Consider the following 108,511-nt stretch of genomic DNA (forward strand, 5'->3'; position numbering starts at 1 on the left):
TTAACTGAACTGCAAAACCCATCAAATTACTGCTCACTTTACTACACCATGCACCAGAGAGAAGCACAGGGGAAAACACTCATCCTGGTCTTGAGGGTCTCTTGCACGAGGGCTTTATGAATAACCCAGATCTTGATGACTTGCTTGATGTCACACTCCAGCCAGGTGCTGCATGGTGTCTCAGGAATAATTTAGTGCAACTGCAGTTCTCAGAGATAAAATGCTGAAAGGAATGAAAGAAAACCTGGAAAAAAAAGACAAAGATTGTGGTGCTCTTGGGATATTAATTTCTAGCAAAAATTAATGACTCAATAAAAAGTGCAGATATTGGTGAGATGTTTTAATGGATCACCATAATATATAATCCTGCATTATGCTGGATTTAATGTATACATGATGTACTTATATAAACTATCAGGGACAATTACTGTTTTAATGACACTGATGTGGTGAATCCAAGGAGAAGACATTATCCTATATTGATTTCCTCTTTAATAGCCTATCCTCACCAGTCTTCTGAGAAAGTTGGAGAATTTAAAGGAACAGTGAGTAATTTAGGGAGGATTTAGGGAGATTTAGTGGCATCTAGCATTGTGGACAGCAGATTGCAATCAGCTGAAACTTCTCTTGATTAGAATTCCCTCAGTGTTCATTTTTCAGAAGCTTTTTACCCGAAGCCGAATTATCCACAGAGGACTCTTCCTCTCCAAAACAAACAGACCATGTGATTAAACTGGTAGAAACACTGAATGAAGCAGTTTAGCTTTACAAATCAATGTTTCTGCAATGCTGTTTGGCATGTTGCATATGGTCTGCTTGCCCAGCGCTTTCTGTTTGCTTACTTTTTTCTTCTGATAACTTAAGATCCAGATGTTTATGAGATTTTTACTGTGGGCGGTGTTTTCCAAAGTGGTCCTGTACTCTCCAAAACACAAATGACCTAGTACCAGAAAAAAAATGCTGAATGGAGCAGTTTCGCATCACAAATTATTGTTTGTTCTATGCTGTTTGGACCATTGTAGATGGGCCGCTTGCCCAGTGCCTGCTATGTGTGCTCACCTTTTTTCTCTGATAACTTAAGATCAGACATTCAGGAGGTTTTTTCCAGGAGCCAAATTATCCGCAGAGGTCACCTCAGCTTCAAATTGAACAGACCTGTCAATTTACATCAGTAAAAACACTGAATTGAGCAGTTTCACATTAAAAATCAGTGTTTTTTTTCTGCTGCTGCTCATTGCGGACAGGCATTTAGTCAGGTGGCTGGTGCAAAAACGTGAAAGGCCCGAGCCAGTATTTGGTTTTTCCACTCATGACTATTGCAAAAAGACATGGCGGTTCTAAATGGCGATCTATGCAGACAAGGACCTGCTCCCTGTATATATTAACAGCTCATTCTAAGTTAACAAAAACACAATGCTTGTTATTTTCATGTGATTTTGGACTTATTAAACAACATACTTATTATATTATATTTCATTTTACTATTATATCCCCCTAAATCCAACACAATAGACGTTTAAAACATTGAAGACCAATGAGATGCTTAAATGGGCTGCAACCCCATGTGGATTGAATGTGATGCATTCAGTGTTACCTAGATTTTTTTCCCATGCTTTTATTTATAGAATTTCTTCATTAACTGCATGCAAAAAGCAAGCAAAAACGCTATCCTCAGATACAAAACTGAATGGCATGTGGATGTGAATGTTGCAGTTTTAGCACCAGGGACAGCACCAGATACAGATTAGGGACAGAGCATCTTCTCCTCTCAGTGTTGTGCAGTTTATTGTAGAGAACACTGAAAATGTGCACAGTGTTTCCCATGTGACCGTGAAGGGTCAGCACCCACCCACACACCCACCACCCACACCCCCCCTACGCACACCCCTAACTACCACCACCACGGCCACTTTTTCTTTCTTCTCCCTGTTGAACGGGAGTAACGTTACAGGGAGCGGGAGCGAGTGAGGTACGGACGGCCCTTCGGATGCTCGGCCGCGGGGGGAAGAAGCTGCTGCGGATATCCGTCTCATACCTGCCTCGAAACGGGCTCTTCACGTCGCCTATCCCCCCCCTTTTCCCCCGCTGACCGTTTTGTGTGAAAGCGAGATAAAACAGCCTGGTTTGGTTTCGTAACGCGCTGCACCGGTAGCAGCGCGGAGGAAAAGAGCTTTTTCGAGGATGCGGATTTAACGGAAAGACGTTATCTGCGTTACCTGGGATTTTTAACCGTTAAAATTTGAATTAGCTTAGTCGCACGCGACGGTAGCGAAGGAAGATATTTTTCATGTCTGGTGAAATATTGCTTATAGTGACGCGGTAGTAATCATATCGACAGCCTCTGTTACAGAAGACAAAATAAGGGGTAAGCGTGATTTTTTTGGTCTTTTTGTTCACTACCACCAGTAGGCTACCCACTAATAACAAAGCTAATGAGGGAGTCTGATATTCAGGTGACTGCTGTTAGCTTACCACTGCTACTAGCTCCCCAAGCAAACAGATAACGTTATTGTATCGCAGCTAATTCCATTTTAGAAACTCTGAAAGAGATGCTGGTTGAAATAAACTCATTTATAATTCTGGTGTGTTAGCTGCCTGGTTGAGGAGTGTGTCTGTCTGCAAGGTCTAGCGTTAGTTATTGAGAACCATCCCTCTGTATGTCTGTCTCTTCTTGCCTTTGTTTGAACCGATGTCAAACGCAGCCACATTTTATCTGCGTGTTCGCTCACCACCAGCCTGTGGATCTTTGATTCTGCTATTATTAAACCAACCAAGTGTTGTTGCCTGCCCGCTAGCCAGGTTATCATAAGCGTCTCACCAAAATGTGGTATAGTGCTGACATCTTGAAAAGCTGCATATTCTTTTTTTTTATTTTATTCTGTCGACATTGTGGGCTGTTGTGGTTATGTTATGATAGGACTGAGATTTATACTGCGTGCTTGGCCTAGACTGTGAGTCATAGCAGGGATGCATCAGGTAAAAGTATGTTTAAAGGTAGGCTTACAAGCAAAATATAATTGAAAGCAAATGCTATTGAAGTTGTTTTGAACAGTCTAAGTTTACTACATGCTTATCAGGCATTTTAAGACGATATCACCTCATTTAGCAGATACTGAGAGCTGACATTTGCCGGCTACCACGTGTGAAACCATGTTTCATGGCTCAGAGACATCAGCCCATTGAAAAAATGTTAATGTGACAGAAAAGGGAAACGCATGGGTGTGCATAGTAATGATATTAAATTGTTGACATCACCCTTGGTGAGCTGTTTGAAATTTTAGGTTTTTATATAGCTACAATAAATGGCGGTATTACCCATAACTGAGAACGCGTATTGTGATGGAGGGTTATATTGTTTTGATTTTTAAAAAAAAAAATAGTTTTCTGAAATCTAAAGGAGAAAGCAGAAACGGAAAGCTGAAATATTGTAGGACAAAATGTGCAGTAGTTCAGGAGTAGAGGGATAACTGTCTATTGCTTAGTGGGAAGGTACTCTTACATGAAAAGGTTTAGTGAGTTCTATCAGTGAAAAACATCTATTGATGGCATCTGACTGCCATTTTTGGCTAGAACACCTAATAGTGGGTCAGTTAATGGTTAGATGTTTTTCAAGGACACTTTGATAAGAGCTTTGGCTGTTTTGTGAAACCAAACCTGGGGCCTCTCCATAACAGGATAGCTATACCATCATTTGTCTGCGATTCTCAATACATCACACATCTGGTTTTTAGCCCACTCTATATTCAGTGAGTGATTTACACATTGATTGCAAGCTGAATGCAATAAATTGCAGTCATCTAGAGGGTGTGATAGAAAGCCAGGGGTTCATTCTGGTACATTTAAAATGCCTCCTCCTCCTCCCCCTGAATCCTCCTCTCCTTTGTAGCCAGGGAGCTGGTTTATATGGAAGGCTAGATCTGGCAAAATTATATCAGTTAAGTTGATGTTTAAATAGAGATGCATGCCAAAATTAAGTAGACAACAATATTAGTAATTAAAATACATCATTTAAGCAATTAGGTTCGAACTATTTAATGTTTACTCATGTTTGTCATTTTCCTATTCATTTCTATACATTTTTAATTACTCATTTCCAACAATTTCCTGTTTGGATCTTTTTTATTTCCTACCTAGGGTTTGCCCGAGGCTCTTTTTCCTTTTTTTCATTGTTATTTAGCAGGGAGATATATGAATACCATTTGCGAACTGTGTTAAGACATACATATAACTTGGGTATGTAGCTATGTTGTCATATTTGTTAGCTCATATGTTTTCTTTTTCTGATTTTAGGGCTATTTTAAAGCTAAAATGTAATGCAATTTCCAAAGACCTCTAATATTACTTATATAATTTGCAGTTCTTTGTTAAAGAGGCTATGCCACTTACATGTAGTTTAGGCTAATTTTTCTAGAAAAATCACCAATAGCCATACCTAAAATATTGTTACAGGATTAATATGGAGGTACTAAGTCAAAAGTGTTATAAAAAATGGTGTTTGAGATTTTCAGTATCATGGGCTCATTCTGCCTGTCACTTTATTGTGAAGTAGATGCCAATTTGTATTGGAGAGATTTTGTTTTTTAAAATAATTTCACAGATCAGCCATTTTAATTATGTATAAAACATAAGAATGGAAACTTTAACGTTAAGTAGAATGAAAGAATGCAAAGTTATCTATCTGGCAGTGGCAACCAATAAAGGATTTGTTTATTTGTTAAATTAACACAAAATTCTCCATAGAGGAGTCAGACCTTGTGTCAGTAAGCTTGGTACCACCAGAGGGCGACATGATGACTTTCCCCTTCCAGTTCACCTTGTTGAAGTGATGCTCATGGAGCATTGTCTGCAGGCAGCGTTGGGTGTACCGTTGAAGCAGGCCCCATACAGTATGTTTAATAATTAACAACATCCCTTTGGGGCTGGGGATGAAATCTAGCCACAGAGGCCTGCTGTGATATGACTAAACACCAAATGGGGAGATTGCGAGGAAAATAACACTGTGTAATTGTGCATCAAAACACACCATGTTCTTGGAATAATTGATCAGCCATTGTGCAGTTCTTGTGTTTCTTTGCCTTTTTAATGGCGTTCAGGCTTCCTCTGCAAACGGCCATTAGGACTTTATCTCACACACAAATTAATCTGAATCTGCCCGTGAGGAGTAATACAAATGTATTTAATTGTATTTGATTAACTTGCAGATAATATCTGCAGTTTTATCAAATATATTCATATTAGCAGATCATTGCACCATCCATGGAACTGGGTCTTGTTTTTTTTCTTGTTAATTACATGTTGACCAATTAGAATACCAATATTACTTGAAAGTTTTTACTTGAAAGTTTAAAGGTATTTTTTAAGATATTGATTAATACATTGCAGCTTTAGGAAATAAGAACTTATGTGCAGGATGGGCATTGTGTGTTGTGATTAAAATTGTCTTTCAGTTATTGTTAAACTAGAAATTGCTTATTGATTCAGTTTTGCAATGCATAGTGCTCCCAAGAAGAACATACCATAACAAATGAGATAAATGCACAAACATCCTTGTATAAGACTGTATATAGTGTGTTTGTTGCTTCAGAAAAATCCCAGTCAGATCATACCTTGTTATTGTGTTCATGGCCACAGGTTGAAATAACTCAGCGGCTTTTGATGGCGAGACAGATGGTTGTGATGATAGATGGATGAGATATGGCTGTTAGCTGGCTGGCTAGATGAACAGCATTCAACAATAGAATAGGGCTGTGAATGTGGGCCCCCCATAGTGCTGATTCTCAAAATCCCTCTCGGACAAGCTTTTTTCAGTTCCTGCCATTCACACTTTCATTGTGCTGCAGTGAACCATATCACTAACCAGCATATGCCTTGTGTTACTTTAGTGCTGCTCTCTGATGTGCAAATTCTTTATTTGACATTTTGTTTTTAGGTCTGTGGAGTACAGTGGAAAGTTAGCTATTGGTAGAAATATTTTCCAAATTTATTTATCCAGTCTTTCACATGCGGTTATGTCAAAAGCAAGCCCCCTGAGAGCAAAACTTTTGGCATGTGTGCCCTGTGTTGTGAGGCCAGAGAGTGACACTGATGATGACTTGAGGTTGAAATGTTTGTTTTTTAATCCGTTGCCATTAAATAAACAATTGAAGAGGCACTTGGCACTCCGTCTTTAACAGTGTGTAAGAGCTTTAACTGTCGAGAAGAAAAGATACAAAGCTTTGGAAAAATAAAATGCATATAGCAAAAGAAAAAGTCCAGTCTTGATTATGAGGTTTAAATATTCTGTAAAAAAAAAAAGCTCTTTAAGAGGACTAGAAAATAAAAGAGTTAAAGAATAATCTTATTAAAAGCATTCACCCTGTGAGATTATGCAATATTTTTGATAAGTTGGATCAATCCAGATTGTCAAGATAAGACTAATGCTGTGCTTTGTTCCTGAAAAGTTGACATTCTGGAGATATAGTTGAGATTTTCACTCAAGAGACTGTACCAGTTTATTTTCAGAATTTTAAAAAGTAGGTCATCAGCATGAACATTACATCATCTTTTAAACAAAGCAAGGCAGTATAGATTATCAAAAGTATCTCCATCTAAAAACTGACTTATTTTGTAAAGCATAAGATTAATTTGATCTTAAAACCAATTTAAGCCATATAAAGAACTATCCCGAACAACTGGGTCATCAGCATAAAATATGCATTTGTTTTTTTTAGGATAGCTGAGTCATTAATATAAATGGCAAATTATCTTGCATTTATAATTAAACAGAAGGCAATGAGTAAAGTAGATCAGAACTTATTTTAGTCCTGTAATAGCATTTGCATTCCATAAAATCATAGTTGGCATGCACTTTTCTGTCCGTACCAAAGGCTTTACATCACTTATGTCCAGCTTTCCATGACAATTATTAGAACTACCGTGCATAGTGTAATACGCAAAGTTAGAATCTCAAACACAGCTTAATGCTCAAAAGTTCAGGGAGAGGGCAGTTCACACATCTCCTCTATTTTTCATAATGTCAGAACTGGAGAGGCAGAAAGAATAAGGGGAATACAGAGCCACGCAGGACAGCAGCCAGGAACTGGACATAGGTACGCACACAGCCATCAGGAAATCTGGAAAGCATGCACAGTTTTTTACATTTTATGTTTTTATGGTATGGCATCTCATACATTACTAAAGCTTTTTACAGTATGCCCCTGATAAATAAATCCACCTTTTCTAAATAATAGGTCATTGGAAGGACTGTGTTTTATGCTCAGTGCCTCTTGTGTGGGCAGACTTTTCATGCAGAGGCAGAATTTCTGAACAGTTGTTGCACCTTTGCTTCACAGGGCCGCAAAGTGTTGCACACCCCCTCAGGAATCTGAAAGTGGAATATATCACTGCCGATTAAATGTAGAGCTATCCCAAGCAATTCTAACATTTGTGATTTTAACCTGTAGCAGTATTTGATGATTTGGATACCCGCAAGAAACACAATGAATACCATTCATGTTTAGTTTGTCAATCCAAGTCCTTTGGGACAGACTATTGTTAAATTGTTGTTTTTTTAAATTGTTGAAGTAGTCATTGTGTGGTATTGACAATCTCCAATAGAAAGGCAGACAGGCACTACGAAGCAAGAGGAAACTAAAACTCTTGCATGTTGCACCTTTTTGAAGGTCTAGAAAAAGAAAAGGAAAGTGGAACCAAAAATATAAAGCACCCCTAATACAAAACACCTCCCACATATGCACATAGAGTTAGGATTTGTGGGGACCAACAGATGGTTCAAGCAGGCCTTCGATCAACCATGCATCAGCATCACCACACACACACACACACACACACACACACACACACACACACACACTCTAGCAGACCTGTAGGCTTGCTGACGGTGCTTACGCTTCCACTTGGTCTTGTGTGTTTTAAAATGGCAAGAATCAATCCTCGGTGGATTAGCCTGATCTGCATGAATATTTCATTCACTGATGTTTTTAATTTGGATTTCTGGCAGCCCCTGAGATTGATGCTGCCACTGTGACTCCCAGCCAAATGTACTTCAAAGCACAAACAGAGCTCAGGACTCATTCAGCAATACGAGCAGGACAGAAGCAGAAACCACTGTAATTTTTGTCCTGCTTTGTCCACGCTGTGGCACTTCTGAATTTTGGTGTGATAAAAGTGTTTCTGTTATAAATGGGCTAATGGTTTGGATGGGCCAGAATGTCAGGTGAAGGCTATCTCAACTTCCCTGTACAGCAAGGTGATAGCTCTTTGAATTTTGGAGATGCATTTTGTTTGTATCAGTGAGATTATTGAAGTTACAGATTATTCTTCTGTGTTACTCGTACTGATTGCTTACTCATGCTTAAAGCTATATTTTGCAATGTGGATAGTATGTGTGGTAATATGTGAGGAACTGTGGTAAACCTTCTTCCATCTAATCAGTGCCGAAATATCCCTCCTTTCCCCTAGGTGAATGTCCTCCAAATGATGTCATTTACGTTATTTAGCAGTGTTTTGCTGGCTCTTGGGGCTGCTGCCTGAACTACAGGCTGTACTTCTGCATTTTCGTGTTGCCCACCAGCTGCCGCCTCCATGTACTCAGTGTACAGCTGATCAAAAAACGCACCTGCCCCCCTCTCTGTCTGTCAAACTCTGACCAAAATCCGATTTAAATGTAAAAATAGGCAGTGCTGATTAAAAATAAACCAAGATTTTGTTAATGTGCTGCCCTTTTCTCACCTAAAATGTATTTTAACGTAATATAACATATTCCACACTGCTTTCTGCACAGTGAAAACAGAAGCTGAAAAAAGATAAATGGTAAAACTAAGGAGCACTGATCAAATGTAAACCAAGAGTTTGTGACTGAGTTGCATATTTCTCGCCTTAACTGTTTTCAGAAACATGTTTTTGCTCACCGTTTAACTGTAATACGAGATCCGGCCACGCCACATTACGTCTAGCATTACAACTAGCATTTTTGTAGTTGTAGGTTGTCTACCTCTGAAGCAAAAGCACCCTTTTTCTCTGTTTTCTCTGGTCATGTAGCACCTATTTTAAAAGTATTTGTATCTTTTTTACTAAATGAATGGCCTAGTTTTATGTGGGGCCTTCTTTATATTGGTGAAATACTTCTTTAAAGCTTTGAATGCAAGTGCAGCTTGGAAAAGAGGTGTAGGATGGACATTGTTTACAAATCAGATGCTCCTTTGTTGTCCATGGGATAGCTTAAGGATATAGCAGTACCTCATTGTGATGTTGTAAAAATCCTGCTTTTTTTATTCCTTGACTAATGAGAAAGTTTTCTATTTTAGCACATTTTGATGAAATTGTCAAGTTATAAGGATATGTATAAATTATTGAGGTGAAAGTTATTGCCTTTGTGACCAAAGGGCAAATTTGCTGTATACAGAGCTGGTGACAGACACCAAAGTAACATGTCTATTTCCATGTGTTGAGGGCACGCTGGCCGCCTGAGTGTTTGATGAATGTGATGCTACAGGTCAACAAAGGACCGCTGCGGTCCTATTCAGCAGGGCATTCAGGCCAGGATCAGCAGCCTGTGGAGGGGCCTCTGATGCATATGCGCCTCTGGCTGCCTCATCTCTGCAAACAGGAAAGGCTCGAACGGCTGGCCTCAACTCTCTGCTGACTCCTCCATTGTATGGGGCCAGTTTGGCGGAGCAGGCTTTGTGCAATGCATTTTGGGATCTGCCTCCCCACTCGCCAGGCTCGTTGGGATATCACAGGCAGGCAGCACAGAGGTGCCACCTCAGCTTGAACTCAGTAAAATGTGTTTATCTGAAGCTTTTGGCTGTTTTACAGCCATAATGATGTGTTTGTTAGTAAAGAATTAAAAGTTTATTAATTTTGTTTTTTCTGTATTATCATGTGGCTTTTACTAAGAATTGTATGGCGAGGCGGATAGCTCCTTTGTTTGACATGACAGGGTGTGGTTGTGTGTGTTTGTGTGTCTATCCTGTCCCCTGGTGCATGGTGGCAGTGTGGCTGGCTAATAGGCACAGGCCTAATTCCCTGCGGGCGACTGATTGTGGGCTCTATTTCTCTTTTCCTCTCTCCCTGATTAACGGGTGCAGTGACAAACAGACCAGCTGGTCGAAGGGAAGCAGCTCTAGGAAGGGAGGAGGGATGGCGGAGAGCGAGACAGAAAGAGGTGGTGGCACAGCCTATCACACTGCTGGTTCTGCCCTGCTTTCTTCGCCGGTGTCACTCTGCAATGAGCGATAGTCTGATGTGTGTCTGCCCAGTCAGAAACTAGGGTTTCGCCTTGAGGCATTCCTCAGTGCCCCACTTTAGCTCTTCCCTTTCACTCATCCCTTTTTCAGAATCACTATTCTTCCAAACAGTCACACTAACGGTACATGTCCCGCTTTCCTATTTTGAGTTTAGAGAAAGCATAATGCTGTCATGTTTGAAAAGGCTCAACTCCATGTAGGCCATGCCTTGTTACCATGCTTGGGGATATTTCATAACAATATTAAAGACATCCTTTTATTGAATTTGTGCCAACTACACTTAAGTTTTCATTGCGTTCATACAGCCCTGCAGTGTTATTGCAGTTTTTGCAATAACAAGTAACAACAACACTTTCTTTTGTTTACTTGTTATTTCACCAGTATTCAGAGTAATTAAAAAAAGGCACATCAACATCTAAAGGATATGTGACAGATTCTAAATCTTTCATTACATTAATGTGTGTCTTTTGTCATGTATTTGTGGATTAGGCCTTGAGGGGATTTTCTTTCATAGAACCTCTATTATGCCCCCCTTTTTGTGCCACATCTGTCTGCCTGCCTGTCTGTCTCTTTTTTTTCCCTGATATGAGGAGTATTGTTGGACGTTGCATAGCTGTAGCTTTGGGGCATCTGATGTGTCTAGAAGGTTTGGACATGAAAGAACTTTGACTCAAAAGTCTCCTTTATGCCTTTTTAACATTGCAGAGCAAGGTTATAGTTTTGGGGTTCTTCTCTGTCTGATTTTGGTTTCTCTCTCTGGGAGGCAATTGTACGTCACTCTGGCTTGCATGATTGTAGGTGTTGAACCGACCCATTTTGTGTGCGGAATACTGATGCACACATGCTGAGTGGGTGGATTTATATGTGTGGCTTTTAGAGGCACTGCGTGTGTGTGAGGTTTGCTGGTTGGTGGGGGTGGTGGGGGGGTAATAGGTTAGCTCAGCTTGCATGTGTGGTTTCATGTCTGTTGTGTGTGGGCGGATGAGTACAGTAGGTTGTATCATAGTAGGTCAGGGGATTGTTTGTCTGATCCATTGAGGGGCGATTAGTGCAGACACTGAGCCGAGTCTCTTCCTACTGACAATAAGGGGAGGATTGCCCTCGATTTGCCACTGCTACATAGACTCTTGTGACTTCACAGGTCCCGCCCCCATCCAGCCCCCACTGTGGTCCACTCCCACCACAGACAGATTGTCATGGGCTTCATAGCTGTCAGGTCTTTGTGGCTCTTGCTTCCTTGCTGTGACGTTTTGGTTATTTAAGCTGCCAGGAAGTCTTGCCACTTAGCTCTTTGTCACCACATCACAATCAGTCGCATGATGTGACTTGCCTGTGTTTTTTTAAAATTTTGTATTATTTCTTCTAAGCAGTTTTTGGACTGACTGTGATTATTGCATTTTAGAGAATAGTTTATCCAACATACCCATATAAAAACAACTCATTTTGCAACTGATACCGATATTGATATATCCACTTTTATTCGGACCTAATTTTAGCAATCATCAGTCTCTTTTTTAGTGAAATGAACATCAAATTATGGCTGCCTGCTCTTATCATGATCCCATTAGATGGAAACATGAAATACTTTTAAAATACTTTTCAGTGTATGCAACATTCATTCACTGTGCAAAGTAAGAAAAATATCTTAACTTAAGATTGATTTTTTGTACCTGTTCACTTTGTCAATAAAAGGAAAAAAAATCGGTTTGTGATATCAACAGAAATCAGCATTTTGGCCAATTAAAATATTTTATTTTACAGCTATTATCTGCTGATGACATGCTGATATTATCATAAATCTCTATTAACAGTCCTCATGGACAGGCGGAAGTTATTGGTCACAATGCAATCATGGAATACATTAGCTATCGTTGGATGAGGATTTAGCTTCACAATAGCTTTTATTTATCTGCATTCATATGCAGATATTTGTTTACAGAGATTAGCTGAAATGAACGAGGCACAGAAGAAGAAGTTTCGGCTCTGATATCCGCTTGCTACACTGGATCTCCCCAAATATTGGCCCCCTGATGCTTATTGTCGTCAGACCAATAACCGATGGGTTTTAAGATTGGAAAATGTCCAACCTATAAATGAGGGACACAAGAATAAACATACTGACTACTTAAACACACACACTCAGGGGGGGTCAAGGCATTAGCCAAGTCCTGGGGTGCCAGTGAGTGGGGAGGTAAGAGGTCGGGGGGCAGTATGGAGGCGTTGCTTTGCCTTCTTCTCTAATCCCTGCATTTAGTTTCTATTCCCAGCCACTTCTTAATCTGCCACTAATAGGATTTACCAAGCTTTTGTTTTATTTTTTTATAGCTAGAATGTGTGTGACTTGTTTGACTTGTGTTAACAATACAAAGGTGTACTTAAGGATTGGGATGATGGACAGTGCCATAGTTTAATTAATAACTGAATCCATGAGTGGTGATTTTCTATATGAAGGATTTTTAATGACTATTTTACTTAGCATATTAATGTTAAAGTGGCTGTTGTATTGTGTAGCAGAATGAAAATAGCCTCTCTGGATAATAAAATCATATTTAAAAAAAGCCCAATGTGTACTCCTGGTGGCATAATGGTTCTAAATTGCTTACCACTTAATTGCAACGTCCATGCTTTGACTGTGGCTATGCACCTTTGTTGCATCTCACCCCCCTCTTTCTCCCATGTTACTTGTCTGCGTCTATCTTGAACTATCCAACAAATGCAAAATTGCCCAAAATTAATTATTAAAAAACAATGCAACAAAGCCAAATGTTGTGTTTCAGTCACACATTGAATTTCCCCTATGCAATAGGTGCAGATAATTACTATTATCTCTCTTTCTTTACTAAACTCTCTTTCTGACAGCATTACTAACACAATGCTGCAAATGGATCTAGGCTTTTAAAATCTGCACCTCCACATTCCCTGTCACTATGCTTTTCAATGCTATTGTGTGTCTATTATGTGCTTTTTCCACATAATGATGCTGGGAATATATATGGGCCCTACCTAGCTGTACCCTGGCAGTGTACAGTATTGACAGGTATCGGTTCTGGCAGCTGTCTGTTATCGATCACTGTGTTTGATTTAGAGGATGCATTTACTTTCATGGCATGGCAAGTCCAAAAATGGTCCTAGCAGACACATTATTGACAGCTTTACATTCAGCCAGATAAATCTCTGTCATCAGCTCTCATCGTGCTTTTCAATCACACCTCTAGGAAAAGAACAGAGAATGATTACATAGCCTCATTAATGTGCGATGTGTTGCGTAGCTGGCCTACTTAATCTCCTCTTGAGCACCACCTCATTTGTTGCCAAGAATCCTTCTAGCCTTGTCCTCGCTGTAGCACAACATAATTAAATCTAAACTAAACTCATCATGACAGACATGATGGAGAGAGCGCGCACACTATATGATCAAAATGTGAGGATGATTTTGTCCATGCTTTAAAAAAATGAATTCAGCCTTGAACCAGTGGACAAGGTTGGCAGTTCTCAGTCATGCTTAGCTTATAAATAACACTTCACAAAACCCCAGCATATCTCTACCACCATCCTCTCTCCCATACATCATCTCCATTCAAGTCAGCCACAGCTACCAGACACAACAAAAGATAAACTAACAGGAATTAGCAAGCTGACGACTCAACCTTGTCTATTAATCTGTTCAATGCTCTTAAACAAATGGCCCCAGTTAGTTAATGGATCTATCTGGTGGGGGTGGTGGGGTAATCTTAATGTACATCCCCCACTGGGTGTCCATGCATAAAGGACAGAATCTGTCTGGTCATATGTTGTAGTACTATTTTTTTTTAATCATTAAGGAAATAAAAAATGATTACTTGTAGAGAAATTTTGAGGTGTAAAGCATATGAAATGTGTGAAATTTGCATATTTTTAGCTGAATATCATGTCAAAAAATATTTGATTTACCTATCTGCTGCTGTCTGCTGAGCGATTGGGTTAACAGCCATTTATCTGTGTGAAGTTGAAGATTGATCTGTATTACTGAGCAGTTAATGCTTTCCTTGAAGGCAAGAATATAATTTAATGAGAATATGATGTTTTAGATAGGCTAAATTTGTATGTAGTAGTGGTCTGTACCTATCTGTAAAAGCCACTTTAGGCATGTACACACATATTAACACAAGTGTACAGCATTTGTTATCTCACACACATGATTCAAACAAATACGACAAGATGCATTTACTCATGACTCAAGTTAAATCTGTCTGCAGAATACAAAGAATCAGCCAGTTGGTGTAAGGGGGTGGAATTGACCTTGTTTATGGAATATTGATTGTTGCCATTTGAGGGTACCGTTGTTATTATAAGTGGATGCTGAGCTTGTACAAACAGCAGCATAGGAGGAATGTTGCATGGCTGGCAGAGAGTGCAAGGACAGGGACTGGTATAAAGTGTTTTATTTTGCAGGTTTTTGGCTACTAGTGGGACTGGCAATGTTTTCATGAGCAGGTCTCATGGTATACATACACAAACACACATATATACATATATATATCATATATTTTGTCTCTTATATTGTAAAGTTTGGTATTGTGAAGCACTTTGGTTTAGAAAAGCGCTATGGAAATAACATTTGTTATTATATTATCAGTACGGGCCCAATGATGCACAAGCATGCCACTGGCATCTCATGTTTTGAGGACAGAAGGAAAGTAGAATCTTTGTCATCACGGTGTCATTTTTATCGCTACAATATGAGGACCAAAGTACCCTGGATGATGCACTGAAATAATATTTCTGTCTTTATGAGCTAGATACTGTCTGGGGATTTTGGTTTGGTAACATTTTACCAAACCACTCCCTGGAGTCACTTCAGTGACTCACTACCAGTTAATTGACAAGCGTTTTCCAGCTTACTGTCACAAGCTTAATGTCACCTCCTGCTAAGTTATCGTCCACATTACTAATGATTTCTGCTGCAAATTTTGTTGTGTGGAAATATCTTCTGAAAGCATCAGCAGGGGTCCTTAAATATAGCTGCATTCACATCAATATTCAAGCACAATTATCCCACAGGTCTAATGCAGTATGCAGGTGTGTACGTGCGTGCTTGTCTTTGCACTGTTGTACATGTGCAGTGATAGTTTTGCTTGCTAGGTTTCTCATATTGTCATTCTCGTGTGTGTGTGGGGGGGTGTATAGCTTTATAGCTTTTGCACTTGTGCAAGTCAAGAACTAATCAGTTTAGACTGAAGTTGTGTCTGCCATTGACACTCAGGCTAAAATGAGATTACTGGAGCTGCCCCGGCCTACAGGAGCACTAATATTAAATTATAGGTTGGCCAGCTGAACAACTTCATGACAGTTGCTGAACTTATCTGAAACTTTTTTTATCTCTTTACACACCATGGCAGTTGTACTGTCTGAGCTGCTATTTGCATTTGACTGTCGTTTGAGCACATAAAGCTAGAGTGCAGCTGTGAGGCTGTGAGGAGAGTGTGGGTGATGTTTGAAACAGTGCATCATCTGGCCTTGCATAAAATAGAAATAGATTCTCAGTTCCCAGACGTAAGCTCCCTGACATTAGCTCGCAAACATTTCAAGGGTCAGTCTTGTGCAGCTTCTGATATCATGCAGTGTCCTCTCCCTTCTCTGTACACAGTGACACTAATACTTCTGTGTCTGTGTTTCTCAATTTTAGGTTGAATGTGTTTTCCTCCAGTCTGGACACCATGAGCACCATCTCGCCGACAGACTTTGACAGCTTGGAGATCCAGCAGCAGTACAATGACATCAACAATCGCTGGGACCTGGCAGCAGAGACTGACTGGGATAACGAGAACAGCTCAGCACGCCTGTTCGAACGCTCACGCATCAAGGCTCTCGCAGGTATGTTACACTTCAGACCCCACCAATGTAGATGTTTGCATCGTGTCAACATGCACCTGTGTGTACTGTAGGTGTGTGATGCTGATTGACAAACATTTGGTTCTATTTGAAGAATTATTCTTTTGTCACCATTTGAAACCCTGAGAAGGTGGCTTACACTTCCATTTATGATTTACCCTAAAACTGAACTTTATAAATGGCTTATATGTAAGACTTAAACATAACTTGAACAACAACATTTTTGATGGATTGATTTTCTTTATTTTCGTGTCATGCGTACACAAAGTACCCAACCATCATGGGTTTACGAGACACCAAAAGTACAGTTTCAGTGAGATATTTGACTTACCGGTATATTAGGTACACCTGTACAATCTACTACAATAGTCAAAAAACTACCCTTGTGAATATTGTAATGTTTAGATTTTTCATGACACTGTATTCAAGAGATGTTGATTCAACTCGATTGTAATTTTTGAGGCTTGTTATTTTTGATCAAATTATCTTAAAGGTGTTTCTAATATTGCAACTTTTCAGAGCTCAATCATTTGTTGGGTACACCACTGATGAAGATTGTAAGCACACAGGGAATTTTATTAGCTGTGAATCCATCAAGTGGTGGCAGGCTGTTCTGCAAATCTTACTAAAATTTTTTGAATATTGAGGTTTTCGTAATAAAGTTAATAGTATGTGTAGAAGTCGCCACCAGAAAGTAAGCTGCAAAATGAAAGGATCAAGGGGTGCCCAGTGACTCAGTTGATAGAACGGGTGTCCCATGTACAGAGGCTACCCCCTCGCCACAGTGGCTGTGGGTTCGATTCCAGCCTCGGCCCTTTGCTGCATGTCTTTCCCTCTCTCTCCCCCTTTCATCCTTAAGCTGTCTTACTATAACCCTACATCAAATCAAGGCAAAAAGCCCCAAAAATAATCTTTAAAAAAACAAAGGAGCAAAAGAAAGTTATCATCAAACCATTAGCTATAACTGATGAAAAAATTGCACGGTGAGCTCCATTAAATCCTGCTGAGCTGAACTGTGTGATGTTACAACATTTCAACTAATACAATCAAAAGTATTAAAACTCACACTATCACATGCAATCCAAAGAAACATTCAGCAAAATCCAATAATTACTTTGGATTCAATTAAGCAAATTAATATCACTACGCACACTGATTAAATAGGACTGTGTTTCATCTAAAATCACCACAGTGTTACGATTAATAAAATAAAATAATTAAAATTTGCACAATCTCTTCATCTGTGATGAATGAATAATTGAATGAGTTAGAGGGCCTGATTGGAAATATTTTTGATATAGTTCTGGAAATCTAAAGTAGCACTGTACAACAAACATTAAGTCCTTAAACATACACAACATGGAGTTAAGTTAATCAGCATTTTAAAGGAAATCAGTGGAATTTAGTATTTGTACATTTTACCAGCTCAACAAGAAACAGTATTAAACTGGGGATTCTGCTGTGTGTTAATGCCCAAAGCTTTTAGCTGTATAGCAGCTCTCGTAAAGGGCATTCTTACTTGATGTTTTTCAGTCACATGCTGACACACTTTTGTGTCAAGCTTTTTGTGACAGCCAGTTTGGGTGGGACCACCAGAAATTCTTTTTTAACTGTTAGCGTTTTTAAGACTTCCTTTTTGGCCTCCATGTTTAAACATGACAGTCTTTGACAGCTCGTTTCATGGAAGCTTGACAGATAACTCTTTTGAGTCCATTTCTGTGGTGAAGTAGACAGCAGACGATGTCCACTGTGTCAAGAAAACCCATGTGATGAGCGGACATTCTTAGGGATGACTAACTCTAGCAGGCACTCTATAACTTGACAGGTAGAAACTTGCAAGTCTGGCAGCATTAAGGCTAGAAACTACACAACAGACACTTGTAAACACTTGTAAAATAACATCTTCACTTTGTAACTGAATAGGTGGTGTTACTCCACTAAAACAGAATATCTGTGGTTGTAAACTCTAGTTCTTAAGTATATTGCACCAGATGCTTTTTTTTTTCAACCATAATCTTATATTCAGGCCAGTATAGTAACTGTTTTTAAAGTAACATTTTTAAATATGCAACAGGAGTCTGACAAAATCCCAGACTAATAGTAATTTGCACAAATCTAATGAGGCTCTCTAGACTGAGGAACCAACTTTATTCTTCTCTATCCCATAAGGCACAATTCTCTTTTTATAGGGCAAGACAGAAATACTTTCAAATGAGGACAAAGCCAGGCAGCTGTATAGTCAATTCACCACAGAGCAATAAGCAGTGATGGAATGAGGTTGTGAGACTAGACTTCAGGGCTGGGTTTGGGGAAAATCCTCCTTCAGTAAAACAACACTTAAAGATAAATCAACCAACTAAAGTGTTCATAATGTTAGTCTGTCCTCCGACCATTTTCAGAACCTTCTATTACATGAATAAGTGCATCCAGGGTTTCTGGATGATGATGTGTTTTTGTGCCGGAGCTCTTTGTATCGGACCCCATGATCTGCCCAAGCAATGGTCTTACTGCCCTTGAGAGTCTTGACATCCTTCCAAGTTGTGCAAGTACATGTCTATTGGCCAGCCTATCCGACTAATGTGACCCAGGTGAAAATCCTGACAGCTCTATTAGTTGTTGTAGTATATCCAGTGTGTATGTGTGTGTATTTAACTACCCTGTACCTTTCTGGTTTCACATTCTGCAGATAAAATCTCTATTATTTATTGTAAAAACAAGTTGCAGTATCATGGAGGACCCACCAGAGGGGAGCAACAGGCAGGCACACACACACACACACACACACACACACACACACACACACACACACACACACACACACACACACACACACACACACACACAAGCACACACAAGCACAAGCAGCAAAAGCCACATACTCTGATGATCTTTGAGCGCTGCTATAGTCAAAGCATTTCTGAAAGATAAACCTCATTTCACTTACAAATGCAACATCTCACACACATGATTTAAACAAATATGACAAGATGCATTTACTTACATTTACTTTACAACATGACTTGTTTCCTCATGCCAACAGGAAACACACTTCGGGTGTTGTCTTGTTTTATATGTATTTTGCTGTATTTAAAGATTTCCTACATGTTACTGTCATATAATTAAAGAAAGCAACAGATGGCTGTAATGTACAAGTGTGACTTGTGAGTGTGTTCATGCTGCTACATGAATACCTGTGATACCGCCTCCGTTTGACGAGTATGGACTTGATGTTCACATTCTTTGACATGCTACAGCAGCTATTTCCCCCTGAGGCAAAGCTCCTGCCCACCTTTTACAACTTATCCCCAAATGTCAAGACCTTCAGGAGTCTGTGAGCTGCTCCTTACTTACGCTTCTTTTTCACACAGTCTTTCTCAGCTCAGCTTTCTCTGCTTTCTCTCTGTAATATGATTGCCTCATTTCCTGGTTCATACCTCTTACACCCCTTTCTCTCTTTTGGAATCATTTTACTGTGGGTATGACAGCAGCGGATGCCTCTTGTTTCACAGTAGAGAGCTTCCCCTCTGTTATATAATTGTAATTTGCTTAAATAACCACTTATCTTATCTCCTATACTGTGTGGGTAGCAGGGCAAGTGGTGCAGATTTGCATTTCTTAAAGCAACACCCAGCTTCACACTCAAACAGTTACATGTATTTACTTGTGGAAGCTTTAATTGTAGGAAAGAGCACAGCCTCTGCACTTGGAATAGTATGCTTTGTTACTGGTGTTCTCCATAATACATCCAAACCATTATTTCAGATATGATAAATCAGTTAAATCTGGAAGCCACTAAGTAAGATACACAGACCATATGTACAATGAACGAAGAAACAACCCAGAAGCATAAATAAAAGAATATCATATTGATTCACTGCCACAAATTTGGACACATTTGGGAGATACTGGACTTAAGACTTTAGTAATTGCGGGACACTCATGAGAAACAAACCCGACTTGCTCCAGGGGGATTCCCCTTCAGATCAGATATGTACTGCCAGTGTTTGGAGTATGGTCCAGCCTCTCTCCCTCCCCCGGGTACCTCCAAGCAGTTGTGCAGTAGGATAGATAAAATTTACATGCTCAGCAATAGATCTCTCCTTTCTCCCTCTGGTAGTGTCTACCCTCCCACAGCTTTTTATCCTTTCTACTTTCTCATCTATTTTCATTCACCACAGCAGACCATCATTAATTATCATTAATTCAGGTTTGCTCAATGCAGGAGTTTCTCCCACATCTCCCTTTGGCAGACTTTCTCACTCTTTGTTTTCACATGTCACAAGATTCAGAATATAACTGTAATTCCTATCCAGTGTGTTTATATATCAGTATATCCAAATGACTGATTTGTTGTATAGGGAGGGAAATGCTCTAACATAATTTGTAAGATGCATATGCCAGACACACAACCCTGCCAACACATCTGCCTCCCATGTTAAATGGGATTGTCATGTTTGATATATGCCCAATGGGATCTTAAATGGCCATTACCAGTTTACCAGGTCTCCACTCATCAGTTTTCACCGCATGTGACCACTGCATAGCTTCTGTTCTTCAGAAGGAAGTGTGTTCTCTTTGGATCTCATTAGTCCAGTCCCCCCTCCATAAACACCCAGTCACAGAAGGCCCGGGGCATTTGGTCCTCTAATGAGACCCATCCAGATGCTCCCTGTTCATCAGAACAAGCACAGATCAAAAAAAACAACCAGACCTTTTTACCAGTGCCCCCTGACCAGACCAAAAGCCATCCTCTCGTAAGAAAGGTTGTGACCTTAGTCCTCACTGTGTTTGCAGTCTTGTGTAATTTTTGCACACGTAGGCATTTAGTAGATCTGTAACTCTTACTATTGCATTTTTAGGGTATGAAGTATCAGCTGCAAGAAAGACTAAACAACCCAATAAGTTATTCAGCTCTTGAAAATATGCTGTAATTTTCTCAGTAGAGTATTCTTGATTTGTATTAAACAGATTTAAATAAATACAGCTTCATTATAGGTGTTTAGTTATGGAGCACACCCACGAATGTCAAGTGTACAGAAACCTGCTTGAGAGTCTGAAATATGTGCTAAAAGGCTGTAATTACTGTTGCTAAGACATGATGATCATTTGTTCAGTGATTGAGAAAAATAATTGTTTTTCAACCTTTCCTTCTGTGACTGGATTTGGTTGTTGGGAAAAACAAAGACAAATTGATTATTTACAAGTTAATAAGAAACATTGTTTTCTCAATAAGCGGCACCATATGTCATTTTTTATATATGTCCCTAAACTAGACATGAAATGTATTATTACAGTATAGTTCTATATTTGCTTTAGAGAGGTAGTGACTCACTTCCACCCCCACACCTGCCTGACAAACAGATGCACAAGTTCATAATAAATCTTGTTCAGGCAGGAAAGAGCTTAGCTCGTTGTGTTGTAGAGGCACACTCAACAACTTCCTTCCTGTCCTAACGCTCTATCATACGGCAGCCCCCGTGAACAGAAAAAGGAAGATCAAATCTCTTCTTAGAGAGTGATAGAAATAAGAACCACACAGCGAGACAACAGGATAAGAGGATGCAATCTGATGGGGACTTTAGTGATGTACCTTCTTGGCAGGCCACACCCCGTTGCTCCCTGGAATTAAAGTGGAGTTGAATAATCCGCCTCAAGCTACAGTGAGCAAAGAACTGTAATGGTTTAGTCCACCTCTACACCTCCTCTCTCCCCTCCTCCTTCCACTGTGTTCTCCCCTTTGTGCTCCTCCCTCAAACACACCTTATGCAAATGGCACAATTTTCAGACGGCACAGCAGGCTTTGTTTACACAGCTATCCGACCGCAGCCGGTTAGCCTTCTCTGCTCTGCTCCAGCAATTGCGTGTTGAGAGTTTGGAGGGAAGGAATAGCCAGTGTGCTCGAACCACAAGAGAGTGCAACCAAAAGTTTCTACTCTGCTCAGAGGCCACGAGTGTGGTGAAATTCTTCACAGGAGGAGATGAAACAAGAGAACATTTTGTTCTTCAGTTTTGTTTGAAATAATTCTTTGAAAGAAAAAAAGCCACTGCTGTATTTTCATTGGACAAGGTGGGACATATAGTGGAAGAAAAGAATCCGGCAACATTTTTCAAGCTTTTCTTGTACCTTACAACGTTGAGGGAATCTAGAAGAGGAGGACAAACCAAGGCATTTTGGATATACAAAACTTTTACCTTTTAAGGATTTGATACATTTTTAGTGGGAGAGGTTGCCTCTACTGTGCTATGCAGGAGAGCTCCCATTCATTCTGTGTCTGAGAGGAATATTTAGGAGACAGATCCAGAAAAAAAGGTCATGGAGTATGACCGCAGGGACAGAGAGCCCTGCTTGTCTCCAGCAGCATTTGTTAATCAGGTGCAATATTCTAACATCCTGGAGGGAAGGTTTAAACAGCTGCAAGGTAAGAGCAACACTGGTCCACCAATATAATGGAACAGGAAATACCATTCAATTTGGGAATATGTTTAATACCCTTATTCAAAATATCATTAGATCAGTTAAGCCGATATGCTGAATTTGAATATACAGTTGGCTTATGGACCTCACAGGGTAGAGTCTCATATTCTTAGGTGTGTGGCTTATGGAAACAGTTGTTAATGTAAAGGTTATTGATAAGGCTGTCGTAGACTGATAAGTGTTAGTCTTTAACACATATCCTGTGGTTTGTTAAGCAGAAAATATTAGGTAGAGTTGTACTGTTTGTCTAGTGCTACAGCAGGTGCTCTGGTTTGTAAATAGCTCAGCATTTTTTCTTGCATAAGTGATTACCTGTGAGAGGTTTTAGAGACTACTCTCTCAATTTAGTGCTATTTTAGTGCTTAATGTGTAGCAAATCTAAGAGAGCTGGAGTAGACACACAGTAGACTTCAGCTCAGCTCTAAAGCAGGCAGTCTGGCACCTGATCACTGGGCCACCTGTCCTTTCTTATCTTATTACAATGCAAGGCTCTGTCTCGGGCTAAAGCCTGCATGGTCCTGCAAACACAAATCACAGAGGCTAGTGGTTGGGACATAGGACTTAGGAAATTACGTGGTAACTAAAGTTCAACCCCCCCCTAAAACTTTGGTTTATCCATTAGTGATACTTTTTGAGAGAATCCTGTAACTCTCATTGTTTTACCTAACATTTATTATTGCTAGTGCCGAATGGAAGTAAAATTGGTCTTTTTTTTTCCCTGCATGGCGGGTTTTGTTTGATCACCATGTGTACCTGCCAATAACCTTGTATCACCATGTGGCATGTTCCTGTGAGCTTTAGACCTCTTAGTCACAGGCCATGAGATAGTAGAAGAATTTGCAGTAGCTGAGTGTGAACCAGCAAGCGTGTATGAAACTGGCACTTCATGTCAGCGGTGTGCATGAAGATCACAGTGTTTTGCTAGCTTCCGGTCCCTCCCTGGTTGCTGTCTGGAATGGAGAACTGTCTTAGGGTTTTCTTGAGGGGCAAGTCTACTCTCCCTGCATGTTTGACATTCTTGTAGAGGACCAGCGACATTTCACCTCCAATATTAAGCAAAATCTTCATTACCATTGAGGAATAGATTGCCTGCTGAAAGAATGTGTATGTACGTATGTGTCTGTGAAGTGATGACAGAATTAAAAAATGCCTACACCTCCAAACTGACAGCACAGGTGCTCTTGAGTGGAGATAAGACCACAAAAGAGATAGTATCTTTCACTTCAATGAGTATCCAAGATTTACATCATTGTCACATTCAGGAGTAAAACGTCATGCACAAAGACGCTAAGGGTGCATACCTTCACGTCTTTTTCAACTTGTCAGGCAAGAAAACCTTTAACTCATTGTGTAATTTTGGGGGTCAGGGATAAGTCACTAAATTTACGCTGACAGGATTTCTTCACACTTCCCTACAACATGAATATTGTGAAATCAGAAAGCTCTGTGCATGTACATATATGCTCTGGATGGAGTTTGCTGTAAATATCCTCACACATACATTCTCAGACACACAAACACATTTTGGCAACACCCACTTGTATTTCCAGTTTGACTACCCTTGAGGCTCATTCTTTGTGTCACTCCCTCCCTCCCTGCATTAAACCATGATGTCTGCTGATGAAATGGAACATGTACACATACATAGTTTGGTGTCCACTTTAGACAAATAGAAGCTTTCACAAAACAAAATTAACAACAAAATAAACCTGGAGTTTGTGCAAGGTCACCAGTTCCGAACTTTTCTTTGTGGACTAGGATTTGATCTTAACCATACAGTGGATCTCCATGTGAAGATGTCAGTATCTTAATAAGGGGACTTACACAGAAATATATGGGGAAACCCCATAATTTTTAGTGGCTGGAAACTGGTTAATACAGATCCCCATACCAGTCTTGAATGTCCTGAACACATTCAGCATTATCTGACTCAGAGGTGAATGATAAGTAACTAAATAACTACGGCCAAGGCAGACAGGTTTAATGAAACACTGGGCAGCTGGGGTTATATTGAAATGAGAGGAAAAAACTCCAAATTTGTGCTATGGAACAGTCTTTATTGGCAGATAGAGGGACAGTTGTGTTTTTTGAGTAGCTTTTTGTTTTGTGACCCACCCTCCTGTTAAACTTTAACCCATAAAATAATTTATGACGACTTAACAGAACATTGAACTGATTTAAACCCTGGCATTTTCTTGTAGCCCAAATCACACAATGCACATGATATTATGCAATCTTACTGTGCCTCCTGTGTGATGCTGTATGAAAGTTCATATTGCCTAATACTACTGATGTTGGCGCCAAGATAAATATAATGTCAGTTTGGTTTAATGTTCCGGTTCATAGATAAATACAGCGTGTTAGGTTAAACTACAGGGTCACTGTCCTGTTTAACTGCACCCTCTGAGTCCACTCCAGTGGACTTTAGTTTGCACTATCACTCTGCAGGCATTAGCAGTATGGCTTTATGCAAATAGAGTGCTTTGACAGATACAGTGCTTCGACTCAGCGAGAAGTATTTTGCCTTCAAGGCCTTACACAGAAAAAAGTTATGAAAAAAAATGTCAGAATGAAGTCTGCAGCTCAGATTTTCTTGTACTGGATTGACTGATTTCACACTGTAGTGTCTGCTTTTGTATCGTCAGTCTAGCTCCATAGTCTTTTTTCCTCATGTAATTTAATTCAGACAGTATGGCCGGTAAAGTCATATCACACCAAAGAAATTACTTTAAGTTAAATGTTTTTTTTTCTCTCCTAGTGAATGCTTAGCTGTCTAGATCAGAAGCATTTTTGTTCTTATACTTTATTTAAGAGTCTGAATTGATATTGAGATCAATGTGGCATTTTGGGTCAAGTTTCTAGTCTAGTGCCGCACTATGAACTGAATGTTGTAACATAATATTATTCTAACACTCTTAGTGAAAGCTCTGACTCTAGTGGCCTCCAGCTGTAACTCAGAGTCACATTACCTTAGTGAGGGTTCACCATACATACACACGCACACACAAAATGTTTGTACAGTTTTACCAATATTGACAGTTTCTTCTTGGGAGGGTAACAAGAGAGTGCTATTTTTTTAGGTTTTAGGACAATTATTGTCCTGCTGACATCTCCAACCCTTTTTGTGACCAGATGTCATGGTTGAGAGGTGCCTGTTTCTATCTCTTTTCTCATGGGATTGGCCTTGGCTGGTCCCCTCCTCCCATGTCTTCCGCCATTATCAGTCGCAGCTGCAGATGGCACAGAGGGGCCTGACCTGAAGGGCATGTGCAGTGCCTTCACTCTTCAGAAGGAGAGCAGTACTGTAAGGGGGTCTCTTTCTTAAACCCCTCTCTCAGTTTTTTTCTTCGTAACAACAAACCTGTTAAGAATTACGCAAAACACATTGTCTTTCTTTACTTGTGACCACAAACTGTTAAAAGCATAAAAATAACTCATGCCACATGTGGCAAGACGGCGGTTTTACCACAGCCCTACTTTCAAAGTCATAAGCAAAGGAAGGGCAGTTCCGCTTTTATAGGGAGAGAAATGTCAAAGCATGTGCATCTGTACGTGCCACTTTGCCTACTTTGTTTTGCACACATATTAATTATTCACAGTTTGATTTGGATATCAAAGCACTGGTCTAATGATATGCAGGCATGTCTACATAAACTCTGTAAACATGTAAAATATGTGAGTAGATTTTCAGTTTTCCACATAAACACTAAGAGTAAAATGTTATTTGTCCTCAATGCTTTGATGAAACATTGGAAGGTACATACAATACAACATTCCATAGCTATGATTTTTTTATGTTGTTTCAGACTTCCTAGTGCTGTTTTTAAATAACTGAAGCAACTGTTGACTTTGAAGGCGTAGTTAATATAACTTTTACTTAAAAGCTCACCAAAAGTAATTGTAAGTGCATCATATATCACTTTTTCCCCTTGTTGCTGAAACATTTCTGTAACCAACTCCTCCCATTGATGGTTTGTCCTCATTGTTGCATTGCATTGCTCATACTATCACACACCACAGCCAAAGTCGTCTCTGCTCAAACCACCCACTGTTGTCAATAAATAATGCTAACCACTAACCACGGAACATACAAGCTGCTTTTTACTGTCTGAGGGGTTTTTTCTCTCGCTACTGTTTGTGATAAATACTTCATGAAAACAAATAACAGACTGAATTTAAGATGTCAAGGTCATCCTCTAATGTGAGCCTTGTGTCTACTCTCTAATCTGAGGCAGCAAAATAGTTGGAAGCTGAGCAGATGAGAAAAGGATTCTCAAGCCTTAGTTTTTGGTTTATTAAACATAAGTCAAACATGGCAGATATTCAGTGTCAAACTAATGTCTATACATACATACATGTATACATACATACTGTACACACTCTGTTTGACTCAATCAATGTTGAATTTACAATAAAAATATTTTGTAGCACAGCAAGCTGGATTTTCTATAGTTGCAACACAACATTGTTATCATAATTTTGATTTGATTTGATTTTTTAGTTAAGTAAGAGCAGAGTTGAAAGTGAGAGAGGAGTCAGACTCCCAGCAATGTGCGCATCTCTCAGCACCCTTTGGCACCACACAATAATCTTGTCTGTGTGGGAATGTCCAAGAGAAGGTCATTTAAGCAGATTAAAGCAGACACATTGATAGAAGCAGTTTGCTCATTCTTTCTGAGGACAGGGTAACCAGAGGCACTCATTACGCAAGCTCAGGGTGAGCAAGGGACCGGATGTCAAGAGTTTACGAAGTCAAGGGCATTTCAACCCAGCTAGAAAGGGAATCAGGAATGCCAGGGGAGGAAGACATGACTTGGGCAGGACATTAAACAAGGTGAAATTTTTAGCAGCACTTAATGATTACCAGCTTGTGCTTAGATTTTCTGTGGCGCCTCTAAATATTTCTAATATGTTTGGGAGTGAGGGAAAAAAAATCACAAGACAGTAGTCCAGTATATTTGACAGTGAATGGTCAGGGAAATAAAAAAGTGGACAATCTGCAGTATGCATTTGTTGCTATGTGTGAAGTGCTTACTATGGTAAGCTATTTATGGATGGAGTCACTCCTTGTCCTCTGTGCTGAAGTGACGCCACTGGGAGCCAAAGCGCAGTGTCATGCAACACAGCGAAAGGATGCAGGATTCATTGAGAAGACAGTGAGCAACATAGGAAACTTGCGTCCAGAGGGGAGAATCAGAAGGAAGTGTCGGCCTCTATTTCTCCCCCACTAGTGCTTATTTTTGTCTCTGTGATGGAGAAACAGATGATTTCATCATTGTTAGGGCATGGTCAGTGACTAAGGAGCGGTGCTGGCATCTTCAAGTCGGCCCGAGTCCGTTGTATACAACACGCAGCACGTGTTTCTGTCAATGAGCTAGACTTAAATGTACTCTGTAGTATACTAACACTCTAAACACAGAACAAAATCTTCAATTAGAGATGCTCAACGATCTTTGGAGTCGTTGAGAGCTGATTAAGTGATTAAATGTCTCTGTATGGAGTCCTAGCCTCAATCTAACTTCTCGCGGATACTTCAGATACTTTGAGCATGTTATATATTTGTGCAGTGTAAATGGGCTAAATAGGTAACCAATGACCACGTGATATGCATACTGGCAGCCAGAAAAAAATGACCTGACAAATATGGGTAGATATCTTAGCGGCCTTGTCTTAAACTGATCACAATGTGTGCAATCAGGACAAACAAGATTCTGCTTCAATGACGTTGGGAACGGTCTGACATTTAATAAATCAGTCTGTAGGGATTTTTTAAAAATGTCAAACAGTTGTATTTTTGACTGGAAAGTGTTCAAATATGTTTGTAGATTTTAAATATTTATTGTACCCACCAAAACCACAAGACTGCATTTTTTTACAGATCTATCAAATTATACAATTTCTTTATTTCTTTTAATCTTTATTCAGCCATTTTCAGTTGAAAATAAAGATTACCGTCCGAGCCATACTGCTTTTATTCACATGTATTTCAATGCATTGGTGACGTCTGTTCACTAATGAGTTAATTTACTGAACCTTGATGCCACTGTGACCACTTTATTTAGAAAAGCATATTGTATTCTGGAGAATGGAATATGGGATCATTAATCATTAATTTCCCTGATCAGTTGTAACACTGCATCACATCTGTCCAGGTGACCACTTTCTCAACACCAAACATTAAATTATGACCTCAACACAATGGTACAGCTGAAATAGTCTCAGGCTGCACCTATGCTGTTCTTATGCACAGATGTGAAATTGTTTTTCTTCGTGTGTGAGCCATGCCCCACCAATTCATTGTTAGTGTTGTATCTGTCTTCATTTTATCACCAAATATGATCATAGCCAGTCCCCCAGACAGGATTAAGTCTGGCGGCATATTTGCTCAGATTACCTGCAGATATTTATCGTTATCAACAGAACCAAAGTTTGTTTGGGGGTTAAATAGAAAAGCAATCTAAATCCCTTTACCTTCAAAAGGAGAGAGGGCACTGTCTGAGCCAGGCCCTCTCTCTACCCCCCACCCTGACATATACTTAAAGCTTACTGCCAGAGACAAACATGTTCAAAGTGACTGGACATGCCCAAATATGCTTTTGAAACATTCAGTGATGCCTCTAACCACTAGTTCATATCTGCCATTAGTAAACAATGGTGGAAAATATTCCATAGAAAATTGTAATTGCTTGTTTTTGCAGCTTGCACACTGACAGGCTCAAGAAGGACAGGCAGAGCTCGTGGATAGTTAGGGAGGGGTTAACTAACTTCTATGAGATTTGGTTAAGAATATATTTTATCCTTGTTCCAGAGTACGTTTTAGTAGTAGAGTCCAGTTCTTTGGTTGAGTCTAGTTTTTATTGTGTAGACGAAACAGCTTTCAGAAACATTAAACAGTTGATTAAATCCACATTAGCGAGTATTCTTTCCTGGATTTATATAGTATTCAAAGCAGACAATATCTGTTTTGTTGTTTTTTGATGGATTACAAGGCATTTCTACATAGATATATGAAGCATTTCACCACATCTTGCAGCCCTTGTCTGTGGCACTTTGCATCTTTAGTGTAAGAGAAATATTATTACTTTGAATAGTCCTTTCTTAAAAACTGCTGTGGAAAGTCTTTACTGTTGGATTTTTTTTTTGTCAAAAGAGATTATGGAAGATTAAGTAAGACAATCTAGTAATTACTAAGCTTGATTTCTAGAGCTCATATTTTCCCACTCTTTTCTCTTGTTCTCTGTTGTGTAATAGTGTAACTATGTTGGCAGGCTCTGCAGTATCTTGCATGACGTTAGATGTGAGACATCTGACAACAGACAGGAGTCTCAGTTTCTGTTCTCACCTTCAGTGATCAGGGTACTCTTTAAAAAATAGACTAGTTTTCTGTACAAACATAGAGCATTCGTAAAGGTTTGTAAAACTAGTAAACCATTTAGACGTGGATGTACAGACATTACAGTTAACCTATCCTCCCATGTACTAATAACACAGTCCACAAATGTCACGCTGTTAGAGACAACAGCTGCACCAATTTTGTCCCTATTCGCCACAGCCGCAACTGATGACAAGTTTGTGTTTGTTTGCCATAATAAGCAAACACGTCAGACACTGTTGTCTGTGTTTGACTGTCTTGTGTTCTCATTCGGTAGCCTTGTTATTAGCGGCATAGAGCCAGCACGGTTGCAGCATTTTTTCTTTAGGACCCCTGCCCACTGCCCCAGTACCTCCTCTTTAGTGTTGGGTGCTGTCACAACACGATCAGGCGTCAGGAGGAATGTAGACTCTGCTGCTGTACTTCACCTGCCACAGTTATCCACCTCTGCTGGCTCATTGAGCAGCTTCAAATCGCTTAGTGGTGCTTTAATAATGGAATAACCTGTTAGTGTTGCGCATGAAGGAGATGAGAAGAAATACAAAGCGGTCAAACAAAAAAACAACCCCAAACCATCAGCACGACCTTTTACAGTAGGCAGAGGCAACCAGGGCTAAACTACAACAGGGCTGTTTGACCGACAGTAGCTGTTTGAGTGTGATGCCACAAGAATCTCTTGTTTGTCTGTTATCTTTGAGTTTAGGTAAACTAGGAAAAAGCACACGTCCAGGAAACAAAAGAGCTGATAGCTTGGATAGAAAGAGAAACTTGTCAGTACCACAACTCCAGCCCTCCAAATATGTCGTAACTTGGTTAAATGTTACATTTGTATAATAAAAACTTAAACTGTATATCTTTGTGGAATTTGGAGATTTGAACACAAGACAACACAAACCCGTTAATTCACGTGTACATGTTGTTTTGCACTCATTAACGGTAATCTCTTGACATTTGTCTGCATAGTTACCGTAGTCAGATGGTAACTTCTCTAAGACCAACATATCCATCTCATTGTGCTGCTGTGTGTTTGACATATGGTTTAACTGCTATTGAACTCTTTGTCTGGAATGCAAGTGCGCTCTCCGATTGTTACCAAGCCCTCAAGCAGGCAACAAGAGAGTTAGGGCAGGGTGGGACTTAATCAGCAAATGATACTGTACTTTTTGAACACAATTCTTATTCTTCCTCTGCAGTCTTGCACAGACATTATAAGAACCAGTTATTATTTGAAAAAATTGATTTTAAATTACTACTGTATTCTACAAGAATACACCCAAATAGGCTGCCATGGGCATTCATACTACCAGCAGGTACTGTGACTTAATCATCCAGTGAAAACAATGCCACATGCACTCACGCTGCCTCTTTGCTTTCTTAATTTAATGCTTTTGCTGTCTTCTCCTACCTCTTCTATGTGTAGTTCTGCTGCCCTCAGCTCTGGTGCAGAGCATGGACAGCCAAACTTTACACTGAATAATGGAAGATATCCTGCTATCATTTCTTCTGTTGCTGGCTGGTCAGTGCATTTTTTGCAGATTCTGCCGTCAGGTGAAACAGCAACAGCAGCAAGGGAGGTTGCTTCACAGTGTTTTGGCATTTTATCACTTAGCGAAGATTACAAGAGATGCAACACAGTGAGGTGTTTTCGATGGTGTGACAATCCTTGAGATTTTTATTTCATGGCTGTTAGATGGCTAGAAAAGACACTGAAATGTGAGTTTCAACAGGGAAATATGAGACTTGATAGGTGTGGCCCTCTGCATTTCTTCAGAAATTTGCACCACATCACCCTGATGTGTGTGTATATATGCGTTCCAGTGAACATGTTGATGGAGCATTGACAAACGATAAGAAATCCGGCTCATTAAAATATCACCGTGCAGCCACTAGAAGTCAAAAACTCCACAGGGGATCTTCATTAACCACATTATAGTGAGGTAAAACACAGAGGTCACAGCTGTAGGGGACTGAGTATTTTATCATTTTGATAAATGTTTGTTTCAGAAAATTGGTAGCAGATTGCTCATGATGTGCTGTTTAAGCACAACATTACAAGACGTTACGTGTATTATTTCGAAGGAGAGCCATTCTAGTAGAGTAGATTCAGGGGAAGCCCCTTTAGCTCGCAGCAGCTCAAGCGTTATGTTCTGTGGTGTTACTCCACCCTTGCAGGCCTTTGTGAAATTTCAAAATATGTTCTTTTTTTAGCTGACAGTTGATAGAGTGGTTATTTGCGCAATATGCTCTTTTTGGTCACCTCACATTGCTCAAAACGGCTTTGTATTCATTTATCAATCAAGGACTTAACAGCAATGACTCAGTAATACTTCCTGAGCCTTTAATAGCTTTCTGTTATGATTCCTGATAACCAATTTCAAAGACAAAGATTTGTGGGCATCTCAATGGTTTTTTAATGGTTTTTTAATTCCACAAGATCTGTTATTCATATACTGACCTTGTGATTTAATCTAATTGATCTCTTTTAATATGACTATTTTCAACTTCAGCCTTTGCAGTTTGCCTACATATTACATTACATTACATACATATTTGGACATTGCCTTTGGGTTGAAGGTCTCAGTTTTTAATAGTGTTATATTTGAATGTTACCGTAACTTGCAGTTTCAGTCTTTACCTTCAGTTTGTAATGGTGCAGTCTTTGATTACATTCTGTCAAATAAATCTCTGTCTTGGCTTTGACTTCAGTAAAACAAGACCTTTGGCAGCATTTAGATACTTGTTTATGTGCTAATGTTAGTAGTAGCAACATAGTTACATAATTATGTAATTATGCTAGAAGTGAACATTTGTTTGATTTAAACGTGAAGAAGCATCAAGGGCAACACAAAAGTTTGTATTTAAAGTAGTAAATCTTGTCCAGGTAACTGACCCCTCGAAGCTACTTTCTGTCACACTTATTATATTTCTGCCTTTGGTGTTTTGATGCAACACAAAACGTGCAGAAGATTTAGGTTTGGGTTTATGCTGTTATACCAAGCTACTTTGAAGTGTGTTATGGAAAGCAGGTGTGGTGTTTTGCACCATCTAAGATGATTGTATCATATGGAGATATGTGTAATGAACGCTTTGAGCTTTACTCAACGTGTAGCTATTTGTGGTTTGGTTTGTTTAATGCTGCCTGTGAAAAAAATGAAGTCCTTGTTGTTTTGCATCGTTTTAAAAGAGACATCCATCTTCACCACCATTATATTTCCTTTCATGCCGCTGCAAGTAGGCTTTGTTTTGTTCAACTCATTATTACAGAGCTGCTTCTCTGATCTATTTTCTGTCTGCTTCAGGGTTTTTCTGTGTGGGCTTGTGTTAGGTGCAGCGCATTAAGTGCAATGCTAGAATGGTGTTTTTAAAAGGCAGGAAGACCTTGTGTCCTAGAAATGAGGTCACCTTGTTAGGTGGCAGAGCAGGATTAGCTTCTTACCCCCCCTGGTCCATATGTCTGAGCTGCTGTTACAGCTTAATTTATTGTGATTCGTTTTCTTTTTAGTCATGCTGCAATCAAGAAACAGCACATGTCCTTGCCTTTATGTGCAATTTTCTCTTTTCTCTCTTTTCTCCTCTGAACTTACATCATCAGGGTAATTAGCAAAGCACACGTTAGCAGAGCCATCAGTAAACTTTGGTCCGAGGAGTGAAAACCTCTCACTAAGCTGTCAATACAGTGATCCTGGAGACTTAATGGCATAGCTTATCTGTGAAATGAACCGCTAAGGACAAGGGCTTAAGTCCTTATGATTTACTGTCACCTGTCTGCCCCCAGTTGTTATCAAAATTATTGACTAAGTTAGTGTTTGTTTAGAGCAAAATTGATTCCTTGCAAATATTTATTCCCCTGACTAATGGAATTGATGTCATTGATGTCATTTAGCTAAGTTTTGGTTTTATATGACTTAAGCCCCTCTCTCTCTCCCTGTTGTTTCTTTTGCAGATGAGCGTGAAGCAGTACAGAAGAAGACTTTTACCAAATGGGTAAACTCTCACTTAGGCCGAGTGACCTGTCGCATTGGTGACTTGTACACCGACTTGCGAGATGGCCGCATGCTCATCCGCCTTCTGGAAGTGCTCTCAGGAGAACAGCTGGTCAGTATCACACAGACACCTCCCCGCTCTGTCCTAACCCTGACCCAGACCCTGAGCATGACCCTCATCCTGCACCAAAAGTCAGGAGGAAGGACAAATCATGCGCTCTCTTCATTCTTGAAATCATGTGCTTCATTTCTTCTTTCTTCTCCTCCTGCTTCTCCTTGTTAAGCTTCATTTTTTTTTGAAAATATTCCTGCCATTCTTTCCTCTTCATTTATGTTGTGATCACTTTTGTGCAATAATTTCACAACATAGGTCAACTTTCTTTTTCTTCTGCTCCTCGCAGCCAAAACCCACCAAGGGCCGCATGCGTATCCACTGCCTGGAGAATGTCGATAAAGCCCTGCAGTTTCTCAAGGAGCAAAAAGTCCATCTAGAAAACATGGGCTCACATGACATTGTGGATGGGAATCACCGTCTCACTCTGGGTCTCATCTGGACCATCATCCTTCGCTTCCAGGTAACATAAAGAGTAGCCTCCTAGAGTTCTTCCCATTTGCTTCTCAGCGCAGCTGCCACACTGCTTAACCTCTTTCAAAGAGGTAGTTTGGCTTTGGGACATCAGGTCTCTGCATGTAGCCAAGCCCATCCTCAGGCAAACTCACAAAAATGGTAATAGAGGTTAATGCAGCTGCAATGTGATTTCCGGTGTAAATCTCATATTGAACATAATGTCAGTACTTGTTAAAATGTTTGTAAACCGAAAACCATAAAATTTGGTATAATGTAAAAACAGATAGTTAGATTAAAGTAATGATACTGCAAGTTCTAGGAATTGTGTGAAATGATGTGGGCAGAGTCTTATCTGTATGAATGCTCTGCTGGCAGATCCAGGACATCAGTGTGGAGACGGAGGACAACAAGGAGAAAAAATCAGCGAAAGATGCCCTGCTGCTTTGGTGCCAAATGAAAACTGCTGGGTGAGAAAAGAGTGGGAGAGGAGAGAATGGGATGGCTTAAATACAGAATAAACACTGTTAATATGTGGAAGATATATTTAACTATTCATTATTTTACAGACGTGGTTACTGATGATTCTTGCTGTGCTGAGTTAATGAGTAATGACTTCTGATCTGGCCTCTGCAGATATCCCAATGTCAACATCCACAACTTCACTACCAGCTGGAGAGATGGTCTGGCGTTCAATGCCATCGTGCACAAACACAGGTCATTGACTTCTTCCTGTACTTGATGTTTCCTACTACAATAAATTGGCCCCTGTTAGGCATATGCCTAAGTATAATAGGTCTTTTCTTCAAAGTGTGGATCTCACATCCTGCAAATCAAAAAGGTGTCCAATATCTTCACCCCCTCTTTTATCTTTCTCTGCCTAATGAAGCGCACCTGTCACAGTACCATCATACTTCTCAGGGGTGTTTTTATCCCCTTTTCTATTTAGGTCTTCTCCTACTCCTCCCATCCTTCAGATAGTCTGCAGTATGGCTAAAAAGATGAAAATAAAATAGGGAGTAAGATGACCTAGATCACAGAAATAATAACCCACTTATTTTCTATGAGGAGCCATGCTTGATAACTCACTTGCACACCCTGCTGTTGGTTACAATGAATGCCTAAGGTGATACTTGATACATGAATGCAAACATCACTTTCATTAGAGTTACTGAACCATGGGATATTCGTGTAAACCATGACGCTGCCATTTACATGATCAGGCCTCTTTTCAAAGTACAGAAGAGGCACCACAGCACGCAGTTACAATATGCAAAGAGTGTTTTCCCTTTCCATTGTTAAAGTACCTGCAACACAATTTCTTATGTTTCATGAATAAAGAACATGCTGTGGGTCACTGAAACTCAATAAGGAAATAGCCATTTTTGTCCTCACACCCTATGATGGGATTGCCACTTCATGCTTATTGCACAATAAAGTTTCAGTGTCAGATAGCCCCCCCCCAAACCAACTTTACACCACAGCTCAAAATGATTGATCCAGGCAAGAATAAGCAATAATTGACAGTAGCAATTTACCTAATCCACAGATGAGAAGCCTGTTTGCATACAGATAACTATACTTTAATCCAATTGATTATTTAATGTACCCTGGTCTGTAAACATGACATGCATTAAAGTTGACTGCTAAATGTTTTTATTCTCTGTATCACAAGAAGGTGATGCTATATGTATATATGTCAGCCTGAATGGTATGGTAATTGATTTGCACCCTGCTCTGCAATCTGTTCCTATTAAACCATAATTGTTTCCTGGCCTTTGCAGACCTGATGTGATTGACTTTGACAACCTGAAGAGGTCTAATGCTCACTACAATCTTCAGAATGCTTTCAATGTGGCTGAGAAGGAACTGGGGCTTACCAAGCTGCTGGACCCAGAAGGTGAGTGGGTAAAGCCCATAGACAATCTAAAATAATAAATGCGTTTCGAAACCTCGACTTTGGCGTATTGCCTTTCACTTTCTTGTTTTTTTGGAGCCTGAAGTGGCCATATCTCTTTGGTGGAGTTGTGGAGGAGCGAAGGGTGGATCTGAATCACAGTCTGTGGTGATGCCGTGCAGACAGCATGTCACTCAAAGCGACCAACCTTTAATTAAGCATAACTTTAAGCTTTAATTTGTAAGTTGGTGAGTTATCTAAAAAATCACCCCTTGTACAGTTGTCATGAATGGTAAATTGACTATAGAGACCAAACCCATTTTTTGTACTAGGCTGTAAACAAATTTTTATTCTTGCTGTAAATTTAGGCATTTTAACATGGGGTCAATGGAGATTGATTCTGTTCTCCTCAAGTGGCTATTCATGGAACTACAGCTTTTGATACTTGTGCATTGGCTTCATTTTTCAGCCCCGGAGTATACTGTTTTGTAAAGCCTAAAAAAAAAAAAAACACGGCCTGACACTGTTCACCAAGACACTACACTGGTGCCTGTTGTCTGAAATGGACTGTTAGACTATGGAGGATTACTGGAATTAATTACAGCTTAGACAACACCACATCACATGTCAGCTACAGTGACATCACACAAAGCATGTCCAAAGTTTCGTAACAGACTGGCATCTATTAAACTCCTCATTAAGGTTTTAAAAGCTAGTGTTGTTTGTGCATGATGAAGTTTATGTTCAGCAGCTTTAAACAAAATAGGGGGAAGAGTTCACACGTAGGCATTGGATGATATGAGAAGTTCATGTCACATTATCTTGGCCAAAATAATTGGAGCTCACAAAATTATCCCAAAAATGATCAAAATACTAAAGCATACTAGGATCACTGTACCTTGCATTTTGTTAAGGAACAAATACTTTATTGCAAAACAGGACACACATTTTTTTTTTAATGGATATCATTTGTAGTTGAAAACACTCTGTAAAAACAAGCTTTGCTATGGTTGAAATATCAACATATCTTAAGATACCATATCTGCAAATGCTCGATTAAGATCATTTGCATTTTTTGAGGTTGGTGTGTATGCAGCCTGTTTCTGCAGAGTTTTTTGAACTGCTAGTTGCTAAGAACTCTCTATGGGTGCTGCTGGACATGATATCCATGATAATCCTGATAAAGGACATTCACCACGATCAACCTATTGTGTTTTTTTAATTGAGATGCTCTTCTATCTTTCCATTCACATTTAAATGGATCATGCTGTCTTTTTTTCAGATGTTAATGTTGATCAGCCTGATGAAAAGTCCATCATCACCTATGTGGCGACCTACTACCATTACTTCTCCAAGATGAAAGCCCTGGCAGTGGAGGGCAAACGAATTGGCAAGGTTAGCTGCGTGTGTGTTTTCTGTTGATATACATTCATGTGTGAGTAAACCCATGAGTACATGTACATTAAATGTTTGCCCACCAATTGTCTTGATTCAAAGATCCCTCTCGGTTGCAGGTGTTGGACTATGCGATTGAGGCTGACCAGCTGATCGAGAAGTATGAGACCCTCGCCTCAGAGCTACTTCAGTGGATTGAGCAGACCATAGGAACGCTCAATGATCGGCAGCTAGCTAACTCACTGAGTGCTGTGCAGAACCAGCTTCAGGCTTTTAACTCCTACCGCACTGTGGAGAAGCCCCCCAAGTGAGTAACAGAAAGCTTTAATATAACCCAGTGAATGACCCAATGCTCGTTATCCATTAGGATCCAACGTGTGAAGCGGCACATTGTGTTTAACAGAGGCGGTGTCTGTCTCCACAGGTTTACAGAGAAAGGAAACTTGGAGGTCCTCCTCTTTACTATCCAGAGCAAGATGAGAGCAAACAATCAGAAAGTCTACATGCCAAGAGAGGGAAAACTCATCTCTGACATCAACAAGGTACAGGCTGCTTTAGAAATGGCAAGCCACGTGAAAGCCATGTTCATGTTGACTTAAATGTTTCCATAGGCCACATGTTTATCATCCGCAATATATGATGATTATGGCGTTTCACAGAATTGACATCTTTTTGTACTCAGTATTGGTATCCTAGCTGCAGGATGTTACCAACTTCCTGTGTTTTCATGTTACAGGCTTGGGAGCGACTGGAAAAGGCAGAGCATGAGCGAGAGCTGGCACTGAGAAACGAGTTAATTCGCCAGGAGAAACTGGAGATGCTCGCTGCACGTTTTGACCGCAAAGCAGCTATGCGTGAGACATGGCTGAGTGAGAACCAGAGGCTGGTGTCTCAGGTAGTGTAGTAAAATTTGATCAATCAGCAACAGACATGTGTGGCTATACATGCTTTATTTTTTTCTGACTTTAATGCATTGAATAGTTTTAATGTGATTTCCTCTGTTATTAGGACAACTTTGGAACTGACTTGGGAGCTGTGGAAGCTGCCACCCGTAAACATGAAGCAATAGAGACCGACATCGGGGCCTATTGGGAGCGTGTGGCTGCTGTGGAGGCTGTTGCCAAAGAGCTGGAAGCAGAGTCGTATCATGACGTGCGTCGTATAATTGCACGGAGAGATAACGTGCTTCGACTGTGGGAATATCTGAAAGAGCTTCTGGCTGCACGCAGGGAGCGGCTGAACGCCCATCGAGACCTACAGAGACTGTTTGAAGAGATGCGCTATATCATGGACTGGATGGCAGACATGAAGGTACAGAACCACTCAACACAACGCATGCGTAAAGGCCATCCACACTAAGAACTATAACTTTAATGATCACAGCGTCAGCGTCCACACTGCTGAATGATAACGTTCTGTTAACAGTGACGTCAAGCATGCCCTGTTGATTCAGCTTTGACAGCCTGTTAATTCAGATTTTGTTTGTCTGACAGTGTTTCCGTCGTTCATCAAGCTACTCTGAAGGTGATTCTAACGATATTGTATTCCACTGTCATTGTCATCATAGTTGTTGTGGACACCACCGTCCACTTGAGTCGGGGCAATTTCTAAAACAATGCAATTATAATAGTTATCCTTCTTGGTGCATATGGCCCTTTACGCTTTTTTAAGAGTGCTCATTTTGTTTGAAAACCTGCCTTCATTCCTACATTCTGTTGGCTTTGTTTCTAATCAACAAAAAGGAATTTCCTAATCCTCTAAATTAGGTTTGCTGTTGTTCACATATGTCCTCAGCAGCTTTAGTGTCTGCGCTTATCAGAGGACCATTACCAGCAGTAATAAGCTTTTTACAGGCCGAGCCTGAGTTGTCATTGCTTTCTTTACTGGGGTAGGCTGAGGCAACTGCAATCACTGGGAGTCTTTTTCTGTTTACTTGGATAAATCTTGGTCTTTATTTTGGCATTAATTATTGTTTTAAACTTAAACATCGATTGATTTCATATTTATTTAAAAAGCAACATTTATGCCTTTTTGTACCACTCTGAGGGACCACCTTTGTAAAAATACAGCACTTTACATTAAATTTCTCAATTGAAAAGGAGTATAAACAGGTGTTTAATTAAATGGGAGACGTGTGCGTTTGTTTTTTGCTGGAGTGAAGTTGATTAGGGCATTAATCCACGTCTTCTGTAATTTTCACTGGTAACTGGAAACACACTGTTAATATCTTGATGATTCAATCAGCCATTACCATATAATTAGAATGCTTTTATACAGTTTATTATCTGTTTTTTTAATTGTGTTTGTTGTCCTGTTGTCATTTAATGGTCTTCTGGTCTAATGGCTCAGATAAGGGAAATGTTTTCTGCTGTGATTTGTGTAAGACTCCAGCTTCCATTTGTTCAGGTTAATGGTCTGAAGCAAACAGCTTGTTGAAATTCTGTTGTCCATTTTTATTATTGGATTTTGGTCATTTAACATATCACCAAGTGCAATGTAAAGCTCCTAAAATATATAATTATCTTTTTGGTTTAAATGTTTGCCCTCTCTTCACACATTCTATTGGACATAATAACATGGGGTCCCACCTTGTGGGTGCTGTTGCAAACATTTTGGAGGTTTTATCCTTTTGAAGATGAAACAATTAAATATTCAACCGGACTGTGTTGTGTTTCAGAGTCGTCTGCAGTCTCCTGACAGTGGCAAACATTTGCATGACGTGTTAGATCTGCTGCAAAAACACACTCTGGTAGAGGCTGACATTTCAGCTCAGGCAGAGAGGATCAAGGCTGTGCAGGGAGCTGCACAGCGCTTCACTTCCTATGAACAGGGTGAGTCCTCAAACCTGTTTTACATATTCTCTGTACACATCATGCAGCTTTAGTCTCACCTATCTGTGCACAATGTCTAAGTGCCCATGTATTCCTGCCTCTTAAATTTCCAGCCTACAAACCATGTGAGCCAGGACTAGTTAGCGAGAAGGTTGACCTGCTGGGTCAAGCCTATGAGGAGCTTGGTCAGCTTGCTGCAAAACGCAGAGAGCGCCTAGAGGACTCGCGCCGCCTGTGGCAGTTCCTGTGGGATCTGGGAGAGGAGGCAGCCTGGATCAGAGAGCAGGAACAGATCCTGGCCAGTGGAGACTGTGGCCGTGACCTCACCTCTGCCCTTCACCTGCTCAGCAAACATGAGGCCTTCAGGGATGAGATGGCAGCCCGTTATGGCCCCCTGAGTAACAGCATCGCTGCCGGAGAAACTTTGGTTCAGGAGGGACACTTTGGAGCGCCAGAGGTCACTGAGAGGATTCAAGACATCCGTGCGCAGTGGGCACATCTGGAGGAGGTGGGTGTTGATCACGATTCTCTGCATTTGTATTTGCACATTACAAAGGTTTCCCAAATACTGCTTTTTTGTGTGTGTGACCTTCTTGTCCTCCCTGCTCCCCAGACAACTAAGCTTAGAGAGCAGAGCCTGAAGGAAGCGGTGGCCCTTCACCAGTTTCAAACAGATGCCAACGACATGGAAGCATGGATCATGGAGACACTTAGACAAGTGTCCAGTCCAGAGGTGGGCCACGATGAGTTCTCCACTCAAACTCTGGCTCGCAAGCAGAGGGAGATAGAGGAGGAGATCCAGAGTCACCGCCCTGGCATCGACTCCCTGCACGAGCAGGTCCAAGCACTGCCACAGGCCTACATACATTTCCCTCAGGTATGTGCACTATGTTTTTCATACTTCTTCAGTGATGACATACTGTTTGTCTTACAATTTTTTTTTATGGATGACTGTAGGTGGATGGTCGCCTACCTGCTATTGAGCAGCGCTATGAAGAACTGGAGTCTCTGTCAGCAGCTCGCCGCCAGGCTCTGGAAGGTGCCCTGGCCCTCTACCGCATGTTCAGTGAAGCTGGTGCCTGCCAGCTCTGGGTGGAGGAAAAGGAGCAGTGGTTACACTGCATGGAGATCCCAACCAAACTGGAGGACTTAGAGGTGGTGCAGCAGAGGTTAGTCTTGGGAAAGGAAAGATGTCAACACTGAAGATGTAATTTATCATAAATATGATGATAGCTGAATTCTCGTCTCTTTAAAATCCTTTACATGTTGGTAACATTGAAGCTGAGACTTAAATGCGTGAAATATCAACCAAAATGAATTCAAATAATTACAATTGTTAATCAACACACAAGAGGTAGTACTCATGAAATGAAATACAAAAATCAACAATAGTTAGTACATCTTGTAACTCTAATCTTGTTCTCTAAAGTATACAAAACGGCTTTCTCTCACAAAATATTATTATCTATGGAAATATCTTGTCTAAACTAAATCAGACTTTTCAGAATGAGTGAGTTGATGCTAGTCTATTATTTGTGACTGCAGATTCGAGACACTGGAACCTGAGATGAACAACCTAGGCACTCGTGTCACTGATGTGAACCAGGTGGCCGAGCAGCTGCTGTGCTCCGACAACTGTAACAAAGACCAAATTCACCAGACACGAGACCAGCTACACAACAGGTCAGAGCTTACATATAAGGCTCAGTAAAAAAGCCACTACTTTACACAAAAATATATGTGTGTTCAACTAGCACTGTGGTTAGTGTTTCTAGCCTAAATATTACATTTGGTGTGGTCCCTAGATGGAGGGAGTTCGAACAACTGGCTGGCCAAAAGAAACAAGCTCTGGAGTCAGCCCTCAACATCCAGAACTACCACCTGGAGTGTAATGAGATCCAAACTTGGATGAAGGAAAAGACCAAAGTGATTGAATCCACTCAGAGCCTCGGCAATGACCTGGCAGGAGTGATGGCACTGCAACGCAAACTCACAGGCATGGAGAGGGACCTGGAGGCCATTCAGGTACAGAGAGGTCACATGCAGTGAGTTCTTGGGATGGGAACAGAACAAACTGTGTAATAGATAATGTACAAATCTGGTAAACTGAATAATGGGAATAACTTGGGCTCAAAGTTGAGGTATCTTGTCATCATTTTTGCATTTTTAAAAGATTTTCATGTCCTTTCAGGGTAAACTGGATGACTTGAAAAAAGAGGCTGAAAAGCTGGCCCGAGAACATCCAGACCAGGCTGGAGAGATCCAGGGACGCCTGGCAGAGATTCAAGAGGTGTGGGAGGAGCTGAACGCCACCATGAAGCGGCGCGAGGAATCTTTGGGCGAAGCCAGCAAGCTGCAAGGCTTCCTCAGGGATCTGGATGACTTCCAGTCGTGGCTCTCCCGCACCCAGACCGCTGTGGCCTCGGAGGACATTCCCACTTCTCTGCCTGAGGCTGAAAGTTTGCTCGCCCAGCACGAGAATATTAAGAATGAGGTGGATAACTATAAGGAGGACTACGAGAAGATGCGGGCGGTCGGTGAGGAGGTGACCCAAGGTCAGACGGATGCCCAGCACATGTTCTTGGCCCAGAGGCTCCAGGCACTCGACACTGGCTGGCATGAGCTGCGTTGCATGTGGGAAAACCGCCACAGTCTGTTGGCCCAAGCCTTTGACTTCCAGACTTTCTTAAGAGACGCAAAGCAGGCAGAGGCTTTCCTCAACAGCCAGGTTAGGAAAATATACTATAGACTTAAAGCCTGTGCCAGAGAGCTACGGCCTCATTGTTACGAAAATCATGTATCATCATAAAGCCTTATTGGCACAGACTACAGTCCAGCAGTCAGTGCCAAATTCAAAGCCAAATACCTGTATGTATCTGAAATACTAGACATACTGCATGATTTAAGTAGATGATAAAGTGTCTAAGCAGAGCATGGGTTAAAGTAACATTAAGTTGGAAAAAAATCTAAATTTCAAATATCTCAGCAGAACATCTACCCTCTTGCACCTCCCATTGTTTTTATAGGAGTTAAATGTGTTTGATTACATTGCAAAATTGTCATATTAATAATATCAAATTAATTTAAAATGATTCATCAAATTGAGTAAACATTATACAGATTTGCAATTTTGTGATGCTTTTATAAGAAAAACAAATTCCAAGCAATTTTTTCCTTGTTAAAACACTCCCATTGCCCCTACATTGGTTTAATTGAAACAAATGTATTTCCTTCTGATAATTGTAAATATCTTTATCCTCATTTTAAACTCCAGTCTTCATTATGGTTGTGTGGGTATTTGTGGTCTGTTTACTTTGGTGCTCTTAAATCTGTGAGGAGAGAAGTAAGCACCAGTGCAAGTGGGTCGTATGGGGGCCATAGACCTAGATCTGTGTGGTGTAGGCCACAATACTACAGTGAGTCTTTTTTCATGTTTTAAAATCCAGAGACCTACTGTCATGGATCTAAGTGGCATATATTTGAATGAAGAGGAAATTAAAGTTCATTTACATATATAGACTGACACAACCTAAGAGTATGTATTTAAAACAGCCGCTGCAAAATTATATTTGTAGTTTGTCTTAGTATTCATTCTTCAGTATATGTACAGTTTGCTCTTGTTTTAAATGTTTTAATCGCAACACATTCCTTATATTAAGCAGGCTGCAGAAATCAAGAGCAATGATTGGAATTAGATATTTGCACATGAGAAATGTAACAGAAACATTCCTTTTCTCTCTGTGTAGGAGTACGTGCTGTCCCATACAGAAATGCCCACTACTCTTCAGGGAGCAGAGGAGGCCATCAAGAAGCATGAGGATTTCCTCACCACCACAGAGGCCAGCGAGGAGAAGATAACTGGTGTGGTGGAGGCTGGACGGCGCCTCATTAATGACTCTAATGCAAACTCAGATAAGATCCAGGAAAAAGTTGATTCCATCCAAGAAAGGTCAGAGCAAACCCCTGTTAATGTTTTTCTTCTTAACTTTATGTTTGAAGAATGGAAGTTCATTTAGGCTTCTTTTTACTTGTCTCCAGGCATCTCAAGAATAAAGAGGCTGCAAATGAACTGCTGGCAAAGCTTAAGGATAACCGTGAACTGCAGCACTTCCTCCAAGATGGACAGGAGGTAAATATAAAAGCATTATGAATAAATAAGTAAGGTTGCGTAAGGGATAAATATGTGAAAGTAACCTTGTATTTTGAGCAGAAATGTCTTCTTTAATTGTAAGAAACAAACTACAGAATTTTTGTTAGTGGTTGTATATCTTTAGAATATATTCGGGATAATACTTACTCTATACGGCTGTTCTCTTTTATACAGCTCACATTGTGGATCAATGAGAAGATGCTGACAGCACAGGACATGTCTTATGATGAAGCCAGAAATCTTCACAGCAAGTGGCAGAAACATCAGGCCTTCATGGCAGAGCTGGCCTCCAACAAAGACTGGCTTGACAAAATTGATAAGGTGTGTCCATTTTTCTATACATTTTTGTCAAATTTAATGTGATTAAACAGTGCTTGGACATCCTTTCATCTGCGTTTTAATAGGATTGCTAATGGTTAAGCTGATCAGTAAGACTAGGTAGTGTTTTATTAATATTTGTATCTGGGCACAGTCTACTGACATGACAAAAGCAAAGTTAACGTAAATTCAAACTTGTCTTCGTTTGTTGTCCCCTACAGGAGGGTCAGGCGCTGGTGGCAGAGAAGCCAGAGCTGAAACCTGTCGTTGAGCAGACCCTGGAAGACCTGCAGCGTCAGTGGGAGGAGCTGGAGAACACCACCCGCACCAAGGCCCAGTGCTTGTTCGATGCTAACCGGGCAGAGCTCTTTACACAGAGCTGCTCTGCTCTGGATGTCTGGCTGAAAAACCTTGAGAGTCAGCTGCATAGTGACGACTATGGCAAAGATTTGACGAGTGTCAACATCCTGCTTAAGAAGCACCAGGTAGAGATACTGCGCAAGCAAACCACAATCTATGCCATCTTTGCTGTCAAGATGTAGTCTTTATTTTACACATTACATGAACTGCGAAGAATTTAAGATTAGAAATGTGCCGAAATGTGTATTTTTTAAATCCTTTTGGTGGTTGTAGTGGAACTTAGATTGCAAAATGTCATATATTTCTTGTTTAACATCTTTCTACCATCCATGCATAGATGCTGGAGCACCAGATGGAGGTCAGAGAGAAAGAGGTGCAGTCCCTCCAGTCTCAGGCTCTGGCCCTGTCCCAGGAGGATGCTGGACTCACTGAGGTAGATGGTCAGCAAAGGCGTGTCACTGACAGCTTCTCCAACCTTCAGGATCCTCTCAAACTGAGGAGACAGCGACTACTCGCCTCCAAAGAAGCACATCAGTTCAACAGAGATCTGGAGGATGAAATTGTGAGTCAAGATTACCTGCATGAAGATAATAAATGTTTGGCGTTTCGCCTGAGGCTCATGTTTTATTCATTTGTCTGTTTTCTCAGCTTTGGGTGAAGGAGAGGATGCCCCTGGCGACCTCCACAGACCACGGAAAAGACCTGCCCACCGTGCAGCTGCTCAGCAAGAAGAACCAGGTACAGTGAGAAAATCTCCTTAACAAGCAATACTGAAATTATTAATTACTGTTTTGTTTAAAATTTTGTAATGCAGGGTAATTAAAGGGAAGATAAAAGTGACATCCAATACACTAATTGGCATCTCTAAATTATTAAAGACTTCACTGAGTAGACACCAAAAGCAAATGTCATTTCCAACAGAACTTTTGTTTCTGAATCAGACATTGCAGAAGGAGATCCAGGGCCACCAGCCTCGCATCGATGACATCCACAGGCGAGGCAAGACTCAGAGCCAGGTAGATGGTGAGAGGCAGTCTATCCTGGAGGAGCGCCTTGTTGAGCTGCGGGAACTCTGGGATCAGCTGATAGGCGAGACAGACAAGCGCCATGCCCGTCTAATGGACGCTAATCGCGCCCAGCAGTTCTATGCTGATGCAGCGGAGGCAGAGGCCTGGATGGGAGAACAAGAGCTGCACATGATGTCAGAGGAAAAGGCCAAGGTAGGACGAGAAGATGTAATGTTCTTACGCAATCTTGTGTCATGAGAAAATGTAACAATCTGCTATTTGATCCCAGGATGAGCAAAGCGCACTAATGATGGTCAAGAAGCACCAGAGCCTGGAACAGGCACTTGAAGATTATGCCCAAACCATTCACCAACTAGCCAACAGCAGCCGCCTCATGGTAACCAGTGAACACCCAGAAAGGTGAGAGAGCCCAAAGAAGATCTGAGTATTGAAGTGACATTTTTGTGTGTCTTTTTTATGAAGGAAGTTGTCTGCCCACAGCCACTTATCTGTCTTTTTTATTAACACAGCGAGAGGATCACCTTAAGGCAAGCCCAAGTCGACAAACTGTACGCAGGGTTGAAAGACCTGGCTGAGGAGCGTCGTGGGCGTCTTCAGGAGCGACTGCGGCTGACCCAGCTGAAGCGGGAGGTGGATGACCTGGAACAGTGGATTGCTGAGAGGGAGGTGGTTGCTGGCTCCCATGAACTAGGACAGGACTATGAACATGTCACAGTGAGTTTTATTTCTCTGTCACATACTTTGGAGACACTGAAGCTCAGGGAAATTTAGCTGAATTAATTATGTTTCTCACTTCTGCCCTGGTTTTCCTTTCTACAGATGCTGAGGGACAAGTTCCGGGAGTTTGCTCGGGACACCAGCACCATTGGCCAAGAGCGTGTGGATGGTGTAAATGGGCTGGCAGATGACCTGATTGAGTCGGGTCATCCTGAGAATGCCAGTGTGGCTGAGTGGAAAGACGGGCTAAACGAGGCCTGGGCAGATTTGCTGGAGTTGATCGACACACGCACACAAATGTTGGCAGCCTCCTATGAGTTGCACCGCTTCCATCAGGATGCCATGGAGGTGCTTGGGCGTGTTAAGGAGAAGAGGGAGGGCCTGCCTTCTGACCTTGGCCGTGATTTGAACACTGTTCAGCATCTACACAGACAGCACAACACTTTCGAAAATGACATCCAGGCCCTCAGTGGACAGGTCAGCTATCATAAATAATAATAAAGAGATGTGAGATTAAGTGAGAGCCTTGTGAATAGAAAGACTGAATGTCTCTGCTTCCTCTTTGACCTCCTAGGTAAACCAGGTGCAAGACGATGCGGCACGGCTGCAGAAGGCTTATGCTGGGGAGAAAGCTGATGACATTCACAGAAGCGAACATGCTGTGACTTCTGCCTGGGAGGGCCTGCTAGAGGCTGGTCAGGCCCGCCGGCTCCTCCTGCTGGACACTGTAGAGAAGTTCCGCTTCTTCAACATGGTGCGAGACCTTATGCTCTGGATGGACGGTGTCAACCTGCAGATTGACGCACATGACAGCCCCAGGTGAATGTCACTTATCCTTTACTTTCAAGTAACTATAATGAATTGTGTTACTGTGTAATCGGTGTGTATACATACAGGTCTATTTAAGTCTCACCTCTTTCTCCTCTCTGTTGTCCCAGGGATGTTTCTTCTGCAGGGCTCGTCATTGCCAATCATCAGGACATTAAGTCAGAGATTGAGACCAGAGCGGACAGCTTTACTGTCTGTACTGAGATGGGGAACACTCTCATCAACAATAATCACTATGCATCTGATGAGGTAATTTGCAGTAGTTCACTTTCACTGTCGTCTACAGTCATATTTATGCATATTAACAAGAATAAGGTCTGACTAAAAAGGGAACACACTTAATGACTCTTTGTGGGTCATGACTTAAAGGACATGTGTGCATCTAAGGGGATCTGTCAGAAAAAGAATGTTATATTCATAACTATGTTTTCATTAGTGTATAATCATCTGAAACTAAGAATTGCTGTTTTTTGTTGGCTTAGAAAGAGCTTTTGAAATCTACATATGGAACTGGTGTACATTTTTTTTCCCCAAGAGGGTTTCGCCTAGTCCCATCTTACTGTGCTGTGATTGGCTATTACTGAGTTTGGGTGCATTTAACGTTAGGGCAAAGAGGTTATGGTTAAGGTAAGTACTAGAAAATCACATTACATTTGGGTGGGGCTAGGCAGAACACACTTGGGGGAAAATATAGTAACAGAAAGTTGGTCCTCCACGGAGCCTGCCAATTTGCACCGCCATGTTTCTACAGCAGCCCAGAAAACATGGAAAGGGAGAGATGAGGAAAAGGGCATTCAGTTGGTTGCTAGATGGCACTAAATCCTACATGTGTTCTTTAATATCCTTCTCCTCATCTGTCTTGAATGTTCTTTGATTTACAGATCCGGGAGAAACTGGTTCAACTCCAGGAAAAGAGAGACAAGATCAACAAAAAGTGGCAAGACAAGATGGACCATTTACAAATTGGTAGGCATGCTTAACGTGTTAAGATTCTGTTTAAGGACGCATTCAATCTAAAAATGTTATGGCAAAAGAAATGTGAGTGATACATGGTATGGTTGTTAAAGGGTAAAGGTAGCAGATAAAGTACAAAGAATATCTCCACGTTTAAGGTCTATTAGATGAAATGACACCACACAGCAGTTTTCTACTTCTAGAAAATCGGATTGTGCAGTACATCTTAAGAAAGTTATCATGGCAGCCATCATTTTTTTGCTGTGTCCGCAGGTCATGCGTACTTACAGGAATCTGAGTGTTGATTGCAGTATTGCAAAAGTAGAGCACAGACTGACTTTATGGATTGTCTGCATATGCTTTCCCGCCTTTGTTTGGGCAACCCTCCCCGTCACAATGTACTGACCTTACTGACATCAATGAAGCCTGTGTACTTTGCCATAAAGCTGTTGTTGGTCTGAAAGGGCTCTAATGTGCACCTGAATGGGTTTCTGATGCTGTTTATATCGTACTTAATGTCTCATTATTTAATCACTCTGTCTCTTTCTTTTTTGTTTCTCTCTTTGTCCTCTGCTCTTATTCTCAATGCATCTCAGTGCTGGAGGTGTTGCAGTTCGGACGTGATGCCTATGTGGCAGAATCCTGGTTGGCAGGGCAAGAACCTCTGGTGCGAGCAGCAGAGCTGGGCTCAAATGTGGATGAGGTAGAGAGCCTAATTAAGCGTCACGAGGCCTTTGAGAAACTTGCTGCTGCCTGGGAGGATCGCTTTGTGCTGCTGGAGAAACTCACTACAGTAAGTACAGAGATGACTTGCATCACATCTCATAAAGTTATCCAGTGCAATAGATACAGGATGTACAGGGTGTCTGCCTCTCATATATTGATTTATTCTCACTCATGAGGTGTTAGTATAGAAAGCATTACAGAGTTCCCATTTTTCAGCTTGAGGAGCATGAGATCCAGAGGAGGCGAGAAGAAGAGGAGAGAGCGCGGCGACCCCCTACACCACCCCCAGTAGAAGTGGCACAATCTGAGACAGAAAGTCAAGCACATGATTCTGCAGCCAGGTAAAACAATTATGAGTTAGAGTAGAACAGCGCTGGTTGTTTCATAGACATTTAAAAAATGTATTTTTTAACTCACCTCCCCTCACTCTCAAAAACAGAACCAGTCTGGATCAGACCACACTCAATCAGTCAGTGTCAGTGAATGGAGTTCACAGCGACAATGACACATCTCAGGTGAGTGTTTCATACTGTAGATCCAAATGCTTTGTGTGTTACAGGGTTTCTGCTCTGTGGTGCAACAAAGTCACTTTTTTAACCAGACTTCTTTTTACCTTAGGGTTCTTGCATGTAATGTCTTGTAAAGTCATTTTCATGTCCCATGATTCATCTTTCACATTATGACATATATTTGTAAGAAATTATATTAAATCTGTTTAAAAATGTTGTTAATGAACGATAACTGAAGAAAAAAAAATCTACATCTAATATTAATAATCATTGAGAAAAACATGCAACATTTTGGTGCAAACCATGATTTTTTTATGAAATTAAATGAGTTGTAAAAGAAGTCCAAACCTGTGAGTATGTCATCCATATAATACATGATGTAACTGTATGTGATCGTGTGTCCCTGTCTGTCTGTTCTGCTCTAATTGACTGAGTTGTTTCAATACACATACCCTTGTCATATAATGGCATTAACTGCTAGGAAGGTAATTTTTTTTAAATCAGAAAGTATCCATTAAGTGTAGCTTATGATGTGTGAATTTACATAAAATACTGATAAACTGCACATTTTTGCTGATAGGTATTGCTCATGATTCTTGACAAATAAGTTTGTATTGCAGAAGCACTTTTTCTAAAACCCACCACCTCAGGAACCTTGACTCAATTGGACCTGAGAGGTCAGAGTTGGGCTCTGGTTGGGAAACCTACATACATGTTACATGATAAAGTGAAAGCCCTCACTGGCAGACAAAAATAAGCACCTGGTACATCCATCTATTTCAGAGGAGATGATGGCAGTCTCCACTGGCTGCTTGTGGAAAGCAGAAGTAAACTTTAGTTAACGCCTGCAGCTGACACTACAGAAAAGAATCAGTCAAAGAAAGGGAGTCATTTCTTATATCAGATGAGCAGTTGAACCAGTTTTATGTTCACAGTTGCTGACGACTGTTATTAGTAGCCAGTTATTACGGTGATGTGTCTGGGAACTGTTTTAGAAATGTAACTCAATTTCTATCCTTCAAGTTTCTGCCGCAGACAAACACTTCTTAACAATTTCTCATTGCGTTTTTATCAGCAGTCATTATCGCTATCGTTGTCAGTGGGAAAGAAATCAGAGCCTAAACGTGTGTGTAAGCCAAAGCAGCCGGAGCGTGTGAGTACCAAGCTGTGGTCAGCTGTGTAGCTTCCCCCCTCGCCCCCGTCACAGCCTCCGCTCAGCTCCTGGTCAACTGCAGTGCCTCTTTTCTTCTGTTGAGAAGCCATCGCTCTCTGTCACAGATGCAAACCATTGCTTTATTTATTCATGTTTCATTGACAAGTCTCATCGCTGTTCAAAGGCATGATGCAGATTCATGAACAGATTGTTGTCATGGATCAGTCTGCTGTTATATATGTGCTCATCTTGGCCAGGACAGGAGTGACTGTACGTGTAAGGCTCGGATTTGTAAATGTGGTGGTAACTATAGCTGTTCAAAGCTGATTTATATGTAGTTTGTTAGTTTTCCTGTATGTGCACACTTCCTGTGATGAATGTGAGTCATAAATAGTCTTTGTAGAAAAAAGGTTCATTCAGGGGAAAAAAACACCACTAATGTCACAATCTGTTACTTTAAAATGCATCGTCTTGTACATGGATTTCCTTTTGAAGATTCATAAGGTAAATTATTTTAGGATTTAGAGAGTTGATCTAGTGTTGTACTTTTGAATGTGTTCATGTATGTTTTTGTCTTTGTGTGTTACAGTGTATAGTTATCATTTATTCATTTACAGTAGCTCAATTAATTACTGACACTTGACTGAGGAGATCATCTTAAGAATACCAGTAATGATGTTTACATTGCAAATCAGTATCTGCCCCTTTTTCAAACAAATCTGATCTCAGGTAACTTTTGAATTTAAAAAAAAATTAATTATCCATGTTCAGTGTGGCGTGCATGTTTCCCAAATGTGTGGTTATTTAAATTGTATGTCTTACCCATATGAGTGACTGTAATTGTCCTGTTTAATATCAGTGTACTGTGTGATTATGTGGACCCACGCTATGCTGTTATCTCAGGTAATCATACGGTGCCGTCAAAGCAAGCGTCATCATGGCTTTTCATGTATGGCTGTGAATGGCTGCTTTGCTGCTCACTGCTTCCATCCAGCCGTGCGCTTTTCTACCTCCTCACTTCCATTCGTGTTCTGGTTTCATCCGCAGGGCTCAGAGTCTGAGTCGGTGAACGGACCAGGCAGAGACAGCGGGCTGGCATCGTCTCGCCTGGAGCCTTCTGCCACGTTACCGAGCAGGGGTGGAGCAGAGTCAGAGCCGGACGCGATGGAGGGGATGCTCTGTCGAAAACAAGAGATGGAGTCCCACAGCAAAAAGGCAGCTACAAGGTGAGTGTTGTGGGGTGGGAGTTGGTCTATTAAAGGTCAAGGTCAATTTAGTGTATTAAAGGGGATCTGTTATGCTTTTCTGTATTTTGTGTCTTATGTATAATGTCACATTGAAGGGTCTTCATATTAAATGGGCCAAAGTTTCAAATAATGAGGTAAACATATGTAAAAGTAACCCCTGTGAGCAAAAACCTCAGCTTTCCTACCATTCAAAATATATTTTTTTTCCTACACTGGCTACAGAATCACATCATAGCATGCCGGATTTCTTTTTATGGTCATCTGCTCTAGGCATGTTACTGCAAGTGTTTACATAACACAACCTACAGTGCTACATGTAGCTAGGTGCAAACATCAAAGAAACATGTAAACTTGGTTCCAGATTTCATAAATTCCTCCCTGATTTCAGGTCATGTTTCTTCTGGACCATGTCTGGTTGTGTTTATAAGCTTTTTTTTCCCTTTTAAGGTAAAAAAATGCCGCTACTCTCTGTTATAGTCATTCCCTGGCTGCAAGTGCACTGCTAATGCACATGTAGCTACACGCTAACGTCATGGAAACATGTAATCTTAGCTGCTGATGTTGTTAATTTCTCCCCTACTTTGGATTATATTGCTGCTGGAACAAGTCCAGTGATAGGTGCTAAACAGAGTGAATATAGGTGTTCCAGCACAGACAGTATGAGGAAAATAAAGTGTTTTTTGGCCATTAAAGCATGAGAACATGTTTTATTAAAAAAAAACAAATACAAGTTTAAGACTTAAAATGAGCATAATAGGTCCTCTTGAAAATAGACATCAAGGGCACAATGAAGATGAGATTTTAGTTTGTTTTGTTAAAATAGGTCATTTCTGAAAACTTAGTTAGTTATGTCTTAATCTGTCATATTTTGTTGAACTATATGCCTGTTAGATATGCTGTACAACTCTCTTTTTATCTTTTCAAGTTGTGTTTTGTGGTGTTACTAACTTTATAAGCAAGGCAAAGGCATGTTGTGCCAAATGTTTTAATTGCATTTCTTTGCTCCCGTAGGTCCTGGCAGAACGTGTACTGTGTCCTTCGAAAAGGAAGTCTCGGTTTCTATAAAGACGGCAAGAGCGCTAGCAACGGCATTCCATACCACGGAGAGGTACCCATCAGCCTCGGGGAGGCTGTGTGTGAGGTAGCCCATGACTATAAGAAGAGGAAAAATGTATTCAAGCTCAGGTGAGAACAAACCTTACAACTAAAAAAAACTCAGAAAAAGGATTCCTGATACAGTACAGTTGTCACCCTGCTAGAGTTTGTTTATTTTAAAATAAGCGGCTTTGATGAAATCCAAAGACAGTTAAAATGCTGAACTGTATCAGACTTGATATCTGACTAATGGTTTGCATCTTCAACGCTGTATCTGCAGGCTAGGGGACGGAAAAGAGTATCTGTTCCAAGCAAAGGATGAGGTGAGATGTGTAGGACAGAAAATGAAAATAAATAATGTTTGCGTGCTGTGACTCTGCTTCATGGCGGTGAAGTATAAAATATATTTTTGTCTGTTTAAAGGCGGAGATGAGCTCCTGGATCCGTTCCATCCTCAGCTCCATTCCAACAGGGTCAGGAGACTCGCCCGTAGGTCAGAGGGCCCTCAGCCGTGCCATGACGATGCCTCCCATCTCCCCCGGCTCAGGTGAAGCCGGAGGCGTCACCATGCGCAACAAGGAGGGGAAAGAGAAGGATCGCGAGAAGAGGTTCAGCTTCTTTGGCAAGAAAAAATAGAACACTCGTAAAACTCGACAGAAACTACATTTGTCAAAATTTCAACAAACTGAAGCAGGCAGAAAGCAAAGTACAAACCGGTCACACAAACACACTGCTCTCAGTGCAGGCCCCCGAGGAATTTGTCGACAGCTGCTGTACGTAGCTTACAGAGAACTTTGTTTCTTTTCTTTCTCTCTGATTCTCTCCCTCGCCAATTTTATCTGTCATTTACTTTCTCGTTCACTCAATTCATATTTCACATTTAGCTGCACCCAACAATGAAAGCCCTCATCCAGAATCAGGCGATTTCAGCCGACAAGCTGAGCTTACGAGTCAGTAACAGGTGTGGTTGGCATTAGCGAGGATTCAGGCCCAGTTCAGTTCCAATCCACCAACGCGGCTCTCCCCTCAGCGCGAGTACTTCCTCTTCAGTGAGTCTCGATTAGTTGAGCCGTTTCGATGCCCTGTCACTAACTAAACGACGGATGGTGGCTTTCCTCTGTGGTGCACTCTGGTTTTATTTCCCCACTTTAAAGCGCTCTCTGTTTGGGAAGGATCACATCAGTCTTTTTTTCTGTTCTTGGTATTGATGTTATTAACCTGACCGATATTATTGCTATTATTATTATTATTATTATTATTATTATTTATCTTTTGCTATTGCTGGTTTGAGAAAACAAACTAATTAATTTGCCAGTAGATAATCTTGATTCATGTTGTGGAGAGAAACAAATTTGGTTAAACTAGTGGAGAATGTTGGGCTTGCCCTTGTATGTATTATTTTGTTTATTTTAGGAATGACAGTTGATGAGGTGTTTTTGAGAAAAAAAATAAAGCTCATTAAATTTTAGCAGTGTGCAGTAAGTGATCACAAGTTTCATTGGGAAAAATGATATATATATATTTAATAAGTGGTTTTATTTTTTATTTTGTCTCTAATTTTGCCTGTATTTGATTCTTTTGAGTGATCTTTTCTGCTTGATTTTCGACTTTATTTTTTTCTGTACAAAGCAGAGAAGATTAGTTTTCTAGTGTGTGTGTGTGTGCGTGTGTGTGTGTGTGTGTGTGTGTGTGTGTGTGAGTTGTGGTGCTGTGGATTTTGCACGTTTATGTTATTCCTGATCAAACGTGGCCAGATGAATGCTGCTTTTCGGTCCGCAGGCGAAAACCAGACACAAACACAAACTAATCTTACTGGAATGATTTCCTCAAATTAGCTTTTTATTTTTTTTGCCTCTGGTTTTTATTCTTTGTAAGCTGACATCACCAATGAAGTTCCTCCAGACCAAACGCTTTTATTATTTCTGTTTTAGTCTTCTAATAATCTATTTCCGTTCTCTCTCTCTCTATCTGCTGGTGTGAAGGCACGGGGGCAGTTTGTAGATAAAAAGCTGAAGCACATTTTCTGTGGCAGACCGCGGGGATGCGAGCAGGACAGACAGACAGCAGACAGGTCTCATTACAGGTGAAGTGAGGGGTGTGGAAGTGATATTGGACAGTGAGGAAGGCGCTTTATGTGCTACATGACAAGAGAGAGGTGTACTGAGCCTTACTTGAATCCCCTAACAGATACACTGAACCCCTTTTTACAAACCTCCATTCGAACAGTCTGAAAGGAAGCTTTCGAAAACAAGAATGTTTCAAAAATGTGCCCTGTGGCAATGATCTAATGTATGTCAGTGGATTATATATGCAGGTCCAATATGAATAAACAGTTCGCTCTGCTCACTGGCGGTGGCAGAGAGGGGAAAAACTGTCTCTTAGATGAGCTTTGCGCTCTTGCATATGTGGCATGACTTCATGTAGGTTTATACTTGTATGTGTCTCCATCATTGCATCTATTCTCCTCTGTGTTGATGTACTCTGAAAACATGAGATCGCTTCGTATTCAGGGTTGGAGAGCAACCGTGTAATTGGCATTTACAGCAATCCAAAACTAGATAATGGCAATCCAATATGTAAAAACAATGATAGGTGTTTATTAGTTTCCTCAAATACAGTAAGGACATTTGTAGTATATTGTGAGACTGTAGGCAGTAGTGCAATTTTATATAAATTGTTCGTTAACTGTTATAGTCAATCACTTAAAATCCAAGAGTTAATTTGCCTTTTCTAACTGCCAAACCGCAACAGGGAGTTACTGGATAACAATTCTGAATTCAAGAGTTTTATGGATTATTTTAGCAGGTTGCAAGTAATTGATTATTTCTAATTTATTACACCTTGAGAGCTGCCTGAATGTGTATACCTTTGGAGGGCTGATTAGTCTACAAGAATGTCACATTTAACTGTTGCGATAGCACAAAAAGCTGAAAGTTTTTAACAGGTTGGCCTTATTTTTCCCAAACGATTGTTTAAATCAAAGACCCTCTGAGTCAGAGAAGAGAAACATCTGTGCATCCACTTTGAGACTATTGAACAGTTGACAACACCTGGTTTTAACTTTTAAAACCGACTGCCTTTTCTCTGTCAGTGGGATTTCGTATCTCGGGTGTGTAGCCTTTTGAACTGAGCTGCGATCCGGGAGCCAAGTCAGTGTGGTCATTGCATACATAAGTGAGCCAACGCAGTTAGCGTACATTGTGCACAATTTCGAATGGAGGAGTCGTTCTTCCCCCAGTGGATGAGCTGTTTTTAGTGCCACCTTCACTCTGCTCCGGACATCAGACACAGCATCCAGTCGATGTTAGGGACTTAAAGGTCACACAGTGTATTTTCTTATCAGCTCATTTGAATGTGAATGATTCAAATTAGTTTGGCCAAATTGGTCATGTGAAGCAAAAATATTTCTCATACTTGACATACACAAGCTCTCTCTCTCTCACACGCGCTCACACATTACGACTGTACTGTATATTTAATGCAGAATGACCCTGGCAAATCCAGTTTTGTGGAAACGTCCTCAGCTGGCTGCGATTCGATGTTGCATCCTTTTAAAAAATAGCATTGTGCTACTGGTGAGCTTTGACCAGAACATGGGAAGTATAATGTATTATTGATGTCAAAGAGACGAGGTTTTGGTTATGAGAGTACTTGTTACAATGGAGTACTTAATGAAGAAAAAAACAACTTTTACTTGTTAAGTATTAGATATGGGTGAAAACAGACTGGTGACAATTTGAGCTTCCTTTTTTTAGAAGAAAGGCAGGATATTTGCTGTCTAGTGGGAGCTTGTATTTTTTCATCCAGTGGTCTGTCTTGCAGCATTTGATAAGCCTGTCCTCCTACCTTCATTTCTCATTACTTTTGACGAATGTCTGTTCCTTCCTCTGTAATTCAGAGTTGTTAATACCACTACTATTATTAATTGCTATTATTATCATTATTGCTACTGTTGTTACTATTACTACTACTGTTACTAATGCAACTTATTGCAAAAATTATAACTGCTGTCCATTTTCAGGTACGTGTCTGTAATACCAGACCCTTCCACACGATGTCAGTGTGCTGTGGAGCATTTTCATTACAAAATCGAAAATAATGTTTGTTGACTTGTGTATCTACATCTAATATTAGGAATAATAAAACATGGTTTAATCAAAATCATGATATTGTTTTGGGGTTTATTTATTATAAAAAATTTCTTTAAAAAAAGTTAACCACTGCAGAAGACATTTGATCACTGTAAAAAAAAAAAAAAAAAGTCCATAAAATTAACAGTGTGTTCAAGTGCATAGCAATGAGTGTTCAATTTTAGTAATATTTTGTAAAGCAGTGAACCAAACCAAACTTTTAATTTTAAAGTATGAATGTGTTGAAATAATATTTCTTTGTTGAATTTACAGATTACTGTAGTTTTTTTGTTTGTTTGTTTTTTGTTTTACAGAAGTCAAGTTGCCATATTGGCAAAATTAAGATCAGCAAGGAGTTGTTTTGGGGACCAAGGATGGAGAAAGGAAAAAAGGTTTTAGCTTTCAGGTATATAAATATAAAACGGTATATTGATGAAAAATTATTTTGGGGAAAAATGATGAACAATTTCTCCTGTAGATATCCTGACAATCTGTGCCAGAGAGCACCAAAGATGTTGGTAACCCACCCATCAGTACATCTGTTTTTACAACTGAATTTCTGAAAAAAAATCCATCACTCAAGAGCAGAATGAGTAATTTATTCAAACAAACAAACAAACAAAACTAAAATATTTTTGTTGCAAGGTAAACGTGTGTTCACATATTATATTATGCCACATGTGAAAATATAGTGAATTTCATTGTGTATTTTTATTAAAGGTATAAAGTCAATGGATAATGTATCCTCCATGTACATGAGTTGCTGTTAATATTCTTATGGAAATAATTCAAATTTGCATGATTGAATTATCTTGCGGTGCTCAATACCTCCAGTAGAGAGCGTTATGTGCCATGTTCCAGCTCTATCTGCCTACAGGTTCGTACTGAGGACACATATCACCCAAAGTCCAGCCAATGAAGAAGAAGAATATAACATTGATCCACTTTCTCTGTGTGTATTTTCTTTTCAGAGTGGAAGCTGGCTTGACTTCTGTCAAAGATGCTCTGTAACAGTCATGCAACAGGGCAATTCAAGGTGCTTTACAAAGAAACAAAATATGAAAACATAACAAAGGGTTCAGATTTACAATAAGAGATCAAATATGAAAAGTTAAATGAATCACTAAATGATTTTAAAAAATAGCAAAAAGTGCAGACAAGATATGCTAAGATAAAAAGATCATTGAAAAAGAATTTAAATCAAGTTTAAAATAAGTGTCATTACGTAGTTTGCACTTGGTGCCCATGTTTCAGAATATCCTGACTCATTCTTTTACAGTCTGAAAGATATAGTAAATCTATGGCCATGGCCATAATGTGACCCTAAAGGTTTAAGTGGCTCCTACCCAGTTTACCTAAAAAACAAATAAAATGTATTTAGGTGTGTAAAATGTAGCCTTTTCCTGCGAGCTCAGGTCCATTATAATTCCATGCAGAGACGTGAACAAATAAATGAAAAAACAGAATAAAAGAGTTTACATAAATGAACTTCCTGTCAGGTGAAGGTGAATATATATATGTAATGATGATTTTAAAAAAAACTATTTTAGAAGAGCATGTGTGGTCTTTAGAATTAAATATAAAGCTTGGTGTCCAACTGGAGGATAAGAAAGGAGAGTTAGGGATAAATAAATTAATTATTTTGGCAAAAATATTTTATTTACAAATGCCGGGTTTTAAAATCTAGCCCTACATTTCCCGCATTTCTAAATGAGGTTATTCTGTATGAAAAAATATGTAAAATGCTGTAAAATTGGAAAGGCCCTATGTCTTTAAGAACATCTTGTTTGCCAAATGACCGCTTGTATTTTATTTTTATTTGTTTGTCTTTCATTGTGATTTATTTCTGCCATGTAGTTTGTTCAGTTATGATAATATTGTAATCTGTATTAACGATGTCATATGACGTGCCTTTTGACCGCAATAAAAAAAAAAAGCCGCACCAACCCCAGCAGGGGGCGCCAGGTGTCTTGTTCCGCTTCTATCTGCCTACAAGTCCCGACTGAGGGCACACATTACCCAGAGACACTTTCCCCGTGTATCAAAGCAAGATGGCAGCTGTTGTTGAGAATGTTGTCAAACTGTAAGTGTTGGACTTTTCTACGCACCTTTCACCTGGCTAGTTGACACACACGCGCCGCGGTCACATCACAACGACTATGTTCACACAGTCACTGACCGTGTCGCTAGCTAGCTTAGCAACATTTCCACTGACTTAGTGAGGTTAGCCAGCGTCGGACCGTCGTGTGCGTTCACATCCTGGAGTGTGAGTGTAAGTTAGCAGACACGCAGAAACACGAATCACGAGTCTGTGTGGTACAACATGCGTCAGTTTGATCATTAGTGTATTAATAGAGAGATATCGGCCACTTGTTGTGTCTTTGTAGCCTAACAGCTAACGCGGTGCTAGCGTCAGTGAAGTACAGCAGCTAGGCGGCTCTCACGCTAACAAGCTGTGGCCAACGTTGTTAGCGCAGCAGAGAGCTGAGGCGGCTGGACAACTAGTTCACGATGAATGAAAGACTGGCCTTGAAGATGACTCCTCTCATCTTGAGACACCAGCGTATAGCCGCCGTAGCTACCACATTTCTAGTTCACACAGAGGAAATCTTTGACTCGTTAGATGTATGTTAAAGTTTTTCGTGACTTGTAACGTCGCTCAGTTTTACTAAAACGTGCTGCTATTTCCGTTGACTTTCCTCAGCGTCGATGTTCGACGTTTTACGGTAATCACCATCATTTGGTTAATCCCTTTAGTGACCATGTTAACACAAGAAAACATATAACTTACCTGAAACTCGGCGACATCTATAATTCTTTTCCTTTTTCTAGAAACTTGAACGTTACTTTTTGAGCTTCAAAATATGAAAAAATACAAAAAGTAATGTAAAAATGAATAGGGGTGGGATTTACCAGAGGGGCCCATGGTACCAAATCTCAATATTGTTGAGATTTTCATTGTTTTGAAATATATTTTTGATGTAATGCCGTTTTTTTTCTCAACTTCAGATTATGTCCAATCATATGTCCCCAAGGAAAACTTTGTGGCCATCTGTGTTTTCTAATAGAATAAAGATTTCAGTTTGTTCATGTCACTTCAGTCGTTTTTATGGCAGCAAAATATATCCAGTGCACTGAAATAGCCATTGATTATTCTAGAAGGCTATCAAAAGTTTAATTTGTATTTACAACATTAGTAAGTAATATAACTTTAAAAAAAAAAAAGATTTTTGGCGCCCGTGTATCGAGACAATATTGTCATGTAAAATATCGCAATACTGTACTGTATCGATCCCCCACCCCATCCTTAGAAATTGAAATGCATAGTGATGAAATGAAAGAGTAATCACATTTTCATATTTGATTATTTCTAACAGTTTTACTTGTCAGAAACAGCATCTGTTTGGAACTACTTTCCATGTAAACAGCCTTCAGTTTAGTCTTTTACCAACAGCAGATTTACAGCATTCGGCAGAATCATTACATCTGTGCGATAAATGAAATGATGAGGTCTGTAATTAAAGTTTGAGCCTGTTTTGTCTGAAGAGATGCAGCCCTAGCTTTCCTAAAAGGGACTTCACTCACAGCAGTATTTGAGTATATTTGTATTAAAAACAGCACACTTGTAACTGTGCTGACTGCTGAGCTCTTTGTTGTTGATGCACCAACAAAAAGCAGCTGCTGTTGAACTCCCACTAAGGATATAGTCTGAAGTACAAAGACATTGTCTGGTGAGTGAGCTCGTTTTCTAAGGTGGCAGCACACATGAGCAAGACAACAGGCGGAAACTTAACTGACAGAGAGGTTTAAATGTTTGAAGTAAGACTGCACTGCTCTTGAAATACCCACATCCACTGATTTTTCTGTTTTAACCGTAATAGTCCAAATAACAACAAGCATCTGGCTCTGGTTTGTCGTGTTAGGTTGGGGGAGCAGTACTACAGAGATGCCATGGAGCAATGTCATAACTACAATGCCAGGCTCTGTGCGGAGAGGAGCGTCCGAATGCCGTTCCTCGACTCTCAGACCGGTGTGGCTCAGAGCAACTGCTACATTTGGATGGAGAAGAGACACAGAGGGCCAGGTGAGACACATGAACATGCAATGTGCCGTAACAATGCACCCTACACTTTTACTACAGGATTTTAATTTTAGTTTATCAGTTGCATTTGTTTGTTTCTTTTACTAGTGTCAAAGATTTGTTCAGGAATAAACCTATTGCTTTTAAAAGTTAGTGTTTTTCAGGGCTTTCCTGAATGAATGAAATGGTACAAAAAATGCAAAGATAGTGTTTTTCAGCTTCACTTTAGATAAAAATGGCTTGTTACCATCTTTCATATTACCATCCTCTCATTTTCACTTTGTGAAACAGCTATAAGCAGCAGGGAGAAAGACCACATGATGCAAAAGAAGAGACAATTACAGCACAAATGTTTTTCAATGAACCATGTGTAATTTAATCAAGCTTGCGGCTAAATGTGCCCTCTTGGTTTGAAAGGAGAATGCTAATTATGCTAACAAGCTTTGTCAGTTTGTCAAAAAGCTAAAATAGGTTGAGTGTTATGTAGACGGCTCTGTTCTGTATGTCCCTCAGGCATGGCTCCAGGGCAGCTCTACACCTACCCATCCAGGAGGTGGAGGAAGAAACGGCGATCTCATTCTCAAGAGGACCCCCGGCTTATTTTTCCTCCCCTCAAGCCAGGTACCACATCATTCAGCTCGGCTCAAACTCCTTTTAATTATGTAAACTTTTAAGAATAAAGCTTGGAAATGCTATGATTTACAGATGATTTAAAAAAAAAAAACCTGCAAGATATCACGCTGTGCTGTAACGTTTTATATATTGTTGTCGATTTTCTTCAACATACATTTAAGCACAATTTTACGCGTGTGAATGAAAAGCAATGGTAAAACATACTTTAAAGTTTTTTGCGTTCATCCTCTTACCTAATTTGTGTTTTAATCATAGAGGTAGATGTGGGACTGAAGAAGGATGCTCTGTTATCAGCCGACGGCAGCAGCCTGGAGGCCCTGCTGAAGGGGGAGTCTATGGAAAAACGGCCGACCACAGAGCTGCGAGGGTCTGAGGAGGATTCAAACCAGAGCGACTACACCGGAGGCCTGAACCCGGCTCGGATTAGAAAGGTTCTTGTTTTCACCATGAAGCCCAGCTCAGACCAAAGATTTGCGACCAGATGAGTTGAAACTTGCACTACTTGCAATGCGCCAGTCTGTAACATTTTGGAAACCTGCCAGTTTACACCAATGTGACAAGATGAGACAGTGTGTCGTCTCCATAGCAACAACTCTCTGTACTTCTGTTCTAACTTCTGGCTGATCAGGTACAATTAGGCAACAACTGGTATTTATTTATTTATTTTGAGTAGGTGTGTGTGACATGAGCCACATACACAGGTTTCCCACAGTTATGAATAACCTGGAAAAGTCATTGAGTTGGTGAAAACCATTGAAGGTTTTGGAAAAGTCATGGATTTCTGTTGTGTGTAATGAAATTGTTACAGTAGTTTTCCGTGGATTATATCCCTGCAGCGTAACATAACAGCAGAGTCATTTTGTGTAGCTGTAGATGCACACGTTGCTGTGTGTATAGAAACAGAGCGCAGCACGTTATAACATGAAAGCCGTGCCCTCCAGGAGGGGAACTGTCGCGCCGCGATATGCAAATAAGGGCTGAATCAATAACAAGTTGCCTGTTGCAAGCTAAAAACATATGATATCAGCATGTCAAAGGAATATTTTAGGACCATGTGTCTCCCAGAGCGGGAGAGTATACTAGCAGCTGCAAATACTTGCTGCTGATGGTACACTAAAGTGTCAGGATTCAACAGTATCCCCCCAATGTCTCACTTCTGTGTCCTCTTGTGTCCTCTTTTGTCCTCTTAAAAGCCCAGTTTTTAGGTTCAGCACCTTATAAAAACTTCAGGGTTCTTTGCACTGTTGGTAGTTCTCAACACACAGCAGCTTTTAGACATTTTTCTGTTGTTTGCTAGCAGAAGGAAATGTTGAGGAGGCACATTCATACATTACAAAGTCAGTGGAGAGCGATTTCCTCCCCAGTGGGCGTGCGATTTAAATGTGCTCTGTCTCGTTATGATGTTTCATCACCATCACGTGCCTTTTTTCATTTTCTCCCTGTGTTACATCTCCCGCTCCATGTATGCCAGCTAGCTGAAATTTACTCTGAAAGAGTTTGAATCTGATACGTTTAAAAAGAGATCTGCTTTCTGACACTGCGAGGACAGAGACAGTAGCTGGGATGTAAATGGGACAGTCTTGGTCTTTGCTGGGATGGAAGGCTGCTGTCAAGACCATGCAGTGTGCTAACAATTAGTAAGCGACTTGTTCTTCGTTAAATGCTGATCGGCTGTTGAGACAGATAATGTGCCTTTCTTCTAAAACCAGCCGCTGGCAAGTTGACAAGCTAAATCTCAGGCGACACCGTGATCCGGCTTGAGTCGAGCTCAGATGGTCCAGTTCACACTGCTTCAACTTCCCCCTGCGGCTTTCTTCTTGTCGTCAATCTTTGGTCTGAGCTGGACTTCAGGCATAAAATACTGTGTGTCTGGAGTCGAGAAAATGATTTGAGGATCTCATTTTCTCATTTGCCGCAGAGAATCCCCGAGCCAGATGACTTCCTGGACGACCTGGACGATGAAGACTATGAGGAAGACACGCCTAAAAGAAGAGGCAAGGGGAAGGGGAAGGTAAATAACTGCCATGCACACAAACACACTTTCCCAAAAGATCATCTCAACTCTTTGTGTGTGTGTGTGTGTGTGTGTGTGTGTGTGTGTCTGTGTCTGTGTCTGATGACTCTTAAAGTGTGTGTGTGTGTGTGTCCTCAGGGTCGAGGAGTGGGCGGTAACAGGAAGAAGCTGGACACAGCAGCACTGGAGGACCGAGACAAGCCGTACGCCTGTGACAGTGAGTCCTGATGGGAGGGAGGAGAGCGTGTGAATAGCAGAGGGTCACTGCAGATGTTAATAAGCAAAGTTTGTAATCTAATCAAGCAAGACTTTGCGTAGAGTCCTCATTCTTTATTGTCTTCCTTTTTAGCCTCTCCTCCTTTCTCTTCAGCTTCTTCTTGCTCTCTGTTAGCTAAATCTGAGATTTATAAAGCTAGTTCAGGCTCAGCTGTGTTGTTTTGTTCGTCATTATGATCTCATACTTTCCTTTAACATTTCAAATCTTTCCGTGGGCAGGGGGAGAGCGTTTCTTCCACTCCTCTGGTGTTGTCAGACTATGTTTCTGTACTGCTTGATGTATTTGTTTTCCTCTTTTGTAAAGCATTTTCACTGCAGTTCTCAGTAGCGCTGACTGACTGACTGATCCCCGGTCAGTCTATGAGCCTATTTCTCTGAGTCTCTGTCTGTGCTCTCTCTTCTCCTTCTCTTCTCTCTTTCAGACACTATCAAACAAAAGCATATTTCAAAACCTTCTGAAAGAGGTATATTTCTCTCATTCTTTTTTTTTTTTTTTACCCCTGTCTGCCTTTGTCTTTTGTCTTCACTGCCTGTTTTATAGTTTCTGTCTGTGTTACCAAGTAGATCTGCTCTTTGTGTAGTTGAGTTCATAAGTGTTTTGTTCTACGTAATTTCCTCAAATGTGATTAACTGGATTTAGAAAAAGGTCAGACGACATTGTTTTACAGCCCAATTAAACTGTAATTTGTAATCCGCCAAAGAAATGAGCCGTCTCAGCTTACAAAAGATAAGCTGCGACCCATGAAAGTAATTTTTTCCCCCTCAATCTGGCGCTGAACATCCCACAGATTTAGATAAGCTAGGTCCCTGCTGTTGTCTTTTTTTTCTCTGTGCTTTCCTTTGGCTCGCTTTTTGATGTGTGCAATTTGCATCACAGCTTTTCCCTGCCCCTCTTTACCACCTCTGCACACTGTGACGTCTCATTCACGTTCCATGCTTTAGAGTTAACGGCTGATTTGAGTCAGTTTGATGCCTGTTTGACTTTTGGGGAATGTTTTTTTCAAATCTTAATGCACTCAATCACTTGCCATGTGACTAGCTGTCTTTAGCATCGCTGAGACATCCCTGAGATCCGTCCACAGCTGAAGAAATAGGACATAAAACTTTTGAGGAAATGAAAATGAGAGAAAGTATGGAAGTGAAAGAAGAAGTAGTTTGTCTTTGGGCGTCATCTTATGACAAACCTTACCTCACACACCCCCTGTGACGATGGCTGCACACAGTGGCGTCTTTGTCTTTCCTAAAGTCAGCAGAACCCCCTTTACACCATCCCACTGGCTTCTCTTAACCCATTGATTAACACAATGTAAATTCAGATCAGAAACACTACTATTCAGAGCAATATGGAGCTTAAATTGAAGAAGTTGAAACCACTGTTGTAAGGATCTGCAGATGGGTGGTGTTCACAGTGGAGATGTTATCTAAATGCTGTGCTTGAATACACGGCTAAGGGGATGTGATGACTCATCGCTTCAGAGCATGTTCTTCATTTTTCAAAACTGCTTCATCGTTCTTCATCTTTCCCTCTAATGTCATTGCTTACTGTGGTGATCCAGATATTAATCACAAAGCAGGATATCACAGAAACGCTGCTGTCCCAAATATATCATTTCAACATGTCAAAGCGGATGAAGCGTATTTAAAGTATACCACCATTTTATGTCTTAAAGGGGTAGTGCACTAATGTAACACTGCACACAAGCGCAAAAACAGGATAAAAATGAAGCAGAACCACATTTAGTGTCCAGACATTGTATGCAAAGATGGACAATGCGTCTCCACCTACTCACACTGTAAAAGAAGAGAAATCAAAATATCGCAGACACAGCCATTGCCATCTTGTGCTGGTGACATCATTTACAGCCCATACACCAGTACAACCAGTGTTTCCCCTAAAATGTTACAGGCCTGGCACACCACCAGGCCAACGAGACCCCCCGCCAGGCCTAAAAGTTTGAGAGGTTTGCTGGGATGACGTAGTACAGTGCATTTTTTCCCCTTAGGAAGTAGAACTCATGACCCGCCCTACTCTGCCTCTGATTGGCTAGTACTCTGTGCCTTCATTGGTTAGATTAGACAGGGCAGTGTGTGTGGTCGAGTGGTTGATCCGAGTGTCAGTGAATGCCACTGAGTCATTTCGCATCAGTTGCGTAAAGCTCAAAACAATTTATCCTCCGTTTTATTTCGGCGATCATAGACAGAAGCCGCAACAAGGGAGAGGCTCGTTGCCTCAAGCTGCAAAAGCCAGTCATGCAGGAAGTCACAGATATATTCACTTTTTTCACTACATCACCCACAATGCAATTTGGCTGACAGTCAGAGTGTGTTACGCTAGTAGCAGCTAATGTAGCCATGAACAACGGTATAACCTCAAGCAGAGAGGAGGAGTGGTTTCAGACGTCTGGTTAACTCCCTTCTTTCTAACTTCACACCAACAGATGTTTTTTATTTCTGAACTTGTAGTCTTCAGCTCCAACCATCGCTGACTCAAGTGATGTCACTTGAGGCAACATATGGGACTCAGATTCACTCAGATACAACATATGCACTGGTAGTCTCCAGGACTTGTAAAGAGACTTCGAGGTTTAAAATTGGTGGCGTTCTCCTATGTGGCACAGATCTAATTGCACATATAAAGTCAGATTATTTTTGCTTTTGTGAGCTTTTTTCAGTCTGTGTACATGCTTTTTTATTTTTATTTTCACTGTTATTGACATGGTGGTTACTGCTGTATAAACATCATGCACATATTGTAGCTGTTCAACTCACTAAATTCTCTTAAAATGTCCCCCAAAGTCCTTTTATCAGCCATCTGGACAATAGAAATAATACAGAGATAGAAAGTATTTCCGTTTCTGTTTAACTCAGAAGTAAAAACTTTTTGCGAGTCCCCTCCTTTCCCAACTGACTTTGATAACATAGACTTTATTTATATTCAATGTGTATTCTTTGTTTTCATACACATTGTGTTCTCTGGTTTTGGTGGCAGTCTGTGGAAAGCGCTACAAGAACCGTCCCGGCCTGAGCTACCACTACGCCCACTCCCACCTGGCGGAGGAGGAGGGTGAGGAGAAAGAGGAGATGGAGATCAATGAGCCCCCCCTACCTCTGCCCGATGAGCCTAAAAGTAAGACATCACTCACCATGAGATGGCTGGGTTTCATGTAAAGATGGACTTTAGAGAAACTGAACCCTGATGCTCTCTGGGTGTTTTCGTCTTGTTTCTCAGCTCCCAAGAAAGGCCCAGATGGTCTTGCTTTGCCTAATAACTACTGTGACTTCTGCCTGGGAGACTCCAAAACCAATCACAAGACGGGCCAGTCAGAAGAGCTGGTGTCCTGCTCGGACTGTGGACGCTCAGGTACATTAAAAACAGCTGACTGCTGGAATAAAGTAGCAACAGGGAAAAAAAAGTTTATTTATGCACCTGAAAGAGGAGAAATCAATGCAGAAAAGTGAAATGATGAACATTATTCTACACGCAGGCCACCCATCCTGTTTGCAGTTCACTCCCGTAATGATGGCCGCTGTGAAGACGTACCGCTGGCAGTGCATAGAGTGCAAGTGCTGCAACATGTGCGGCACTTCAGAGAATGACGTGAGTTTAACTACATTCAGACACTGTATGCACTATCGAACAATGAAGTCTGAACTTCTGTTGTTGTCCTTTTTCTTCCAGGATCAGCTTCTGTTCTGTGACGACTGTGATAGAGGCTATCACATGTACTGTCTCAACCCACCCATGTCTGAACCTCCTGAGGGTAAGTGCACTACACGTGTAAACCCAAAGTCAAACATTAGCCTACGTTTGTTATCGAACTGGGTATCGGCACTCAAAATAACTCAGTACCAAGTAGTATCAAAATATCTTAAGTCAAAAAATACCTGCATGCAGTCTGTTTTTTACGCTGGGGTCTGGTCATGGACCATCTTGTTTCTCTGCTGGATCAGTAAACTTTCTGTTTCTGCCGTCTCGGGGAGCTGCTTTCCTTTCAGTGAACGGTCACAGTTCAACATCTCGTGATTAGCACACGCTAACTCAGCAGCAGAGGCTAACATCCAACTATGTAAAGAGTCCCTACACACTCACACTGACACCAAAACAGCTTGTCATTAAACCCGTTAAGACCTGTTATGTCAGTTGTGTGTTGCTAACAGTTTGCCCTGTCACTGTTAAAATACTGTATTTGTCAGAGTTGTCAGTATTGCTAAAATGCCAGTAAAAAAACTTCAAAAGTATGGATATACTACACACCACCCCATTCACTTTATGGGTAATGAATGACGTACTCTGTTGCTATCGATATCACTTAAAGAGTTCTTGTCTGCAAGTCTACGTATCAATTGAAAAAAGGAGAAGAAAAGGGTTTTTATCATTAAAAAGCTAGGTGTGCAGAAATATTTTAGTTAAATGAAATTATTATAAATGGTAGACCTTTAAAAAAGAGAACTAACTGAAGCAATATTGTGGATTTGCAAAACAAACCAAAATTAAATACAGCTATACAGGAAATGTTAGTTTTTGTCTTTGTCTATTTTGTCAAATTTGTCAGCACAGCAAGCATGAGGAGGCATGGGTGCACTTATTTATTGAGACTGTGAGACTGTGAGACTGTGAATGTAACCGCTACAACCCCTGGCAAAAATGATGGAATCACCAGTCTTGGAGGATGTTCATTCAGTTGTTTAATTTTGTAGAAAAAAAAAACAGATCACAGACATGCCACAAAACTAAAGGCATTTAAAATGGCAACTTTCTGGCTTTAAAAAACACTGAAAGAAATCAAGAAAAAAAAATGTAGTAGTCAGTAACAATTGCTTTTTTAGATCAAGCAGAGGGAAAAAATATGGAATCACTCAATTCAGAGGAAACAATTATGAAATCACCCTGTAAATTTCCATTTCCCAAACTAACACCTGCATCAGATTAAATCTGCTCATTAGTCTGCAGTTAAACAGAGTGCTCACACCTTGGAGAGCTGTTGCACCAAGTGGATTGACATGAATCATGGCTCCAACATGAGAGATGTCAGTCGAAACAAAGGAGATGATTATCAAACTTCTTAAAGAAGGTAAATCATCACAGAATGTTGCAAAAGATGTTGGTTGTTTACAGTTAGCTGTGTCTAAAATCTGGACCAAGTACAAACAACATGGAAAGGTTGTAAAAGGCAAGCGTACTGGTAGACCAAGAAAGACATCCAAGTGTCAAGACAGAAAACGTAAAGCAATATGTCTTGAAAACAGAAAATGCACAGCAAAACAAATGAGGAACAAATGGATGGAAACTGAAGTCAATGTCTGTGACCGAACTGTAAAAAACCAGCTAAAGGAAATGGGATTTACATACAGAAAAGCTAAACGAAAGCCATCATTAATACCTTAACAGATAAAAACAAGGTTACAATGGGCTAAGGAAAAGCAATCGTGGACTGTGGATGACTGGATGAAAGTCATATCCAGCGATGAATCGCGATGCTGGAACTTTTCTTTGGTGCCGTTCCAATGAGATTTATGAAGACGACTACCTGAAGAATACATGCAAATTTCCACAGTCATTGATGATATGAGGCTGCATGTCAGGGAAAGGCACTGGGGTTAACGTTGACATTTTGGGCACTTTTTTTATTCCATCAAATGAAAGGATGTTTGGGGATGATGACATCGTTTTTCAAGATGATAATACATCTTGCCATAGAGCAAAAACTGTAAAAACTTTTTGTGAAGAAAGACACATAAGGTCAATGTCCTGGCCTGCAAATAGTCCAGATCTCAATCCAATTGAAAATCTGTGGTGGAAATTGAAGAAAATGGTCCATGACAAGGCTCCTACCAGCTGATCTGGCAACAGCAATCAGAGAGAGTTGGAGCCAGATTGATGAAGAGTACTGTTTGTCCGTGCCTCAGAGACTGCAAGCTGTTATAAAAGCCAGAGGTGGTGCAACAAAGTACTAGTGTTGTGTTGTAGTTTTTTTTTGGTTTGTTTGTTTGTTTTCATGATTCCATATTTTTTTCCTCAGAATCGAGTGATCTTTTAGTGTTTCTTAAAGCCAGAAAATTGCTATTTTAAATGACTTTAGCTTTGTGGCATGTCTGTGATCTTCTTTTTTTCTACAAAATGAAACAACTGAATGAACTTCATCCAAGACTGGTGATTCCATAATTTTTGCCAGGGGTTGTATTCTTATATTCATAAATCTTGCTCCTGACAAATACTCACCATATTATTATCAAAAAAATCTAATACTAAAATTTATTAAAAATAAACTAAAACTATTTTTTTGACCATAATAACTCAATTGAAATGAGCAAACAACTTACTGAAACTAAATAGTGCTTAAAACGAACACACAAAAAAAGAAGACAGAACATAAAAAAATTAAAAAGAGCTATAATAGCTGCGCTTTTGCCCCTATGAAACCTGTATCAAAAAATGGGAAAATGGCAATGACCAACTTGGCAAGAAATGTCCTGAAAATAAGTGTGTGTGTGTGTGTGTGTGTGTGTGTGTGTGTGTGTGTGTGTGTGTGTGTGTGTGTGTGTGTGTGTGTGTGTGTGTGTGTGTGTGTGTGGGTGTGGGTGTGTGTGTGTGTGTGTGTGTGTGTGTGTGTGTGTGTGTGTGTGTGTATAGATTTTTTTTTTTTGCAACTATTTATGAAGGCAGGGCAGGTACACCACTTTTTAAGTTTTTTAAAGTAAGTCAGACAGGTTTTCCTTCACAATACCCAATACACAATTTTCATAGGCACCAGAGTACTTGCATATCGAGGAAGGCTATACAGACAAAGAATACATGATGATGTCGGTCCGTAAGGCAGTACAGATCGCAGTATGGATGCATGACAATATTCAATATTCAATTTGTGACAGTATTCGATGAATAAACATCACATACATTGAAAAGCATTGTGTCCCATGTCTCCATCTGCTGGTGGGCTACGGCAACAAGAGTGCGCACAGCATGATATCAGCACCACCACAGAGGAGACTCAACCATCACCAAAATCAGGTGGAGAAAAAAACTACTTTGAATAAGACTGAGTCAAATGCAGTCAAATGCATAATATCTGCATAAAATATTGGAATAAAACCATTCTCAATTGGGGACAGCAAAAGAAGTTTATATGAATAGAAAATTCTCAAAAAATGATGAGCATGTCCAGTTCTAATATTATATTTAAATATGTGCAACAGAAAATTTGCAGGTTTTTGTTTGGTTTTTGGGTTGTTTTTTTTTTCTTTTTTTAGGTTGTGTCTTGTTTGTTTTTTGGTCTTTCTTTTTGACCTAACTTCAGGTCTTACTTAGTTAAAATAAAAGTTCTTTGTGCAAAATTTTGGGCTGTTTCTTAAGTTGCTCAATGCCTTCTTCCCATGTTTTTGAAAGGGTCAACTAAAGGCGCAAATATTTTTCAATTATTTAATTTTGTCTGAACGCAAACCGAGATAACATATTTTAAAAGTTGCAAAAATCTTTACATAAATCGGTAAACTATTTAATCAAAGAATAAACAAACAGGATTATAGTTCTGCCTCGACATTTGATGCTAACTTGGCTATGTTTTTGTTCCATTCACTTTTAATTCACTACTAAAAAAAATACCCTGATTATTGAAATAATTGTTCAATATCAAGAGCTACTGTAGGGTGGCTTTCCTTCATAAATCAGTCAGTGGGCTGCAGCTCCTCACTTTATGTTAATGGACATAGAGCTTTAGACGTGACCGGCAGTAATAGATTTTCTCTGTGATTTTGGCACTCAGGGAGCTGGAGCTGTCATCTATGTCTGGACCTTTTGAAAGACAAAGCATCAATATACCAGAACCAGAACGCCCCACCGTCGTGATGCCTGCCTTCCCCTTGTACACACTCATCACTTAACCGTCCCGCAGCAGTATGATTTACCTTTCAAGATGGATAATAAACTCCCCTGACGAGCTGACCTCATAGGGAGCGTGTTGAGAATTGACAATTAATTGTTAAAAGGGAAGTATCCCTTACCAAACTGGCCTCACTTAGCTTCAGATATGACTGTTACACAGTTCCAAGCTCAGATTCAGCCCCATCACTTTTTATTTTTAACCTCTTTACCACATAGCCAATTTGAGCAGTACTAAATTTCAACGAGAAACACAACATAAATAGCCAAAATCTGATTTCATGTCCAATTTTTTTTTTTTTTTTTTTTTTACACATACACCTACACAGAGTTGCTAAAACCTTCTGTATCCTGCAACATACTCATTTTATGACTAGAGCAGAAATCTTGTTGGAATCAAGTAGCATGCCAGTGCTTGCTCATCATGGAAAAAAAAGATTTTATATATTTATATATTTCTATGGTATATAATAGTGTTAAGTATGTACAAATTGGAAAAAAAGAATGGTCATGTAATGGTCTTTTTATTAGTGCCCATCTCATCATTATGGAAATATCCACGTGTTCTTTTATGGCACTGCTGATATTTGGTGATTCTCTGGATAGAGTTAAAGGGATCTGCTGAGACTAAATGATTTTCTATCTCATCCACTGCCACTGGCCGCGCAGAAACTTCAAACGAATCACGAACTATGAAAAGAAACCCAGACGTGCTCTCTGTGTGGCTCAAAAGGTTGAGGGACTTCAGGGATGACAGGTTAGACTTTAGTCAGATTGTTGACTCCTGTGTGGCTCGATGAGCCGCACAGAGTTCAAGAGGATGCAAGAGGATATAATCATGTGCATGTTTTATTCAGGCTTTGGGGCCTTCTTGACAAAGCATTAGGCTTTTAACTCTGGTCCTCTGATGTTTGACTGAAAAACTGCAATCTTTGATCTGCTCACCTGGCTCTTGTTTGACAGACTGATGAATCTTACTCATCAGCCAGGTAAAAAGATAAAAAGCCTATGTTGCTGTGTTTTAGCAGTTTGCTCATCATGCACCATATCCAACATCTGTTGATGTTGTAACACCACTAGAATATTTTAATGTAATTGAGGACTATGCGACCTTGTAGATGGTAACTTGCTGGCAATGTTAAAGCAATATAAAAAAGCTCCGGTTGGAAGCTGGGATGACAGGGATTCATGACAGCAGGTTCGGTTTAGGCTCTGTTGGCAGATAATGTGCGATACTGTAAATTTTCTTTCTCAGAAAATGCTATTACAGATAGGAGACTGTGGCAGCAGCAATTATGGATGGCTCCATATTGTATAAAAAAAGAGATTATAATATGTATATGTATAGTCCTATGGAGAAATGGCTTTTTATTACTGCTTTCATAGTTTTATTATGCAGTGGTTTCCTTCTGTGGCATGTCTAAAAGAAAAAGTCTGGCTGGACTGCTTAAGCAGTTACTTTACCTCAAACAGAAACAGTATTTAAAGGGTTGAAACATGCTGTTGATAGATGGGACAAGGACAGAAGGATACATAGTAATGACAGCTGCAGTGTCCGCTTCAATAATTGCATATTCTACAGGTAAACAAGTGCATGCTCAGTTATCGTCTGCACTCTCATATGCTACGTAGTCGTCTCAGCGTTAGGTTGGCAAAGGTGTTGGGAAGTGGTGTAATATAAAGTAATCATTCTATCATGTTGTTTCAATAGCCAACTAACAATTACTAAAACATTACATGGGTATAACTTGGTTTATTTTCTCATCACGTTTTAAACTTTGTTATTTAGAGACAGTGGCCACTAGAACATGTTGCTGGTTGTTTTTGTATTCATGGATGATGCTTGCGTATGTGATGTGTGGAACATTTTGGGACTAAAGTGGAGTTGCTCTCTAGTTAATCCTGTGATCATGGTCTAAACTGAGTTGCCCTCTTCCAAAGCTCGAAACAAGAAGCAAAGCCCATAATGTGATTAAGAGACAAATTTTGGAGCAGCACCTTCAACATTGAATAGTTAATAAGTAATGACAGACTGAGTATCCACGCTTGAGGCTGGACTCAGGAAAGCCCAAAAATCAGGAAGTCCACCTGTTGTTGTCATATAATAATTACATTTTTTTTAATATATAGGTTAGGGTTTTCTTGTCTCAAGCTTCAGAAGAGAATTGTTTGTTACAACAAATAATGTTTAAACTAATATCGCAGGTTTAGATAGTAGGTGACTTCTCTTAGGGTGGACTTTCATTTGGATTGTGATAGAATGTTTTATTGTATGAAATTTGTTTTCAGGAAATAAAATACTAGGCACTATGACCTGCTGCTGTTTTTCTTCCTTGTAGTTTTGGTAACTACACATCTGAACATACAAAAATGTCCCGTGGAGTTCCCCAAGGCTCCATTCTTGGGCCTCTGTTTAACCCCCACAATGCATTCGGAAAGTACTAAATACTAAATACTAATAAAGACACTGAATACTAGTTACTACAAGTTACATACAAGTTACTGTGACATTTAAGTTTTTTTTCTTTTTTAAAATATATTTGCAAAAACATTTTAAAACCCTGTCTTTGCTTTGTTATCATAGAGTTTAAAATGTAGATTTATTAGGAAAAAAAGTAATTGAATAATATTACAAAATCAGCCTACAATCACCTTAAGAATGTAACAAAATTGGAGAACTTGCATTTCAGCAGTGTTTAAAAAAACGTGTTTATCATTTATCCACAGTAAATTTGACATCTGTAACGCTGTCTCTGTAGCATTCTCTAAAAATTCAGACTGTTGCAGATAATTCAAAACAGTAAGTGTTGGTTGTAAAGTTAAATAATATTGTCAGTTTATGAAGCAATGAATAATTTTAGGGCAGCTACCCTTTTTATAATGATACACTCAACTATGATTTTTTAACTTTATTGGATGAGTTGCTGATTTATAACTTTTTAGAGATGTTTTTTACAACATACTAAACTGACATTTTAATGCAATTTCAATAACTTCAAGACTTTTTTATGCTATATTTGATGACATACTATACCTTGATTTGTTTTTAAGATATTTTGTATAGCATATGATATAGCTTTTTTTAATGCTATTTTGAATGACCTTCTACGCTATGGCTTTTTAATGTTATTTTGGATAACTTACTATGACATAGCTGAACTTTGACGTTTTCATTGTGTTTAGGATTATACTATCATGTTTTTGTGATTTTTTTGAGGGACATACTATAACATTTTTATGTTTTTTTTCTTTAATCAGACTATAATATCACATTTTGATGATTTTTAGGACAACATATGTACATATGTATATTCAACATATTTATGTATGTATTTATGTAGTTTTTGATGCGTTTTGGACGACATAAAATATGTTTTTTTTATGATTTTTGGATAATATATTATACTATGTTGTTTTGATGATTTTTTGGACCCATTCTATACTATATTGTGCTCCATAATTTTTGGACGACCTACTATACTTTAGTTCTTCATGATGTTTGGATACCATATTGTACTATGTAGTTTTTGATGATTTTTGGACGGCATACTATACTATGTCGTTTTGCAAGGTTTTTTGAAGACATACTTTACTATGTTGGGTTTTTTTTTTAATCATTTTTGGATGCCATTCTGTACTATGTCGTTTTTCGTGATTTTTGAATGCCAAACTATTCATTTTTCGATTATTTTTGGATGACATACAAACCTAAATAGTTTTTTTATGATATTTGGATGCCATACTATACTCGATAATTTTATATGATTTTTGTATGCCGTACTATACTGTGTCTTTTTTTATGATTTTTGGATGCCATATAATACTATGTCCTTTTGCAGGGTTTTTGGGTGACATACTGTACTATGTCATTTTTTACGATTTTGGATACCATACTATACCTAATAGTTTTATATGATTTTTGGATGCCCGTAGTATGCTAAGTCATTATGCGATGATTTTTGGACGACATACTTTACTATCTCGTATTTTTACGATTTGTGGATGTCATACTATACTTTATCATTTTGTATGATTTTCAGGGGCCATACTATAGTATGTCGTTTCTTGTAATTGTTGGACAACATGCTATATAATGCAATTTTTGATGATTTTTGGACGCTTTATTATACTATGTTGGTTTTGTTGATTTTCGGACCCTCAACTATACTATCTCATTTTGCAAGATTTTTGACCACAAACTTTCCTTTTTTTTTTTTTTTTAACGATTTTCAGATGCCATACTATACTTTGTGGGGTTTTTTTTAATGATTTTTGGACACCAGACTAAAGTAAGTCTTTTTGTGCGATTTTTGGTCACCATACTATACCATGTCATTTTTAAACAACTTTTCAGCCATACTTTTTAACCATACTATGCTATGTCGGTTTTCACGAGTTTTAGATGCTATATTATTCTATGTCGTTTTGCAAGGTTTTTGGATAAAAAGCCATATTTTGACATTTTTCTCCATGCTATCGTATGGCATTTTTGGGTGACTTTTCGACATGCTTTATTATGGTGTTTTTGGCTGTTTTTGCGACATTCTATGCTATTGCGTATCTCTGCACACCATTTTATGCAGTTTCCAGCTGTTTTCAGCTGTTTTTTGTCCATATATTTTTTTTTTGTCCGTCGTCCGTTGTTTTTTCTTGTGGTGGCTGAAAACGACATATAATAGCCTGTAGAGACTCCTCATAGTATGCAAAGTGGGAATAAAGGCCCAAAAGGCCAAAAACCTTATGATTTAGCATGTTGAAAAAATTGCCAAAAAGACAATACTATAGTATGTTGAATAATGTCAAATTTTGACATGTCCCAAAAATGGCCAAAAAGGCAATAGTATGGTATGTCCAAAAAGGTCAAATTTTGACTGCTCCCAAATATGGCTGATAACAACATATAATAGCTTGTACAGTCCCGTAATAGTATAAAAAGTGGGGAAAAAGGCCCAAAAAGGCTAAAAACCTCATAATTTAGCATGTCAAAAAATGGCCCAAAAGTCAAGAAAAAAAAAAAAATGTCATGTCGAAAAAAGTTAAATTTTGACTGCTCGTAAATTTGGCTGAAAACAACATCTAATGGCTTGTAGAGACACTTCATAGTATACATAGCGGAAACAAAGGCCAATAAAAAAGAAAAGGCCGAAAAACGTCATGATTTAGCATGTTGAAAAAATGGGCAAATATTGCATATTATATTATGGAAAAAATGTCAAATTTTGACACGTCCCAAAAATGGCTGAACATGACATATAGCTTTTGCTCTGTTGGACTGTACAGCACAGGCAGCAAGCTGCAGCTGCCTGTAACATCAGTGGTCGAGGAGTATAAAGCAGCAAAGACATGACAGGCCATGATGCTGCAAGACAGCAAGCCCGAAAAGGTGCTGCAAGCAGGCATTGTGTTCAGGACTTGTTGCAAGTGGTCAGCCAGCAGAGCACTGACAGAGGCGGACGATCAACTCCATCATGCTGATATTGTTGGGATAGTAGCCCTGAGCAGGCTTGGACAGGGTTGCTCAACGAGAACAAGCTGGAAAAAAGCTTACCCAAAGAAACAACAAAGCATGATGCAGAGAGAGATCCAGAAGGCTGAGGAGGAAACCCGGCATGTCAAGGCCGTAGCTTTGAAGAGGCAGGGCAGCTGGACAAGGTGGGAGGGATTACGAGAGAGGGCCCTGACCTGGCAGGACGTCTGGAGCATGGAAGGACATCGGATAAAGTTCTTGTTGTGTTCCATCTATGATGTCCTGCCTACTCCATCAAACCTCCACACATGGGGGTTGGCAAAGAGCCTCAGCTGCATGCTCTGCGGGAAGTAGGCTAACCTGGAGCATGTCCTCTCATCTGGCCGGTCAAGCCTGGCAGACGAGAAATTCCAGTGGCGGCACGACAAGATCCTGGCTCAGTTGGCAGATGGGGTAGAACAGGCAAGAAAAAAGCCGAAAGAACTTTCCACCGGGCCCCACTTTAACAACTTCATCAGGTCAGGAGAGACTGCTGCAGCAGGACGGAAGAGCAAAGGCATCCTGGCCTAAGCAAATGACTGGGAGATGCAGGTTGACCTGAAGAAACAGCCCAAATACCCAGAGGAGATAACCCACACTAGCCTCAGACCAGATATGGTCCTCTGGTCTTGGGGTACCAAACAGGTGGTGCTCATAGAGCAAACAGTACCCATGGAAGAGAGGATTGAAGAGGTGTACGAGCGCAAACTCAAAAATTATCGAGCCCTTATCCTTGAGAGCCAGCAAAATGGGTGGAAGACCTGGAGCCTACCAGTAGAAGTTGGCTGCAGGGGCTTCGCAGGGCAGTCGCTCTGGAGAACACTTGGACGGCTGGGAATCGAAGGCGTGGCCAGGAAGCGGCTGGTAAGCAACATCACCAGGCAGGCGGAGGCAGTGTCCCGTTGGATTTGCTTTCGGCGGGAGGTGAGGTGGCAGAGCCAACCTGTCGAAGGACCAACAGAATAGAGTGGGGTGGTGGTCAACAGGGGTAGACCCAGGACGCTGGATCTGCTGTCAAACTCTCCTGATGTGTCATGGACTTAATTTGACAAAACATCAAAAAAAGGGAGGGTGCCCATCTGATGACCTGCTGTAGTCACACAACTCTTGCCAATGCTGGTGCCTAAAAGATGGAAGGAGACGAGACAGTGATGCCACTGGCCCACAGATGGTGCAGGGCAAAGTACCTGTAAAGGTGGGTTGGAAGTGATAACCCTATCTTATTTTGCATATAGTTTGTCCCAGAAATGGCCAAAAAAGGTCTAAAATGTCATAATTTAGCATGTTGAAAAAATGGGCAAAAATCACATGTTATAGTTATATAGTATCATAGGCAAAAATGTCAAATTTTGACATGTCCCAAAAATGGCTGAAAAACAACATATTATAGCTTGTAGAGATGCATCATAGTTTACAAAGTGGAACAAAGGCCAAAAAAGGCCAAAAACATCATAATTTAGCATGTTGAAAAAAAAAGCATAAAATCACATGGCAAGAATGTCAAATTTTGACATGTCCAAAAAATGGCTAAAAACGACATACTATAGCTTGTAGAGATGCATCATAGTATACAAAGTGGAAACAAGGGCCAAAAAAGGCAGAAAAGGGTCATAATTTAGGATCTTGCAAAAATGGAGAAAAATCGCATACTATAGTATGGCAAAAATGTCAAATTTTGACATGTCCCGAAAATGGCTGAAAACAAGATATTCCATCTTGAAGGGAACCGTCATAGTATACAAAGTGGAAACAAAGGCTGGGAAAGGCCAATAACGGCCAAAAATGTGCAAAAATCGGCAAAACTCGCATACTATAGTATGTTAAAAATGACAAATTTCGAAATATCCCAAAAATGGCTAAATATTACGTATTATAGCTTTTGAAGACACACCATAGCACAGAAAGACGCAAAAAGGGGGAAAAAAAACATAATTTGACATGTTGACAAAATGACCGAAAATGCAAGGCTATAGTATGGCAAAAATGTCAAAAAATGACATGAACCAAAAATTGCTGAAAAAAACATTAAACTACCGTAAATTGCCTTCCAAGACACGCCATAGCATAGAAAGATGAAAGTCTCTTCAAGCTATAATAAGGTCGTTTAATGTTGTTTTCAGGAGTTTTTGGGACATCATGTCATTTTTTGGCCTTTTTTTGTATCTTTCTATGCTATAGCGTGTCTCGGAAGGGTAATTGAAGAACTTTGATGTGGTTTTCAACAGTCTTTGGGACATGTCATTTTTGGCATTTTTGCCATACTATAGCCTTGCATTTTCGGTCATTTTTTCAACATGCCAAATTATGGTGTTTTCGTCCCTTTTTGCAACTTTCTATGCTATGGCGTGTCTTGGTAGGCTATGTTATGTGGTTTAATGTTGTTTTCAGCAGTTTTTGGGACATGTCATTTTTTGGAATTTTTGCCATACTATAGCCTTGCCTTTTCGGTCATTTTTTCAACATGCCAAATTATGGTGTTTTCGTCCCTTTTTGAAACTTTCTATGCTATGGTATGACTTGGGAGGCTATGTTATGTGGTTTAATGTTGTTTTCAGCAGTTTTTGGGACATGTCATTTTTTGGAATTTTTTGTCATTCCAAAAAATGACATGTTCCCAAAACTGATGATGGCGTGACTTCCAAGTCACGCCATAGTATAGAAAGTTGCAAAAAGGGACGAAAACATGATAATTTAGCATGTCGTAAGAATGACCGAAAAGGCAAGGCTATAGTATGGCAAAAATTCCAAAAAATGACATGTCCCATAAACTGCTGAAAACAACATTAAACCACATTAAATATCCTCCCAAGACACGCCATTGCATAGAAAGTTGCAAAAAGGGACGAAAACACCATAATTTGGCATGTTGAAAAAATGACAGAAAAGGCAAGGCTATAGTATGGCAAAAATTCCAAAAAATGACATGTCCCAAAAACTGCTGAAAACAACATTAAACCACATAACATAGCCTCCCAAGTCACGCCATAGCATAGAAAGTTGCAAAAAGGGACGAAAACACCATAATTTGGCATGTTGAAAAAATGACAAAAAAGGCAAGGCTATAGTATGGCAAAAATTCCAAAAATTGACATGTCCCAAAAACTGCTGAAAACAACATTAAACCACATAAAATATCCTCCCAAGTCACGCCATAGCATAGAAAGTTGCAAAAAGGGACGAAAACACCATAATTTGGCATGTTGAAAAAATGACAGAAAAGGCAAGGCTATAGTATGGCAAAAATGTCAAAAAATGACATGTCCCAAAAACTGCTGAAAACAACATTAAACCACATTAAATATCCTCCCAAGACACGCCATAGCATAGAAAGTTGCAAAAAGGGACGAAAACACCATAATTTGGCATGTTGAAAAAATGACCGAAAAGGCAAGGCTATAGTATGGCAAAAATTCCAAAAATTGACATGTCCCAAAAACTGCTGAAAACAACATTAAACCACATAACATAGCCTCCCAAGTCACGCCATAGCATAGAAAGTTGCAAAAAGGGACGAAAACACCATAATTTGGCATGTTGAAAAAATGACCAAAAAGGCAAGGCTATAGTATGGCAAAAATTCCAAAAAATGACATGTCCCAAAAACTGCTTAAAACCATATTAAACTACATAACATAGCCTCCCAAGTCATACCATAGCACAGAAAGTTGCAAAAAGGGACGAAAACACCATAATTTGGCATGTTGAAAAAATGACCGAAAAGGCAAGGCTATAGTATGGCAAAAATTCCAAAAATTGACATGTCTCAAAAACTGCTGAAAACAACATTAAACCACATAAAATAGCCTCCCAAGTCACGCCATAGCATAGAAAGTTGCAAAAAGGGACGAAAACACCATAATTTGGCATGTTGAAAAAATGACAGAAAAGGCAAGGCTATAGTATGGCAAAAATGTCAAAAAATGACATGTCCCAAAAACTGCTGAAAACAACATCAAACCACATAACATAGCCTCCCAAGTCACGCCATAACATAGAAAGTTGCAAAAAGGGACGAAAACACCATAATTTGGCATGTTGAAAAAATGACAAAAAAGGCAAGGCTATAGTATGGCAAAAATGTCAAAAAATGACATGTCCCAAAAACTGCTGAAAACAACATCAAACCACATAACATAGCCTCCCAAGTCACGCCATAACATAGAAAGTTGCAAAAAGGGACGAAAACACCATAATTTGGCATGTTGAAAAAATGACCAAAAAAGCAAGGCTATAGAATGGCAAAAATGTTAAAAATTGACATGTCCCAAAAACTGCTGAAAACAACATTAAACCACGTAACATAGCATCCCAAGTCATACCACAGCATAGAAAGTTTCAAAAAGGGACGAAAACACCATAATTTGGCATGTTGAAAAAATGACCGAAAAGGCAAGGCTATAGTATGGCAAAAATTCCAAAAATTGACATGTCCCAAAAACTGCTGAAAACAACATTAAACCACATAACATAGCCTCCCAAGTCACGCCATAGCATAGAAAGTTGCAAAAAGGGACAAAAACACCATAATTTGGCATGTTGAAAAAATGACCGAAAAGGCAAGGCTATAGTATGGCAAAAATTCCAAAAAATGACATGTCCCAAAAACTGCTGAAAACAACATTAAACCACATTAAATATCCTCCCAAGACACGCCATTGCATAGAAAGTTTCAAATAGGGACGAAAACACCATAATTTGGCATGTTGAAAAAATGACCGAAAAGGCAAGGCTATAGTATGGCAAAAATTCCAAAAAATGACATGTCCCAAAAACTGCTGAAAACAACATTAAACCACATAACATAGCCTCCCAAGTCACGCCATAGCATAGAAAGTTGCAAAAAGGGACGAAAACACCTTAATTTGGCATGTTGAAAAAATGACCGAAAAGGCAAGGCTATAGTATGGCAAAAATTCCAAAAATTGACATGTCCCAAAAACTGCTGAAAAAAACATTAAACCACATAACATAGCCTCCCAAGTCACGCCATAGCATAGAAAGTTTCAAAAAGGGACGAAAACACCATAATTTGGCATGTTGAAAAAATGACCAAAACGGCAAGGCTATAGTATGGCAAAATGTCAAAAATGACATGTCCCAAAACTGCTGAAAACAACATTAAACCACATTAAATATCCTCCCAAGACACGCCATTGCATAGAAAGTTGCAAAAAGGGACGAAAACACCATAATTTGGCATGTTGAAAAAATGACCGAAAAGGCAAGGCTATAGTATGGCAAAAATGTCAAAAAATGACATGTCCCAAAAACTGCTGAAAACAACATTAAACCACATTAAATATCCTCCCAAGACACGCCATTGCATAGAAAGTTGCAAAAAGGGACGAAAACACCATAATTTGGCATGTTGAAAAAATGACCAAAACGGCAAGGCTATAGTATGGCAAAAATGTCAAAAAATGACATGTCCCAAAAACTGCTGAAAACAACATTAAACCACATTAAATATCCTCCCAAGACACGCCATTGCATAGAAAGTTGCAAAAAGGGACGAAAACACCATAATTTGGCATGTTGAAAAAATGACCGAAAAGGCAAGGCTATAGTATGGCAAAAATGTCAAAAATTGACATGTCCCAAAAACTGCTGAAAACAACATTAAACCACGTAACATAGCATCCCAAGTCATACCATAGCATAGAAAGTTGCAAAAAGGGACGAAAACACCATAATTTGGCATGTTGAAAAAATGACCGAAAAGGCAAGGCTATAGTATGGCAAAAATTCCAAAAATTGACATGTCCCAAAAACTGCTGAAAACAACATTAAACCACATTAAATATCCTCCCAAGACACACCATTGCATAGAAAGTTGCAAAAAGGGACGAAAACACCATAATTTGGCATGTTGAAAAAATGACAGAAAAGGCAAGGCTATAGTATGGCAAAAATTCCAAAAAATGACATGTCCCAAAAACTGCTGAAAACAACATTAAACCACATAACATAGCCTCCCAAGTCACGCCATAGCATAGAAAGTTGCAAAAAGGGACGAAAACACCATAATTTGGCATGTTGAAAAAATGACCGAAAAGGCAAGGCTATAGTATGGCAAAAATTCCAAAAAATGACATGTCCCAAAAACTGCTGAAAACAACATTAAACCACATTAAATATCCTCCCAAGACACGCCATTGCATAGAAAGTTGCAAAAAGGGACGAAAACACCATAATTTGGCATGTTGAAAAAATGACCGAAAAGGCAAGGCTATAGTATGGCAAAAATTCCAAAAATTGACATGTCCCAAAAACTGCTGAAAACAACATTAAACCACATTAAATATCCTCCCAAGACACGCCATTGCATAGAAAGTTGCAAAAGGGACGAAAACACCTTAATTTGGCATGTTGAAAAATGACCGAAAAGGCAAGGCTATAGTATGGCAAAAATTCCAAAAAATGACATGTCCCAAAAACTGCTGAAAACAACATTAAACCACATTAAATATCCTCCCAAGACACGCCATTGCATAGAAAGTTGCAAAAAGGGACGAAAACACCATAATTTGGCATGTTGAAAAAATGACCGAAAAGGCAAGGCTATAGTATGGCAAAAATTCCAAAAAATGACATGTCCCAAAAACTGCTGAAAACAACATTAAACCACATAACATAGCCTCCCAAGTCACGCCATAGCATAGAAAGTTTCAAAAAGGGACGAAAACACCATAATTTGGCATGTTGAAAAAATGACCAAAACGGCAAGGCTATAGTATGGCAAAAATGTCAAAAAATGACATGTCCCAAAAACTGCTGAAAACAACATTAAACCACATTAAATATCCTCCCAAGACACGCCATTGCATAGAAAGTTGCAAAAAGGGATGAAAACACCATAATTTGGCATGTTGAAAAAATGACCGAAAAGGCAAGGCTATAGTATGGCAAAAATGTCAAAAAATGACATGTTCCAAAAACTGCTGAAAACAACATTAAACCACATTAAATATCCTCCCAAGACACGCCATTGCATAGAAAATTGCAAAAAGGGACGAAAACACCATAATTTGGCATGTTGAAAAAAATGACCAAAACGGCAAGGCTATAGTATGGCAAAAATGTCAAAAAATGACATGTCCCAAAAACTGCTGAAAACAACATTAAACCACATTAAATATCCTCCCAAGACACGCCATTGCATAGAAAGTTGCAAAAAGGGACGAAAACACCATAATTTGGCATGTTGAAAAAATGACCGAAAAGGCAAGGCTATAGTATGGCAAAAATGTCAAAAATTGACATGTCCCAAAAACTGCTGAAAACAACATTAAACCACGTAACATAGCATCCCAAGTCATACCATAGCATAGAAAGTTTCAAAAAGGGACGAAAACACCATAATTTGGCATGTTGAAAAAATGACCGAAAAGGCAAGGCTATAGTATGGCAAAAATTCCAAAAATTGACATGTCCCAAAAACTGCTGAAAACAACATTAAACCACATTAAATATCCTCCCAAGACACACCATTGCATAGAAAGTTGCAAAAAGGGACGAAAACACCATAATTTGGCATGTTGAAAAAATGACAGAAAAGGCAAGGCTATAGTATGGCAAAAATTCCAAAAAATGACATGTCCCAAAAACTGCTGAAAACAACATTAAACCACATAACATAGCCTCCCAAGTCACGCCATAGCATAGAAAGTTGCAAAAAGGGACGAAAACACCATAATTTGGCATGTTGAAAAAATGACCAAAACGGCAAGACTATAGTATGGCAAAAATGTCAAAAAATGACATGTCCCAAAAACTGCTGAAAACAACATTAAACCACATTAAATATCCTCCCAAGACACACCATTGCATAGAAAGTTGCAAAAAGGGACGAAAACACCATAATTTGGCATGTTGAAAAAATGACAGAAAAGGCAAGGCTATAGTATGGCAAAAATTCCAAAAAATGACATGTCCCAAAAACTGCTGAAAACAACATTAAACCACATTAAATATCCTCCCAAGACACGCCATTGCATAGAAAGTTGCAAAAAGGGACGAAAACACCATAATTTGGCATGTTGAAAAAATGACCGAAAAGGCAAGGCTATAGTATGGCAAAAATTCCAAAAATTGACATGTCCCAAAAACTGCTGAAAACAACATTAAACCACATAACATAGCCTTCCAAGACACGCCATTGCATAGAAAGTTGCAAAAAGGGACGAAAACACCATAATTTGGCATGTTGAAAAAATGACCAAAACAGCAAGGCTATAGTATGGCAAAAATGTCAAAAAATGACATGTCCCAAAAACTGCTGAAAACAACATTAAACCACATTAAATATCCTCCCAAGACATGCCATTGCATAGAAAGTTGCAAAAAGGGATGAAAACACCATAATTTGGCATGTTGAAAAAATGACCAAAAAGGCAAGGCTATAGTATGGCAAAAATGTCAAAAAATGACATGTCCCAAAAACTGCTGAAAACAACATTAAACCACATAACATAGCCTCCCAAGTCACGCCATAGCATAGAAAGTTGCAAAAAGGGACGAAAACACCATAATTTGGCATGTTGAAAAAATGACCAAAAAGGCAAGGCTATAGTATGGCAAAAATGTAAAAAAATGACATGTCCCAAAAACTGCTGAAAACAACATTAAACCACATTAAATATCCTCCCAAGACACGCCATTGCATAGAAAGTTGCAAAAAGGGACGAAAACACCATAATTTGGCATGTTGAAAAAATGACCGAAAAGGCAAGGCTATAGTATGGCAAAAATGTCAAAAATTGACATGTCCCAAAAACTGCTGAAAACAACATTAAACCACATAACATAGCCTCCCAAGTCACGCCATAGCATAGAAAGTTTCAAAAAGGGACGAAAACACCATAATTTGGCATGTTGAAAAAATGACCGAAAAGGCAAGGCTATAGTATGGCAAAAATTCCAAAAAATGACATGTCCCAAAAACTGCTGAAAACAACATTAAACCACATTAAATATCCTCCCAAGACACGCCATTGCATAGAAAGTTGCAAAAAGGGATGAAAACACCATAATTTGGCATGTTGAAAAAATGACAGAAAAGGCAAGGCTATAGTATGGCAAAAATGTCAAAAAATGACATGTCCCAAAAACTGCTGAAAACAACATTAAACCACATTAAATATCCTCCCAAGACACGCCATTGCATAGAAAGTTGCAAAAAGGGACGAAAACACCATAATTTGGCATGTTGAAACAATGACAGAAAAGGCAAGGCTATAGTATGGCAAAAATGTCAAAAAATGACATGTTCCAAAAACTGCTGAAAACAACATTAAACCACATAACATAGCCTCCCAAGTCACACCATAGCATAGAAAGTTGCAAAAAGGGACGAAAACACCATAATTTGGCATGTTGAAAAAATGACCAAAACGGCAAGGCTATAGTATGGCAAAAATTCCAAAAATTGACATGTCCCAAAAACCGCTGAAAACAACATTAAACCACATAACATAGCCTCCCAAGTCACGCCATAGCATAGAAAGTTGCAAAAAGGGACGAAAACACCATAATTTGGCATGTTGAAAAAATGACCAAAAAGGCAAGGCTATAGTATGGCAAAAATTCCAAAAAATGACATGTCCCAAAAACTGCTGAAAACAATATTAAACCACATAACATAGCCTTCCAAGACAAGCCATTGCATAGAAAGTTTCAAAAGGGACGAAAACACCATAATTTGGCATGTTGAAAAATGACCCGAAAAGGCAAGGCTATAGTATGGCAAAAATGTCAAAAATGACATGTTCCAAAAACTGCTGAAAACAACATTAAACCACATAACATAGCCTCCCAAGTCACGCCATAGCATAGAAAGTTGCAAAAAGGGACGAAAACACCATAATTTGGCATGTTGAAAAAATGACCAAAAAGGCAAGGCTATAGTATGGCAAAAATGTCAAAAAATGACATGTCCCAAAAACTGCTGAAAACAACATTAAACCACATAACATAGCCTCCCAAGTCACGCCATAGCATAGAAAGTTGCAAAAAGGGACGAAAATACCTTAATTTGGCATGTTGAAAAAATGACCGAAAAGGCAAGGCTATAGTATGGCAAAAATGTCAAAAATTGACATGTCCCAAAAACTGCTGAAAACAACATTAAACCACATAAAATAGCCTCCCAAGTCACGCCATAGCATAGAAAGTTGCAAAAAGGGACGAAAACACCATAATTTGGCATGTTGAAAAAATGACCGAAAAGGCAAGGCTATAGTATGGCAAAAATGTCAAAAAATGACATGTCCCAAAAACTGCTGAAAACAACATTAAACCACATAACATAGCCTCCCAAGTCACGCCATAGCATAGAAAGTTGCAAAAGGGATGAAAACACCATAATTTGGCATGTTGAAAAAATGACCAAAAAGGCAAGGCTATATAGTATGGCAAAAATTCCAAAAATTGACATGTCCCAAAAACTGCTGAAAATAACATTAAACCACATAACATAGCCTCCCAAGTCACGCCATAGCATAGAAAGTTGCAAAAAGGGACGAAAACACCATAATTTGGCATGTTGAAAAAATGACCAAAACGGCAAGGCTATAGTATGGCAAAAATGTCAAAAAATGACATGTCCCAAAAACTGCTGAAAACAACATTAAACCACATTAAATATCCTCCCAAGTCACGCCATAGCATAGAAAGTTGCAAAAGGGACGAAAATACCTTAATTTGGCATGTTGAAAAATGACCGAAAAGGCAAGGCTATAGTATGGCAAAATGTCAAAAATTGACATGTCCCAAAACTGCTGAAAACAACATTAAACCACATAAAATAGCCTCCCAAGTCACGCCATAGCATAGAAAGTTGCAAAAAGGGACGAAAACACCATAATTTGGCATGTTGAAAAAATGACCGAAAAGGCAAGGCTATATAGTATGGCAAAAATTCCAAAAATTGACATGTCCCAAAAACTGCTGAAAATAACATTAAACCACATAACATAGCCTCCCAAGTCACGCCATAGCATAGAAAGTTGCAAAAAGGGACGAAAACACCATAATTTCGCATGTTGAAAAAATGACCAAAAAGGCAAGGCTATAGTATGGCAAAAATGCCAAAAAATGACATGTCCCAAAAACTGCTGAAAACAACATTAAACCACATAACATAGCCTTCCAAGACACGCCATTGCATAGAAAGTTGCAAAAAGGGACGAAAACACCATAATTTGGCATGTTGAAACAATGACAGAAAAGGCAAGGCTATAGTATGGCAAAAATGTCAAAAAATGACATGTTCCAAAAACTGCTGAAAACAACATTAAACCACATAACATAGCCTCCCAAGTCACACCATAGCATAGAAAGTTGCAAAAAGGGACGAAAACACCATAATTTGGCATGTTGAAAAAATGACCAAAAAGGCAAGGCTATAGTATGGCAAAAATTCCAAAAATTGACATGTCCCAAAAACTGCTGAAAACAACATTAAACCACATAACATAGCCTCCCAAGTCACGCCATAGCATAGAAAGTTGCAAAAAGGGACGAAAACACCATAATTTGGCATGTTGAAAAAATGACCAAAAAGGCAAGGCTATAGTTTGGCAAAAATTCCAAAAAATGACATGTCCCAAAAACTGCTGAAAACAATATTAAACCACATAACATAGCCTTCCAAGACAAGCCATTGCATAGAAAGTTTCAAAAAGGGACGAAAACACCATAATTTGGCATGTTGAAAAAATGACCGAAAAGGCAAGGCTATAGTATGGCAAAAATGTCAAAAAATGACATGTTCCAAAAACTGCTGAAAACAACATTAAACCACATAACATAGCCTCCCAAGTCACGCCATAGCATAGAAAGTTGCAAAAAGGGACGAAAACACCATAATTTGGCATGTTGAAAAAATGACCAAAAAGGCAAGGCTATAGTATGGCAAAAATGTCAAAAAATGACATGTCCCAAAAACTGCTGAAAACAACATTAAACCACATAACATAGCCTCCCAAGTCACGCCATAGCATAGAAAGTTGCAAAAAGGGACGAAAATACCTTAATTTGGCATGTTGAAAAAATGACCGAAAAGGCAAGGCTATAGTATGGCAAAAATGTCAAAAATTGACATGTCCCAAAAACTGCTGAAAACAACATTAAACCACATAAAATAGCCTCCCAAGTCACGCCATAGCATAGAAAGTTGCAAAAAGGGACGAAAACACCATAATTTGGCATGTTGAAAAAATGACCGAAAAGGCAAGGCTATAGTATGGCAAAAATGTCAAAAAATGACATGTCCCAAAAACTGCTGAAAACAACATTAAACCACATAACATAGCCTCCCAAGTCACGCCATAGCATAGAAAGTTGCAAAAAGGGATGAAAACACCATAATTTGGCATGTTGAAAAAATGACCAAAAAGGCAAGGCTATATAGTATGGCAAAAATTCCAAAAATTGACATGTCCCAAAAACTGCTGAAAATAACATTAAACCACATAACATAACGTCCCAAGTCACGCCATAGCATAGAAAGTTGCAAAAGGACGAAAACACCATAATTTGGCATGTTGAAAAAATGACCAAAAAGGCAAGGCTATAGTATGGCAAAAATGTCAAAAAATGACATGTCCCAAAAACTGCTGAAAACAACATTAAACCACATTAAATATCCTCCCAAGTCACGCCATAGCATAGAAAGTTGCAAAAAGGGACGAAAATACCTTAATTTGGCATGTTGAAAAAATGACCGAAAAGGCAAGGCTATAGTATGGCAAAAATGTCAAAAATTGACATGTCCCAAAAACTGCTGAAAACAACATTAAACCACATAAAATAGCCTCCCAAGTCACGCCATAGCATAGAAAGTTGCAAAAAGGGACGAAAACACCATAATTTGGCATGTTGAAAAAATGACCGAAAAGGCAAGGCTATATAGTATGGCAAAAATTCCAAAAATTGACATGTCCCAAAAACTGCTGAAAATAACATTAAACCACATAACATAGCCTCCCAAGTCACGCCATAGCATAGAAAGTTGCAAAAAGGGACGAAAACACCATAATTTGGCATGTTGAAAAAATGACCAAAAAGGCAAGGCTATAGTATGGCAAAAATGCCAAAAAATGACATGTCCCAAAAACTGCTGAAAACAACATTAAACCACATAACATAGCCTTCCAAGACACGCCATTGCATAGAAAGTTGCAAAAAGGGACGAAAACACCATAATTTGGCATGTTGAAAAAATGACCGAAAAGGCAAGGCTATAGTATGGCAAAAATGTCAAAAAATGACATGTTCCAAAAACTGCTGAAAACAACATTAAACCACATAACATAGCCTCCCAAGTCACGCCATAGCATAGAAAGTTGCAAAAAGGGACGAAAACACCATAATTTGGCATGTTGAAAAAATGACCAAAAAGGCAAGGCTATAGTATGGCAAAAATGTAAAAAAATGACATGTCCCAAAAACTGCTGAAAACAACATTAAACCACATTAAATATCCTCCCAAGACACACCATTGCATAGAAAGTTGCAAAAAGGGACGAAAACACCATAATTTGGCATGTTGAAAAAATGACCAAAACGGCAAGGCTATAGTATGGCAAAAATTCCAAAAATTGACATGTCCCAAAAACTGCTGAAAACAACATTAAACCACATAACATAGCCTCCCAAGTCACGCCATAGCATAGAAAGTTGCAAAAAGGGACGAAAACACCATAATTTGGCATGTTGAAAAAATGACCGAAAAGGCAAGGCTATAGTATGGCAAAAATTCCAAAAAATGACATGTCCCAAAAACTGCTGAAAACAACATTAAACCACATTAAATATCCTCCCAAGACACGCCATTGCATAGAAAGTTGCAAAAAGGGACGAAAACACCATAATTTGGCATGTTGAAAAAATGACAGAAAAGGCAAGGCTATAGTATGGCAAAAATTCCAAAAAATGACATGTCCCAAAAACTGCTGAAAACAACATTAAACCACATAACATAGCCTCCCAAGTCACGCCATAGCATAGAAAGTTGCAAAAAGGGACGAAAACACCATAATTTGGCATGTTGAAAAAATGACCAAAAAGGCAAGGCTATAGTATGGCAAAAATGTCAAAAAATGACATGTCCCAAAAACTGCTGAAAACAACATTAAACCACATAACATAGCCTCCCAAGTCACGCCATAGCAATGAAAAGTTGCAAAAAGGGCCAAAAACACCATAATTTGGCATGTTGAAAAAATGACAGAAAAGGCAAGGCTATAGTATGGCAAAAATGTCAAAAAATGGCATGTCCCAAAAACTGCTGAAAACAACATTAAACCACATAACATAGCCTCCCAAGTCACGCCATAGCATAGAAAGATGCAAAAAGGGACGAAAACACCATAATTTGGCATGTTGAAAAAATGACCGAAAAGGCAAGGCTATAGTATGGCAAAAATGTCAAAAAATGACATGTCCCAAACACTGCTGAAAACAACATTAAACCACATAAAATAGCCTCCCAAGTCACGCCATAGCATAGAAAGTTTCAAAAAGGGACGAAAACACCATAATTTGGCATGTTGAAAAAATGACAGAAAAGGCAAGGCTATAGTATGGCAAAAATGTCAAAAAATGACATGTCCCAAAAACTGCTGAAAACAACATTAAACCACATTAAATATCCTCCCAAGACACACCATTGCATAGAAAGTTGCAAAAAGGGACGAAAACACCATAATTTGGCATGTTGAAAAAATGACAGAAAAGGCAAGGCTATAGTATGGCAAAAATGTCAAAAAATGACATGTCCCAAAAACTACTGAAAACAACATTAAACCACATTAAATATCCTCCCAAGACACGCCATTGCATAGATAGTTGCAAAAAGGGACGAAAACACCATAATTTGGCATGTTGAAAAAATGACCAAAACGGCAAGGCTATAGTATGGCAAAAATGTCAAAAAATGACATGTCCCAAAAACTACTGAAAACAACATTAAACCACATAACATAGCCTCCCAAGTCACGCCATAGCATAGAAAGTTGCAAAAAGGGACAAAAACACCATAATTTGGCATGTTGAAAAAATGACAGAAAAGGCAAGGCTATAGTATGGCAAAAATTCCAAAAAATGACATGTCCCAAAAACTGCTGAAAACAACATTAAACCACATTAAATATCCTCCCAAGACACGCCATTGCATAGAAAGTTGCAAAAAGGGACGAAAACACCATAATTTGGCATGTTGAAAAAATGACCGAAAAGGCAAGGCTATAGTATGGCAAAAATTCCAAAAATGGACATGTCCCAAAAACTGCTGAAAACAACATTAAACCACATAACATAGCCTCCCAAGTCACGCCATAGCATAGAAAGTTGCAAAAAGGGACGAAAACACCATAATTTGGCATGTTGAAAAAATGACCAAAACGGCAAGGCTATAGTATGGCAAAAATGGCAAAAAATGTCATGTCCCAAAAACTGCTGAAAACAACATTAAACCACATTAAATATCCTCCCAAGACACGCCATTGCATAGAAAGTTGCAAAAAGGGATGAAAACACCATAATTTGGCATGTTGAAAAAATGACAGAAAAGGCAAGGCTATAGTATGGCAAAAATGTCAAAAAATGACATGTCCCAAAAACTGCTGAAAACAACATTAAACCACATAAAATAGCCTCCCAAGTCACGCCATTGCATAGAAAGTTGCAAAAAGGGATGAAAACACCATAATTTGGCATGTTGAAAAAATGACAGAAAAGGCAAGGCTATAGTATGGCAAAAATGTCAAAAAATGACATGTCCCAAAAACTACTGAAAACAACATTAAACCACATTAAATATCCTCCCAAGACACGCCATTGCATAGAAAGTTGCAAAAAGGGACGAAAACACCATAATTTGGCATGTTGAAAAAATGACCAAAACGGCAAGGCTATAGTATGGCAAAAATGTCAAAAAATGACATGTCCCAAAAACTGCTGAAAACAACATTAAACCACATAACATAGCCTCCCAAGTCACGCCATAGCATAGAAAGTTGCAAAAAGGGACAAAAACACCATAATTTGGCATGTTGAAAAAATGACAGAAAAGGCAAGGCTATAGTATGGCAAAAATTCCAAAAAATGACATGTCCCAAAAACTGCTGAAAACAACATTAAACCACATTAAATATCCTCCCAAGACACGCCATTGCATAGAAAGTTGCAAAAAGGGACGAAAACACCATAATTTGGCATGTTGAAAAAAATGACCAAAACGGCAAGGCTATAGTATGGCAAAAATGTCAAAAAATGACATGTCCCAAAAACTGCTGAAAACAACATTAAACCACATTAAATATCCTCCCAAGACACGCCATAGCATAGAAAGTTGCAAAAAGGGACAAAAACACCATAATTTGGCATGTTGAAAAAATGACCGAAAAGGCAAGGCTATAGTATGGCAAAAATGTCAAAAATTGACATGTCCCAAAAACTGCTGAAAACAACATTAAACCACATTAAATATCCTCCCAAGACACGCCATTGCATAGAAAGTTGCAAAAAGGGATGAAAACACCATAATTTGGCATGTTGAAAAAATTACAGAAAAGGCAAGGCTATAGTATGGCAAAAATGTCAACAAATGACATGTCCCAAAAATTGCTAAAAACAACATTAAACCACATAACATAGCCTTCCAAGTCACGCCATAGCATAGAAAATTGCAAAAAGGGACGAAAACACCATAATTTGGCATGTTGAAAAAAATGACCAAAACAGCAAGGCTATAGTATGGCAAAAATGTCAAAAAATGACATGTCACAAAAACTGCGGAAAACAACATTAAACCACATAAAATATCCTCCCAAGACACGCCATAGAATAGAAAGTTGAGCAAAGGGCCGAAAACACCATAATTTGGCATGTTGAAAAAATGACAGAAAAGGCAAGGCTATAGTATGGCAAAAATGTCAAAAAATGACATGTCCCAAAAACTGCTGAAAACAACATTAAACCACATAACATAGCCTCCCAAGTCACGCCATAGCATAGAAAGTTGCAAAAAGGGACGAAAACACCATAATTTGGCATGTTGAAAAAATGACCGAAAAGGCAAGGCTATAGTATGGCAAAAATATTTAAAAAATGACATGTTACAAAAACTGCTGAAAACTATATTAAACCACATAAAAGAGCCTTCCAAGACACGCCATAGCATAGAAAGTTGCAAAAAGGGACGAAAACACCATAATTTGGCATGTTGAAAAAATGACAGAAAAGGCAAGGCTATAGTATGGCAAAATGTCAAAAAAATGACATGTCACAAAAACTGCTGAAAACAACATTAAACCACATAACATAGCCTCCCAAGTCACACCATAGCATAGAAAGTTGCAAAAAAAGGACGAAAACACCATAATGTGACATGTTGAAAAAATGACCGAAAAGGCAAGGCTATAGTATGGCAAAAATGTCAAAAAATGACATGTCCCAAAAACTGCTGAAAACAACATTAAACCACATAACATAGCCTCCCAAGTCACGCCATAGCATAGAAAGTTGCAAAAAGGGCCAAAAACACCATAATTTGGCATGTTGAAAAAATGACAGAAAAGGCAAGGCTATAGTATGGCAAAAATGTCAAAAAATGACATGTCCCAAAAACTGCTGAAAACAACATTAAACCACATAACATAGCCTCCCAAGTCACGCCATAGCATAGAAAGTTGCAAAAAGGGCCAAAAACACCATAATTTGGCATGTTGAAAAATGACCGAAAAGGCAAGGCTATAGTATGGCAAAATGTCAAAAATGACATGTCCCAAAAACTGCTGAAAACAACATTAAACCACATAAAATAGCCTCCCAAGTCACGCCATAGCATAGAAAGTTTCAAAAGGGACGAAAACACCATAATTTGGCATGTTGAAAAATGACCAGAAAAGGCAATGCTATAGGATGGCAAAAATGTCAAAAAAATGACATGTCACAAAAACTGCTGAAAACAACATTAAACCACATAACATAGCCTTCCAAGACACACCATAGCATAGAAAGTTGCAAAAAAAGGACGAAAACACCATAATTTGGCATGTTGAAAAAATGACAGAAAAGGCAAGGCTATAGTATGGCAAAAATGTCAAAAAATGACATGTCCCAAAAACTGCTGAAAACAACATTAAACCACATAACATAGCCTCCCAAGTCACGCCATAGCATAGAAAGTTACAAAAAGGGACGAAAACACCATAATTTGGCATGTTGAAAAAATGACCAAAACGGCAAGGCTATAGTATGGCAAAAATGTCAAAAAATGACATCTCCAAAAACTGCTGAAAACAACATTAAACCACATAACATAGCCTCCCAAGTCACGCCATAGCATAGAAAGTTGCAAAAAGGGACAAAAACACCATAATTTGGCATGTTGAAAAAATGACAGAAAAGGCAAGGCTATAGTATGGCAAAAATGTCAAAAAGTGACATGTACCAAAGACTGCTGAAAACAACATTAAACCACATAAAATATCCTCCCAAGACACGCCATAGCATAGAAAGTTGCAAAAGGACGAAAACACCATAATTTGGCATGTTGAAAAATGACAGAAAAGGCAAGGCTATAGTATGGCAAAATTCAAAAATGGACATGTCCCAAAAACTGCTGAAAACAACATTAAACCACATAACATAGCCTCCCAAGTCACGCCATAGCATGGAAAGTTGAGAAAAGGGCCAAAAACACCATAGTTTGGCATGTTGAAAAAATGACCAAAAAGGCAAGGCTATAGTATGGCAAAAATGTCAAAAAATGACATGTCCCAAAAACTGCTGAAAACAACATTAAACCACATTAAATATCCTCCCAAGACACGCCATAGCATAGAAAGTTGCAAAAGGGATGAAAACACCATAATTTAGCATGTTGAAAAAATGACAGAAAAGGCAAGGCTATAGTATGGCAAAAATGTCAAAAAATGACATGTCCCAAAAACTGCTGAAAACAACATTAAACCACATAACATAGCCTCCCAAGTCACGCCATAGCATAGAAAGTTGCAAAAAGGGACGAAAACACCATAATTTGGCATGTTGAAAAAATGACAGAAAAGGCAAGGCTATAGTATGGCAAAAATGTCAAAAATGACATGTCCCAAAAACTGCTGAAAACAACATTAAACCACATTAAATATCCTCCCAAGACACGCCATTGCATAGAAAGTTGCAAAAGGGACGAAAACACGATAATTTGGCATGTTGAAAAAATGACCAAAACAGCAAGGCTATAGTATGGCAAAAATGTCAAAAAATGACATGTCCCAAAAACTGCTGAAAACAACATTAAACCACATAACATAGCCTCCCAAGTCACGCCATAGCATAGAAAGTTGCAAAAAGGGACGAAAACACCATAATTTGGCATGTTGAAAAAATGACAGAAAAGGCAAGGCTATAGTATGGCAAAAATGTCAAAAATGACATGTCCCAAAAACTGCTGAAAACAACATTAAACCACATAACATAGCCTCCCAAGACACGCCATAGCATAGAAAGTTGCAAAAAGGGACGAAAACACCATAATTTGGCATGTTGAAAAAAATGACCAAAACGGCAAGGCTATAGTATGGCAAAAATGTCAAAAAATGACATGTCCCAAAAACTGCTGAAAACAACATTAAACCACATTAAATATCCTCCCAAGTCACGCCATAGCATAGAAAGTTGCAAAAAGGGACGAAAACACCATAATTTGGCATGTTGAAAAAATGACCAAAAGGCAAGGCTATAGTATGGCAAAATGTCAAAAATTGACATGTCCCAAAACTGCTCAAAACCAAATTAAACCACAGAACATAGCCTTCCAAGACACGCCATAGCATAGAAAGTTGCAAAAAGGGACGAAAACACCATAATTTGGCATGTTGAAAAAATGACAGAAAAGGCAAGGCTATAGTATGGCAAAAATGTCAAAAAATGACATGTCCCAAAAACTGCTGAAAACAACATTAAACCACATTAAATATCCTCCCAAGACACGCCATTGCATAGAAAGTTGCAAAAAGGGACGAAAACACCATAATTTGGCATGTTGAAAAAAATGACCAAAACAGCAAGGCTATAGTATGGCAAAAATGTCAAAAAATGACATGTCCCAAAAACTGCTGAAAACAACATTAAACCACATTAAATATCCTCCCAAGACACGCCATAGCATAGAAAGTTGCAAAAAGGGACGAAAACACCATAATTTGGCATGTTGAAAAAATGACCGAAAAGGCAAGGCTATAGTATGGCAAAAATGTCAAAAATGACATGTCCCAAAACTGCTGAAAACAACATTAAACCACATAACATAGCCTCCCAAGTCACGCCATAGCATAGAAAGTTGCAAAAGGGACGAAAACACCATAATTTGGCATGTTGAAAAAATGACCGAAAAGGCAAGGCTATAGTATGGCAAAATGTCAAAAAATGACATGACCCAAAAACTGCTGAAAACAACATTAAACCACATAAAATATCCTCCCAAGACACGCCATAGCATAGAAAGTTGCAAAAAGGGACGAAAACACCATAATTTGGCATGTTGAAAAAATGACCGAAAAGGCAAGGCTATAGTATGGCAAAAATGTCAAAAAATGACATGTCCCAAAAACTGCTGAAAACAACATTAAACCACATAACATAGCCTCCCAAGTCACGCCATAGCATAGAAAGTTGCAAAAAGGGACGAAAACACCATAATTTGGCATGTTGAAAAAATGACCAAAACGGCAAGGCTATAGTATGGCAAAAATGTCAAAAAATGACATGTCCCAAAAACTGCTGAAAACAACATTAAACCACATAACATAGCCTCCCAAGTCACGCCATAGCATGGAAAGTTGAGAAAAGGGCCAAAAACACCATAGTTTGGCATGTTGAAAAATGACCAAAAAGGCAAGGCTATAGTATGGCAAAATTCCAAAAATGACATGTCCCAAAAACTGCTGAAAACAACATTAAACCACATAACATAGCCTCCCAAGACACGCCATAGCATAGAAAGTTGCAAAAGGGACGAAAACACCATAATTTGGCATGTTGAAAAATGACCGAAAAGGCAAGGCTATAGTATGGCAAAATGTCAAAAATGACATGTCCCAAAAACTGCTGAAAACAACATTAAACCACATAACATAGCCTCCCAAGACACGCCATAGCATAGAAAGTTGCAAAAAGGGACGAAAACACCATAATTTGGCATGTTGAAAAAAATGACCAAAACGGCAAGGCTATAGTATGGCAAAAATGTCAAAAAATGACATGTCCCAAAAACTGCTGAAAACAACATTAAACCACATAACATAGCCTCCCAAGTCACGCCATAGCATAGAAAGTTGCAAAAAGGGACAAAAACACCATAATTTGGCATGTTGAAAAAATGACCAAAACGGCAAGGCTATAGTATGGCAAAAATGTCAAAAAATGACATGTCCCAAAAACTGCTGAAAACAACATTAAACCACATTAAATATCCTCCCAAGACACGCCATTGCATAGAAAGTTGCAAAAAGGGACGAAAACACCATAATTTGGCATGTTGAAAAAATGACCGAAAAGGCAAGGCTATAGTATGGCAAAAATGTCAAAAATGACATTTACCAAAAACTGCTGAAAACCAATTTAAACCACATAAAATAGCCTTCCAAGACACGCCATAGCATAGAAAGATGCAAAAAGGGCCAAAAACAACATCATTTGGCATATTGAAAAAAATGATCGAAAAAGCAAGGCTATAGTCTGGCAAAAATGTCAAAAAATGACATGTCCCAAAAACTGCTGAAAACAACATTAAACCACATAACATAGCCTCCCAAGTCACGCCATAGCATAGAAAGTTGCAAAAAGGGACGAAAACACCATAATTTGGCATGTTGAAAAAATGACCGAAAAGGCAAGGCTATAGTATGGCAAAAATGTCAAAAAATGACATGTCCCAAAAACTGCTGAAAACAACATTAAACCACATAAAATATCCTCCCAAGACACGCCATAGCATAGAAAGTTGAGAAAAGGCCTGAAAACACCATAATTTGACATGTTGAAAAAATGACCGAAAAGGCAAGGCTATAGTATGGCAAAAATGTCAAAAAATGACATGTCCCAAAAACTGCTGAAAACAACATTAAACCACATAACATAGCCTCCCAAGTCACGCCATAGCATAGAAAGTTGCAAAAAGGGACAAAAACACCATAATGTGGCATGTTGAAAAAATGACTGAAAAGGCAAGGCTATAGTATGGCAAAAATTCCAAAAAATGACACGTCCCAAAAACTGCTGAAAACAACATTAAACCACATAAAATAGCCTCCCAAGTCACGCCATAGCATAGAAAGTTGCCAAAAGGGACGAAAACACCATAATTTGGCATGTTGAAAAAATGACCGAAAAGGCAAGGCTATAGTATGGCAAAAATGTCAAAAAATGACATGTCCCAAAAACTGCTGAAAACAACATTAAACCACATAACATAGCCTCCCAAGTCACGCCATAGCATAGAAAGTTGCAAAAAGGGACGAAAACACCATAATTTGGCATGTTGAAAAAATGACCGAAAAGGCAAGGCTATAGTATGGCAAAAATGTCAAAAAATGACATGTCCCAAAAACTGCTGAAAACAACATTAAACCACATAACATAGCATCCCAAGTTACGCCATAGCATAGAAAGTTGCAAAAAGGGACGAAAACACCATAATTTGGCATGTTGAAAAAATGACCAAAACGGCAAGGCTATAGTATGGCAAAAATGTCAAAAAATGACACGTCCCAAAAACTGCTGAAAACAACATTAAACCACATAAAATAGCATTCAAGGACACGCCATAGCATAGAAAGATGCAAAAAGGGACGAAAACACCACAATTTGGCATGTTGAAAAAATGACCGAAAAGGCAAGGCTATAGTATGGCGAAAATTCCAAAAAATGGCATGTCCCAAAAACTGCTGAAAACAACATTAAACCACATAACATAGCCTCCCAAGTCACGCCATAGCATAGAAAGTTGCAAAAAGGGACGAAAACACCATAATTTGGCATGTTGAAAAAATGACCGAAAAGGCAAGGCTATAGTATGGTGAAAATGTCAAAAAATGACATGTCCCAAAAACTGCTGAAAACAACATTAAACCACATTAAATATCCTCCCAAGTCACGCCATAGCAAAGAAAAGTTGCAAAAAGGGACGAAAACACCATAATTTGGCATGTTGAAAAAATGACCGAAAAGGCAAGGCTATAGTATGGCAAAAATGTCAAAAAATGACATGTCCCAAAAACTGCTGAAAACAACATTAAACCACATAACATAGCCTCCCAAGTCACGCCATAGCATAGAAAGTTGCAAAAAGGGACGAAAACACCATAATTTGGCATGTTGAAAAAATGACAGAAAAGGCAAGGCTATAGTATGGCAAAAATGTCAAAAATTGACATGTCCCAAAAACTGCTGAAAACAACATTAAACCACATAACATAGCCTCCCAAGTCACGCCATAGCATAGAAAGTTGCAAAAAGGGACAAAAACACCATAATTTTGCATGTTGAAAAAATGACCAAAACAGCAAGGCTATAGTATGGCAAAAATTCCAAAAAATGACATGTCCCAAAAACTGCTGAAAACAACATTAAACCACATAACATAGCCTCCCAAGACACGCCATTGCATAGAAAGTTGCAAAAAGGGACGAAAACACCATAATTTGGCATGTTGAAAAAATGACCAAAACAGCAAGGCTATAGTATGGCAAAAATGTCAAAAAATGGCATGTCCCAAAAACTGCTGAAAACAACATTAAACCACATAACATAGCCTCCCAAGACACGCCATTACATAGAAAGTTGCAAAAAGGGACAAAAACACCATAATTTGGCATGTTGAAAAAATGACCAAAACAGCAAGGCTATAGTATGGCAAAAATGGCAAAAAATGACATGTCACAAAAACTGCTTAAAACCATATTAAACTACATTAAATATCCTTCCAAGATAAGACATTGCATAGAAAGTTGCAAAAAGGGACGAAAACACCATAATTTGGCATGTTGAAAAAATGACCGAAAAGGCAAGGCTATAGTATGGCAAAAATGGCAAAAAATGACATGTCACAAAAACTGCTGAAAACCATATTAAACCACATAAAATATCCTCCCAAGACACGCCATAGCATAGAAAGTTTCAAAAAGGGACGAAAACACCATAATTTGGCATGTTGAAAAAATGACCGAAAAGGCAAGGCTATAGTATGGCAAAAATGTCAAAAAATGACATGTCCCAAAAACTGCTGAAAACAACATTAAACCACATAACATAGCCTCCCAAGTCACGCCATAGCATAGAAAGTTGCAAAAAGGGACAAAAACACCATAATTTGGCATGTTGAAAAAATGACCAAAACAGCAAGGCTATAGTATGGCAAAAATTCCAAAAAATGACATGTCCCAAAAACTGCTGAAAACAACATTAAACCACATAACATAGCCTCCCAAGTCACGCCATAGCATAGAAAGTTGCAAAAAGGGACAAAAACACCATAATTTGGCATGTTGAAAAAATGACCGAAAAGGCAAGGCTATAGTATGGCAAAAATGGCAAAAAATGACATGTCACAAAAACTGCTTAAAACCATATTAAACTACATAAAATATCCTCCGAAGACACGCCATAGCATAGAAAGTTTCAAAAAGGGACGAAAACACCATAATTTGGCATGTTGAAAAAATGACCGAAAAGGCAAGGCTATAGTATGGCAAAAATGTCAAAAAATGACATGTCCCAAAAACTGCTGAAAACAACATTAAACCACATAACATAGCCTCCCAAGTCACGCCATAGCATAGAAAGTTGCAAAAAGGGACGAAAACACCATAATTTGGCATGTTGAAAAAATGACCGAAAAGGCAAGGCTATAGTATGGCAAAAATTCCAAAAATTGACATGTCCCAAAAACTGCTGAAAACAACATTAAACCACATAACATAGCCTCCGAAGACACGCCATAGCATAGAAAGTTTCAAAAAGGGACGAAAACACCATAATTTGGCATGTTGAAAAAATGACAGAAAAGGCAAGGCTATAGTATGGCAAAAATTCCAAAAAATGGCATGTCCCAAAAACTGCTGAAAACAACATTAAACCACATAACATAGCCTCCCAAGTCACGCCATAGCATAGAAAGTTGCAAAAAGGGACAAAAACACCATAATTTGGCATGTTGAAAAAATGACCGAAAAGGCAAGGCTATAGTATGGCAAAAATGGCAAAAAATGACATGTCACAAAAACTGCTTAAAACCATATTAAACTACATAACATAGCCTCCCAAGTCACGCCATAGCATAGAAAGTTGCAAAAAGGGACGAAAACACCATAATTTGGCATGTTGAAAAAATGACCGAAAAGGCAAGGCTATAGTATGGCAAAAATGGCAAAAAATGACATGTCACAAAAACTGCTTAAAACCATATTAAACTACATAAAATATCCTCCGAAGACACGCCATAGCATAGAAAGTTGCAAAAAGGGACGAAAACACCATAATTTGGCATGTTGAAAAAATGACCAAAACGGCAAGGCTATAGTATGGCAAAAATGTCAAAAAATGACATGTCCCAAAAACTGCTGAAAACAACAGTAAACCACTTTAAATATCCTCCCAAGATACGCCATTGCATAGAAAGTTTCAAAAAGGGACGAAAACACCATAATTTGGCATGTTGAACAAATGACCAAAACGGCAAGGCTATAGTATGGCAAAAATGTCAAAAAATGATACGTCCCAAAAACTGCTGAAAACAACATTAAACCACATAAAATAGCATTCAAGGACACGCCATAGCATAGAAAGTTGCAAAAAGGGACGAAAACACCACAATTTGGCATGTTGAAAAAATGACCGAAAAGGCAAGGCTATAGTATGGCAAAAATGTCAAAAAATGACATGTCCCAAAAACTGCTGAAAAAAACATTAAACCACATAACATAGCATCCCAAGTTACGCCATAGCATAGAAAGTTGCAAAAAGGGACGAAAACACCATAATTTGGCATGTTGAAAAAATGACTGAAAAGGCAAGGCTATAGTATGGTGAAAATTCCAAAAAATGGCATGTCCCAAAAACTGCTGAAAACAACATTAAACCACATAACATAGCCTCCCAAGTCACGCCATAGCATAGAAAGTTGCAAAAAGGGACGAAAACACCATAATTTGGCATGTTGAAAAAATGATAGAAAATGCAAGGCTATAGTATGGCAAAATTGTCAAAAAATGACATGTTCCAAAACCGGCTGAAAACAACATTAAACCACATAAAACAACCTTCCAAGACACCCCATAGCATAGAAAGATGCAAAAAGGGCTGAAAACACGATAATTTGGCATGTTGAAAAAATGACCAAAACGGCAAGGCTATGGCAAAAATGTCAAAAAATGACATGTCCCAAAAACTGCTGAAAACAACAGTAAACCACTTTAAATATCCTCCCAAGATACGCCATTGCATAGAAAGTTGCAAAAAGGGACGAAAACACCATAATTTGGCATGTTGAACAAATGACCAAAACGGCAAGGCTATAGTATGGCAAAAATGTCAAAAAATGATACGTCCCAAAAACTGCTGAAAACAACATTAAACCACATAACATAGCATCCCAAGTTACGCCATAGCATAGAAAGTTGCAAAAAGGGACGAAAACACCATAATTTGGTATGTTGAAAAAATGACCGAACATGCAAGGCTATAGTATGGCAAAAATGTCAAAAAATGACATGTCCCAAAAACTGCTGAAAAACATATTAAACTACTTAAAATATCCTCCCAAGACACGCCATAGCATAGAAAGTTGCAAAAAGGGACGAAAACACCATAATTTGGCATGTTGAAAAAATGACCAAAACGGCAAGGCTATAGTATGGCAAAAATTCCAAAAAATGACATGTCCCAAAAACTGTGGAAAAGAACATTAAACCACACAAAATATCCTCCAAAGACACGCCACAGAATGGAAAGTTGAGAAAAGGGACGAAAACACCATAATTTGGCATGTTGAAAAAATTACTAAAAGACAAGGCTATAGTATGGCAAAAATTCCACAAAAAGACATGTCCCAAAAATGGCTCAAAACAAGACATTATAACTTGTAGAGATCCGTCATAGTATTCAAAGTGGAAACAAAGGCCAAAAAAGGCCAAAAAGGCCCAAAAAGTCATAATTTAGCATGTTGAAAAATGGACCAAAATCGCATACTATAGTATGGCAAAAATGTCAAATTTGATATGTGGAAAAAGTGGTTGAAAATGACATATTAAAGCTTGTCGGGACGCATCATAGTATACAAATTGGAAACAAAGTCCAAAAAAGGCCAAAAACATCATAATTTAGCATGCTGAAAAACTGTCCAATAATCTCATATGTAATACAAAAACACTTATATTTGACATGCACCAAAAATGGCTGAAAACAACATATTATAACTCAAATTTTGACTGCTCCCAAAAATGGCTGAAAATGACGTATCACCTCATAATATGCAAAGTGGGAATAATGGCCAAAAAAGGCAAAAATAGGCCAAAAAATACATTTTTAGCATAATAAGTCAGATTCTAATTTCTCCTACAAGTGGCTGAAAAAGACATATAATAGCTTGTAGAAACGCGTCAAAACATGCAAAGTGGGAATAAAGACCAAAAAAGGCCAAAAACCTCATAATTCAATAAAATGGTCAAAAAGGCTATAGTATGTTGAAAAAAGTTTGACTGACAATTTTTTTTTCATCAGGTTTTATTAGGGTGTTTTTGGCAGTTTTTGGGACATTTTATGCTATGACGTGTCTTGGGATGCTAATTTATGCTGCTTTCAGCATGTTTTGGAAAAGTCATATAACAACATTTTTCATCATATTATAGAATGGCATTTTCGGCTTTTTCGACATGCTTCATTATGGTGTTGACGGCTGTTTTGTAGCATTCTATGCTATGTTGTGTCTCTGCAGACTATTTCATACCATTAAAAAAAATACAAACAAACTACAGAGCGGGGTCGGCGAGTGCTGAGGCGCACATAACTGCAGAGCTCCTCCTGTGGCAGTAACATCAGCACAAAAACTGTGCTGATGGGAGCTTCAGGGCCTGGGTTTCCATGGCCGAGCAGCTGTATGCAAGCCTCACAACACCAAGCACAATGCCAACAGTGTGATGGAGTGCTGTAAAGCACACTACCACTGAATTCTGGTGTAGTAGTGGAAACGTGTTCTGTGGAGTGACGAATCACGCTTCTCTATCTGGTGGTCTAATGGACGAGTCTGGGTTTGGCAAATGCCAGGAGAACGTTACCTGCATTGAGCCAAATGTAAAGCTTGGTGGAGGAGGGATAATGCCATGGGGTTGTTTTTCTGTGGTTCGTCTAGGCCCCTTAAATCCACTGAAGGGAAATCTTAATGCTTCAGCTTACCAAGATATTTTGGACAATTCTATGCTTACAACTTTGTGGGAACAGTTTGGGGAAGGCTCACTCCAAAATCTTGTAGAAAGCCTTTCCAGAAGAGTGGAAGCTATTCTATGCAAAGGGAAACCAACTCCATATTAATGCCTATGGATTTAGAATGGGACACCATAAAAGCTCCTGTAGGTGCAATGTGCAGGTGGTCTAATACTTTTGTCCATATAGTGTACTATGTCGTTTTTGATGATTTTTGGACGCCATACTATACTATGTCGTTTTTTACGATTTTCGGATGCCATACAATTCTTTGTCATTTTGCAAGGTTTTTTGCCGACACACTTTACTATGTAATTTTTGACAATCTTTGGACGCCATACTATACTATGTCGTTTCTTTTATGAAATTCGGACACCATACTATATGGTGGTTTTTGGGGTTTTTGGGTTGTTGTTTTTTTACAATTTTTAGAAGCCATATTATACTCTGTCGTTTTTCATGATTTTTGGACACCATACTATACTCTTTGTTTTGCAAGGGTTAGAGTGATAGTGTTACAGTTTTACTATCTGATTTTAAAATATTTCATTGTTTTATTGTCTAATTTTATCATATTTTACTGTTCTATCATTTTGTGTTTTATGATATTATTTTAGCATATTTTACTGGGTTATCTTTCATTATTTTATTCTATTTTGTTTATTTATTTATTTATTTATTAATTATTATTATTATTATTATTATTATTATTATTATTATTATTATTATTATTATTATTATTATTATTATACTATTTTATTTTTGTTTTATGTTATTTTAACATTTTAACCTTACCTCCAGTGTTTCCTCATTGGGAATTTAAGATAGTGTTTCCTCAGTTTGTCAGCACCCATTTTTTACTGACACTTCTTTATAACACTTTCTCTAATCTTCAGCATGGATTGTGGGGTTGAGGACAGGTTGGGGGGTGGTGTGGCGGTTGGGGTTATGTATTCTTTTTGTTTTATTTTTCTGTTCGTATGTAAAGCCCTTTGTGCACTTTGTATGAAAAGTGCTTTACAAATAAAGTTTGATTGATTGATTGATTTGATTTATTGAATGACTGATATGTGCTTTGATGATTTTTGCAGGCCATGCTTTACTATATATATATATATTTTTTTTTTACAATTTTTGACGGCATACTATACTATGTTTTTTTTTTTTTAAGTTTTGTGACAACATACTATACTATGTAGTTTTTATGATTTTTTTACTTTTATTTTTTTTTTTTTTTTGTACAATTTTATGATGCCATATTTTTGCACGCCATACTATACTTTGTTGTTTTTCATGATTTTTGGATGCCATACTATGTCATTGCTTTATGATTTTTGGACGCCAAACTATACTTTGTTGTTTTTTATGATTTTTATGATTTTTTGATTTTTGGACGCTGTGAAAGTGCAGGAATGATGAGAAGAAGATACTGGTTCGAGTCGAGTGCGTTAACTTTTACATGAAAACAACAACAACACAAGCTCAGGACAAACTTACAGTAAACAGTCAGGCTATGCAATAACCCAGAAACTTAATCTCCCAGAATCCCTTTTTCTAAACTCTGAACTCCGCTTCTTAAAGCGAAGTAGACTGAAGATTGGGATTTTTTTTCCAAAAGCACTGCAATTGTGACTGTTGAAACTAGGTTAAGATTTCTGCAGTTCACCATCGAGGGCCTTTTGTTTTGAAAATCAAACTTTGACTGGCCCTGGTAAACTATGGTTACTATCTTGGGGGCTTTTATTCTGAAAATCCAGTCTAGTCCAGGGCCACGTTAACTCCTTCAGAG

General features: G+C 39.1%; 2 protein-coding genes across 10 annotated transcripts; both read left to right on the plus strand.

The window, feature by feature from the left end:
* Positions 1 to 1,925: 1,925 nt before the first annotated feature.
* sptbn2 (spectrin, beta, non-erythrocytic 2) lies at positions 1,926 to 57,882 on the plus strand. 5 transcript variants are annotated; one of them, XM_042499550.2, is made up of 40 exons: positions 1,926 to 2,365; positions 15,913 to 16,100; positions 33,909 to 34,060; positions 34,350 to 34,523; positions 34,892 to 34,983; positions 35,150 to 35,230; positions 36,298 to 36,413; positions 37,693 to 37,805; positions 37,925 to 38,112; positions 38,230 to 38,347; positions 38,542 to 38,700; positions 38,814 to 39,116; positions 40,483 to 40,636; positions 40,750 to 41,144; positions 41,250 to 41,513; positions 41,594 to 41,805; positions 42,182 to 42,319; positions 42,442 to 42,661; positions 42,828 to 43,364; positions 44,383 to 44,585; positions 44,675 to 44,765; positions 44,961 to 45,107; positions 45,326 to 45,589; positions 45,802 to 46,026; positions 46,113 to 46,202; positions 46,406 to 46,684; positions 46,761 to 46,891; positions 47,002 to 47,206; positions 47,312 to 47,686; positions 47,784 to 48,028; positions 48,148 to 48,286; positions 48,919 to 49,003; positions 49,588 to 49,784; positions 49,934 to 50,058; positions 50,157 to 50,232; positions 51,302 to 51,379; positions 52,427 to 52,605; positions 53,638 to 53,811; positions 54,002 to 54,044; positions 54,145 to 57,882. In XM_042499550.2, exons 2-40 carry the CDS (start codon positions 15,944 to 15,946, stop codon positions 54,355 to 54,357), a joined length of 7,137 nt encoding a protein of 2,378 aa, XP_042355484.2. In that variant the 5' UTR covers positions 1,926 to 2,365; positions 15,913 to 15,943; the 3' UTR covers positions 54,358 to 57,882. The 5 variants fall into 5 exon arrangements, with proteins under 5 accessions (XP_042355484.2, XP_042355485.2, XP_042355487.2 ...); XM_042499551.2 differs by having other exon boundaries at positions 51,305 to 51,379; XM_042499553.2 differs by lacking the exon at positions 51,302 to 51,379 and having other exon boundaries at positions 1,928 to 2,365.
* A 1,911-nt stretch (positions 57,883 to 59,793) lies between these two features.
* On the plus strand, positions 59,794 to 75,044 carry dpf2 (double PHD fingers 2). 5 transcript variants are annotated; one of them, XM_042498985.2, is made up of 12 exons: positions 59,795 to 59,934; positions 61,775 to 61,935; positions 62,446 to 62,553; positions 62,821 to 62,996; positions 64,484 to 64,576; positions 64,718 to 64,796; positions 65,278 to 65,319; positions 67,845 to 67,982; positions 68,085 to 68,216; positions 68,341 to 68,453; positions 68,535 to 68,616; positions 72,616 to 75,044. In XM_042498985.2, exons 1-12 carry the CDS (start codon positions 59,903 to 59,905, stop codon positions 72,696 to 72,698), a joined length of 1,239 nt encoding a protein of 412 aa, XP_042354919.1. In that variant the 5' UTR covers positions 59,795 to 59,902; the 3' UTR covers positions 72,699 to 75,044. The 5 variants fall into 5 exon arrangements, with proteins under 5 accessions (XP_042354917.1, XP_042354918.1, XP_042354919.1 ...); XM_042498983.2 differs by having other exon boundaries at positions 59,794 to 59,934; positions 68,341 to 68,616; XM_042498986.2 differs by lacking the exon at positions 65,278 to 65,319.
* The last annotated feature ends 33,467 nt before the right edge of the window (positions 75,045 to 108,511 follow it).

This window comes from Plectropomus leopardus, chromosome 15 (assembly GCF_026936395.1).
Source record: "Plectropomus leopardus strain MGB_pleo_1.0 chromosome 15, ASM2693639v1, whole genome shotgun sequence".
Lineage (NCBI taxonomy): Eukaryota > Metazoa > Chordata > Actinopteri > Perciformes > Serranidae > Plectropomus > Plectropomus leopardus.

Coding starts and splice junctions, on each gene's coding strand:
- sptbn2 (XM_042499550.2), top strand. CDS start 15,944: ATGAGCACCATCTCGCCGACAGACTTTGACAGCTTGGAGATCCAGCAG. Junction 45,590..45,801: donor TCCTGCTTAAGAAGCACCAG/GTAGAGATACTG, acceptor ATCCATGCATAG/ATGCTGGAGCACCAGATGGA. Junction 46,027..46,112: donor GAGATCTGGAGGATGAAATT/GTGAGTCAAGAT, acceptor CTGTTTTCTCAG/CTTTGGGTGAAGGAGAGGAT.
- dpf2 (XM_042498983.2), top strand. CDS start 59,903: ATGGCAGCTGTTGTTGAGAATGTTGTCAAACT. Junction 64,577..64,717: donor GAGGCAAGGGGAAGGGGAAG/GTAAATAACTGC, acceptor GTGTGTCCTCAG/GGTCGAGGAGTGGGCGGTAA. Junction 68,617..72,615: donor CATGTCTGAACCTCCTGAGG/GTAAGTGCACTA, acceptor TTTGGCACTCAG/GGAGCTGGAGCTGTCATCTA.